A 120139-nucleotide genomic window follows, 5' to 3' on the forward strand; every position below is an offset into this window, starting at 1 on the left:
AAGCCTTCCCAGAAGAGTGGAGGCTGTTATAGCAGCAAAGGGGGAACTGTGGGTGCTAATGTAATATACACTGCTCAAAAAAATAAAGGGAACACTTAAACAACACAATGTAACTCCAAGTCAATCACACTTCTGTGAAATCAAACTGTCCACTTAGGAAGCAACACTGATTGACAATAAATTTCACATGCTGTTGTGCAAATGGAATAGACAAAAGGTGGAAATTATAGGCAATTAGCAAGACACCCCCAATAAAGGAGTGGTTATGCAGGTGGTGACCACAGACCACTTCTCAGTTCCTATGCTTCCTGGCTGATGTTTTGGTCACTTTTGAATGCTGGCGGTGCTTTCACTCTAGTTGGTAGCATGAGACGGAGTCTACAACCCACACAAGTGGCTCAGGTAGTGCAGCTCATCCAGGATGGCACATCAATGCGAGCTGTGGCAAGAAGGTTTGCTGTGTCTGTCAGCGTAGTGTCCAGAGCATGGAGGCGCTACCAGGAGACAGGCCAGTACATCAGGAGACGTGGAGGAGGCCGTAGGAGGGCAACAACCCAGCAGCAGGACCGCTACCTCCGTCTTTGTGCAAGGAGGAGCACTGCCAGAGCCCTGCAAAATGACCTCCAGCAGGCCACACAGCCAGGGCAACTAAGGAATGGCTCCGTAAGAAGCATCTCAAGGTCCTGGAGTGGCCTAGCCAGTCCCCAGACCTGAACCCAATAGAAAATCTTTGGAGGGAGCTGAAAGTCTGTATTGCCCAGCGACAGCCCCGAAACCTGAAGGATCTGGAGAAGGTCTGTATGGAGGAGTGGGCCAAACTCCCTGCTGCAGTGTGTGCAAACCTGGTCAAGAACTACAGGAAACGTATGATCTCTGTAATTGTAAACAAAGGTTTCTGTACCAAATATTAAGTTATGCTTTTCTGATGTATCAAATACTTAGTGGGGCAAAAAAGTATTTAGTCAGCCACCAATTGTGCAAGTTCTCCCACTTAAAAAGATGAGGCCTGTAATTTTCATCATAGGTACACTTCAACTATGACAGACAAAATGAGAAAAATAAAATCCAGAAAATCACATTGTAGGATTTTTAATTTATTTATTTGCAAATTATGGTGGAAAATAAGTATTTGGTCAATAACAAAAGTTTCTCACTTTGTCATTGCCAACAAAGGGTATATAACAGAGGTCAAACGTTTTCTGTAAGTCTTCACAAGGTTTTCACACACTTTTGCTGGTATTTTGGCCCATTCCTCCATGCAGATCTCCTCTAGAGCAGTGATGTTTTGGGGCTGTTGCTGGGCAACACGGACTTTCAACTCCCTCCAAAGATTTTCTATGGGGTTGAGATCTGGAGACTGGCTAGGCCACTCCAGGACCTTGAAATGCTTCTTACGAAGCCACTCCTTCGTTGCCCGGGCGTGTTTGGGATCATTGTCATGCTGAAAGACCCAGCCACGTTTCATCTTCAATGCCCTTGCTGATGGTAGGCTTTGTTACTTTGGTCCCAGCTCTCTGCAGGTCATTCACTAGGTCGGGGGTTGTGGTTCTGGGATTTTTGCTCACCGTTCTTGTGATCATTTTGACCCCACGGGGTGAGATCTTGCGTGGAGCCCCAGATCGAGGGAGATTATCAGTGGTCTTGTATGTCTTCCATTTCCTAATAATTGCTCCCACAGTTGATTTCTTCAAACCAAGCTGCTTACCTATTGCAGATTCAGTCTTTCCAGCCTGGTGCAGGTCTACAATTTTGTTTCTGGTGTCCTTTGACAGCTCTTTGGTCTTGGCCATAGTGGAGTTTGGAGTGTGACTGTTTGAAGTTGTGGACAGGTGTCTTTTTATACTGATAACAAGTTCAAACAGGTGCCATTAATACAGGTAACGAGTGGAGGACAGAGGAGCCTCTTAAAGAAGAAGTTACAGGTCTGTGAGAGCCAGAAATCTTGCTTGTTTGTAGGTGACCAAATACTTATTTTCCACCATAATTTGCAAATAAATTCATTAAAAATCCTACAATGTGATTTTCTGGATTTTATTTTTCTCATTTTGTCTGTCATAGTTGAAGTGTACCTAAGATGAAAATTACAGGCCTCTCTCATCTTTTTAAGTGGGAGAACTTGCACAATTGGTGGCTGACTAAATACTTTTTTGCCCCACTATGTCATGCAATAAAATGTAAATTAATTACTTAATCATACAATGTGATTTTCTGGATTTTTGTTTTAGATTCTGTCTCCCACAGTTGAAGTGTACCTATGAAAAAATTACAGACCTCTACATGCTTTGTAAGTAGGAAAACCTGCAAAATCGGCAGTGTATCAAATACTTGTTCTCCCCACTGTACATAAGAGAACAACACCGTGGTATAGTCTATAATACCTATCAGAGATATTACAGCACCGTGAAGGACGGCAGGAGGAAACAGCGGGCAACTGAGTGCTCTGTAGCAGCACAGCCCGCAGGGTCATTATAGCCTGAAGGAAAGACAGAGGTATAAGGTTACAGAAACCAAGAGAGAGGGGGGGTCTGGAGAAACTCAGTGAAATAGGGACTGGCGCTGAGAACAGATAGTAAATTAAGAATAAAGCAATAAGTAACAATAAGATGGGATAAAGTAAATAAATAAAGATAAGACATTATAAATAACTAACTGAAAAGGTATCTGATAAAATCTAAAAACACTAAGTATAGTTGAAATAACAAAGTAGACAGTTGATAAAATGAATGGAACACCAGTAGAGATCTTAGAGGCTAGACACCCCCTAAGCAAAGAAGAAATAATAAAAACGTCTATAAAATGGGAAAAGCGCACAAGAAAGTTGAACACCAAATGGCCAGTGGTAGGGACACACATTCCTCCTGTGTGTGAGGAAATGGAAATGGAGACTCTGATAAAGAACCATAAACCAAATGACAAGAAATAGAAAAGGAAAAATAAACGAGAAAGAGAAAATGAAATATTAAACATGTTCAAAGAAGAAGGTGTTGGTTTGTTACAAAGCATGAAAACAGCAAGAGAAATGCTGAAGAAGGATGACAAAGGAAAAGAAGAGTGGGTGACTAACCCCCCACCTTATTCCAATGGACAATTTCCAATGATAATTGGACACATGGAAATAAAAGGTGAAGTAGAGATGACGGAAGAAAGAGAAGAGGTTGTCACACCTGGTGCAACATGTGCACCCTCTCACTCAACAGAAAGACAAGAAAAGGACTGAAGCACACAAGAACAGAAGAAGACGGTTTCAATTGCTATGGAGGCCTGAGAAAAGCCCTGGCAGCAATGGAAACAGCAATGGATGAAAGAGAGTCATCAGAGCCACATACAAGAGAAAAAAATAACAAAAGACAAAAAGGAAGAAAACCTCAGGAAAGGCCTAAAGGTATTAGCAGACTACCAAGCAGAACAGAATCTCAGTGAATCAGAAGAAGAAGAGGAAGAGAGCGACAGATCCTATAGGAATAAAGTAGAAAGAGAAAATCAAGTAATGGAACAAAAAATAAGAGGAATATGAACGACTAAAATTAGAACTAGAGGAGAGTAATAGAAGACCAGAAAGCGAACATGAGGCTTCGGCCCGCAATGCATATGAGGGCATGAGGAATGAGCCTGCAGAAAACTATCCCAGGGCACGTAGAAGAGGGTCAAAGAAAGAATCTGGCTTTTATAGGAAAAAGTGTCCAATCCTGATAAAAAGGCACTCAGGGACACTATATACTATGGGCTACGCAGGACCTGGAGGGGTTGGTTGTCCGCCTGCCAGATCTCCATGAGGGGGCTGGAAAGTGGATCAGAACCTTTGAAGAACATACAGTGGGGAAATGACTGGCAGTGGGTGACATAAAGGCATTGTTAGCAAGGGTAACGAGCGTGCATAGAATGGGAGAGATCATGCAGGACGGTGGCATCGACGGCACAGAAGGGGAAGTGATAATGGATGGACTAATGTTCAACAGACATAGACCAGCCATCTGGCAGGCTTTAAGAGCAGCATACCCAACGAAAGTTGACCCCAAAACACTGAGAGGTGAAGCTATTGGGGCCACAGAAAACCCAGCCACATACCTACATGGACAACTGAAAAGATGGAGGATGGAAACAGAACAAGATCCAGAGGGAAACGAACTAATGACAACAATGTTCCGGAGTTCAGTGATAGAAGCCATGCCCCAGCCAGTAAGAAGCCGGCTGGAGGATGTGGTGGGACTTACTTCAAAACCCTACAAAGAATTCTGTGACTGTGATTCATGCTGTGGAAAAACATAAGAAGGATGAACAGAGACAGATTGAACAAGGAAAAGACATTCAAAGGAGACTGACCCAGTTGCAGCTGGATGAACTAACCAACAAAGGGAAGAAGAAAGTCCAGGCCCCAGTAACGACCCCTGTGCCAGAGATGGGAACAATGGCTGCTGTCTCCCCAGGAGGGCCACAACTGCTCGACCCCAGGCAGGCTCAAATGCCAACCACACTGCCAGTAGTAAATGTGTACACACAGCCCCAGAATTGGAATGGTGGGAAAAGACAACAGAAAAATGTACAGCCCGATCAAGGGAAAGGACCCAGGAGCCCTCGAGGGCCACCTGGTGTCTGTTGGGGATGCCAACAATCAGGACACACCAGACGAGAATGCCCTACAAACCCTTGGCAGGATCGGACTGGAGGAAACACAAATAACAGGCAACCACCAACAAACAATAGCCCAAGGGGCTGGCAGCCACCTGGTACTGAAAACCAGAATGGTTGGAATCCGAATGGTGGATGGCGGGGCGGCCCAAACCAGCCTTCGGGCCCTGTGAACCCATGGTCAGGGCCTAATCAAGCATACTAGGGAGGCCCAGAGAATCCTACAGGGGAGGGTCAGTTTCCAATAATAACCACAAGGGCTGACAAGAACCTATGCTGCAGGTTCAGATAGATAACAGAGGCACGCCCATGATGATAGATACTGGAGCCACTTACACATGTGTGAGTTCAAATTATGCCTCTCATCTCCCCATGTCTGGAAAATATGCCAAAACAATAGGATTCTCGGGAAATACGCAGTTAATTCCAATGACTGTTCCAGTTCGTCTGACTGCTGATGGCAAATTAGCTACAATTCCAATATTAGTATCAGATCAAACACCAGTTAATCTACTGGGAAGAGATGCTCTATGCAAAATGGGCATAGAAATGAAATGTTCTCCTGAAGGAGTGATTATAGAAAGAACAGGATTACAACTACCAGTGGTGACTGCAGGTGAGACAGCTAATGTATATTGGTTAGGAGGCATTGAGGCAGATGTAGACAGAACTGTAAGGAGATGGGGTAAATTTATGCAGGCCCAAATACCTAAAGCAGTTAGAGCAAAATCTGAATATCAATGCACAATGCAATTTGACCCTCATCAGGACCCCCTGTTAGAACAAATCTGGGTTATGGGGGCAAATGGCAGGAAAACACCAATTATGTCTCAGTATGTGATCATTGGGAAGCAGGGAGCTGCAATGGATGTGATGGACGGAGACAGATCTGAATTTGTGCAAAAATGGTTCAATGTCTCTGACTCTGTCCCTCACATTACATTGCTAGTAAATCAGGCATTTACATCAAAAGATCTAGGGCCTATGATGAAGAAAGCTGGGAAAAAGAGATGGGATAAAACAGACAATCCACTGATTTTCCATTCAAAAGATAAGGCATTTATCAAAAATAATAACCACTACAATGATGATGGGTGATCCTAGGGAAATAGAGGTCAGTGCAGGCCAACAGGTAGTGTTAGGTGAGGGAATAGGACTGATTAGTGAACTCAGAACAGAAATGGAGAGAATCATACCACCAGAGGTATGGTCACAACATGATACAGATGTCGGGTTAGTAAAGTCAGCAAGTCCCGTCACCATCAAAATAAAACCTGATGCTAAACCTCCGTGGAAAGCCCAGTATCATATGAAGCCTGAGGCTGAAGAAGGGATAAGATCAACAATTGAAGGACTGCTCAGGGCAGGTGTATTGATAGAGATGCCCAGCCATTGTAATACACCTTTGCTACCTGTTCTTAAAGCCGATGGTAGAAAATGGAGACTGGTACATGACTTAAGAGCTGTCAATGACATTGCACAGGATTGTCCTGCAGAAGTTCCAAACCCTCACACACTGTTGACCAATGTTCCCCCTGATGCCAAGTACTTTACTGTGATTGACCTATGTAGAGCATTTTTTAGTATACCCCTGGCGGAAGAATGTAGGCATTTGTTTGCATTTAGATACAGAGGCAAAACTCTGTCTTACACAAGACTTCCCCAGGGATTTAGGCATAGCCCGCATTTATTCAATCAAATACTGAGAGCTGATTTGGAGGAATTAATGCTTGATGGCACTCTGATCCAATATGTGGATGACCTGTTAATCTGTGCCTCAACAGTGGAACAGTACCACTTTGACTCATTAAAGGTACTGCAGCGATTAGCAGAAGGAGGACACAAAGTCTCTAGAACAAAACTTCAGTACTGTCAACCCCAGGTTGAGTACTTAGGTAGAACAATAGCTCATGGAACTAAAGCAATAGCTCCAGGACAGCTAGAGGGTATTAGCAAAGCGCCGTTGCCACAAACAGTAGCACAAATGATGACCTTTTTGGGAATGACAGGATTCAGCGCAGACTGGATAGAGGAGTATGTGATCAAGACATCTCCTCTGAGAGAAATAATGAAAGAAGCAGAACAGCTTAATCTGAGAGCACAACTAGATTGGAACACTGATGCTTTGGTTGCATTTGAAACACTTAAACAGGAAATGCAAACAGCACCAGCTCTAGCAGCCCCAGATTACACCAAACCATTTTTATTATACGTAGCAAATAGGTGTGATAATTATGCAGCAGCTGTCCTTATGCAGGAAACATGTAGTGGCAGGAAGAAACAGCCTATTGCTTACTACAGTTCTAAACTAGATCCGGTAGCTCAGGGTTACCCACCATGCTATCAAGGGTTGGCAGCATTACATTATGCTTATGACAAGGAGTCAACTATCACCATGGGGTATCCTGTGATCATAAGCACTCATCATAAAGTTGTGGAGATGATAGAACAGGGTAAATTTGTGTTAACTAATGCTAGGACTTTGGACTCTATGACTTTACTCACCTATCCTGATGTCTCCATTAAAAGATGTAGTACTGTTAATCCAGCCGAAAGAATTCCATTTGACTTTGAAGGGAAAGCTCATGACTGTATTGCAGAAGCCTTAACATTTACCAAACTGCGTCCAGACCTAAAATATATTCCATTAATAGACAGAGAGGGATGGAACATGGAGAACTACTTTGTAGATGGTTCTTGTTTCAAGGACTACACAGGTAATCATGCAGGGTTTGCAGTAGTTAAACAACAGGGGAAGGCTTTCACTGAGGAAATATTGGAACATTGTCCTCAACCTTGTTCAGCCCAGCTGGCTGAACTACAAGCACTAACTGCAGCATGTTTGCTAGGAAAAGGAAAGACCGTGAATATCTATACTGATTCAGCATACGCACATGGTGTATGCCATTTGTTTGGTGCAGTCTGGAAACAGAGAGGATTTAAAAAGAGTGATGGCAAATTGTCAAACTAATGACAGCTTTAATGTATCCTCGGAAACTAGCAATAATCAAATGTCAAGCACACAAAAAAGGTAATGACTTTGTTATTAGGGGTAATAATGCAGCTGATGAAGCTGCCAAAAAGGCTTCTAGATGTATTGTCCCAATTCTAACTGCACCTTTGATGGACATGGTTGGCATTGTGCCTATTACAACTCCGGCTGAGCTGGTTCAAATTCAGTCTCGTGCTGGAATTGATGAGCAAAATACCTGGCTACAGAGGGGAGCCTCTGGATAGACATGAGGTATGGAGAACACATGATGGTGCCATACTAGCCACCACTACCTTATTGACTTGACTTATTAATGATGCACATGATCTAGATCATTGTGCAAGGGGGGAGGTGATAAGAAAAATCAAAAAACAAGGTTTTTGGTCACCTTATCTACAGGCAACAGTGAGATCTTGTCAAGATGCGAAATATTTGCGAAAAACAACATACGTAAAGGTATAACAATGCCCATAGGTCACATACCGGTTCCAGAAGGCCCATTTCGACACATTGTAATGGACTATGTAGACATGATAAAACCTATACGTGGTAAAAGGTACAAGTTAGTTATCATCGATAGGTTCAGCAGATGGATAGAAGCAATACCATTGGCTGATCAAGGATCAGGCACAGTGATAAAATTCCTATCAAAAGAAGTAATACCCAGGTTTGGTATTCCGTCCGAAATTAGTTCACACAATGGTTCAGCGTTTATACAAAAAGTTGTAAAAACATAATACAGCAGCTAAGAATGAAACAAAGATTGGGATGTGTTTATCATCCGCAATCACAAGGTATAGTTGAAAGGGCTAACGGTTCCCTGAAAAACAAGTTAATAAAGATCTGTAAGTCTACAGGGCTTAATTGGGTGGATGCTTTGCTGCTTGCTCTGAGCTGTCGCATGGAAACTAACAGAAACACGCAATTATCACCGCATGAAATGCTTACAGGTCGACCCATGCCTATACCAACGTTAGGAGGACTTTATAAAGGTCCCTCCTTAGATATATTGCAAGATGAATTAAAAACATATGTACAGCACCTAACTAAGATGCACAAAGCTATATATTCACAGGAGAAAAAGAAGGTGCCCGAGCCGGAACCAGAAGGACCTCTCCCGGTGATACCAGGAGATCTAGTCTACATTCGAGTGTTCCCGGAGGAAGTGGGATCAGCCGAGGAGAGAAGGACCCTACGAGGTGGCCAAAGCAACGAGAACGGCCGTCCAAGTGAAAGGAAGCCAGACGTGGTACCATCTGAACCACTGCACCCGAGTCCCATCAGAGAGAAGGAGACAACCGCATAGAGATGAGGACACTGATTCACCAGGCGGGAGCCCGGAAGGAGCAGGAGCAGCGGAGATCGAGATGCCGGGGAGGAACCAAGAAATCAGCTGACCAAGTGGAAGCCAGGATACAAAGAATGCACCGCCTAATGCACCCAGAAGAGGACGAAGGAGAGACAACACTGGGGGAAAAAACCTGCGAACAACCAATATTCTCTCCTGTGGGGCCAGAGAGCCCAGGGATGGGGGGGAGTGACATGCCTGCTACTCCTAATGACATACCTGTTGTGGCAGACCCCCTTGACGGAAGCCCTCTACAGTGGGACCCCGAAGTACTACCTACAGAATGGGAGCGACTCTTCCCTGATGGAAGCCCAGTCAGTTCTGAGGAAGGAGCCCCACAGGAAGGAGGAGAGGAAGGAACCCCACAGGAAGAAAGAGGAGAAATCCCACAAGAAGGAGAGACCTCACGGGGAGAAGGAGGAGTTCCACAGGCTGGAGAGGAGGGCGACTTCCCCACAATTGACTTTTCAGCTCTTGAATGGTCTCCTTAACAAACAATTGAAGTTAGAACAGAAGAACAATGACATTGACATGACAAGAGCAACAGTGAACACTGGTACAGAAACAACAGACTCACGCAACAGACTCTCACAATCGAGCAGTATGGTGGAAGCAGGAAGAGAAGAGAGGAACCTGCCGAACAATCTGAAAAGACTGACAAGGTTAGCATTTCTGTTCCACCTCAAATCATAACAGAAACAGGAGAACAGAAGTCAATCTCAATCAAGAGGATCAAACCTCTACCTGAGACTGCATTTTGTGGATGGACACATCATCAGATAAAGGGAGAAGTCATCTGGGACCCGAAAGGATGTGACCTGACATTAACCAAAGAAGAAGACGAGTGGTTTCTTACCATGAATAAGATTGAACCTGTTGAAGGTGAAGAATTTATAGTTGAAATGGCAAGAACAAGATTAACTGAAGGGAATAGCATAACTGTTATTAGAATTGGTCCTACGCCGATACCGGAACAAGAAGAGCCGGTGACAACTAGAACAACGTAAACAACAGTGGCAGCTGCTGCAAAGACTACAGTAGTTACCACTAGGAAACCATCTACGGCCCTTACCAAAGAGTCCACTGTACCCACAAAGAAACCTGAAGCATCAGAGTCAGGAGGGTTCTTTACTGACATTTGGAACTTTCTGACAAATTCTAACAATCTACCTCCAGACAAGAACATTGTAACAACAACAAATATCTTAGAATCGGAACCACTCAAGGACACCACACTGGAAGAAGTAGTGAAGAACGACTGGTATAAATGGGCTAGATATACAGCAGCTAAACATAGAATGGACAGTTGCATTTTGTGTAGCAAATCACCTTTGTCTGATCTTTTAATAGTACTTGAACCTGCATCATTTAACTTCTTATGGCTGCAGCCCGACGTCGGTACACTTATGACAACAGCCAGCTCAAGTGGAGGGCGCGAAATTCAAAATATATTTTTTTAAAATATTTAACTTTCACACATTAACAAGTCCAATACAGCATATGAAAGGTACACATCTTGTGAATCCAGCCAACATGTCCGATTTTTAAAATGTTTTACAGCGAAAACACCACGTATATTTATGTTAGCTCACCACCAAATACAAAAGAGGACAGACATTTTTCACAGCACAGGTAGCATGCACAAAGCCAATCTAACTAACCAAGAACCAACCAAACTAACCAAGAAACAACTTCATCAGATGACAGTCTTATAACATGTTATTCAATAAATCTATGTTTTGTTCGAAAAATGTGCATATTTCAGGTATAAATCATAGTTTACATTGCAGCTACAATCAGAAGTTGCACCGAAAGCAGACAGAATAATTACAGACACCAACGTCAAATACCTAATTACTCATCATAAAACATTTCTGAAAAATACATAGTGTACAGCAATTGAAAGACAGGCATCTTGTGTTTCCAGACAATATTTCCGATTTATCAAGTGTTTTACAGCGAAAACACAATATAGCGTTATATTAGCTTAGCACAATAGCCAGAAAGACAAGCCATTTCCCAGTAGCAAAAGTAAGCGATCGTAACAAACAAGCAAAATATATATAATTTTTGACTAACCTTGATTTTCTTCCTCAGATGACAGTCCTATAACATCAGGTTATACATACACTTATGTTTTGTTCGAAAATGTGCATATTTAGAGCTGAAATCAATGGTTACACCGTGTGCTAACTTAGCTACTTTTTCCCACTACGTCCGGATTTTTCCTGACACTTTTTCTGACACACATATTCTGACCAAATAGCTATTCATAAACATAACTAAAAAATACATGTTGTATAGGAAATGATAGATCCATTAGTTCTTAATGAAATCGCAGTGTTAGAATTCTAAAAAATAACTTCATTATGATATGCAGCTTCGGTATAGCTAGAGTACCCAAACGTTGGCCGCCCACGACTAGTTCACATGCACGACAGATATATGAAATAGCATCATAAAATGTTTCTTACTTTTGCTGATCTTTCATCAGAATGTTGGACAAGGTGTCCTTTGTCCAGAACAGTCGTTGTTTGGAATTAGAACGTTCATTTTCCCTCTTCATTTAGCACGTGCGCTAGCCGGGTGGCACGAATCGCTCCATCGTCAACAAAGTCAGAGAACGGAACACGGCAAAACTCCCGAAAAATTTTCAATAATCTGATTAAACTATATTGAAAAAACATACTTTACGATGATATGGTCACATGTATCAAATAAAATCAAAGCCGGAGATATTGGTCGTCCATAACGGCAGCTAAACAGAAGGCAATCCCACTGTCCAGCGCGCGCTCCTCAGAGTACCGGAAATGAGGGACACGTCATACAAAGAGCCTGTATTCAATGTCAGACCAAGATAAACACGAAATTTCTTCTCTCACCGCCTCTTGACACCCAGGGGAAGGTGTATGAAGTGCACGTAGACTCTTACGTATCATGCCCATGTATAGGCAGGGAGTAGAAGAGAGCCTCGGTTTCAGACATTCCACTTCCTGGTCAGGAAGTGTGCTGCAGAATGACTTTTGTTTCACTCAGAGAAATAATTCGGTTTTACTCAGAGAAAAAAACGGTTTTAGAAACTAGAGAGTGTTTTCTATCCAATAGTAATAATAATATGCATATTGTACGAGCAAGAATTGAGTACGAGGCCGTTTGAAATGGGCACATTTTATCTGGCTACTCAATACGCCCCCTGCAGCCCAAACAGGTTAAAGACTGAGTTGGAAAAATGTTCATTGTACTAATAGAAAGTACTATATTCCCTTGTGCAACATAGAATGCAGAATTGCTCTAGGTAGCACTAGGGGTAGGAGTATGTTGAATGAAACCATGTTGGGAGATAGTGAATGTGCTGCCTATGACATTAGAACTGAATTAAATGGACCTCAACTGGACAAAAGAACCATTGTTAAAGGAAAATATGAATGTTTCTATAGCTATGGTACTGATAGAAGTGATGTAGGAAACACTACTGTCAAGTGTGATACTATTTGGGTATTAGAAACTGCAGGGGTTCGTAAATTTGATGAGAAAGGGTTGATTGAGAATAGAAAAGGTTTGTGTGGTCACAACTCAGGTTGCACCATCTCTCACGATGTTGAAAAATCAAGACAGAGGTATTGCTGATAGTTTCTGGATGTGTGGGAAAAACAAGCTGTTGAATGTATTGCCTGAAGGATGGACTGGTCTTTGCGCCTTAGTCAGAGCAATTCAACAGGTTACCATTATTAAATCACCACAGGAGGACTATGTTAAAACTAGAGTTAAAAGGGCTTATGAAACAGATCCTGAAGTATACCTTGACGCAATTGGACAACCTAGAGGAGTACCTAAGGAGTTTAAGGCTATGTACTACATGCTCATTGCTTTTTCACAGTATATTGGTTTATTGAAAGAGTTTTATTTTTTGGTTTCTGACTGGATCTTTTACTCCTATCAAATTATTGACTGGAGATGTTTGGTCTAGTTGGGTTGTGCTTTATTCACATTCATTTAATCTTTTATTTGCATGCATGTAGTTGATGTCCTTTTGCCTCCATCCTCTTGGTATTCTTTTAAGTATAGTTTGTGGGACTAATTAGTCCCAGAGGAGGGATTTATGTGGGAGCTAATGTAATATATATAGGTGCAGCTGCTATACTGAAGCAGCAAGGACATATGTACTTCGAACAATAGGAGGAGAAGGTGACACCTAGCACATGTTCTATTTATGAAAAGGGCAACATGCCAAAGATTACATTAAGCTGAACAAACATGAGTACAATGGCCAAGGCCATAGGTGCTTAGGACAGCTGGACATACCAATGGCAGAACGACATAGGAAGGAGGGTGGTAGCAAACTGATCAACAGGTGGAACATAAGCATGCAACAAATGTATTATTTTTTGTAGGACATGAAAGGTTCCCGCCACCATTATAACCTAACCAGAAGCAGATATGGGCGTTATTGGGCGTAAACAAGCAAGGAACTTAGAGACTAAAAGATAATGGTGGCAGAAGGACTAAGGGAGTAACTTCATTTGCATGCGGGATGTACTCATATGCTGTATGTGTATAAAAGCAGAGCCAGTGCTCAGGGAGGTTGGTTGTTCTGCGGACCAGCACGGCTTCTGCTACTTTGTATTAAAGCCTATATTGAATTCACAAGTTCTTGTAAAAGTGTTATGTTTCTGAGACAATTTTCCACGACAGAACCAACTCCATATTAATGCCCATGATTTTGGAATGAGCTGTTTGAGCAGGTGTCCACATACCTTGTCATGTAGTGTATCAGTACACTCGTAAAAACTTAAGCATAACGAAACTTCTATTTGATCAAATAAGCCTCATGCAGCAAATAAGCCATTACATTTCTTGTTGACCAAATTCGACACTCATTGACATACAACAACTCCTTGCTTGGTGAGACAAAAAACACCACCTGCTGGAGAAGACAGATTTTTGGGCCCAGTTATCCCTCTCGCTTTGCCTCTTCCTCTCTGGCAACTTCACTATTGATTTTCTAGATTCAGGTTCACTCAAACATTCTAAGCATTGTTTTTCAACTGATAGTTACAGCTGATTTGGGGATTTTATATCGATTCACTCTCCTTAAATATTTGTCATCTGATGTATTCGTTTCTACGGAAGTCCAGAGAGGACATGTTGTGAAGGCCCTGAATTTTTCTGAACCGTCTCAGTGCTTCTCCTTCTAATAGGGCGCTTCCCCTTTAATTCCCCATTAAATAGCCAGCATCAGCTGCGCAAAGGTGAAGTTGTGATTGAGACATGAATGAGGATGTGTGCTACCCTCAGTTCATGAAGCTTCGCTATTCCGTTTGTTTTGTTGCCTTAAAGTGTGTTTTGTAGCCTTAAAGCGAGTTTACCCAGGATTGGATCCACTCTGTGCGTCTGTGGACTACACCTCTCCGTTGTTCAAAGTGGCCTTTTCTCCGCTGGAGATATGTTGGCGGATTGGATTGTATGACTGACCGACTGACTACAACTTTTGTACACGGTATTTCATTTGTTTTGGGTGATGTATACTGTGATTTATGTAGTTGTGAGGACGTATTAGTCTTTGATTAGTCTTTGATACGCTTTATAGTTGTGTTGCAAAATAAGTGTTATTTTGAGTGTATGAATAATACTGGGTTTACGCTACGGACAAACGTTGCGTGACTAAGGTCACTTGAGTCCCTGAACTTATTTACCGGGCTGGACTCTTTTTATGCCCAAGGTACAGGACATTTCTAAATGAACATAAGCGCATTATTTGTTATATTGTTGTGTGTGTGTGTGATCATTTATGTTGTTAATACAACCACGCAAAAGAATACACTTGTTTTGAAGTTCTTTCCAATGTTTTAAGGGGTTTATGAAAAGTATATTTCCATCCTGACTTTTACGTAAGTCCTTTGTATTGGTGTGAATTGACGGACCAGATGGGACTCATTCCCTCCCAAACCAAAAGGAGAAACCAATGTTTTCTCTGGTAGGCACAACCTACCTGGCACCCCTATAAATAACCTCAAGTCAAAACCGTTACAATGTGAATAACAAAATATACACTGAACAAATGTATAAACGCAACATGTAAAGTGTTAGTCCCATGTTTCATGAGCTGAAATAAAAGATCCCAGATGTTTTCCAACTGTACAAAAACCTTATTTCTATCACAAACCGTCTCAGGGAAGCTCATTTGCATGCTCGTTGACCTCACATGCGTCTTGAACTGACTGCAGTTCGGCGTTGTAAAAGACTTCAGTTTGAAAATGCTCACCTTCTATGGCCATTAACACACTGGAGAAGTGTGCTCTTCACAGATGAATCCCGGTTTCAACTGTACTGGGAAGATGGCAGACAACCGATACATATCGGTAGTCCGGGTCAGGTGAAATCCATAGATTAGGGCCTAATGAATTTATATCAATTGACTGATTTCCTTATATGAACTGTAACTCAGGTAATTCTTAGAAATTGTTGCGTTTATTTATTTTTTCAGTGTATTTCCCTCGTTATGTCGATCACGACTAATTTATCTTATGATCACTACATAATAAAAGTTGTTTTGTCGAACACAAGATAATCAAAAGTACCACATCATCCATTCATTTGTTCAGGTGCAGGATAACCACGTCATCATGTGGCTGTGTTTGTTCGCAATGTTGGGCATTTAAGCCCTGAACTATGCCTGACGGGCAACCTTTCTCCCAGACTATGTGCCACCCCCAAGACCACAGCCCATTGCATGCAAGGAATAACGCAGCTAGTCTTGTGAGCTAGCTAGGTAACGTTAGTCTTGTTAGCAAGCTAGCTTGTTATCTATGCTGGTTGTTATTGAGCAGAACTGATATATGTATAATTGCAAGCGACACTTCATGTTTTGTGGATAATATTTACATTTACAGTGGGTGAGCTCCATTCCTGGCAGGCTGATCAGATTTAGCAGCCTCAGAGGCTGATAAGTCAGGATGCTGCCTTGTAGGCTGTTTCATATGTAAGGCTTCTTGCAGACAGCCGGCCGGGCGCATGCACGCTGACTTCGGTCGCCAGTTGTACGGTGCGGCTGGCTTCCGGGTTACTCGAGCAGTGTGTCAAGAAGCAGTGCAGCTTGGCAGGGGAGTTGCAGCGATGGGACAAGACTAACTACCAATTGGATATCACGAAAAAGGGGTTAAAAGTACCAAAAAAAAATGAAACTGGTATACCTTTTAATTTAACCAGTTTTGGTCTTTAAAGCAGGGCCGACAGACAAGCTCCTTACTTTTTCCCCCTTCATAAGACTCCTGAATAGCTAATCAGGTGGCTACCCAGACTGTTTGCATTGCCCGCCCCCCCCCCTCTTTTACGTTGCTGCTGCTGCTCTCTGTTTATTATTTATGCATAGTCACTTTAACTCAATCAACATGTACAAATTACCTCGACTAACCTGTGCGCCCGCACATTGACTCTGAATCGGTACCCGCTGTATATAGCTACTGTCATTTTTTTCTTAACACTTGTTTTTTTCAACTGCATTGTTGGTTAAGGGCTTGTAAGTAAGCATTTCACTGTTATGTCTACACCTGTTGTATTCGGCACATGTGACAAATAAAATATGATTTGATTCCACTTGCCTCTTCCATTTTTGCGGTAATGCTGCAATTTTGGGTAGAGCAGATATTTCCATATTTTTATTACCTGCATGTGTGACAACTCCACCAGCCCTATTTATGATATAGTTTACAAAGTTAATATAATTTTAAAAAATGTATTCCCCAAATAAATATTTTTTTTATCAATTAGTATATTTGAGTTTAACCATAATATTTGTTGTATTATTTGTTCTGTCTTTTCTGGTGGATTAAACATTAAATCAACTTTCTATGGCATGTTTTAACAATAGTGATATTTTGGAGAGGATTTCATTTTCAAATAACCGAAAGTGAGAGGTCATCTGAATGAAGGGAAAAAGGCCATTCTTGAACATTGACTAATGTGCTAGATAACCAGCTCAGATTTAAGTATACCTTTTGTATGACTGAAGCCTTTAGTGACAGGTCTAATGTTTTAATATTTAATTTCTGCCCTCCGAATTCATATTCATTATATAAATAGGCCAGTTTGGCATGCCATTCAAAATAAAATGTATTTTTTGCTCATATAATTTAAAAAAACAGGTCGCTAGGTAAAGAAAATAGGTCAACTGGGATATGACTAGAGTTAATCAGAGTGATTTTCCCACAAATAGACAGGTATTTACCTTAACATGTTAGCAAGATCTTATCTATTTTTGGTAACTTTCTATAAAAATGTATTGGAGTGAGATCAATTATTTATTTCGGGATATGTATATCAACATCACCATCAGACCATTTTATTGTTAAAGTAAAAGTAGTGTTTTTTAATGATCCAATACGTAATATTGATCATCATTTGGTTGTAATCCAGAGAGGTTGGAAAACGTTTCTAGATCCTCCGAGGCTGTGGAGAGATCCAAATTATGGATTAAAAAAAAACATGAATCATCAGCGTACAATGACACCATTTGTCATGCTTACTCCCGTTCCCTCTCTCCCGCGCTCAACGTCGCTACTCTACTAACCACCGATCCCGTCAACCCACATTTACGCATACCTGGCAACCACCATTACGCACACCTGCTCCCCATCGTTATGCACACCTGGACGTCATCCTTACCTTGATTATTTCCCCTTTATTTAGCCCTCAGTATTCAGGCAGTATTGGTTTTGTTCACGTTCAGTACGTTTATCCTGTTTTTAGTCGGCTTATGCTCATTATTAAACTCACCTTCTGCACCTGACTTGTAGCATATACGTTACACCTGTGCTTTTAAGCCCTGAATTTCTAGCCCCTTGATATTATTGTTGGATACGATTTTAATAGTTAGCAATTCTAAAGGCACATTTAAAAGTGTCCCATACAATAAGGGGATCTGCTGTACCTACAGTACCAGTCAAACGTTTGGACACACCTACTCATTCAAGGGTTTTTCTTAATTTTTACTATTTTCTACATTGTAGAATAATAGTGACAACATCAATACTATGAAATAACACATATGGAATCATGTAGTAACGTGCTTCAACACCTGCATTGCTTGCTGTTTGGGGTTTTAGGCTGGGTTTCTGTACAGCACTTTGAGATATCAGCTGATGTAAGGGCTTTATAAATTTGATTTGATGTAACCAAAAGTGTTAAACAAATCCAAATATTTTTCAGATTCTTCAAAGTAGCCACCCTTTGCCTTGACAGCTTTGCACACTCTTGGCATTCTCTCAACCAGCTTCACCTGGAATGATTTTCCAACAGTCTTGAAGGAGTTCCCACATGCTGAGCACTTGTTGGCTGCTTTTCCTTCACTCTGCGGTCCAACTCATCCCAAACCATCTCAATTGGGTTGAGGTCGGGGGATTGTGGAGGCCAGGTCATCTGATGCAGCACTCATCACTCTCCTTCTTGGACAAATAGCCCTTACACAGCCTGGAGGTGTGTTAGGTCATTGTCCTGTTGAAAAATAAATGATAGTCCCACTAAGAACAAACCAGATGCGATGGCGTATCGCTGCAGAATGCTGTGGTAGCCATGCTGGTTAAGTGTGCCTTGAAGTCTAAATAAATCACTGACAGTGTCACAAGCAAAGCACCCTCACACCTCACAGAGACGGCGGTTGGAACCAAAAATCTCAAATTTGGACTCATCAGACCAAAGGACAGATTTCCACAGGTCTAATGTCCATTGCTCGTGTTTCTTTGCTCAAGCAAGTATCTTCTTCTTATTGATGCCCTTTAGTAGTGGTTTCTATGCAGCAATTTGACCATGAAGGCCTGATTCACGCAGTCTCCTCTGAACAGTTGATGTTGTGATGTGTCTGTTACTTGAACTCTGACAAGCATTTATTTGGGCTGCAATTTCTGAGGCTGGTAACTCTAATAAACGTATCCTCTGCAGCAGAGGTAACTCTGGGTCTTCCTTTCCTGTGGTGGTCCTCATGAGAGCCAGTTTCATCAGCGCTTGATGGTTTTTGCGACTGCACTTGAAGAAACTTTCAAAGTTCTTGACATTTTCTGGATTGACTGACCTTCATGTCGTTTCACTTTGCTTATTTGAGCTGTTCTTGCCATAATATGGACTTGGTCTTTTACCAAATAGGGCTGTCTTCAGTATACCACCCCTACCTTGTCCCAACACAACTGATTGGCTCAAAGGCAGTAAGAGGGAAAGAAATTCCACAAATGTACTTTTAACAAGGCACACCTGTTAATTGAAATGCATTTCAGGTGACTACCTCACGAAGCTGGTAGAGAGAATGCCGAGAGTGTGCAAAGGTGTCATCAAGGCAAAAGATGTCTACTTTGAAGAATCTCAAATATAAAATATATTTTGATTTGTTTAACCCTTTTTTTGGTTACTACATGATTCCATGTGTGTTATTTCATAGTTTTGATGTTTTCACTATTATTCTACAATGAAGAAAATAGTAAAAATAAAGAAAAACCCTTGAATAAGTAGGTGTGTCCAAACTTTTGACTGGTACTGCATGTTATGTCGGAAAAAAAGAAGTTATAAATTCTTCTGTCCTAGTTAAAAATAATCCATCTACCTTGTGGATCTGTTAGGACAATTTGCACATTAGAAGCAAAATTATTGTTAATGAATATCATCACCTCTTTTGAGTTTCGTTGCCCATGGGATAAGTATATTTCGCCCCCAGTCATTTTTTCACACAACTTCAGATGTATTTTTTTATGAACTTGTTCTAATAGCCTTTTGGTAACGTTCTCCATGTTTGTTGTCAAGGAAGCGAATTATTTTTATACAGGATGTACCGCCCCCACCTACTGTCAACCAATCATGTCAATACAGAGCTATACGGAGCTATGTGGAGCCCTCCACATTGTTACAAAATTTGGGAGGCTCATGGCATCACCTACTGAGCTCGATTTGGCCTTCGCAAGCCTCGGAGGCTCTGCAACTGTGTCACACCCTCCACAGAGCCTCTGGACCACATGTTCGGATCAAGCATACATAGGCTTTAATCCTGCTGTAGAATTCATTCCAGCCAGCAGTAACCAGTCACTCAGAAAAGAAAAAGAAAAAAGACTCTGGAGTCAGTAAAATGAGTGGTTCAAAAAGAACGAATCATTCGCGAACTGCAAATCACTATTGTTCACACGCGTATCTTTGGGCAGATACGTGTTGGACTTTAGCTACGTGGGCTAAAGTCCAACTCCAAAACATAAATGAACAAAAGAAAACTGTAACAATATGCAGATCAAAAACGTGAAAACAACCCATTGATCATGTCCTGTGTTGTCAGGAAGCCACGACTATTAAATTGGTCAAAACGTAGAGCATGGCTTGAACCAGAACCGATCATTAAAAACACAACATTTGAATAATCAAATCGTTATTCAATTTCTCGTTAAGTAATGTTTCTTTAGACAATAAAAACAAAAAACAAAACCATTTATGTTGTTTGATTTCAGATTCAAATAAAATAAAAGAGGCAGGACTCTTAACTCGTGTTTTATCTTGTCATGTAATAGGAAATATTAATTGGACAAAAAGTACAACTAGTTTTCATCCACATTGCCACACTTCACAAATACTGGATATCATAAGGTGAATGCACCAATTTGTAAATCGCTCTGGATAAGAGCGTCTGCTAAATGACTTAAATGTAAATGTAAATGTACTGCACCCTCAACTTCAAAACTCCTAGTTATACAACCATGTAACTTAGAAATTCGCTCGAAAGAAACTTGACAAATATTTATTGCTTTGGCGAATAGTCATGACTGGTTCAGTCTATCTGTCATGTGGTAAAACAAGGATTATATTGCTGCTTACACCTTGATCACACCAACGGTACATCAGAAGTACATTCCTTTCCAATGGGATGCGGCATTAGCCTTGCAGCATTGCTTTGCAGAGGAAGTTACAGTGTGTTCTGTGTGGTGAATGTGTTGGATTTATCGAACGTATGCGTCAAACTGTATGCTACGGCTTGAGTGAAATTGTAGGCAGAAGGTGAATGTTGAACTTTTGTTGCACACATATTCAGATGATGACACGTTCTATTTTGCGCAAACGTACTATCGGTGTGATCAAGGCGTGACAGAAATGATAGCAGAAGGTGAATTATGAACTTTTGTTGCACACATATCCAGATGATGCTGTGTACCATATTGCGCAAAATACTGTCGGTGTGATCAAGGCGTTAATCTGGATGCAAATGCAGTTTTGAGATCCACAGGAGTCATTTGCGTAGCTGGACGTTTCTGACTGGTCTTGGAACTATGACAACTGGATGGGATATGTAGTGATTTTGCCAACACAGCCTATGCCCCTTAACCTTTTTTAAACTATCGCTTTTGTTGATTTAAATCGGAATATATGAGTATAATGACTAATTCGGGAATGGAACAAGCTAATTGGCTCGAGAAAAGTAGATAAAATAGACTCTACAGAGCTACAATGAATTTCTAAATTACCTCTGGACACGAAGGATCTACGGAGCTCCTCCTCCACCTTGTCACTCTATGCAGTCTACATTTCCGTATTTCCTGTGCATAGATTCCAAGAAGCTAGACAAGTCTTCCGTATGCGCTGTCTAGACCCGGTCAGACAGGCAGCTGGTGTGTCTAGAATCCTTCTTTCTATGCTCTGGCCATTTTCTTCAGTGGATTTTTTTCTACATTACACAACTGCAGTAGCCTACTTGAATAAGTCACCGGTTTTGACTCAGAAGGACAAAGTCGTCCATTTGGAGCGCTTATTCGGGACACAAGATCAAACAGATCTCTTTAACCTTAATTTCATTTAATTCTGAAGATAGTTAAGGCGGTCGTTCAATATGCTTTTGGGCAAAGTGAGCTTGACTCCTGCTTTGTGCACAGCACTTCGTATCTCCCCTGCCTTTTCCGGGTAAGTAAATACGTTCTCACTGACAAAACAGCTTTAAAACGATGTATTTATATACATTCAATAATTTTCAATTCGTATTTATATTCGTGTAGGATTCAGAAGCAGATCGGAGCAGCAGCCACGCAGAATGCCCGCCTCTATGCTTCTTCTCAGGCCGCGGAGGTAGGCAATGTATGGACAGGGCGCTGTCATAAAACAGAACACTCACAGCCACGCACTCTTTTTCCTGGTAAAATTGGAAACATTGTATCAATGATAAAACATTGTAGCAGTGATTATTCTAAACAGGAGCGTTTGTTGCCATCTTGACAGCTCATAGGTTATGTGTTCAGGTGTCTAAACAAACGATTCTGCGTCATAATGTTGTATTAATAAAATGTTATCCAAATGAGATAATAAAGTGTAACTGATAAAAGGATGACATTGCTTCCAGTGGAGGTAACCTATATGGACCTACCATATCCATCAGGATATGTAATAGCATCGAGAAGTGGGGGAAAGTTCACCGTGGACTCACGTGACTCCAATGTAGGTTATAGGTGGTGCTGAGTTCTATTTCCATTCAATGATAGACAGGGGACAGCCAGGTCACACAGTGCATGTGTCTGACCAATGACCATGTCAATAGAGTACCACAGTATGTGTCATAATACCCATAAAACCTAGTGGTCAAACAGGGAAATGGTTCCAATTGTTTTTCCACCATATTTTTTTCCATAGGGGATTGTAGAAACACTTAAAATAAGGGCTGTTGGGTGTAGGCTTACCCTGGCGTGAAGTTTTGATAACCATGTAAATCTCTCTCAGACAAGGTGACTTTTATCAATATATTTGCCTGTATTTACCTCCCAAAAATGAAACGCTAATTAGCTGCTAATGTGGCTATCATAAAGGATATTTTCTCCAAATCATTTGAGGGAGTGTGCACATCTGGCTATTCTGTGAGTGTTAACAAAGAAACAGGTACTCCAATATGCTTAATTTAGAGTTATGTAACTTTAGTTGTCATGCATATGTTGGGCTTTTGATTTTTAATGCATTGTAAGGCTGCATGATGTGACTAATGAGGATTTGAAAAAAGTCACATGAAAGGCATGAGCTCTGCTTTGTTTTTTTTGCGCAGGCTGTACACACTTCATCAGTCTGTCATTCACAATTTGACAAGCACTTGATAATGCCTCAAATTTCCCAGCTGCATCCCCTATATGTGTGGCCGTAATGCCCCCTAAAAAAATCAACAGCAACTGCACACGTCCTTATCCCATTCCAAGGTGCATATTGGAAGAACTGTCCACATTTACTTTTCGTCAGCCAACAAGATGAGTAGGCCTAACGAACAGCAAAAGCGCCAGCCTATGTCAACCTACTATCCCCCATAGTACAAAAGTTGACCTATTCTGTGCAATAAATAATTTCCCAAACATAGTCTGGGACAGTTGTGGGATGCGATAGATCCCAAATTAATATAACCACTAGCATCAAAACTATTTTACGCAATGTGGCTCACACAACAGATCAGAACGTTTAGCTTAAAATGTTGATAAACTATTAGGCTATTTCTACACATTATAAGCGCAGCAGTGCGCACACCGCTGTAGGCTAGAAGCGTGAATGTCCCATTAACTTGAAAACACCGTTATCAAAAGTGACCCAAATGCGATTATGCATGTAATGCTTTTATTATAAAGGTGCATTCTTATGGTGAAAATTATCTTCCCCAAACTTGAAACTCATGCTCTGTGTAGGTATGCCAGTTAGACTCTACACACATTGTAAAGCGGATTAATGTGGTTAATTTTAACAAGTTATTTGGCCACTTTAGTTGTGATACAAACCTTATAAAAACATATAGGACTATGGGCTGGGCTACATGAGGTGTGCGACTATGATTTGAAAAAGTTGCAAAAAAAAGGCATTTGGCTGTTTTTTGCCTTAAGCTGGGCATCATTCACAAGTGATGGGCTATTGTTGCCATAGACATCCGGCACTTACAAAATATCACTGGTAGACCAGATGGTGGCTCTATAACAAGTGATTGACAATACATACATGAAAAGGTCATGTCTCACCCCGTTTGATCTAAAGTCATGAAATTCGGTACATATAGTGCTTTCACTTCAACTGGGAACAGGAAAAAAAGAGGTCAAATCATGAAGTCAATGATCTCCAGGTCGGAAAGTGGGAGCTCTAGAAAGATGCCCAAGTTTCCCGATTTGGAATTTTGAGTTGGATGACCGTTCCAAAAAAAAATCCCAGTAGGAGCTTGTTTTTCTCCAGAGTTCCCAGTTGTCTTGAATGCGACAATAGGTCCCTCTCCTCACAAGGAACAAATTTGCCTCATGGACCCATACGGTCCGCCATGATGGATTTTCTGCCATTAACAATTTAGTGAAAAACATTTCAAACGCTACTCTTCTGGCACCGAATGACCGATCTGCACGAAACTTGATATGTGGAATCTATGGACAACTGTCTCAACGCAATATTTTCTAGACTAGTATTGACCAATAAACATTCACATGGGCATGGTCTTAAAATATATATATATCAGTCAAGGATATTTGTTTTGTCACACAATTTGGTACACATGTTGCAAACACTGTCAACACTTAACATATGCAAGAACCTTCATATCAACCACACGGTGGCGCTATAATTAACACATGTTTATAGCTCTTGATTTGTTTGACTCGGTGCATAAATTTGGCACACGTTCAGGGATATGAGTCTTGCTAACCCACTCGATATCCCAGACACCACTGGCCTGATTTTGACAACTTGGGTGAATGATGCGTCTTGCCATAGATATCTGTAATTTACAAAATTACACTGATAGGCCCAAGGGTGGCACTATAATAATCAACTGAAATTCCGAACTTATATCAAGCATGTTGTCCCATTATGAGCTTAAATTGTTGTCACTAATTGGCCCGAGATGCGGCGCGGGCATCATTTGTGTGGGACATGTTTAATGTTGCCTTGTTTTTAAATGAACACTCAGATTCTTAAGAGTAATATATTACTGTTTCTCTTTCATATTTAATCCTTGTGTATAGGAAGGATCAGGGTCTTCTACTCTCTTTGACAAACCCCTTCGCTATTGTTGCCTGTTTCCCCTGTCTAAAGTACTGTACCACTCCATTCAATTATCCTGATCCCACCTATCAATAATCCATTGGAAATTCAGTTCTTTCAGTCCCTATCTCTCTAACATATTGTAACCATAGAACTAGAATGAGATTATATTTCTATGGTTGTAATCTCTTCCCTCTTCTCTCTGTATGACATTGCTTGGTTGTGTTTGTCCCTCTACAGGCAGTGCTGGACAAGCAGGCTGTTGGCACCACCACAGCAACCAAGGCAGCCACTGCCAAGAAGGCACAGAGCGTGGTATGAGTGGAAGACTTATTTTTGTCATAACATCACTCATATTCACCCTTGTGTTTTTTAAAACAACCTTCCTCCCTATAAAGTACTGCTTTACTGAAGTTGTCCATACTGGATGTGGCTACCGTTTGGGTCTCCATGTTTTAAAAGTTCAAGATCAACAATTATGACTGAGCTGCGCTTAGATCCCTCTGAAATGCGTTAGAAAGTACAGTATGCATTTCCTGCTTTTTTGTGTGTGACAGTATCAACATGACTCCATGTATCTCTTGTAGGAGTCCCAGTCTTTCGCCGTCAACATGTTCAAGGGCCAGATCAACCCCTCACAGGTCTTTCCCTTCCCCTCAGGTGAATGGACTAGTCATGTTTAGCTGTCAAGGCATCCATGTATTGTTATGCAGCCACTTAGCTGTTATGTAAAGGAGACCTGTTGGAACAACTAACAGTTGAGGTCTTTTTGCTGTTTCCCAGTGATGAACGAGGAACAGACCCAGTTCCTCCAGGAGTTAGTCCCACCCGTTTCCAAATTCTTTGAAGTGAGTTTCAATTCACCTTTTCTTTTTTTTTTTGTGACCAAATTTTTATTTTACAAATAGTAAACCACAACACATATTTCCTCTTAAGTTATTCAAGCTACATTTCTTTACTGCCATTAGATTTGTCATCAGGGTCATGTTCATTAGAGAACACCGTAGCAAAATGTTTCTCAGCGGAAAACAAAAACAAGCGTTTCTTATTGGACAAGTTCAAAAATGAGTTTTAATGACTCCAACCTAAGCGTATGTAATCTTCCGACTTCAACTGTATATATGGTGTGCTGTAGGAGGTGAATGACCCAGCAAAGAATGACTCCCTGGAGAAGGTGGAGGACAGCACCATGGAAAGCCTGAAAGAGATGGGGGCCTTTGGCTTACAGGTCCCCCAGGACCTGGGGGGCGTGGGGCTCACCAACACACAGGTGAGAACATACACTTTTATCTCTATACACACACAGTCTTGTACAACTAACCTTGTGGAGACACACAATTCAAAAAAAGTATATTTTCCCTAACCTGTACCCTAGTTTCTAACACTAAAACCCATTGAAATAGCATTTGACCTTGTGGGGAGAACAAAATGTCCCTATTTGGTCAAATGTTTGTTTGTTTAATATTGTTGTGGGGAGTTCTGGTTCAACAAGTATAGTTAGAACACACACACACTGACCTGGGGGGGCGTGGGGGTAACAACACACAGGGACACAGACAGACACACACACACACACCTTAAGAGCTATACCCCAACCAGTACGCAGGTAAGCAGGGATACCCTTTTACCTCTATACAGTAAGAACACACTATTCCAACACATAATACACAGGTTAGCAGAAACACCAGCACACGTGTGCAAGGATGCATATACAGTGCCTTTGGAAAGTATTCAGACCCCTTGATTTTTTCCCCCACATTTTGTTATGTTACAGCCTTATTCTAAAATGGATTAAATAAATAGTTTAATCCTCAGCAATCTACACACAATACCCCATAATGACAAATCGAAAACAGGGTTTTAGAAATTTTTGCTAAATTATTAAAAATAAAAAACATACCTTTGATTGGACATGATTTGGAAAGGCATGATTTGGAAAGGCACACACCTGTCTATATAAGGTCCCACAGTTGACAGTGCATGTCAGAACAAAAACCAAGCCATGAGGTCGAAGGAATTGTCCGTAGAGCTCCGAGACAGGATTGTCTCGATGCACACATCTGGGGAAGGGTACCAAAATATATCTGCAGCTTTGAAGGTCCCCAAGAACACAGTGGCCTCCATCATTCTTAAATGGAAGAGGTTTGGAATCACCAAGATTCTTCATAGAGCTGGCCGCCAGGCCAAACTGAGGGAGAGAAGGACCTTGGTCAGGGAGGTGACCACGAACTCGATGGTCACTCTGACAGAGCTCTGGAGTTCCTCTGAGAACCTTCCAGAAGGACAACCATCTCTGCACTACTCTCAGGTGCCTTTATGGTACAGTGGCCAGACGGAAGCCCCCCCTCAGTAAAAGGCACACGACAGCCCGATTGGAGTTTGTCCAAAGGCACCTGAAGACTCTCAGACCATGAGAAACAAGATTAACTGGTCTGATGAAACCAAGATTGAGCACTTTCTGACCTGAATGTCAAGCGTCACATCTGGAGGAAACCTGGCACCATCCCTAAGGTGAAGCACGGTGGTGGTGGCAGCATCTTGCTGTGGGCATATTTTTCAGCGGCAGGGACTAGGAGACTAGTCAGGATCGAGGGAAAGATGAAAAAACTAAGTACAGAGAGATCCTTTATGAAAACCTGCTCCAGAGCACTCAGGACCTCAGACTGGGGCAAAGTTTCACCTTCCAACAGGACAACAACCTTAAGCACACAGCCAAGACAACGCAGGAGTGGCTTCAGGACGAGTCTCTGAATGTCCTTGAGTGGCGTAGCCAGAGCCCAGACTTGAACCCGATCGAACCTGAAAATAGCTGTGCAGCAATGCTCCCCATCCAACCTGACCGAGCTTGAGAGGATCGGCAGAGCAGAATGGGAGAAACTCCCTAAATACAGGTGTGCCAAGCTTTTAGTGTCATACCCAAGAAGACTCAAGGCTGTAATTGCTGCCAAAGGTGCTTCAACAAAGTACTGAGTAAAGGGTCTGAATACTTATGTAAATGTGATATTTACTTTTTTATTTTTAATACATTTGTACACATTTCTAAAAAACCTGTTTTTGCTTTGTCATTATTGAGTATTGTGTGTAGATTGCTGAGGGGGAAATCTATATATTTTAGAATAAAATTTGGAAAATGTCAATGGGTCTGAATGCTTTCTGGAGGTGCTGTGAGGTGTTGGTGGTGAAACTGCTGTTTGTGAAGGATGCTACCATGCGGTTCAAGCCATGTCCACCGGATAAAGAATGATGTGCCGGTAGTAGAACATCCATCCCTATGTCGAAACAAGTCAGCACGAAACTGAGCTACGTATGTTGCTCTTGATAAGGATGGCTGCAGAATAACCTTTAAAGACTTTTTTAAACTTTTGTGTCCTCTGACAATACTACACCAGACTGGTAGAGTGTACTGTGTAAGTGAAGTACACTCATGTTTTAACGTCCTTTATATTGAACAGTATGCCAGGCTGGTGGAGGTCGTGGGCCAGCACGACCTGGGGGTTGGCATCACTCTGGGTGCCCACCAGTCCATCGGATTCAAGGGCATCCTGCTGGTTGGTAGTCCCGCCCAGAAGGAGAAATACCTGCCCAAGCTGGCCACAGGTGAGAGAGAGGCGGCAGGTAGCCTAGTGGTTAGAGCGTTGGTCAAATCCCCGAGCTGACAAGGTACAAATCTGTCGTTTTGCCCTTGAACAAGGCAGTTAAGCCACTGTTCCCCAGTAGACCGTCGTTGAAAATAAGAATTTGTTCTTAACTGACTTGCCTAGTTAAATAAAGGTCAAATAAAAATAGAGGCTTTGTCGTTACTCTCTCTTAGGCGGAACCAAATAAAATGACTATGTATTATTATACCTAGACTGTATAATTCCACGTATAAGGCATTTAAAATCTGTTGTCCTTATTTCTCCTTCCTCTTTTATCTAGGTGAGACCCTGGCTGCTTTCTGTCTGACTGAACCAGCCAGTGGCTCTGACGCTGCGTCCATAAAGACCCTCGCTACCCTCTCTCCCTGTGGAAAACACTACATCCTCAATGGAGGCAAGATCTGGATCAGGTACTGCTGGACCACCAACATTGTGCTATCATTTAGTATGGCAAACACACGGTTTAGTGTAGTTTATGTCTTGTACACATTCATAGCTACATTGGAAGTCTGAAGTTTACATACACCTTAGCCAAATACATTTCAACTCAGTTTTTCACAATTACTGACATTTAATCCTAGTAAAAATTCCCTGTCTTCTGTCAGAATAATAGTAGAGAGAATTATTTATTTCAGCTTGTATTTCTTGATCACATTCCCAGTGGGTCAGAAGTTTACATACACTCAATTAGTATTTGGTAGCATTGCCTTTAACTTGTTTAACTTGGGTCAAACGTTTCGGGTAGCCTTCCACAAGCTTCCCACAATAAGTTGGGTGAATTTTGGCCAATTCCTCCTGACAGAGCTGGTGTAACTGAGTCAGGTATGTAGGCCTCCTTGCTCGCACACACTTTTTCAGTTCTGCCCACAAATTCTCTATAGGATTGAGGTCAGGGCTTTGTGATGGCCACTCCAATACCTTGACTTTGTTGTCTTTAAGCCATTTTGCCACAACTTTGGAAGTATGCTTGGGGTCATTGTTCATTTGGAAGACCCATTTGCGACCAAGCTTTAACTTCCTGACTGATGTTTTGAGATGTTGCTTCAATATATCCACATCATTTTCAACATACCGATGGTCATTATGGTCAAACAGTTCTATTTTTGTTTCATCAGACCAGAGGACATTTCTCCAAAAAGTATGATCTTTGTCCCCATGTGCAGTTGCAAACTGCTTTTTTATGGCGGTTTTGGAGCAGTGGCTTCTTCCTTGCTGAGCGGCCTTTCAGGTTATGTCGATATAGGACTCGTTTTACTGTGGATATAGATACTTTTGTACCCGTTTCCTCCAGCATCTTCACAAGGTCCTTTGCTGTTGTTCTGGGATTGATTTGCACATTTTTCACCAAAATAAGTTAATCTCTAGGACACAGAACGCGTCCCCTTCCTGAGCGGTATGACGGCTGTGTGGTCACATGGTGTTTATACTTGCGTACTATTGTTTGTACAGATGAACATGGTACCTTAAGGTGTTTGTAAATTGCTCCCAAGAATGAACCAGACTTGTGGAGGTCTACAATTTATTTTCTGATGTCTTGGCTTGTTTCTTTTGATTTTCCCATGATGTCAAGCAAAGAGGCACTGAGTTTGAAGGTAGGCCTTGAAATACATCCACAGGTACACCTCCAATTGACTCAAATGATGTCAATTAGCCTTTCAGAAGCTTCTAAAGCCATGACATCATTTTCTGGAATTTTCCAAGCTGTTTAAAAGCACAGTCAACTTAATCTATGTAACTTCTGACCCACTGGAATGTGATTAAGTGAAATAATCTGTCTGTAACAATTGTTGGAGAAATTACTTCTCATGCACAAAGTTCCTAATATAGAGTTGTGGTTGTATACAGTATTGCTATTGTTTTCTTTGACTTATCCTGACTCTGTGTTGTCAGTAATGGTGGTCTGGCTGAGATCTTCACAGTGTTTGCCAAGATGCCCATGATGGATGAGAAGACGGGACAAATGAAAGACAAAATCACAGCCTTTATCGTGGAGAGGAGCTTCGGAGGAGTGACACAGTGAGTGATGGGCGAAAGGATGGAGAGCGGCTGGGAGATGGATACAGATATGGAAGGATGGAGAAAGGGAGGGATTGGAAGAGGGAGGTCTGAAATGGGGGAATTTAAGTAAGAGTATGTACTGTATGTTTCTTGTTAGAAGCTTCACATGATTGTTGATTTAATGACTATCCCAGTCTCTATATTACTTTTCTGTCTCTCCATAGTCTTGTTTTTAGTGAACATTTTAAGAAGTTTCTGTCCTGAAGATGCACATCCAAATTTTAAAGAAGTTGCAGACAAAGACAAAACAAAAACATTTTAATTTCGGGCTTTAAGCAACCACTCTTTTCGTATACACCCCCCCCCCCATTTTTCAATTACGACCTTGTCTCATCGCTGCAACTCCCCAACGGGTTCGGGAGAGGCGAAGGTCGAGTCATGCGCCCTCCGAAAAAATACCCGCCAAACCGCGCTCCTTAACTCCCATGTGTCAGAGGAAACACCCGCCTCAAGGAGTCGCAAGAGCACGATGAGCCAAGTGAAGCCACTCCGGCCAAACCTTCCCCTAACCCGAAAGATGCTGGGTCAATTGTGCGCTGCCCTATGAGACTCCAGGTCACGGCCGGTTGTGACACAGCCCGGGATCGATCCCGGGTCTGTAGTGACGCCACTGCGATGCAGTGCCTTAGACTGCTGCTCCACTCGGGAGGCCCTAAACAAACACCCTTATCCAGGTGACATGTTGTCAATGCATTCATCTAAGGTAGATAAGACACAATGGGACTACATGTATCGTCAACATTTCTGTACCTTCTACCTCCTCCAGCGGTCCCCCTGAGAAGAAGATGGGCATTAAGGCATCCAACACGGCGGAGGTGTACTTTGAGAATGTCCCGGTACCCATTGAGAATGTCCTGGGAGAGGTAGGTGGCGGCTTCAAGGTGGCCATGGCCATCCTCAACAACGGGCGCTTCGGCATGGCCGCCGCCCTCTCCGGCACCATGAAGGGAGTCATCACCCAGGCTGTGAGTAGTGCTGTGTGGGACTATCCAAATAAAGTGTTACCTCTATTTGCCCTTCAGTTGAATCTGTCGGGTCTCATTGAAGATCTGTTACTGTGTTTGTTTTAGCACTTCTTGACCTCCCATACTGACTCCTGTCCTGTCTCTTTGCCCAGGTGGACCATGCAGCCAACAGGGTCCAGTTTGGCAGTAAGATCCACACCTATGGAGCTATCCAGGAGAAGTTGGCACGCATGGCTATGCTGCAATATGTCACTGAGGTACACAGAGTATCTATTGATTGATAATCAATTTATATCTTTCTTTTCCACACACTCAAAACTCTTTACATAGTATGAGGAGAAACTCAGCTCAACCGCCACCATGTGTAGCACCCTATGGGTGATGCCCTGGCAGCCATTTTAGTTCAGAATGCTCACCACACTTCAGCTGACATGGTGTCAGTGGAGGCTGCTGAGGGGAGGACGGCTCATAATAATGGCTGGAACGGACCAAGTTGAATGGCATCAAATACCCGGAAACCATGTGTTTGACGCATTTGAAACCATTCCACCTATTCCGCTCCAGCCTTTACCACGAGCCCATCCTCCCCAATTTAAGGCGCCACCTGTGCATGGTATGCTTACAGCCACTGGCAGAAAGACGGAAGCAATCGCATAATGCACATCATAATCCATTACTCAATCAATCAACCAAATGTATTTATAAAGAACCTCATCAGATGTCACAAAGTGCTGTACAGAACCCCAGCCTAAAACCCCAAACAGCAAGCAATGCAGGTGTAGAAGCACGGTGGCGAGGAAAAACTCCCTAGAAAGGCCAGAACCTAGGAAGAAACCTAGAGAGGAACCAGACTCTGAGATGTGGCCAGTCCTCTTCTGGCTGTGCCCGGTAGAGATGATAAAAGTACATGGCCATTAAGGCCAGATTGTTCTTCAAGATGTTCAAACGTTCATAGATCACCAGCAGAGTCAAATACTAATCAGTGGTTATTGAGGGTGCAACAGATCAGCACTTCAGGAGTAAATATCAGTTGGCTTTTTATAGCAGGTCATTCAGAGGTCGAGACAGCAGGTGCAATAGAGAGGGAGAGAGCGGGTCGAAACAGCAGGTCCGGGATAAGGTAGCATGTCCGGTGAACAGGTCAGGGTTCGATAGCTGCAGGCAGAACAGCTGAAAACTGGATCAGCAGCATAGTCAGGTGGGATGGGGACAGTCAGGAGTCATCATGCCAGGTAGTCCTGAGGCATGGTCATAGGGCTCAGGTCTGCTGGGAGAGGACGAGAGAGACATGGAAGAATTAGTGAGCATACCTAAGATCACACAGGACACCAGATAGGACAGACTGAGCCTAGCCCCCCCCCCACACACACACACACACACACAGACTATTGCAGCATAGATACTGGGCACTTAGACAGGTGGGGTTGGGGGACATTGTGGCCCCGTCCGACGATACCCTGGACAGGCCAAACAGGCAGGATATAACCTCACCAACTTTGCCAACGCACAGCCCCCACACCACCAGAGGGAGATCAACAGGCCACCAACTTACAACCCTGAGACAAGGCTGAGTATAGCCCACGAAGATCTCCCCCACGGCTGGAGCCCGAGGGGGTGCAAAACCGGAGAGGAAGGTCACGTCACTGACTCAACCCACTCAAGTCGAGTATAGCGAAAAAAGCATGGCAAGACGTGATGCACCCCTCCTAGGGTCAGCATGGAAGAGCACTAGCAAGCCAGTGACTCAGCCCACGTAATAGGGTCAGAGGTCAGACTACATTCAATTATAGGACCTACTACAGAGATGAGTCTTCAGGAAAGACTTAAAGGTTGAGACCGAGTCTGTGTCTCTCACATAGATGGGCAAACCATTCCATAAAAAATGTAAATCTATAGGAGAAAGCCCTGCCTCCAGCTGTTTACTTAGAAATTCTAAGAACGATAAGGAGGCCTGATTCTTGTGACCGTACATATAGGCACAGTACCAGTCAAAAGTTTGGACACCTACTCATTCAATGGTTTTTCTTTCTTTTTACAATTTTCTACCTTGTAAAATAATAGTGAAGACATCACAACTATGAAATGACACAGATGGAATCATGTAGTAACCAAAAAAGTGTTAAACAAATGTATTTTATATTTGAGATTCTTCAGAGTAGCCGCCCTTTGCCTTGATGACAGGGAGCTTCTTTTGGTATCCTGTTGTGATTTTCATGTCCTCTTCTCCCCTCCCCTTTCTTTCAGTCCATGGCATACATGATCAGTGGGAACATGGACAGTGGATCCAAAGATTACCATATTGAAGCTGCCATCAGCAAAATCTTTGCCTCTGTGAGTACAGCACTGTCTGGTTTTATCTTCTTTTAAGAATTTCACAACAATTACTTCAATTGTGTAAATATTCCATAAGATACATTGTAAAATGAATGCATTTTCATCAGAAACTTCAGGACACACAATGTATTTGAATCAGTCAGAAAATGTATTGATTTGATCCAGAAGATCCCGCATAGACTGTAAATACTGAAATAAGACGATTAGTGTGTTTTCTGACTGTAAGACAACAGTTTCCTGCCCAGAATGCAACCCTTTGAAAGGCTTGACTTAACAAAAGCCCATTGAGATGCGCACGATTCAAGACGGGTGCGCTTCACACTAGAGGTGTCCAAAAAGTTAGATCTGTTCTGGATCCTTGGCTTTCCCACCCGACCAGATATGCATAAATATTTTTTTTTTTTTTTTTTTTAAACGTAACCGTTCTGAATGGACCTAAGGACAGTCGGACCCAAACAGACCGTGCCGGTTCGGATCTGAGAGACCCGTTCAGATTCGAGAGTAGAAAGAGAGAAAGAAACCTCCTCAATAAACAAGCGATATTGGCCAAATGATCCACAGTTACGTGTCCTTAACTCTCTTTAACAAATAAAAATTGATATGTAGCACCCTCAAATTTATAGCATATTGTTTTATTGGTTTTTAATTTCCTAAAACAATGGTTCAGCTGTCTGAGATTTGAGCGCTGAATGCAACAGGGCATTGTATGCCTGTAGGTCTAGGCGTCCACTGTATGAAATGAATATTTACAATCCAAGTCTAAAGGAAGAGAAGTTTAGGCCTAGATAGACCAGCGCCATGTTCCCAACACCGACATGCATTTCTTTATAGGGAAAGGGGGATACCTAGTCAGTTGTACAACTGAATGGGGAACAGTGGCTTAACTGCCTTGCTCAGGGGAAGAACGACAAATGTTTACCTCGTCAGCTCGTTGATTTGATCCAGCAACCTTTCTGCTACTTGTCAGATAGGCTACTACTGCTATACAGATAGGTGTACAGAAGGAGGCTAATTTGTACATTTTCAATCAGCTTATTTAATAAAGATGAGCATTATATTGTTAGATTAATGGAGTTACTCTGCTAGGCCCAAAACATTCTTCCTCACCTCACTGTCGGAGAGTTAATTGGAACGCTGCTGCGCACAGCCTTCGTAAGCCTGCCTAGTTAAGCCTAATAAGACGTACCCCACCAAACCTTCACAAAAGTTTCTGAACTTTATTAGGGTACTATCAAGTCTACAAGTCAATTAAATGTTTATAAGGAAAATACGAACAGGTTATTATATTGCGTCATTAAGTTTTGCGTCTCGCCTTAGGTTTTTCCTTTCCATGGTTCGAGTGAGAGTAGGCCTATAGGGCTACGGTAATTCTATTATGGCAAAACACAACATTAGCTTAATTTGGCCAATTTGGCTCAACAGAACTCAACAAATGTCAGCAATTGCTAAGGCCACTTATTTTCCAACAGCCATATTTTTAACCCATATCTAACTAAATATAGCACAAAATTAAAATGACAGTTCGAACTTAATTGAGCCAATTAAAATGTATCAACAAAATTAAACAAAACACTTTTTGCATATATAAAGAACTGGTTTCGATTCTTAAATACATCTACAATAATAATATTAATGATTATAGCGTAATGATAAAACAAATTATAATAAATACGAAATTAAATCAGTTTGAAAATTTGCATCAAACCTGAATAGCGAGTAGCACACAGTCTATTTGGCCGGGCCAACATTCTTCTTACATTTGTCCTCTAAAACTTGTCCCCAAGGACATTCCCCTTGTAGGCTTCTTTTCACTATAATCTTCCTCCTCCAACTTGTATTTTACTTAAATGAAAAAGGCCTCCATCTTTGCTGTCAACAGTAGCCAAGGCTCCGTTCACTTGCGCTCTCTCTCTCTCTCTCTCCTCAGCAGCAGGGACATGTGACGTGAGCAGCCAAAACCAGTTTCGGCTGGACATAAGCTATACGTTTTATTGTGTTGCAATTGGCTGACACAGATAACAACACAGTTCTCATCCACTCGCATACATTCAATTAACTGAGCACGGTCCAGTCGGTAAATCCATTTGAATTGCACGTACCTGAGACTCATGGCAATTATATCAAACTGACCTAGATCCGAGACAAAAGTCAGAGTTTAGGACTCGTACCCGCTCGGGGTCGGATATCGGATCTGTCGGACCCGTGCCTCTACTTGGCGCTGCTACAACTCGCACGCTACGGGACCGCAACAGCAGAGAAGTTTAGCCTCGCGCTCCAACGCTCCTAGTTGTTGCGGGAATTGACCCACTACTACTGTTTACTTTGTGCATCTATTCTAGGTCATCTCACTCGGTCTACCTTTTTAAACCCAACCTAACTTGTGACATCACCTTATGCACTACTGCCCCACAGTGGCAAGAAGTGACATCCCCAAAAACACACAAACTATACCACACATGAATAACTCCTAGCCTCCCACGCATAGGCTATTTTCTGTCCTTAAGACTCAAACTGAAACGAAATAATATAAAAATGAAATAGAAATGTTTTTGTAAAACGAAATAATCTTAGCTAATAGAAATAAAAACGAATATTAAATCTATAATAACCTTGTCTCTCTCTCGTAGGAGGCTGCCTGGGAAGTGACTGACGAGTGTATCCAGGTCATGGGAGGAATGGGCTTCATGAAGGTGAGTCTGCGTCACTGGCTGCTGGGATTGTTGGGAGTGGTTATGTGTGTGTGTCGTACATAGAGATGTAGTGTATGATTTACAGGGGTGAAAATAGAGTTTGTTCCCGGTATGCGAATGCACCCCCAAAAAATTATGGGCCTAATAGAATTACATCTAGAATCCCTATTAATTCCATAGGATCTCTTTGGACCTGGAAGAAAATATTTGTTACATCTTTTTAAATGCATTATTTGAAAAAAATTTAACAGTATTTTTTTGTTTGTTGTACTTTCACAATTTTCACCCAAATTTAAGAGATGCCAAAAAAAAACAGTAAGCACTTACACACACCTGCATACATGTATAGAGATATTTATATATATATATATATATATATATATATATATATACACACACAGTGGGGAGAACAAGTATTTGATACACTGCCGATTTTGCAGGTTTTCCTATTTACAAAGCATATAGAGGTCTGTAATTTTTATCATAGGTACACTTCAACTGTGAGAGATGGAATCTAAAACAAAAATCCAGAAAATCACTTTGTATGATTTTTAAGTAATTAATTTGCATTTTATTGAGTGTTAATTGGAATGGGGTTATTGCAGTGATCCTTTACAGATTTGAAGCTTCTGAAAAATGAAAGATCCTGTAAGGAGTATTTAGAAGAAGAAGTCTCAATGTCTAACCAAATAGAGGAGTCATTGTTTGCGATCCAGATAAAGCCTTCATGACCTTTGTAATGTGTCATAAACTTTATGGATCACTCAGATAACAGAGGACGAAACAGATTTAAAACTGCAGTTCATCACAATAAAATGACAGCTCTTAATAAGGATTGTTTAAAAAGACCAGCTCTATACAACATTAAAACATTGTTTTGAGCTGTCAAACAATCAATTCAGTAGGCTCCTGTAAGCTTGCCTACCTGCGCGCATTCGTCCACTCTAAAAGAATTCCTGCAACCATACAGTGCACTGTACACCTGCCATTTAATGAATGGAAAAGACATCTGTTACAAAACACACACAAAATCGAATGAATGAAATTCAGTGATTTTGTCATTTATTAGGCCTACCTACACTTGTAGCCTGAATTCATGTGTCATCTGCTGTCTGTGCGTTTCGGTCTCAGCCACTCATCTCTGCCTTTTGTAGAATGTCACTGTTATCATCCAACCACACTGCATTTTGGAGCGTATTCTACATGTTTTCAAGTCCATTCGCTCATGTTTCATGCGACTGACATGGGGTAATGATAAATAGCCTACAGTTCTTGGCATCTTTGTTTTAACTATTGCGATAGACTCCTGTTCGACTGGTACGGCGTACCCGCACTATTTATTTCCAGCTTACTTTCATCCCTGGTTTAATGTCAGCGTCTTACATAGAAATAGATTTAGATCACTACAATGGACATTGTTGGTGTGTAGACATGACTACAGAGAGGCGCTATTGTTTTATGCCGGGTGTGTGTGCTTACTGTGAGTGACTAGGAGTGGTGCCTTTGAAGACTGACATCTTATGGCTGTTTCCTGTGGTCTGTATGCAGGGCTCTGGTGTGGAGAGGGTGATGAGGGATCTTAGAATCTTCAGGATCTTTGAGGGAACCAACGACATTCTCAGACTGTTTGTGGCTCTCAACGGATTCCAGGTACACTACATGTCATCTATTTTGTCTGAACGATCATACTGTCTTTGTTTTTGAAATGGAAATAGAATTACATGAACGGCAATCCCCATTCAAGTCACTGTCTCATGATGGGTGGGCCGGAGGCCATATTGAGTCTACCCAATATATGTTCCTTTTGTAGTAATTATATTCCAATGGGGTTTTCTATGTCGGTGTGAGATATGGAGAGTGAATGGTATTGATCTTCCTGTTGTTTCCAGGATGCAGGGAAGCACCTGAAGTCTCTACAGCAGGCTCTGAAGAACCCTCTGGGCAACGCTGGGCTGCTGGCTGGAGAGATGACCAAGAGGGCCAAGAGGTCAGTGTGTAACACGCTGTTTAAGAAGCCCACTTGTCAACACACTAGGGCTGACCCCATTTAGTCGACTAGTCGATAGTTTGGTCGACCGAGATTTCTTTAGTCGAGCAGTAGCAAAAAAACAAATACAAAAAAAATATCATGTTGTACAAGACACCCCTCTGATTTGCGCTGAGTGGACTGATCCATTGTGGAGGCCGTGGGGATGGCTCAGTCCAAGACGTGCTACTGAAATTGTATATGGATATATTACATAAAAACGATGGTGTAACACTAATAAAAATTATATTTTAAAACAAATGCGCTTTCTCCCACGTTGGATAGTGGTCGCTGTCCGCGGTTCTGAAACACATCAGAGCGCTGTTGAATTGGCGCCTTTTCCTAGACCTTGTTGCTTTGTGCATAATAACAAAGTTAACCAGCATATTGGTGTGTTGAGAACAATGCGGCGGAGGTGGCAGCAGAATGAGGAGATGAGAAGACAGCCCTTGACTTATTGCCTAAGAAAAGTGAGGAGAGGGGAGACCCCAACATAATTACATCTATAATCAACAGTCTAACTGTTAATGTGCCTGGCTTTATAAATCATCAATATATATATCTACATAAATAAGACAGATCCTGCTTCTGTTGCCTGTTTGAGTGTTTCTTTAATAGCCTACTGATGAGCACCAAGCCTAGCACAACATGTCAAGTAAACAAATTCGGCTGTTTTAATCTTTACTTTACTGTAATAAAGGCTACACCTTTTTTTAGAACAGCCTCTGGTATTATTTATAATTTATTTACTGTTTACACTGTTCTAAATTGTTGGAATATAAAACATATTTATAGTAATAACAACTCTCCTTTTTATTGTTGTTGTTATTATTTGTATAAAAAGTAATGTCATTATCATTAGGAGGCTTAGTAAGCAGCCTTGTATAACCAGCTGTAGGCCTAAGAGCACATCCTGTTTAGTCTTAATACTTGCGCCAAAATTTCAATACTTCTATAGGCTACTGTATCGATCAATCATTAATTTGTTCATGTCATTCATGATTTGAAATGCAATCGAGCTTTTTAGTTTTTTTGAATAAATAATAATTGAATTGCCTTGAATAATTAGCTTAAACAATAAATAAACCGTTAGATTTTGGAAATTTAATTCACGAACGAATGCAACTGTTTTTAGTCTTTGCGGTAATAATCAGAACTGTTGTCCAGGAGTTTCACCCCATTGTCATGATCGATGGTTTCAAGTTTGTATCTGTCATTTTTTTTTTGACAAGCTGATCATAACAAAAATGAAAATACTTCTGCATTTCCCGCAGTGTAAATACATTGCACATAGGCTCGGGATAACTCCTGACAAAGTTGGGGAGCTGAAATTCAGTGCTTAAAGAGCCAACTTGATTAGTCACAGGAATTGGGACTTATAAAGCCAACTCAATGGCCTGTTACAAACGGTGGGCCTACCACATGGATGGGCGTTCATAAAATTACATTGTGGGCCGACATGGTCAGCTACAACCTAGTAAGCACGAGCGTACATCTTTTTTTGGTCCTGTCTGGATGTTGCTTTTTGGTGTTTTACAAACGGTAGGCTTATCACAGATGGGCGTTCATCAAATAATTTTCAGGCAAAACTGTAGGCTACACCTCGGTAAGCACGGACCGAGATCTTTTGAACTGTCATTTCTTTTTTGGTCTCGCCTATGGAGAGTAACATTTCCAACCAGAATAACCTACATTTGTAAGGCGAACTCCAAGGTCCTCTGATAACACTAGTCCCATGCGAATCGACATCCCCGTGGTTTGAGAGAAATGCCCGCGTTTGACAGGTGTTTGCTTGCGGTTTTCACAAGAAAACAACAACTGATTGGATAAATTGAACTAAGCGCCGTGCACAGGCTACACGTAGGCCATTCATATAGAGTTGATCAACTTTTACAGTGAATGCTTTTGCTTGTTTTGTGCTTTTCAGTTGAATATTACCAAATGCAGCAGTAAGAAATATTGAGCCTATTTAATGCAACCCTTGCTTAATAGATGGCAAAGCAGCATACAACTGACCTAAACACTTGGAAATGATAAGTTACTTTCTCATCCATAGCCTTAAAATGCATTTAAAGGGCAATTGCACTGTTTAGCTCACATCTTAAGGCTGGGGGGGTATTTAGGACGTACTGCGGCTCGCTAAAATATCCTAATGATTTATGATCACACTTCCTCAATTCAAATATTATGGCGACATTTAAAGGAGAGATGGTTTAGAAAGTTGGGACGAAAGCTGGAGTTCTCAGTGTGACCTAATCACCTGGACATGTTGAAATACTTTATCTTCACGCCTAGAGTAAAAACCTCCAGGCTTCCGTCATAACTGTCAGTTTATTGGGAAAAAAATAAGAATTACATGGGGCAGTCTGGGGAAAAAAACACGAATCCCATCCGAATCATCGTCTGGTATAACGGACATTCTGGAGTAATAATTACACAACCAACGTTCTCTAATACTAGTCCCTTGCGAACAGGTTCTGGGTTACTTGCATGCGATGCGTACATGTGCCACGTAAAGAGAGCAAGGGTTAAGGGAATAGGGAATGTTTTTCCTTAACAAATGAGGGATTTCGAAAACAACTTTTAGGTCAGAAATGGCTGTAATTATGTTTTAGCTCCCGCAACACGGACAGCGCGATGAACACTTTGATGTTCTGTGGCGGTCGCTACAGCAGGGAGGAGAGAGCGACAACGGGTGCTAGTCAGTCACTCGCTGTCTTTTTCTTTTTAGCACAGCAAGTCTGAGCCCGGCCCGGCACAATCAAATCAATTGCTGGTCGGACTCCCTCTAGTCATTTGTGTGTCTTAATTATTTAATCAAACCGTGTGCTTAAAGCATCAGACGAGCTCAGTGAATATAGTTGATTTGATTCAAACACATAGGATGTGTCAATATATGGGAAAATACATGTTTAAAAATGTCAACCAATCGATTGGTCGAAGACTCTTGGTCGACCAATTCTTTTATTTTACTCTGACAGCCCTACAACACACTCCCTAACCATCTGTCTCTTTCTTGTTATCCAGGAGGGCAGGTCTGAGCACTGGCCTCTCTCTACAGGGATCAGTCCATCCGGAGCTCTCTCACAGTGGAGATCTGGTGAGAGAGATTCAAAGCTTGCATTGACCTCCGTGGCTGTATGTAATCCATCCATGCCATAATGTCACTGTACGTCTAAGACTCCCAGTTGATTGACGTCCGTATTTCTTCCAGGCTGTTAAAGCTATCGAGCACTTTGGAGTCACTGTCGAGGATATGCTGCTCAAACACGGCAAGAACATCCTCCGTGAGTATTTATAATACACTGTCAACCTACAGTACATAAGAAGAACTAAATGTGTGAACCTGATTTTTAAGGATGCCCAACTAGCACATTTGGATCCTTTAAAGTTGTGGGAACGTAGGTTTTTGTTTTCCCATTGGTTCTGGGAACGAAGCCATGCATTTCCTGACTAGTAAAACTAAATGTTTTTTAAAAGCTCTGAGAACGGAAGTGAACATTTTCCACTGTTCTGGGAACATCACTTTGTAGGTTGCTGGGAGGTTATGAGAACCAGGATGAAGGTAGCAAGTTTTTTTTTTTTTTTTTTTTTTACTGATACAAAGCTGTACATTTTTGTCTATTCAAACAGACCCCATAACAAGTGAGAGAATATAGAAAGGTTTTGTTGACGCTCAGAATGGAATGTATGTTTTTTTAATAATTCTTAGAACGTTATTTGAGCGTTACTAATGTTTTCTTGTGTTTGTGATGGAACGTTTTCTGAATGTTCTGAGAAGTTGAGTTTTTTAAATGAACCATGAGGAAACCTGCAGAAAACGGTGGTGGAAATTCTACCTTTAACTAATGAGGAGAGGCAAAATCAATAATCAATCAAGGTATTACTTTTATAAAAAACGTATTATAATAAGGAGGCTGGTCGCGCCACCCACGCAGGTGAAATGGAGTGAGAGCCTCTTGTACAAAGAGTACAGGATCATTTATATAGTCAAGCTACCCAATGCAAGCATCTGCAAAACTCGTGACCCTGTGTGTGTGTGTGTGTGAAGGGAGACAACTGGGTGAAAAGGTTGCCTCAGTCTGTCACAACTGAGTGAGGACAATATGGCCAGAATGACAGGAAGTCACCCCAGACATACTACCTCTAACAGTAGCTCAACGGTTCCCCCAAGCTGGGCAAGCAAGTGCCTTTGACTGTCGACCCAGATTATGTATGGCCGTACTGGTCACACACACACTTTGAATCTTTCGCCCAGAAACAGGCTCCAAACAGAACAATAGTTCTATCACTGGTGTGCAGAATTTAACACTTTTTTAATTTAACACTGCTCTGTCTTCAGTTAAGCGAAGAGGAACTAGTTAGTTTCTGTCAGCTCTTGGGTAAGCACCCAGATATCATGGGGTCATTCTACACACACACACACACACACACACACACACTGTTCTATCTTTATATGAGGTAGTTTGTCAGCTCTTGGGTAAGCACCCAGATATCATGGGGTCATTCTACACACACACACACACACACACACACACACTGTTCTATCTTTATATGAGTTAGTTTCTGTCAGCTCTTGGGTAAGCACCCAGATATCATGGGGTCATTCTACACACACAGAACAGTTAGAGCAGGCCTCTTATTACTGCGCAGACACGCTCCTCCATCTTATGAGTTATTTTCTTTGACAATCTCAAGCCCAACGCCTAGGCTCAAAGACAGATATTTCAGTACACAAGCATTAGTGAGGTTTAACTTCAAAATGCCCTCACAAAACGTTATGCAGAAGTACTGAAATTCTCACAGAAGAACGTTTTCTTAACATTCTCTGAATGCTCTGAGAACATGCCTTTTTAAATAGAACCGGGAGTAAACCTGTAGAAAACGTTATGCTGCTTGCCGGGTATCCTGCACCGTACCCAGAACGTTGTGGGAAGGTTGTATGTTTGTATGTAAAATAACCATAGGACAACACGCTCTGACCAAGCTCTAAGAAACATATGGTTCTCAGAACGTTATGTGCTAGCTGGGTAGTGTTTAATGGCCAATATTATATGGTTTGTATTCTAATGTTATTTCTCCTCTCCATTGCAGATGAGCAGTTTGTGCTGAAGAGAGTGGCAGACAGTGCCATTGACCTGTACGCTATGGTTGTTGTCCTGTCCAGGTAATACTGATCCTTACTAAACCATGTTTTATTTGTAGAAATGCTGTATTAGAATCTGTATGTTGTCTGGTGTTCTTTGCTTTTGTGATGTCATCGCTGCTCTCTGGTCCACTCTTACCCAATGGGTCGCTCCACTTCAAAAAGCACAAGAAAGAGGATTTCCACACCCACCATCTCAGATTGCGCTGAAATAATTTGTTGTTAGAAACAAACGAGATTAGCATTCCTGCATCATTATTTTTTTGAAATATAATTGGATCTCTGAGAAATTTAACGGAAAATTCCACCCCAAAACGATATTTTGGTATTTGTTTCATTAGTCCCAAAATGTTTTGCATGTCAGCCATCAAGATCTGCAGCATCAAACCAGCTGTGTTTCGGTATTTTGAAAGTTATCGATCTTGATTGCTGACATGCAAAATGTTTTGGGACTACATCAACAATTGACAAATGAAACAAATACCAAAATATAGTTTTGGGGTGGAATTTTCCTTTAAGCTGTTTAAGTGCTTCCAAATTGTCCGTTTTTAATTTAAAGGAATCATATATAATATAGTACCTAACATCCGATTTGGACAACTTTTTTTCTAACAATGAGTTAGACGAGGAATCCCACCACACCATCGCCAATCCCACCCCAACAACGAGTATGTAGTATCACTTCTCTGTGTCTGACATGTAGTATGGAGCTGTGGCTCAAGAGTATTGTTTCTTCATCCTATGTAATCCTATGTAATGTATTCTCAGTGAATTTATTTTTCTGTTCAGAGAAATTAGTCATCACATTTTATTTGTCACATGTGCCCGAATTTCAATGGGTGTAGACTTTACCATGAAATGTTTGCTTATGAGCCCTTCCAAACTATGCAGAGTAAAAAAATAAAGAAATAAAAATAATACCTCGAGGAATAAAATGCACAATAATGGAGCTATATACAAGGAGTACCAGATCAATGTGGAGCTATAAACAGGGAGTACCAGTACCAGATCAATGTGCAGGGGTATGAGGTAATTGAGGTAGATATGTTCATGAAGGCAGGGTAAAGTAACTAGGCGTCATTGAAATGTAGGTTTATGTCCCATCCTACATGCTGATATTATCAGATTCTGAACACCAAATGGTGCTATTCCTGCGATTAGGTGAAATTGTTTTTTTAATCCCTCCCCAGTATTAAAAGTCCTAGTTTCATGTCAGGTCAAATAGCAGTTACCTAGCCATGTTTTCTATTAGAGCTGTCTTCTACCTCTCCACTGTTTTAAGAGAAAAATCCTGATGTTCACTGCAGCTGTGTCGATGTGCTAGTCCCAAAGCCAGCCAGCCAGGCAAAGACCCTTCCCGCCAGCTCTGAGCAGTCCACATGGTCCTAAACTGCATTTGCCTTTTAATTAGAATTTGAATGATTTTAGTAGCCAATTTTTTTAAATTGTTGTTGAGTTAGGGTTTGAAGACTGGGAGTGGCAAGTAGCCTAGTGGTTAGAGCGTTGGACTAGTAACCGAAAGGTTGCAAGATTGAATCCCCGAGCTGACAAGGTAAATATCTGTTGTTCTACCCCTGAACAAGGCAGTTAACCCACTGTTCCTAGGCCGTCATTGAAAATAAGAATTTGTTCTTAACTGACTTGCCTAGTTAAATTGATGCGCCTGCCTGTAAGCAGTCTATTAACTTATGGCTGCAATCCCGGTAACGGGATCGATATGATATAACAGCCAGTGAAAGTGCAGGGCGCCAAATTCAAACAACAGAAATCTCATAATTAAAATTCCTCAAACATACATGTGTCTTATACAATTTTAAAGGTAATCTTGTTGTTAATCCCACAAGTGTCCGATTTCAAATAGGATTTTCAGCAAAAGCACCACAAACGATTGTTAGGTCACCGCCAAATCACAGACAAACACAGTCATTTTTCCAGCCAAAGATAGGAGTCACAAAAAGCACAAATAGAGAAAATGAATAACTAACCTTTGATCTTCATCAGATGACACTCATAGGACTTCATGTTACACAATACATGTATGTTTTGTTTGATAAAGTTCATATTTATATAAAAAAATCTGAGTTTACATTGGCATGTTACGTTCACTAGTTCCAAAAACATCCAGTGATTTTGCATAGTCACATCGTTTCAACAGAAATACTCATCATAAATGTAGATGATAATACAAGTTATACACATGGAATTATAGATATACCTCTCCTTAATGCAACCGCTGTATCAGATTTCAAAAAAACTTTACGGAAAAAGCAAACCATGCAATAATCTGAGACGGCGCTCAGAACAATAGTCAAATTAGCCGCCATGTTGGAGTCAACAGAAACCAGAAATTACATGATAAATATTCCCTTATCTTTGATGATCTTCATCAGAATGCACTCCCAGGAATCCCAGGTCCACAATAAATGCTTGATTTTTTCGATAATGTCCGTTATTTATGTCCAATTAGCTACTTTGGTTAGCGCATTTGGTAAACAATTCCAAAGTCACGAAGCGCGTTCCCTAAAAGCTGACGAAATGTCCAAAAGTTCAGTAGAAACATGTCAAACGATGTATTGAATCAATCTTTAGAATGTTGTTAACATAAATCTTGAATAACGTTCCAACCGGAGAATTACATTGACTTCAGATGAGCGATGGAACAGAGCTCCCTCTCATGTGAACGCGCATGGTCAAAGAATGGTCAGGTCATGGCAGACCTGACTAATTCCCCTCTCATTCGGCCCCCCTTCACAGTAGAGGCATCAGACAACGTTCTACAGACTGTTTACATCTACTGGAAGCCGTAGGAAGTGCAAACTCATTCATATCTCGCTGTGATTTCAATGGGATCTTGGTTGAAAATCAACCAGCCTAATAATTTCCACTTCCTGTTTGGATTTTTTCTCAGGTTTTTGCCTGCCATATGAGTTCTGTTATACTCACAGACATATTTCAAACAGTTTTAGAAACTTCAGTGTTTTCTATCCAATACTAATAATAATATGCATATATTAGCAACTATGACTGAGGAGCAGGCCGTTTACTCTGGGCACCTCTGTGCACCTTTCATCCAAGCTACTCAATGCTGCCCCTGCAGCCACAAGAAGTTAACAAGGTACACTACATGACCAAAAGTTTGTCAAACATCTCATTCCAAAATCATGACCATTAATATGGAGTTGGTCCCTCCTTTGCTGCTGTAACAGCCTCCACTCTTCTGGGAAGGCTTTCCACTAGATGTTGGAACATTATTGCGAGGACTTGCTTCTATTCAGCCACAAGAGCATTAGTGAGGTCGGGCACTGATGTTGGGCGATTAGGCCTGGCCCAGTCAGTGTTCCAATTCATTCCAAAGGTGTTCGATGGGGTTGATGTGAACGCTCTATGTAGGCCAGTCAAGTTCTTCCATGCCGATCTCGACAAACCACATTTTCTGTATGGACCTCTCTTGTGCACGGGGGCATTGTCATTCTGAAACAGGAAAGCGCCTTCCCCAAACTGTTGCCACAAAGTTAGAAGCACAGAAAGGTCTAGAATGTCATTAATTGTATTCTGTGGCGTTAAGATTTTCTTTCACTGGAATTAAGGGGCCAAGCCCAAACCATGAGAAACAGCCCCAGACCATTATTCCTCCACCGAACTTTACAGTTGGCACTATGTATTGGGGCAGGTAGCATTCTCCTGGCATCTGCCAAACCCAGATTCGCACTGCCAGATGGTGAAGCATGATTCCATAGAACGTGTTTCCGCTGCTCCCGAGTCCAATGTCGGCGAGCTTTACACCACTCCAGTCTACACTTGTCATTGCGCATGGTGATCTTAGTCTTGTGTACGGCTGCTCGGCCATGGAAACCTATTTCACGAAGCTCCCGACGAACAGTTCTTGTGCTGACGTTGCTTTCAGAGGAAGTTTGGAACTCTGTAAGGAGTATTGCAACCGAGGACAGAATATTATATAGACGATTTTTATGAGCTACACGCTTCAGCACTCAGCGGTCCCGTTCTGTGAGCTTGTGTGGCCTAACACTTCACGGCTGAGCCGTTGTTGCTCCTTGACATTTCCACTTCGCAAAACAGCACTAACAGTTGACCAGGGCAGCTCTAGCAGGGCAGAAATTTGAGGAACTGACTTGTTGGAAAGGTGGAATCCTATGATGGTGCCACATTGATAGTCAATGAGCTCTTCGGTAAGGCAACTAAATTATGCTACTTGTAGATGATTTGGATATGAAGCGGGAAATGCTAATATATACCATTGACTTGTATTGGATTTGTGCCACAAGTGCTAAAATGTTAGCATTTGAAACAGTGGCCAAGAAAACAAAACCAAAGCTTGGGTTGCTGTCATACCTTGTCCATAGACTAAGGAAACCAATATGTTGTTTTGTAATTTGAGTAAACTATCCCGTTAACATTGAGGGGGAACAGCACCATCTAGAGGTCAGAACCTGGTAATATCAGGGTGTAGGATGGGAATTAAACCTAATAACTTCAATGACAGATTTCTCTTAACAGGATAAAAAAATCTATATAAAATTCCCCGAGAATGCATTACTTAGGTTGACTAAACAATACATTATATGAATCCTATAAATTTAAAATGGGCAATTTGGATGGAACCAATTAGCTTAGATTCTCAGAAATGTTGTTGCAGGAATGCTAATCTTATCTGTTTCTAACTACAGAAACTATTTCAGAACAATCTGAGATGGTGGGTGATATGGCTTGGAACGACCCCAGTAGAAATATAGGTTGCCATTTGTGTAACATGCTATATTCTGTGAAAAAGATGAAAGCATGAATTGGAATGATATCTCCCTCTCTCCTTCTCTCTTTCAGGGCATCCCGCTCTCTGAGCCAGGGTCATGCCTCTGCCCAGCATGAGAAGATCCTGTGTGAAACCTGGTGTATCGAGGCGAGTCTCTCTCAAACACACACACACACACACACACACATACAGCTCTGGAAAAAATTAAGAGACCACTGCAAAATGATCCATTTCTCTAGTTTTACTATTTATAGGTATGTGTTTGTGTAAAATGAACATTTTTGTTTTATTCTATAAACTTCTGACAACTTTTCTCCCAAATTCCAAATCAAAATATTGTCATTTAGAGCATTTATTTGCAGAAAATGACAACTGGTCAAAATAACAAAATAGATGCAGTGTTGTCAGACCTCGAATAATGCAAATAAATTAAGTTCATATTCATTTTTAAACAACACAATACTAATGTTTTAACTTAGGAAGAGTTCAGAAATCAATATTTGGTGGAATAACCCTGATTTTTCAATCACACCTTCCATGCGTCTTGGCATGCTCTCCACCAGTCTCACATTGATGTTGGGTGACTTTATGCCACTCCTGGTGCAAAAATTCAAGCAGCTCGGCTTTGTTTGATGGCTTGTGACCATCCATCTTCCTCTTGATCACATTCCAGAGGTTTTCATTGGGGTTCAGGTCTGGGGATTGGGCTGGCCATGACAGGGTCTTGATCTGTTGGTCCTCCATCCACACCTTGATTGACCTGGCTGTGTGGCATGGAGCATTGTCCTGCTGGAAAAAACAATCCTCAGAGTTGGGGAACATTGGCAGAGCAGAAGGAAGCAAAGATAAAACTGCCCAATTGCAGCCTTGCTGAAGGCAACCTCAGATCATCACCGATCCTCCACCAAATGTCACATTGGGTGAGAGGCCTACGAGCCACAGTGTCTCGCACCCACTGCGAAATTTGGTGGAGGATCGGTGAAGAGGACAAGTACATTAGTGTCTAGTTTGAGAAACAGATGCCTCACAAGTCCTCAACTGGCAGCTTCATTAAACAGTACCCGCAAAACACCAACACTAACGTCAACAGCCTCTTCACTGTTGACGTTAGAAATGTCCTTGTTTTTTTAAAGAAAAGCAAAAAAAGTGTGTCCATTTAAAATAACGTAACATTTATGAGAAATACAATGTAGACATTGTTAATGTTGTAAATGACTATCAGGTATTTCCAAAGGGTTCACAAACTTTTTCTTGCCACTATATTGTGTGTGTGTGTACACTGTACATACTAGAAGAAAAAAGAAACGCACACCTATGTAGGCGAGGTGCTGGCTAGCGGAGTAGAAAACTAGAAAATAAAGGAGAGCTGCACACTCTAGGAGCTCAGATGCAAAAATATTTAATTACCAACGTTTCGACAGGCAAGCTGTCTTCATCAGGGTACAATCACAGACACTGCGGGATGACTCGTTTATATATAGTGTCAAGACACACAGGTGTCTGTAATCATGGCCAACAGTGGCCTAATATCATTGGTTAATTACTCATATTAAAACGGCATAGAATGAGCAACATACAATTAATACAAATGGATAGCATACGATCATAGACACACTAAAGACCACACAAGCCTACAAACAACCACAATGGCAAAGTCACAACAATCACAAGAATGGCTTCAGATCAAAGTCCACGTTAAGACCGAAGGGAGCAAGGGTCTTTAAGTTAAATATCCAAGCAGCCTCTCGTCTTAACAATAAATTATCAAGGTCACCCCCTCTCCTAGGGAGGGTGACATGTTCGATGCCAATATAACGCAAAGATGAAATCGAGTGGCCTGCCTCCAAAAAGTGGGCCGCAACTGGGTAGGTCAAGTTTTTGCACCTAATGGTGCTACGATGCTCTGAGATACGTACTTTTAATTCACGCTTTGTTTTACCCACATAATTTTTACCACAAGGACAAGTTATGAGATAAATAACTGCCTTAGTGGAGCACGTAATAACACCTTTGATTGGGATCGATGTCCCTGTTTGTGGATGTTTAAAGGATCTGCATTTATAAGTGCCATTGCATTGGGCACAGCCATTACACTTATAATTACCATCCAATAGGGGCGCAAATAGACGTTGTTCAGGAATATCTTGGGGGGTTAAATCAGAGTGTACCAATTGGTCTCGGAGATTTCTGCCCCGCGAAAATACGACCAAGGGAAGGTCAGAAAACACATTACCGAGACTATCATCGGATTTAAGAATATGCCAATGTTTGCGAACGATTCCCTTAATTTGTTCAGAGCGCTTTGAATAGCGGGTAGTTAAAATGCAAGAATGCGTCTTTTTGCGAGACTGCCCTTGAAAAAGGTCATGTCTCGTTTTGTTTTGAATTTTCTCAATGGCATTATTAATCTGATCATTTTTGTACCCCCTCTCCTTGAACTTTCTTTGCGTCTCAGCCATATTTCTGTCGAAATCTGATTGTTTTTTGCAAATTCTTTTGATTCGACAGAATTGGCTGTAGGACAAACTATTTTTCAAGGGAAGTGGGTGACAACTGTCAGCCCTCAACAAACTGTTACGATCAGTAGGTTTCCTGTAAAGATCAGTGTATAGAACATTATTTTCACACAAGATCAGAAGATCAAGAAAACTGATTTGACGTGTATCAGATTGCATAGTAAATCTCAAATGTTCAGAACAGGAGTTAAGAAAATCATGGAACGCCTGGAGCTGTTTTACATCACCCCTCCATAGAACAAAAATATCATCAATATACCGTTTCCAAATAATGATGTTAGGCAAGAAAACATTTTTGAGAGGATTGAAAATAGACTGTTTCTCCATGTAACCAACATACAAATTAGCATAGTTAGGAGCCATGGGGGATCCCATAGCAGTACCCTTCGTCTGAATAAAGAAATCATTTAGAAACATGAAATAGTTGTGTGTAAGTACTATTTCAGCCAATGTTATAATGCATTCACTGGAAGGTAGTTTATTGGGGTCACGTTGCAGAAGAAAATGTTCCATAGCTTCAATACCGCCCTCGTGAGGAATATTAGTGTATAACGACTCAACATCAAAAGTAACTAACAATGTGTTCTCAGGGAGAGGATCAAGAGATTCTATGATAGAGATCATACTGCTGGTGTCCTTTACAAAGGAGGGGAGCTGTTCTGCGAGTGGTCTAATAAAAAAGTCAACAAAAGTAGAAAGAGGGGCCGTTACTGCATCAATGCCCGCTACAATAGGGCGCCCTGGAGGTTTAGTAACATTCTTATGTAATTTCGGCAAAGTATAAAAAGTGGCAATTTATGTACACTGTACATACACATGTCTGATCTCTGCCCCCCCCCCCCCCCCTCCACCACCAGGCCTATGACAGGATCATGAAGAACGTCAAGGACCTGAAGTCTAGTTCCACCACCCAGGTCTTCAAGAACATGAAGGCCATATCTGCTGCCGTAGTGGAGAATGGAGGCATCGTCGCTCCTCACCCTCTGGGTTTCTAAACCAACTCATAGAACATTTATAACACTGACAGAAACATACTACTCCCTGAGAGAGAGCTCCTTTTCACGCTACTGAACCAATCCAAGCTGTACTGTACTGGCTGAAACCATGCTAGAAAGGGAAATGTGAAACCAAAATCTGAGCCAGTACGGTTTGGGTCGGCACGATAATGCGAAAAGGGTGAGAATGCGCTCTTCTGTGGGAGAATCTCCACTGCATACTTCTCATGTCCTCGCCTCTTTCTCAAAACCCATTGGAGGAGAAGGTCAGAGGGGAGGTACCTTTGGGTTTCTCATCCAATGGGTCTTGAGAAGGAGGCGAGAAGAGGGGGGGATGCAAGTAGTATGCAATTGAGATTCTCCCATTGTCTCAAAGACCCTCTGCAGAAAAAACGTAACTCTTCAAGCCTCAACGTCACAGTGCCATCACAAGCCAAGCGGATCAACTATCCTTCCACATGGTTCTGACTATAACTTACTGAATGTAAAGTCTGTTTTACTTTTACTATATTTATGGCCTTTTAAATAATATGTACTGTAGTCTTTATCTGTCCAGGATCTCATTTGGAACTAACCATATGTGCATGGTGGTATTTATCAAATGACTAAGATGTGGGGAAAGACTAAGTTAGTTTGTTGAAGATTTTTGTATTAAGTTGAGATTTGGTTCTGGGTTGCCGAGACTGTTTGGGACAATTCTGAGGAAGGACAGTTTGAGGAAGTATAGTGACATCAGCCTTGTATCTGGGCTCTTTGAATACATCACTTTGCGTTCATTGTGACTAAATTCTCTCTACCTGTCAATAACCTGATATGTACAGAGTTGTGTGTGTGCTGCACTCACAAATGGCCTCCATCCGAAATGGCATGCAAGGGAAAATAGGGTGCCATTTCAGAGTCACTCATGGTCTCTACCCTACTAGTTATTTGTTGAATGTCCTTTGACAGTTGACCTTTGACCTTGGTATTGTGGTCAGGTGTCAATACGTCACATTCCGTGCAATCAACCATCTGCCCTTCTGTTTTCTCTGCTTTTCAAATCAAATTGTATTGGTCACATACACATGGTTAACAGATGTTAATGCGAGTGTAGTGAAATGCTTGTGCTTCTAGTTCCGACCATGCAGTAATATCTAACAAGTAATCTAACATTTCACAACAACTACCTTTTACACACAAGTGTAAAGGAATGAAGAAGAATATGTACATATCCATATATTTATAAGTGATGGCCGAACGGCATAGGTAAGATGCAGTAGATGGTATAGAGTATATACATATGAGATGAGTAATGTAGGGTATGTAAACATTATATAAAGTGGCATTGTTTAAAGTGACTAGTGATACATTTATTACATCCAATTTTTAACAATTAAAGTGGCTAGAGATTTGAGTCAGTATGTTGGCAGCAGCCACTCAATGTTAGTGATGGCTGTTTAACAGTGATGGCCTTGAGATTGAAAAACAGCTTCTGTCTCTGTCCCAGCTTTGATGCACCTGTACTGACCTCGCCTTCTGGATGATAGCGGGGTGAACAGGCAGTGGCTCGGGTGGTGATGCACCTGTACTGACCTCGCCTTCTGGATGATAGCGGGGTGAACAGGCAGTGGCTCGGGTGGTTGTTGTCCTTGATGATCTTTTTGGTTTTTTCACCACTTCACTTGTTTGTGCACGGTGATCATTTGTTCCCTGCTTTATGGATTCTACATTTGTCAAGGATTGGAAAGGATTGTACTCACAGTTTGAGTGTGTGTAACTCAAGTATACTCAAGTATTTTTGGGGACAGCCTGTTTGTGAAAGTCTGTCACAACCATACAGTCACTTTTTTTGACAAGCCTCTAGGAATAGTGGTGCAGCACACACAAACTCAACCACCAACAAACAACTAGTGCCTGATATTCCAATTGCCTTTGCCAGGGGTTGCAGGTCTATTTCTAAAATTTATTTAATGATAGTACCGGTATGTCGTGTTGCTAAATATGTACCATAATCAATAGAGATTGGCTTGTGGCTACTTCTTCGATCATGTTAATGTCAAAATGAATGTAGCATTGATGATAATAAAGGAAGAACTTGTGTTTGGTCATATTGTTTTATATTTTCATTATAAACATACTGTAAGAGACAAGTTTCCCTGCTTTAAAAGAAACCTTAGGAATTCTAACAAAGACAGTGCTTAATGAGTTAATATAACTAACAGAAATGGATGAAAGGAATTGTACAGTATAGGAAAGACATTGTATCCTAAAAAGTGTAACTTAATATTGTCCACAAAAGGAATGCCGCTGCCTCAATTCTGTGAAGCGCGCTACCCTGATGGCTCAACACAAAGGATTTCAGATAGGTACTTATCTGCACTCTGATTAACAAGGCCTGAGGAGATAGTTGCACCAGAGGGGTTCAGCAGGTTTGGGCTGCGTTCCGATTCTCTACCCTTCTCCAGAAGTGTGCACGTGTTCACTACCCCCATGCATTGGATTTGGTCAAGCATGGCTGGAGGCAGGGGCAATTTTAGCATGTAAATCTTGATGGGGCAAACTAAAACATTACATTTTTTATATTTTAATGCATGCCAGCAAAGCCACTACACAATACATTAATTGCACTATAACGGTGACAAACGGTGCCCACAAACTGTAGGGCCTACATACAGCTTTCCCAACAGCAGAGCTTTCCTTTCAGCACCATGGAGTGAATCCTTACCACCGCTACACCTGGCTTTCAGCGGAGACTTGTCTGGCAGCGAAACAGTTCCTTCAGCCTCATATACTGCCTTTTTAGAAAACATAGCTGATATGGCTGACTTGCTTAAACAAATGTGGTTTCTACTGACAATTGAGCCGTACAAACTATTGCATAAGGGAACCTACGAGAGGATAAGAGGAAATCCGTAATTTCGTTTAAGACATTCTTGTGCGAGCTAGGACAGATGTAGTCAAAACTATTTGTTCAGCACTTTTGAAATGTATAGTGACAGAATTCAGAACATGGGATGTTATTGCAGTATTCTCCCTGTACACCAAGTCAGAACCGTAGGACAAATAAAGTGGGCATATTAACAGAAAATGAAAGTTCTTACAATATTCTATGATTACATTTCTCTAAACAGGTTATAGGCTACATGTGCACCAAGTCAGAACAGTAGGTAAGTTATGAGGGATATTACATCATTTATGCAGCAGCATACATTTTTGGACTCACCTTGTGCTGTGCTCCCTTGAGCAGGAAGGTGGAGCGGCTGTCCTTGTAGGCTCTAGAAAAATCTCAACTTGGAATTCCGCGTTGGATGACTATTCAAAATAATTTTCAGTATTTTCCCCAGTCGGAGCTAGTTTTATCCGAGTTCCCAGTTGTCTTGAACTCACTGAAGTCGTAGATTTCCGAGTTTCCAGGTGTTTTGAACGTGGCAGAAGTCATGCTGTATTGACAGCATAGCCAATGTATTAAAACTTTTCTGGCCCATGGTGTTATCCCCTTTTTTGTGATATCCAATTGTTAATTAGGATATTGTCTCATCGCTGCAACTCCCTTACGGACTAGACTAAGGTTGAGAGCCAAGCCACACTGCTTCTTGACACACTGCTCGGTTAACCCGGCAGCCAGCTGCACCAATGTGTCAGAGGAAACAACCGAAGTCAGCTTGCAGGTGCCTGGCTGCCACAAGGACTTGCTTGAGCACGATGAGACAAGGACATCCCGGCCGGCCAAACCGTCCCCTAAACTGGACGACGCTGGGCCAATTGTGCGCCGCCTCATGGGTCTCCCAGTCACAGTCGGCTGGGATCAAACCAGGGGCTGCAGTGGCGCATTTATGGCCGATGAGCACCGATACGTTTTATCTATAATTTCACTTCATATGTCAAGGATCAAAAAGGATTTGCCTTTTAGATTGCCGACGATGACTGCTTGTCTAGCTTGATAGCTACGATTTTGAAAGTATTTTCTTTATGTAACCAGGCAAGTCAGTTAAGAACAAATGCTTATTTACAATGATGGCCAAACCATAACCCGGAACGGCGCTGGGCCAATTGTGAATCGCCTTATGGGACTCCCAATTACAGCTGGTTGTGATACACCCTGGAAATGAACCAGGGTCTGTAGTGATGCCTCTAGCACTGAGAGTGCCTTAAACCGCTGCACCACTCAGGAGCCCAATGTATGATGTTGACATGATCAGTCCAATCAAAGCTACGGTAGATATAACGTGATTTTACGTAATTTTACCTGTGGCCAATGACCTTGAGCCTTCTTGGATGGGCACTTCTAATGTAACTCTATGGCAGCACCCAAGGGGCTTGAATTTTCGAGCTCTGACGTAGTTTCTCCATGAGTGACAGAACACTGAGCCAATCACAGCGCAACTAGAGAACATTACGCTCCGTATTTTCCGCTGGCTGCCCCACCACCACAGAAAGCACTGAGCTAGGCTGAAATAAAGCAAAAAAGAGACCATGTTTGTATGCAGCTTTATTAACTCAATTTTTATTTGATTTTACATTGTTTGCAAACTGATCTGTGACACATATTAATGGAAAAATAACATGCAAAACAGGCAAAAAAAACTAGTTTACACCATATTCCTCATACCAATCCATTCCTTTTAGATATGAGTGCACACTTCGAGATGTATGAGTGCACACTTCGGGAGAGAATCATAATGTAGGCATGGTGTCTGACAGAGGTATCAGAAAGGCTAAGGTGGCTGGGTGAGTCAGCCCAGAATACAGCTACAGCAGTGGAGGCTCCTCAGAGGAGGAAGGGGAGGACCATCCTCCTCAGTGAATTTGATAAAAAATTTAATTGTAAAACATTTAAAAATGTATCCTTTAGATAAAACTATACTAAATATAACCACGTCACCAAATAATTGATTAAAACACTATTTTGCAAAGGTCTACAGTAGCCAGAACAGCACTCTGTAGGGTAGAACCATGGTGTAGCCGGAGGACAGCTAGCTTCCGTCCTACTCTGGGTACATTGACTTCAATACAAAACCTAAGAGGCTCATGGTTCTCAACCCCTTCCATAGACTTACACAGTAATTATGAAAACTTCCGGAGGACGTCCAGCAGCCTGTCAGAGCTCTTGCAGCATGAACTGACATGTTATCCACCCAATCAAAGGATCAGATAATTAATATAGTACTGAAAGCATAAGCTGCAGCTAGATAGCACTGCAGTGCATAAAATGTGGTGAGTATTTGACTCAAAGAGAGAGAAAGACAATAGTTAGCCTACCTAATTAGCCTACTGAAACACCCTGCTCAAACAGAGGGATGCCATGTTAGCTAGAGCCTCTACAGGATCGCCCCCCCCCCCCCCCCCCCCCATGCCGGTTGAGCTAACGTGCGCTAATATGATTGGCATGACATTGTAAGTAACAAGAACCTTTCCCAGTTGACATGTTTTATATGGGTAGAAAGCTTAAATTCTTGTTAATATAACTGCACTGTCCAATTTACAGTAGCTGTTACAGTGAAATAATACCATGTTATTGTTTGAGGAGAGTGCACATTTATGAACTTGAACATGTATCAATAAACCAATTGGGCAAACTTGATACAACATTTTGAACAATAATGCAATGGTTCATTGGATCAGTCTAAAACTTTGCACATACACTGCTGCCATTTAGTGGCCAAAATCTAAATTGCACCTAGAGTCCTAAGCCCTTCTCTTGCATTTCAAAGATGATAAAAACATTTTATTTTATTTTAAACATGTTTTTTTCTTTGTATTATCTTTTACCATATCTAATGTGTTATATTCTCCTACATTAATTTCACATTTCCACAAATTTCAAAGTGTTTCCTTTCAAATGGTATCAATAATATGCATATCCTTGCTTCAGGTCCTGAGCTACAGACAGTTAGATTTGGGTATGTCATTTTAGGCGAAAATTGTAAAAAAAGGGTCCGATCCTTAAGAGGTTTTAAATGGGGAAAAACGGGGATAAACTGTCGTAGCTGAATCAGAATTAGTTAGGTAACATAGATAAATAAGATGTTTTATTTACTTTCATAATATGCAGAATATCAGAAAGGGAGAAGGGGGGGGGGGGGGGGGGGTGGGGGAGTATGGCAGTGTCTGGAATCATTGTATTACCCCTCTGATGTTGTATGAATCTTGACCTGGTATATGACCTAGAGAATCACTCCCCTTTCTGAGCTTGTCCAGGAGGGGGTTTATTTGAGATGGGTGTATCTAGAATTGACAATTGATATATGCCATTGGATGAGGTAATGTTTTGGTCCTAAGTGGTACCAAGAACGAGATTAGAATCTCGTCTAAAGAGACCAAACTGAACAATAATTTATAGCTAATGCTATCTGGCTATGGGATACTCCTCTTTCAAGTAAAAGGCCTAAGATCTGTGGTTCGTCATGTGAGTTGAGAGGGGTGTATCTTGGCTATAAAAGATACTAAGTATTCTTTTGTAAGGGACTCTCAGAGAATTCATTTATAGACACTGAATTGATCTGAGAGTCAAAAGGGCTATGGTGAAGCTCATAAAATTTGAGATGGAATGTAAAATATAACTCTGACTTGTGTGTGGTTTGTAAACTCTTTCCATTTAGTAATACAGGAAATTACCACGACAAAACATACTTGAATTTGTCCAATAGAAACTTTTGTTTGCAAATGTTGGACTAATGACTACACCTTGTATCAGCTAGATGAAGGCAAGAGTGTGCAAGGTGTCACTGTCTGTCACTTCAAATGTCTCTCTTGACCTGTGTGCACCTACGTTGTAAGCTTTCATTCCTAGGCTAAGTTGTAGAACCCTCATGATGGGTACAGGGAAAATTCTAGTATCATGTAGTAGCCTAAACCTATCCGATGTTACATTGCGCTGGGTGAATGGAATATGAATGACAGTCATCCGATATGCTGTAATAGAAATAAGGCCATGCTCATGAAAAAAATCTTCCTCCCTCAACTTAAACGGCACTGACCGCCACTGGGCTACAGGGTGTTCTCCCCCAGTGGGGTAATATCAGCGGTCAGACCACGGTCATCATCAGGGGCTGCAGTCCGACCAGGAACAGCTGTACTATAATCTACACCACCAGAGGCAATTCTTCTGCTCTTGAAAAAGCCCTTCTGAGGAAAAAAAGCAACAATCTTTAGTCAATATATATTTATATGGTTGGATGATGTATACATAATGTTGTTCGTACAGACAGACAGCCTTGGAGAGGGAATAGGGTGTCACCTCACACTCCCTCCTCCCCACGCCAGAACCACTGAAGCAGACAGGGTTAGGATTGTGGTTGCGGTTGGGGTTGAACTGGGATGTGGACATGAGGCTAGGGTTATGTTAGGATTTAGGGTTAGAGGAGTGTCTCACCTTGTAGAGAACGCCAGAGATTATCATCAGTAGCAACAGCGAAAACACAACACTGATGGAAGCAATGAGAGCAGTGTGGGATTCAGGCGTCGTCTCCAGAATGGACAGAATCTAGAAGAGAGATATGACGGAGTGAGTGGAAGAAATAAGAACGATCATTGTCATGAAGCCCACCTGTCCCAATCCCATTAGAAGTTTAGAAGGAGAAAGTGTAGGCTGTATAGAAATAATGCACTCAAATTGAAAATCACGAAAGAAAATAATATGAATTTCTATCAGCCTAATCGAGGTGGAGATTACATCTCACATTCCAATGTTTGAATTTGTAAACAAGACTGCATGGGATTCCTCTTAACGCGACTCCATGCAACCAATGGCAATGTCCACGTCAGGTATAATGCCAGGAGACGCTTGTGGATTTGACAGCTCTAACGCAGTTCCAACAACCACTATGCAGATGTGGGCTAAAGAGGATCTGATGGAATAGAGCCCTTAGAGAGCATTTGAAATGATTGGCTCACCTTCACACTCTGAGAACCAACCGCAGGGTACTGGGAGTAGACACTCTGGTCGAAGGACAGCGACCCCCAACTGACCACCTCCACCTGCACCGCTGAACCCTGGGAAACAAACAACACTACTGAAACTCAACCACAACAACTCATAACGTGAATCTCGGCCTCGATTCAATCAGATGGAGCGCAAACCTGCCTTGGCATTTTGGCTGTGTTGGGAGGTGGAACTGCGGTAGAAGCTGACGAATAGGTGCTGCTCTTGTGTGTGTCACAAACCACTCCCTTCCGTATTATCCCTACCGTGTTAGAAGTTCAAAATGGCGATAGAAAGTGTAGGGCTCGATTCAATCCGTATCGCCGAAGTTCATCGCTATAGCACGATAGAAATTTAAAAGGCAATGATCCTGCAATCGCGGAGACCACATTCACGGTAAATGCCACATATGTTGGCACAATCAGAAATTACCTTTAAGGGGAGTGTAGCACCTATTTCTGAGAAGCCCCGGAGCCAGGCTTTCTTTGGAGGCTGTGGATTGTGGATTTTGCTCAATGGGATTATAAATGTTTCTTGCAATAGCTAGCTATTCTCTTCCTCCGTTTCTGAATGAATTTGTGGCTATTTCTTTCCTGCTGGCAAAATAAGTGAGCTAGATTTTGTTTGTGTTCTGCCATATGTCGATAACATAGTTAGGTTTGTCACTGGTATGGGCTACTAAATATCCTAAACCCAGCCAGCTAGACAGTCATAGATCGTAAGGGTGTCAACATGTGAATATTGTAGAAAAATTCTCACAGCCGATTTCCATGTACAGTAGGCTACAGGTAATATGTTCCTCCACCGTGTGAGTCATATAAATTATGATCTTTCTGGCCGTCTTCTTGGTTTTAGTATATGTGAGGAGCTCCGAGCACTGCCATTTATACATTGATAAAACCTATTGAGAAGAACTAGGTAAATGAGTAATCCGTTTGGGGAAGGGGATTGTAAATACACTTAGCAATTGTTTTAGATGATTTTTCCTTATGATCCCTGGAGATTAATGTGAAACCAGTCAAATGGAAGCAAACTTTTCCACAGCGAGGTAGGCTATAAATAGCTGTGCCTTTATTCAGAAATGTTATTGTATGCCCTAGTAATTTGCAAGGAGGAATTTTGGAGGCCCGGGCTTTTCTCAGTTATATTGAACAATTTGTATCATGTTAAATATTAGCCACTATTGGGAGCCACCGTCAGTATTACACACATACATTTATAACTGTCACTTTAGTATTAGTTTCCTTCAATTTGTAGCCTACATTTATAACTGTCACTGTAGTGTTAGTTTCCTTCAATTTGTATCCTACATTTATAACTGTTAATGTAGTGTTAGTTTCCTTCAATTTGTAGCTTACATTTATAACTGTCACTTTAGTGTTAGTTTCCTTCAATTTGTATCCTACATTTATAACTGTTAATGTAGTGTTAGTTTCCTTCAATTTGTAGCTTACATTTATAACTGTCACTTTAGTGTTTGTTTCCTTCCGTTTGTAGCCTACATTTATAACTGTCACTTTAGTGTTTGTTTCCTTCAGTTTGTAGCCTACATTTATAACTGTCACTTTAGTGTTTGTTTCCTTCAGTTTGTAGCCTACATTTATAACTGTCACTGTAGTGTTAGTTTCCTTCAATTTGTAGCCTACATTTATAACTGTTAATGTAGTATTAGTTTCCTTCAATTTGTAGCCTACATTTAGCATCATTCCATTCTGTTTACTTTCCTCTGTCACATCTGTGTACTTGTTATTGATGGTGCGTAGCAATGGATCATATCAGGCTAACGTTGTGCAATAATTGGGGATATGTGGGCTATTTGAATCGTTATGAAACTCAGACTACATGTAGTAGCTGAAACCTGGAACCTGGCGCACGGTTCAGGACGACTAGACCGTTGTCATGCATTTCAATAATTAGTGAATATTAGTGTAAATCTATAGGACTATTGTCCAACCTCTATTGTCCACCTTCCAATATTTCATGCATTGAACATTAATATGGCGACTTTCAGGATGAATCAAACCACCCTATTTTGTTATGATTCATACTAACCCTAAAATGTGTCTAAACAAGAGTATCAGTTGGTCCTGAAACGGAGACAAATATTCATATATTTAGATGTTTTCTTTTATTGATCTCTATATTCTGAACCCTTTCTCTCTATGTTATTCCAGTGAGTCTGTCGCCAAAATTCTAATTAATAGGTACACTTTAAGGGATGGCTTAAGAGAAATGTAGCCGAAGTCTACGCCCCTTGGTCGGGATTGGCCAACAGTACTACTCCTAGTAGGAGTGGGAACTATCGATGGGATTCTTCAATTAAGTGTTTATTGTCATTCAACGATAGACAACTAGTTCTCATATATATTTTTAACTGCACCAAACGTTTTAGTTAGATGTAAAATTGCGCAATTGAGACCTCCCCAGCAAAAACAGATTCCTTGATATATCTTAGATTATTTCTGACTATTTAGAGGAAGTGTATACTGGCTACGTTGTTGCTATGGCATCTCAAGAGGGACAAACAGTAATATTGCAGCTTTTTTTTTTTTCAAGCAACGGTATTTCAAAGGAGTATGAGAGGCACAGACATACACTTTGCCTAGCCAAGTTCTGCTAGGAGCAAACCGAACCTAGTTTGAGGGCTCCTTAAACTTCTTTTGCCTTTTTTTCTATATTTCCGCCTGAATGATGTACCCAAAGTAAACTGCCTGTTGCTCAGGCCCTGAAGCCAGGATAAGCATAAAATTGGTACCATTGGAAAGAAGACACTTTGCACTTTGTAGAAATGTTAAAATAATGTAGGAGAATATAACACAATAGATATGGTAGGAGGAAATCCAAAGAAAAACCAACCAGATTTTTTTTTTAAAGAGAGACCATCCTCTTAGAATGGCAAGTATAAGGTCATACTGAAAATTAGCTCCCTGGATGCAATTCATATGGCTTCCACAGGGTGTCTGCAGTCTATGTTCAAGGTTTCAGGCTTGTAACTTCAAAAACGAATAAGAAATATCAGTTTTAGTACAGGGACAACGTCTTGGAGATTCATGTTTATGCGCGCCATGAAGACAGGACGCACCTGCTATTGAACATACTGCTTTCTGTAAGAAATATTATAGTTTGATTACATTTTAGGGTATCTGAGGAGTAAATAGAGACATATTTTGACATGTTGAAACAAAGTTTAGGGGTAGATTTTCGGATTCCTTTCTCTGCACGTTGAACGAGTGGATTACTGAAATCGATTGCGCCGTGCAGTTAGATGAACAAGAATGTAAGCTTTCAACCGATATAAGACACTTATATGTACCTAAATGTTTAATATTCATAATTTTAGGATTATTTATTTGAATTGCGCGCCCTCCAGTTTCACCGGAAATTGTCCCGCCAGCGGGACACCTAGCCCTACCTAGGGGGCTAGCCCTCACAATTCCTGACATTTAATCCTAGTAAACATTCCCTGTCTTAGGTCAGTTAGGATCACCACTTTATTTTAAGAATGTAAAATGTCAGAATAATAGTAGAGAGAATTATTTATTTCAGCTTGTATTTCTTTCATCACATTCCCAGTGGGTCAGAAGTTTACATGCACTCAATTAGTATTTGGTAGCATTGCCTTTAAATTGTTTAACTTGGGTCAAACGTTTCGGGTAGCCTTCCACAATAAGTTGGGTGAATTTTGGCCCATTCCTCCTGACAGAGCTGGTGTAACTGAGTCAGGTTTGTAGGCCTCCTTACTCGCACATGCTTTTTCAGTTCTGCCCACAAATATTCTATGGGATTGAGGTCAGGGCTTTGTGATGGCCACTCCAATACCTTGACTTTGTTGTCCTTAAGCCATTTTGCCACAACTTTGGAAGTATGCTTGGGGTCATTGTCCATTTGGAAGACACATTTGCAACCAAGCTTTAACTTCCTGACTGATGTCTTGAGATGTTGCTTCAATATATCCACATCATTTTCCTTCCTCATGAGGCCATCTGTTTTGTGAAGTGCACCAGTCCCTCCTGCAGCAAAGCACCCCCCACAACATGATGCTGCCACCCCCGTGCTTCACGGTTGGGATGGTGTTCTTCGGCTTGCAAGCATCCCCCCTTTTCCTCCAAACATAACGATGGTCATTATGGCCAAACAGTTCTATTTTTGTTTCATCAGACCAGAGGACATTTCTCAAAAAAGTACGATCTTTGCCCCATGTGCAGTTGCAAACCGTAGTCTGGCTTTTTTATGGCGGTTTTGGAGCAATGGCTTCTTCCTTGCTGAGCGGACTTTCAGTTTATGTCAATATAGGACTCGTTTTACTGTGGATATAATACTTTTGTACCTGTTTCCTCCAGCATCTTCACAAGGTCATTTGCTGTTGTTCTGGGATTGATTTGCACTTTTCGCATCAAAGTACGTTCATCTCTAGGAGACAGAACGCGTCTCCTTCCTGAGCGGTATGACGGCTGCATGGTCCCATTGTGTTTATACTTTCGTACTAATGTTTGCACAGATGAACGTGGTACCTTCAGGCGTTTGGAAATTGCTCCCAAGGATGAACCAGACTTGTGGAGGTCTACAATTTCTTTTCTGAGGTCTTGGATGATTTCTTTGGATTTTCCCATGATGTCAAGCAAAGAGGCACTGAGTTTGAAGGTAGGCCTTGAAATACATCCACAGGTACACCTCCAATTGACTCAAATGATGTCAACTAGCCTATCAGAAGCTTCTAAAGCCATGACATCCTTTTCTGGAATTTTCCAAGCTGTTTAAAGGCACAGTCAACTTAGTGTATGTAAACTTCTGACCCACTCGAATTGTGATACAGTGAATTATAAGTGAAATAATCTGTCTGTAAACAATTGTTGGAAAAATTACTTGTGTCATGCACAAAGTAGATGTCCTAACCGACTTGCCAAAACTATAGTTTGTTAACAAGAAATTTGTGGAGTGGTTGAAAAATGAGTTTTAATGACTCCAACCTAAGTGTATATAAACTTCCGACTTCAACTATATGTGAGAATGATGTTCATTGACTACAGCTCAGCATTCAACACTATAGTGCCCAAGAAGCTCATCACTAAGCTAAGGACCATGGGACGAAACACCTCCCTCTGTAACTGAATCCTGGACTTCCTGATGGGCCGCCCCCCGGTGGTAAGGGTAGGCAACAACACGTCTGCCACACTGATCCTCAACACTGGGGCCCCTCGGGGGTGTGTACTTAGTCCCCTCCTGTAATCCCTGTTCACCCACGACTGCGTGGCCAAACATGACTCCAACATCATCATTAAGTTTACTGACGACACAGGGAGTATCCTGTGGACTACAGGAAAATGCAGGCCGAACAGGCCCCCATTAACATCAACTGGGCTGTAGTGGAGCGAGTCGAGAGTTTCAAGTTCCTTGGTGTCCACATCACCAACGATCTATCATGGTCCAAAACACATCAAGACAAAGCACACGACAAAACCTTTTCCCCATACAACACCTATGCTTACATACATTGTTCAACAACATGAAACGTATGTATGAAGTTACGATTATCCTTACCTCGGAGCTTCTACTGATATTCCCAACAAACTTGAAGATGGTTGGCTGATTGATGGATGACAGTCCTATGGTGCAGCCAAACAGATGACAGATGACCCCACTACAGTGCTGTGGTAGACCCAATCAGAAGGGTTAGAGTAGAAACGACTGTACTTGTGATGACAAGTGATTAGAGAAACACCCATGCTTCTATTTAGTTTATGTCTCTTTTAGAGGTCTTTCTCACCTGATAAAACAGAGTGGTTTTTTCCTGTTTAGAGAATACCTCCTTCCTCTCACACGTTCCTCTGCTGTTATCCTTTGGCACAAACACAGACGTGCACGCAAAAATAAGAACACGTATAATACCAGAAGACATATGCAACTAACCAAATACCATATCCTGCCACTGGTACTTCATGCTGATTGACTGAGGAAAGTGCTGCTTGACTATTGTAGATGCTGTCAGATGACCTGCGTCTGCTACAGACCAGGCACAAAACAAAAGGAAATGCTTCAAGTGAGTGAAACACGAAGGTACTATTGAAACTTGCCCAATAAGAAAAACTAATTTTCGCTTCCAATGTTAAAAAAGGTGTACCCGAATGAAAAGGACCCAGGCTGCACTCACTGTTTGAAGAAGAGACACATTCCACAGGTAACCAGAGTCCAACTCCACTGGAATCACAAATGTAACATTGACCGGTGCAGCCACATTTCCTATATTCTCCACCTCAGAGATGGATAGGACACGGGGAGATATAACAGGAAAGAAGTGTAATTGAAACACTAACCGATAAGAGATAGACATGTATACAGAACCAGTAGGCAGCAGTAACATGCACAGTATGATTTATCCCTACCATGTATATGTGCTCCAGAAGCTTGTTGTCTGGGAAAGTTATGTATTGGGAGGAGTATCCTCTGAAATATAACGATAAGTAAAGATCGTTTATCCTGCCTCGGTCACTATTGTCATATTGAAACTTTGTCTGAAGAGGAAAATTGTATGCACCCACCCTTTCACAACAATATTGATAGGAAGTTTGACATCTACAGAGGTGCTTGCATAGTTATCCTGAAGGGTGCCCTGTCCTTCATTATCACTGAGGACAGAAGAATGAATATACACAAACAGTGTTGACGTTTACCTTTGACACAAATTACGATCTACAAATTCTGATTAGATAGATGAATGGAATAGAGTAAAATAGAAAATAACAACTTCATCCCCCCCCCCCATCACTGGTTAAGTTCTATCCTTGGAGATGGTGACTCACGTAGTAACAAACACATTGAAAGCCAGTCTTTCTCCCAAACAGGATGGCTCATACACTGTGAATGACATCAACACTGTCACCTGGGGGGAAGGGCAGAAACAGATCAAAATATTTTCTCTCTCAGCTTTACAAAAATGCAGTAGGCTGAATGATATTTACCCGCGCCCCCTGTCTCAGGACAGTAGAGCTGAGGGGACACACTGTGTGTGTGATGTTTTCTAGTTCTGTGGTGTTGGACACACACCAGACAGCCACCTGGCCTGGTCCTGATGGCTGTAACAGATTGAAAATTTACCTGTGACATGATCAAAACCAAACTAAACCAGCTGATGAAAGCAAACACTTTATCATATCTCTATTCCTCCATCCTTCCCACCCCTGTTCACAACTAAATCCATCCCGTCCTTTAATCCCTCCATCCTTCCCACCCTTGCTCACAACTAAATCCATCCTTTCATCCCTCCATCCTTACCACCCCTGCTCACAACTAAATCCATCCCGTCCTTTAATCTCTCCATCCTTCCCACCCCTGCTCACAACTAAATCCATCCTTTCATCCCTCCATCCTTACCACCCCTGGTCACAACTAAATCCATCCCGTCCTTTCATCCCTCCATCCTTACCACCCCTGCTCACAACTAAATCCATCCCGTCCTTTCATCCCTCCATCCTTCCCACCCCTGTTCACAACTAAATCCATCCCGTCCTTTAATCCCTCCATCCTTCCCACCCCTGCTCACAACTAAATCCATCCTTTCATCCCTCCATCCTTACCACCCTGCTCACAACTAAATCCATCCCGTCCTTTAATCTCTCCATCCTTCCCACCCCTGCTCACAACTAAATCCATCCTTTCATCCCTCCATCCTTACCACCCCTGCTCACAACTAAATCCATCCCGTCCTTTCATCCCTCCATCCTTACCACCCCTGCTCACAACTAAATCCATCCATTCCTTTCATCCCTCCATCCTTCCCACCCCTGCTCACAACTAAATCCATCCCTTCCTTTCATCCCTCCATCCTTCCCACCTCTGTTCACAACTAAATCCATCCTTTCATCCTCCATCCTTCCCACCTCTGTTCACAACTAAATCCATCCTTTCATCCCTCCATCCTTCCCACCCCTGCTCACAACTAAATCCATCCTTTCATCCCTCCATCCTTCCCACCCCTGCTCACAACTAAATCCATCCTTTCATCCCTCCATCCTTCCCACCCCTGCTCACAACTAAATCCATCCTTTCATCCCTCCATCCTTCCCACCCCTGCTCACAACTAAATCCATCCTTTCATCCCTCCATCCTTCCCACCCCTGCTCACAACTAAATCCATCCCATCCTTTCATCCCTCCATCCTTCCCACCCCTGCTCACAACTAAATCCATTGCATCCCTTCATACAGTATATCTCTATCGTTCATCCTTTCACCCCTCCATCATTCCCACCCCTGCTCACAACTAAATCCATTGCATCCCTTCATACAGTATATCTCTATCGTTTATCCTTTCATCCCTCCATCTTTCCCACCCCTGCTCACAACTAAATCCATCGCATTCCTTCATACAGTATATCTCTATCGTTCATCCCTCCATCCTTACCACCCCTGCTCACAACTAAATCCATCCCATCCTTTCATCCCTCCATCCTTCCCACCCCTGCTCACTAAATCCATCCCATCCTTTCATCCCTCCATCCTTCCCACCCCCGCTCACAACTAAATCCATCCCGTCCTTTCATCCCTCCATCCTTCCCACCCCCGCTCACAACTAAATCCATCCTGTCCTTTCATCCCTCCATCCTTCCCACCCCTGCTCACAACTAAATCCATCCCATCCTTTCATCCCTCCATTCTTCCCAACCATGCTCACAACCAAATCCATTGCATCCCTTCATACAGTATATCTCTCTAGCGTTCATCCTTTCATCCCTCCATCATTCCCACCCCTGCTCACAACTAAATCAATCACATGCCTTCATACAGTATATCTCTATCGTTCATCCTTTCATCCCTCCATCCACCCTGCTCACAACTAAATCTCTCCATCACACCCCTTCATATATCTCTCTAGCCCTTCATCCTACACCTGCCTCCATCCCTCCCGACAGTGGTGGGTCTTACCCGTTTGGCACGAACGAAGGGTATGGAGGACGGGTGGACCAGTGTCAGCTCAGCCTCAGAGGAATCCTCTCCACTGTTAGCCACCTCTACAGACACTTCTACTGGGAAACCTTGGCTACACACCACCTCTGGACTGGAGGAGAGAGGAGGGGAGAGAGCAAGAGAGAGGGAGAGAGAGACCGTTTAACAAACAGTTCAATTAATACAATGACAAATTGGACAAATATTTGACATATTTCACCTGGTGACATTGACTGATAAGTCAGAGACACACACATGGTCCTCGCCACAAACCTTCTCCAGCAAGATCTGAAAGAAACAATCACAAACTGCTGCAAAAACTTGTATTTTATTTCACCTTTATTTAACCAGGTAGGCTAGTTGAGAACAAGTTCTCATTTACAACTGTGGCCTGGCCAAGATAAAGCACAGCAGTTCGACACATACAACAACACATAGTTACACATGGAATAAACAAACATACAGTCAATAATACAGATGAAAAAGTCTATACACAGTGTATGCAAATGAGGTAAGTTAAGGGAGGTAAGGCAATAAATATGCCATGATGGTGAAGTAATTACAATATAACAATTAAACACTGGAGTGATAGATGTGCAAAAGATGAATGTGCAAGTAGATATACTGGGGTGCAAAGGAGCAAGATAAATAAATGCAGTATGGGGATGAGGTAGTTGGATAGGCTATTTCTACAGATGGGCTATTTAGAGATGGGCTATGTACAGGTGCAGTGATCTGTGAGATGCTCTGACAGCTGGTGCTTAAAGTTAGTGAGGGAGATATGAGTCTCCAGCTTCAGTGATTTTTGCAGTTTGTTCCTGTCATTGGCAGCAGAGAACTGGAAGGAAAGGCGGCCAAAGTAGGAATTGGCTTTGGGGGTGACCAGTGAGCTGAGATAAGGCGAGGCTTTACCTAGCACATTCACACAACCAAATTACACACACGCACACAGACACACAAACAGAGCGCTCACCATGTGTGCAAAAGAGGTTGGGTTGTCTGGGCTCAGGACTGACTTCAGTCCTCCTGTCCCTGGTACCTCCAGGCCCTCCACAGCCAATTGAACAGACAGAGGCACCTCACGGTAGTCTGATATACAATCCTGGAGGACAGACCCAGAGAACACACCAAAACACTCCTCAAATAAACACCCCCAAAAACACACTAAGCATTTACCAAGTGCAGACAGACTGGGAAAAGTGAGGTGTAAATGTGTAAATACAAACCCATACAAGTCGTACAACCATTGTGTGGTGTCTCCACAATGGTCGTGTAAATGTGTTTTGTGCAGACAAACTCATAAAATAAATGTCTGTCGTATCACACCCATTATGTCAAATGCATTGTACATTCGCGGTCACATTTTAGTTATTTAGCAGACGCTCTTATACAGAGCGACTTGCAGGAGCAATTAGGGTTAAATGCTTTGCTCAAGGACATAATGACACATTTTTCACCTAGTCGACTCAGGGATTCGAGCCAGCGACTTTTCGGGTTACTGGCCCAACGCTCTTAACCACTGGGCCAGCTGCACTGGGCCAGCTGCTTCCTCTGCCCCCCTGTACAACCTGAGTGTGTATGGAGCCAACTACATACATGCAACATAATGTACACATATGCGCCTAAAGGATGCACACAGGGACAAAACTCACATCAACATGCACTAATTTAAAATAAAATGTTATTTGTCACATGCACCTATATACAACGGGTGTAGTCTTTACCGTGAAATGCATACTTTTACAGTTTGGGGAAGGCCCTTTCCTGTTTCAGCATGACAATGCCCCCGTGCACAAAGCGAGGTCCATACAGAAATGGTTTGTCGAGATCGCTGTGGAAGAACTTGACTGGCCTACACAGCCCTGACCTCAACCACATCGAACACCTTAGGGATGAATTAGAACGCCGACTGTGAGCCAGGTCTAATCGCCCAACATCAGTGCCCAATCTCACTAATGCTCTTGTGGCTGAATGAAAGCAAGTCCCCACAGCGATGATCCTACATCTAGTGGAAAGCCTTCCCAGAAGAGTAGAGGCTGGTATAAGCAGCAAAGGGGTGACCAACTCCATATTAATGCCCATGATTTTGGAATGAGATGTTCAACGAGCAGGTGTCCACATACTGTTGGTCATGTAGTGTATGTGTGTGGGTTTTGTGTGGAGAGTGTGTATGTATAGTCTTGTGAGTGTGCATAGAGTCAGTGCAAGATAGGGTCAGTGCAGATAGACGGAGTAACCATTACATTAACTACACTGAACAAAAATATAAACGCAACATGTAAAGCGTTGGACCCATGTTTCATGAGCTGATAAAAACAAATCCCAGAAATATTCCATATGCAGAAAAATCGTATTTCTTAGTTGTTGTTTTTTTACATCCCTGTTAGTGAGCATTTATACTTTGCCAAGATAATCGATCCACCTGACAGGAGTGGCATATTAAGAAGCTGATTAAACAGCATGATCATTACACAGGTGCACCTTGTGCTGGGGGCAATAAAAGGCCACTTTAAAATGTGCAGTTTTGTCACACAACACAGTGCCACAGATAACTCGAGGTTTGAGGGAGCGTGCAATTGTCATACTGACTGCAGGAAGGTCCACCAGAGCTGATGCCAGAGAATTTAATGTTAATTTATCGACCATAAGCTGCCTCCAACGTTGTTTTAGAGAATTTGGCAGTACGTCCAACTGGCCCCCCAACCACAGACCACGTGTAACCACACCAGCCCAGGACCTCCTGGCTTCTTCACCTGCGGGATAGTTTGTGGGGGTGTGTCTGTAATACCACCCTTTTCTGGTGAAAAACCCATTCTGATTGGCTGGGCCTGGCCCCCCAGTGGACCTTCCTCTGAGTATATCTTCCTCTGTAGTGCTTTGTGGTCAAGGGTTGTGCAAGGGCCCATGTCAAATCGTTTCAGCTTCCTGAGGGGGGAGACGCGCTGTCCTTAAAAAAAATAAAAAAATGTAACCTTTATTTAACTAGGCAAGTCAGTTAAGAACTAAATCTTATTTTCAATGACGGCCTAGGAACATTCCGTTAACTGCCTTGTTCAGGGTCAGAACAACAGATTTTTACCTTGTCAGCTCAGGGATTGGATCTTGCAACCTTTCAGGTACAAGTCCAACACTCTACCCAGTAGGCTACCTGCCGCCGTCTATGAAAAGCATTTTCACATAGTTATTTCCCCTCTTGTCCACGTGTGAGAGGGCAGTGTGAAGTGCAATTGAGATTGCTTCATCGGTGGATCTGATGGGGCAGTAGGCGAATTGGAGTGGGTCCAGGGTGTCTGGGATGATGGTATCAATGTGTGTCATGACCAGCCTTTCAAAGCACTTCATAATTATAGATGTGAGTGCTACAGGCTGATAGTCATTAAGGCAGGTTACCTTGGAGTTCTTGGGAACAGGGACAATGGTGGTCAGCTTGAAACATGTTGGGATTACAGACTTGGACAAGGAGAAATGTAAAATGTCTGTGAAGTCAGTTTCCAGCTGGTCTGCACATGCTTTGAAAATGCGCCCTGGTATTCCGTCTGTTCTGGTAGCCTTGCGATTGTTGACTTATTCAAATGGTTTACTCACATCGGCCACAGAGAGCGAGATCACACTGTCACCCAGAACAACGGGGGCTTTCACGCAAGACTCAGTGTTGTATTCCCCAAAGCGAGCATAAAAGGCATTTAGCTTGTTTGGTAGTTCTGCATCGTTGGGCATTTACAGTTTTAAAAAATTATTTAACCTTTATTTAACATCTCACAGCTGGGTTTTCCTTTCTAATCCATTATCGTCTGCAAGCCCTGCAAAATACAACGAGAGTCAGAGCCAGTGTAATAGGATTCCACCTTCGTCCTATATTGTCCTTTTGCATGTTTAATGTCTCGTTAGAGGTCGTAGCGGGCTTTCTTGTCTGTGTCCATGTCTGTGTCCCGTTTCTTGTAAGTGGTAACTCTAGCCTTTAGCCCAGCTCGGATATTTCCTTGTAATCTATGGTTTTTGGTTTGGATACTTTCGTATAATCACAGTGGGGACAACGTTGTCTATGCACTCATTGATGAAGCCTGTGACTAAGGTGGTCAATTTCTACACACACATAGAAAGTGGTGTGAAGCTACCACTGACCGGGACACTGAGGGAGAAGTTGTGGCAGGCAGTGCCTGTAACTGTTTCATCCCAGCTGGAGGATGTTGATCTGGGGTAGAAGCGCAGACGGGCTGGCCTGGTCCTGGTCTGATCCTCCAGTAGATCCACTGTCACAGACACTGATGCCTGGAGAGAAGCTAGGGCAGAGAAACATACCAGTTACAGCAGTGATATTCAATGTCGTGTTCGCAGTGGGGTCGCCACATTTGAAAGAAAGTGGCTTTAATTGTCTTCTTTTTTTTTTTTTTTTTTTACATATTGGTATTCAATATGGAACAATATACAACCTTATTGGAACGATTATTAGAAGAAAAAAATGAGTAAATGTATTTATTCATTTTGATAAGAAAGATGAAAATCTGTAAAAATGTTAATTTACAGATTTTAAGGTTGCCTCATTAGATTTGGAGTGGGGTGTGATCGTGAAAAAAATGGGATCCCTGCTGAAAACGTTTGAATACTACTGAGTTACAAGATGGGTTATGTTACACAATGAAATTTAAAGTTAAAGAAAACAAGAGATAACATAAAATATCCAAAGCATTATAAAAATTTGAAATAAATGTAACAGGTGTTGTCTAACAGCCTAAGAGCCAGTTTCCCTGACACAGATTAATGGACAAACAAACCGAGCCAATATAACAAATCCCTCTCATTCCAGTAATACAACTCAAAGTAGTGTGTGCTATGCTGTGTGTTGTCATGTGGAGATAATCTGTACCCTGTATGTTTCCCACGTGTGCCCCAGTGACAGTGACACACAGAATGGCTGTGGTTACGGGAGTGTTAAGGGCCATGGGGACGGCACAGTGGAAGGAGTTCTGGGAGATCATGGGAGGGTCCATGGTGATAGACACCAACACACGCATCACTGGCTGGGACCTGGGGTGGACAAGAGGACACAACAGATCAAACAGTCAAAGACTCTACTACTACTACAGAAAAAAATGTCTACTCTTTCCATTGAATTTTTATGTTCCCCTGCTCTAAAACATGTCAAATCAGGGGGTCCAAAACATTGAGAAACATTGGATCACCTTGTGTCTTTTAAACATGCTCCCTCCTCACTGTCTCGACGTTCACCTATCTCCCACTGTTTATACTCTGTCTGTCAATAAAGCATGAAAAAATACGGAAAGAGAGTGACTCTCCCATATGCCATATTATGAAATGGGTTGTTCAGATCCTGGATGGTGATTGGTTGATATGCGAGAGTTGTGGGACAACAACTACCGCAAAATACCATGACGTGTTAATGTCATAATTCCACTATCCATCTAGCCCAGGCAGGATATTCAAAAACTGAATCAACATACTATTTGGATTGCGACAGTTGGGGGATATATAAAGCTACCTGCCTGCCTCTACGACCTGTGCAACAATAGTAGTCACCTGGAAAACTTTCCACCAATATTATCTTTTAACAACCCCTACCTTGTCACAACACAACTGATTGGCTCAAACACATTAAGAAGGAAATAAATTCCACAGGAACACCTGTTAATATAAATGCATTCCAGGTGACTACCTCATTAAGCTGGTTGAGAGAATGCCAAGAATGTACAAAACTGTCATCAAGGCAAAGGGTGGCTACTTTGAAGAATCTCAAATATAAAATATATTTTGATTTGTTTAACACTTTTTTGGTTGGGTCAATATCACTAAAAGTGTTATTTTTTGTCCTCAAGATAAATCATTCAAAATTGTATATAAAAAATATACACTGGATCAAATTTCAAAAGGATCCTTAAGTGTGTATGCCATCATGGTAATAGAAGCGTAATGACATAGACTTTCGCGTCACTTGAGTGGGTTGAGTTACTGACGTGATCTTCCTGTCTGGGTTGGCGCCCCCCCTTGGTTTGTGCTGTGGTGGAGATCTTTGTGGGCTATACTCGGCCTTGTCTCAGGATTGTAAGTTGGTGGTTGAAGATATCCCTCTAGTGGTGCGGGGGCTGTGCTTTGGCAAAGTGGGTGGGGTTATATCCTTCCTGTTTGGCCCTGTCCGGGGGTATCATCGGATGGGGCCACAGTGTCTCCTGACCCCTCCTGTCTCAGCCTCCAGTATTTATGCTGCAGTAGTTTATGTGTCGGGGGTCTAGGGTCAGTTGGTTATATCTGGAGTACTTCTCCTGTCTTATCCAGTGTCCTGTGTGAATTTAAGTATGCTCTCTCTAATTCTCTCCTTCTCTCTTTCTTTCTCTCTCTCGGAGAACCTGAGCCCTAGGACCATACGTCAGGACTACCGGGCATGATGACTCCTTGCTGTCCCCAGTCCACCTGGCCTTGCTGGTGTTCCAGTTTCAACTGTTCTGCCAGCGGTTATGGAACCCCTACCTGTCCCAGACCTGCTGCTTTCAACTCTTAATGATCGGCTATGAAAAGCCAACTGACATTTATTCCTGATTATTATTTGACCATGCTTGTCACTTATGAACATTTTGAACATCTTGGCCATGTTCTGTTATAATCTCCACCCGGCACAGCCAGAAGAGGACTGGCCACCCCTCATAGCCTGGTTCCTCTCTAGGTTTCTTCCTAGGTTTTGGCCTTTCATGGGAGTTTTTCCTAGCCACCGTGCTTCTACACCTGCATTGCTTGCTGTTTGGGGTTTTAGGCTGGGTTTCTGTACAGCACTTCGAGATATTAGCTGATGTACGAAGGGCTATATAAAATAAACTTGATTTGATTTGAAAATGTAAATCTTATTAAAATAGTCCAATGAAAGTAATTAAAGATATTGACCCGGTTACTACATGATTCCATGTGTGTTATTTGATAGTTTTGATGGCTTCACTATTATTCTACAATGTAGAAAATAGTACAAATAAAGAAAAACCCTTGAATGAGTAGGTGTGTCCAAACTTTTGACTGGTACTCTATTTATTCAGTTTTTTTTGTTGCCTGTTTTGCATGTTATTTTGGCAAACAATATAATAAAAATAAATTATTGAGTTAATAAAGCTGCATACAAACATGGTCTTTTCTTTGCTCTCTTGTTTCAGCTTAGCTCAGTGCTTTCTGTGGTGGTGGGACAGCCAGCGGAAAATATAGAGTGTAGGGGTTGGTAATGTTCTCTAGTTGCACCGTGATTGGCTCCGTGTTCTGTCACTCATGGGGACACTATGTCACCGCAAAATCTACGGGGAGAGCTTGAAAATTCAAGCCCCTTGGGTGCTGCCATAGAGTTACATTAGAAGTGCCCATTCTAGAGGGCTCAAGGTCATTGGCCACAGATAAAATGAAGTCAAATCACTTTATATCTATTGTAGCTTTGATTGGTCTGATGATGTCAATATCGTATTTTTAAGATCTTAGCCAGCAAGCTAGACAAGGAATCATGGCGCTGATAGAGATGGCAGCTTTGCTTCTAGTCCTTAGGAAACTATGCAGTATTTTGTTTTTTTATGTATTATTTCTTACATTGTTGGCCCAGAAAACCTTAAGTGTTATTACATACATCCAGGAAGAACTATTGGATATCAGAGAGACGTCAACTTACCAGCACAACAAGCACTACGACCAGGAATACGACTTTCCCAAAGCGGATCCTTTGTCTGCACCTCCCAGGGCATTCGAACTGATTCCAGAGGCTGACCCAAAACAACGCCGCTGGAGGAGAGGGTGCCGGAGCGGTCTTCTAGTGAGGCTTCGGATGAGCACACACCACCCACCGCTTCCGAATATATTACTCGCTAGTGTCCAGTCCCTAGTTAACAAAGTCAACGAAATTAGGGCAAGAGTTGCTTTCCGAAGAGATATGCGGGATTGTAACATACTCTTTCACGGAAACATGGCTAGCTTGGGACATGCTGTCGGAGTCAGTACAGCTAACGGGATTTTCAGTGAATCGCACCGACAGGAATAAACATCTCTCCGGTAAGATTAATGAATCATGGTGTAATTGTAACAACATACAGGAACGCAAGTCCTTTTGTTCATCTGACCTAGAATTCCTCACAATCAAATGCCGACCATATTATCTCCCAAGAGAACTCTCCTCCGTTATTGTCACAGCCGAGTATATCCCCCCGCAAGCGGATACCAAGATGGCCATCAAGGAATTTCACTGGACTTTATGCAAACTGGAAACCATATATCCTGAGGGCATTTATTATAGCTGGGGATTTTAAGAAAGCTAATTTGAGAACAAGACTACCTAATTTCTATCAGCATATCGATTGCAGTACACGAGCGAGTAACACGCTCGACCACTGCTACTCTAACTTTTCTGCGATGCATACAAGGCCCTCCCCCACCCTCGTTTTGGCAAATATGTGTAACGGTCGTCATAGTCGTTCTCCTCCTCAGACGAGGAGGAGCATGGATCGGACCAACACGCAGAGTGGGTAGTGCTCATGATAATTTATTAAATCGAAACTGAACACTAACATGAAACAAAATAACAAAATGAAACAACCGACAACAGTCCCGTGTGGCACGAATACAAACACGGAAACAAACACCCACAAAACACACGTGAAACCCCGGCTGCCTTAGTATGATTCTCAATCAGGGACAACGATTGACAGCTGCCTCTGATTGAGAATCATACCAGGCCGAACACAAAATCCCAACATAGAAAATCACACATAGACAAACCCACCCAACTCACGCCCTGACCAACTAAATAAATACAAGACAAAAGAAAACAGGTCAGGAACGTGACAATCTGACCATGACTCCATCTTGTTGCTCCCCTCCTATAGGCAGAAACTAAAACTGGAAGCGCCCGTGCTTAAGTCTATCCAACGCTGGTCTGACCAAATGGATTCCACGCTTCAAGATTGCTTCGATCACGTGGACTGGGATATGTTCCGGATAGCCTCAGATAACAACATTGACATATACGCTGACTCGTGGGGCAAGTTTATAAGGACATGTATAGGAGATGTTGTACCCACTGTGACTATTAAAACCTTCCCTAACCAGAAACCGTGGATTGATGGCAGCATTCACGCAAAACTGAAAGCACGTACCACCGCATTTAATCATGGCAAAGCAACTGGGAATATGGCCGAATATAAACAGTGTAGTTATTCCCTCCGTAAGGCAATCAAACAAGCAAAGTGTCAGTATAGAGACAAAGTGGTGTCGCAATTCAACGGCTCAAACACGAGACGTACGTGGCAGGGTCTACAGACAATCACGGATTACAAAAAGAAAACCAGCCCCGTCGCGGACATTGACGTCTTACTTCCAGACAAATTTAACAACTTCTTTGCGCGCTTTGACACAATATAGTGACACCGACGCAAACCGCTACCAAAGACTGTGGGCTCTCCTTCTCTGTGGCCGACGTGAGTAAAACATTTAAACGTTTGCGGCCCAGACGGCATCCCTAGCCGCGTCCTCGGAGCATTCGCAGACCAGCTGGCTGGTGTGTTTACGGACATATTCAATCAATCCCTATCCCAGTCTGCTATGCCCACATGCTTCAAGATGGCCACCATTGTCCCTGTTCCCAAGAAAGCCAAGGGAACTGAACTAAATGACTATCGCCCCGTAGCACTCACTTCTGTCATCATGAAGTGCTTTGAGAGACTAGTCAAGGATCATATGACCTCCACCCTACCTGTCACCCTAGACCCACTTAAATTTGCTTACGGCCCCAATAGATCCACAGACGATGCAATCGCCATCACACTGCACACTGCCCTATCCCATCTGGACAAGAGGAATACCTATGTAAGAATGCTGTTCATTGACTACAGCTCAGCATTCAACACCATAGTACCCTCCAAACTTGTCATTAAGCTTGAGCCCCTGGGTCTTGACCCCGCCCTGTGCAACTGGGTCCTGGACTTCCTGACGGGCCCCCAGGTGGTGAGGGTAGGAAACAACATCTCCACCCCGCTGATCCTCAACACTGGGGCCCCACAAAGGTGCGTTCTCAGCCCCCTCCTGTACTCCCTGTTCACCCATGACTGCGTGGCCATGCACGCCTCCAACTCAATCATCAAGTTTGCTGCCCACAACCGTCACTGCCCACAACCGCAGGGCTCTCCAGAGCGTGGTGCGGTCTGCACAACGCATCACAGGGGGCAAACTACCAGCTGGGACAGAGAGATTGAAAAACAGCTTCTATCTCAAGGCCACCTGATTGTTAAACAGCCATCACTAGCACAGAGAGGCGGTTGCCTACCTAAAGACTTGATATCGATTGGCCACTTTAATAAATGGAGCACTATTCACTTTAATAATTACATTTTAAGAATATTTACATATCTCACATGTACACTACCGTTCAAAGGTTTGGGGTCACTTAGACATTTCCTTGTTTTCCATGACAACATACATGAAATGAGTTGCAAAATGAATAGGAAATATAGTCAAAATAAATAGGAAATATAGTCAAGGCGTTGACAATTGAAATAATATTTTTGTCCTTCAAACTTTGCCTTCATCAAATAATCCTCCATTTGCAGCAATTACAGCCTTGTAGAACTTTGACATTCTAGTTGTCAATTTGTTGAGGTAATTTGAAGAGATTTCACCCCGTGCTTCCTGAAGCACCTCCCACAAGTTGGATTGGCTTGATGGGCACTTCTTACGTACCATACGGTCAAGCTGCTCCCACAACAGCTCAATAGGGTTGAGATACGGTGACTGTGCTGGCCACTCCATTATAGACAGAATACCAGCTGACTGCTTCTTCCGTAAATAGTTCTTGCATAGTTTGGAGCTGTACTTTGGGTCATTGTCCTGTTGTAGGAGGAAATTGGCGTTGCAAAATGGAGTGATAGCCTTCCTTCTTCAAGATCCCTTTTACCCTGTACAAATCTCCCACTTTACCATCACCAAAGCACCCCCAGACCATCACATTGCCTCCACCATGCTTGACAGATGGCGTCAAGCACTCCTCCAGCATCTTTTCATTTTTTCTACATCTCACGAATGTTCTTCTTCGTGATCTGAACACCTCAAACTTAGATTAGTCTGTCCATAACACTTTTTCCCAATCTTCCTCTGTCCAGTGTCTGTGTTCTTTTGCCCATCTTAATCTTTATTTTTATTGGCCAGTCTGAGATATGGCTTTTTCTTTGCAACTCTGCCTAGAAGACCAGCATCCCGGAGTCGCCTCTTCACCGTTGACGTTGAGACTGGTGTTTTGCGGGTACTATTTAATGAAGCTGCCAGTTGAGGACTTGTGAGGCGTCTGTTTCTCAAACTAGACAGTCTAATGTACTTGTCCTCTTTCTCAGTTGTGCACCGGGGCCTCCCACTACTCTTTCTATTCTGGTTAGAGCCAGTTTGCGCTGTTCTGTGAAGGGAGTAGGACACAACGTTGTTCGAGATCTTCAGTTTCTTGGCAATTTCTCACAAGGAATAGCCTTCATTTCTCAGAACAACAAGTTTCAGAAGATAGTTCTTTATTTCTGGCCATTTTGAGCCTGTAATCGAACCCACAAATGCTGATGCTCCAGATACTCAACTAGTCTACAGAAGATGAGAAGTAATTTCAACAAGGTTACTCTTCGGCCTGAAAATTCTAGGTTTACTTGAAGGTAATCATCTCTTTTATATGTGTACATCGATTTTTTTTATGAAAAGGCAGGAAAGTATCAATCAATGAAATGAATTTATAAAGGCCTTTTTACATCAAATCAAAACAAATGTTATTGGTAACATACACATGGTTAGTGCGAGTGTAGCGAAATGCTTGTTCTTCTAGTTCCGACTGTACAGTAATATCTAACAAGTAATCTAACAAATTCACAACGACTACCTTACACACATACATGTAAAGGGATGAATAAGAATATGTACATATAAGTATATGGATGAGCCATGGCCTCTAAATATATGGATGAGCCATAAATTTGGCCACTATGTTAATCTGGGAAGAAAGTTATCCACATTACAAAACACTGACCAACAAGTAGCCTATCTAAACACTGAGTTTAAGGTATGCTATGGTTATGGGTGCACCCTCAAAAACTCACTAGGAATACACCAATCATAGCCCATTCAAATGTACAAGGCTAGACACACAAAACAATTAGCCTACAATTTTTAAAAAGAGAATGAGATATACAGAGTTAGCTCAAATGTTCAAATTATTATCTTTATATTCAAGCATCAAGCATATCAAAAGTATCAAAAAACTTCACACACACACTGAACTTGAACATAAACTACAACAATGTAAGTAAGTATAATACAAAAGTTGAAAAAGCACTCCTCTACAAAAAAATGTAGATTACAATGTTCACTCACTGGTGTCCATAAAGCAAACAGCACAAAAATAAACACATCTATACACTGAGTCAATTAAATTGAACATTGGCTACTGTTAGGAATTTTATGAATAATGACTAAACAATATCTACATTTAAATAGAACTATAACTAATTGAACTCTACTCTGTATTATTATATCTGATTAATAATGTTAATTCATAAGGAAGGGATTATGTAGCATGAACAAGGAGTAATTAAAACATAATAAACACCATTCCAACTTAGTTGGAGAGGTATGTGTTGTGGGTTTTTAAGTAAGCAAAAAGGATCGTTAACCTATGGTTGAACCGACTCAACTTAGCTCTGGGATGTTTAGATAAGGCAGCGAGTACCTCCCTAGGTTTTCCATTATCTGGAGCTGTCTTCTGAATAGTGATAGATGAAGGTGAGACTTCAGAAGTTAATCTTGATATAATGTGTCTGGAGTGAGCGAGCTAGGGGGTTGTAATAAACTTTTGAACCTGCTTTGTCTTGGTCGAGAGGAGGAGATTCATTCCACAACCAATGACGTCATATTTTGTATATAAACTGTTGTTTGTGGTTCCATGGGAGCGCGCTCACGAGAATAAATGCTATTGGCTGATTCTGAGACTGGTCTCTGTCTATTTTATGCAAAAATAAGGCTCTTACAAATTCTTAGAAACAAGACAGAGTGATTTCAATTGAATTGAACAAAAGACACATATATATTAAATTCCCTTGACAATTGGTCCTTCGAGCAGATTTCCAAACTCCTCTGTCGTCCGAAGGTAGTACGCTGAAAACCGTGCACGGGCGGGTCTGGACCCGTTATTTAAAGACCTGGCCTCTGAATTGAGGTTTAGAGAACAGGCCGGTATATATATATCTAAGGTCGACAGAGACGGTGACGGAATCTCAAGAGCATTGCTTTTCCCAGCCTTCAGGACCAGGTCAGTTTAGCCTCTATTCTCGAATTTGGGGGGAATGATGTAAGTTATCTTTGATTTGATGTTCTAAAAGTGTTTAGAATTTATCAATAATAGGAACTTCGCTATTCCAAACACATATAGGAATTATTAAATTCCCTTGACAGCTACATAACTGCAAGTATAATACGAAAGTCCACAAAACATGCCTCTGTACAAAAGCTTTAACTCACAGCAAATTTTCTTTCACCCTTGTCAGCCTGTTAAGGAAGAGTCATAGCATAGCTACTTCAGCGTAACCAGGAAGTAATTACCACTAGTAAACCAGTAGGTGGCGCAGTAACTCACTGCTCTCTGACATCTTGTCAATGATGTCATTTTTGTCAAGTCCCATAAGAATCTCCTTCTCTGTTGCCATCAAAAGGAACGCTTCAAGGTTCTCTTGAGTGAGGGAGGTTCTTAGGTGGTTCTTCATAAATTTCAGGGTGGAGAAGGTCCTCTCACAAGCCACCTGAGTGATGGATAGGGTGAGGAGGAACTTGTAGCCAAAACCAATGATGTGATACCCATCCGTGAGCAGATTGTACTAAGACAGAAGCATATCGGGCAGTTTTTACATGTAGAACAACTTCTACTCACCAAGTCCACCCTTTCATCAGGATCCTCAAAGCCTTCCCCTGATTTATCATTGGTGGCAGTGGCCCTGGTGTTGTACTCCTCTCCAATGCTGACTGTTTCAGTCTTTCCCACTGTTGTGCAAGGCTGATCAGTTCAGCCTGCAATGCATCAACAGTGGCATGTTCATCAAATTCCAGTAAGCAGTTGCTGAGCTCCTTCATGGCTGTCTTTGGAAGGCCCTTTTCTCTGATCTCAGGAAAATGCATCGGATTCATGCAGGAGACATCTGCACACAGCACTGCATTTGCTGCATAAATGCGGTGAATACTTCCAACAACAGTGTCCAGTACCACATTGTGGATCTTGATTTTGTAATCCATGTCTGCATTAGCAATGGGCTCGTCTTCTGCCAACTTACCTGCTATTATCTTCTTTTTTTTTGTTCTCTTCTCTGGGAGAGCAGTCTGAGCTTTGGCATCACAGTCCTGCTGCTCCTCCAGAATGCCATTGGCCCACTCAACAAAGTTGTCTGCTGCCCTCTTCACACCGTCAAAGTCTCGTGCACACTTCTCAGGTTATCCTCCGTTCCTGTCACCAAGTGCTGTTACGATATCCATGGCACTTGTTTGCAAGTATTTAGAGAGAAGGGACGTCTGCTCAAAAATCCTGAGAAAAACCTCAGCTGTAAGTATGGTTTCATACTTTAGGAGAGCATCCTTGTACCCTTGGGACTTTGTTCGGATGGCAGGTTTAATTAATGGTCACATTCTTTTCAATTCTTTCCATAGTGATGACCACATCCGTGTAAAGTGCACGGTCAGACTTTGCAAAGCTTCCAAATACCTCGTCTTTGGCCTACCAGCGTGTTTCACCAATTACATCAAGCCGTCTGTGTCTCCTGTCATCACTGGTTTCCTCCCATAGCTTCATGCGCTTGTAGGAATCTCGAACGAACACTGCAATGTCATTCAGTAGTGAGAAAAGGGATTCACTTGCCATTCAGTGGTGTAGGTTAGCACAAGGTTGAAGACATGTGAGTAACACCATATGTGTACTTGGTTAGGAGGCTCTCCTGTGAGCGATGCAGAGAAGCCCCTGTATTGTCCCTGCATATTAGCTGCTCCGTCTGTTGCATTACCAACACACTGTTTGATATCTATGTCCATCTTCTCAAGGGTCTGTTTCACAAGGTCCACAAAGTACTGTCCAGTCGATGACTCACAGTCAATGACCGCAATGAGTCTCTCGTGGACAACATCAGTGACATATCGCAGAACTACTGCACACTGGTCTTTGGATGTTAAATCCTGTGTTGTGTCCATTTGTATTGAGAACATCCCTGCCTTTCTCACTTCAACAGCAATTGTCTGCTGAATCAACATTCTGATGACATCAATGACTTTATTTGCTGTTGTTTTGGACGTCATAGTTACCAAGGACCCTCTTCCTTTACTTCCCATCTTCTTCTTGCTCTTCCCAATGCAAACACAGCGTAGCCTAGTGGTTAGAGCGTTGGACTAGTAACCAAAGAGTTGCAAGATCAAATCCCAGAGCGGACAAGCTGACAAGCAGTTAACCCACTGTTCCTAGGCTGTCATTGAAAATAAGAATTTGTTCTTAAAACTTCTTGTCAATAGGGGGGCGCTGTTTTCACTTTGGAAAAAATCGTGCCCAAATTAAACTGCCTCGTACTCTATTCTAGATCGTACAATATGCATATTATTATTACTATTGGATAGAAAACACTCTCAAGTTTCTAAAACTGTTTGAATTATATCTGTGAGTAAAACAGAACTCATTTTGCAGCAAACTTCCAGACAGGAAGTGAAAAATCTGAAAACGATGCTCTGTTCCAGGGCCTGCCTATTCAATTGCCTAATATTTATCGATATGCATGCACTTCATACGCCTTCCACTAGATGTCAACAGGAAGTGGAAGGTGGAATGGGGTGTCTAGCTTGATCTGAGGTCGAACAAGAGCCTTTGGAGTGGGAGGTCAGGAATTTCCTTTGTCTACCAAGGCGCGAGGCGGAGCTCGACATTGGCTTCTGAAAAGCGTTCGGTATACACGGCTAATATCTCCGGCTCTGTTTTTATTTGATACATATTAGAAAAACATCATAAAGTAGGTTTTTTCAACCGAGTTTCATCAGTTTATTCAACGTTTATAGCGACTTTTGGAGTTTTCCGTTCTTTGCGTCGAGAGAAACTGGGAACGTCATCAACATTGGCTAGCATTGTGGCACGAATTCGACAGGAGAAAAGGACATTCTAAAACCAAACAACGATTTATCCTCGACCTAGGACTCCTTGTACAAGATTCTGATGGAAGCTCAACAAAAGTAAGAACAATTTATGATGTTATTTCGTATTTCTGTGGAAAATGTTATTCCTATTCTCTGCCGTTTTGGCGGGCGCTGTCTTGCAATAACGCAAGCTGTTTGTTATGGGAAAGTAATTTTTTTAAATCTAACACGGCGGTTGCATTAAGAACCAGTGTGTCTTTCATTTGCCATACAACAAGTATTTTTATGTAAAGTTTATGATGAGTTCTTTGGTCAGATTAGGTGAGTGTCCAAACTAGCTCCGGACATTCTGGTGAATCGATGCGACATATTCACAATGTATAACCACGGTTTGCAGCTCTAAATATGCACATTTTCGAACAAAACACAAGTGTATTGTATAACCTGATGTTATAAGACTGTCATCTGATGAAGTTGGTCAAGGTTAGTGATTAATTTTATATCTTTTGCTGGTTTTTGCGAATGCTATCTATGCGGTGAATAAATGCGGTTGTGTGTTTGGCTATTGTGGTAAGCTAATATAATGCTATATTATTTATAATGCTAATTTCGCTGTAAAACACTTAAAAAAAATCGGAAATATTGGCTGGATTCACAAGATGTTTATCTTTCATTTGCTGTACACCATGTATTTTTCATAAATGTTTTATGATGAGTATTTAGGTATTTCACGTTGCTCTCTGTAATTATTCTGGCTGCTTCGGTGATATTTTTGATGGTAGCTGCAATGTAAAACTATGATTTATACCTCAAATATGCACATTTTCGAACAAAACATACATTTATTGTATAACATGTTATAAGACTGTCATCTGATGAAGTTGTTTCTTGGTTAGTGACTAATTATATCTCTATTTGGTCGGTTTTGTGATAGCTACCTATGCGGTAGAAAAATTGTGAAAATATGCGGTTGAGTCTGACTATTGTGGTTAGCTAATAGAAATACATAGTGTTTTCGCTGTAAAACATTTTAAAAATCGGAAATGATGGCTGGATTCACAAGATGTTTATCTTTCATTTGCTGTATTGGACTTGTGATTTCATGATATTTATATGCTATTATTTACTTGTGGCGCTATGCTAGGCTATGCTAGTCAGCTTTTACTGATGAGGATGCTCCCGGATCCGGGATGGGTGTTAAGTAGAGGTTAACTGACTTGCCTAGTTAAATAAAGATTTTAAAAAACATGCTCTTGTAGGCAGACATCATATTTGCTTAGCAACAATATAAGGTCAAGAAACTTGACATGATTAACGGCCATGTTTTTCAAGTTATATGCAGCTTTGTGTCTGTGTCCTCTTTAGCTAAGCTCACATTTACCAATAACTTCAACTTCATCAATCACACGTTCCATGACCTGCCTCCTCTTTCTGACCTGGTCTCGTTGAACTGACATTAGCTTATCACTCAGAAGGGTACGGATGTCTGCTTTGCTGGCTCTGAGGAAAAAGGCTTCTGCACTTTCTCTATGAGTCTTGCTTCTCTCATGTTCCTGTACTCTCTGATGGGCATGTTTCCAGGCCTCCTTGGACAAATGCACTATCACTGGCTGAAGGTTTTGCGAACGCAAGACATACTGAGCAGAACAAGGAGTGAGTTACTTCATAGTATGTCAGCCATTTTCTGTTTGTTCCATCTTTGGAGTGGAATACATTGGGAATGACTGAGAGGTTTGTTTTGGGTGGTACTGAAATAATAAGTCAAAATCCTTGGACTGAGGACGGGCAAAATAATCAAATGGATTTCAGTGCTTTCGCTGTCCCTTTCTATTTTCCCTGTACTGGGCTCTGAACATCTGGTTGCTCTGCAGAATGAGATCAACATTGTAAATAACCTAAACGTAAACTTGTATTACTTGTGTAGTCATCGATTGTATGCCTCCACCCAATTACAGTCCTACTGATAATCTCATAAATAAAGTACATATTCATCTAAAATCATAGCCTACATGTTTAGGTTTGTGCTCTTAAGTTGTACCAGAAGGTTCCTGCTCAGAGTCTGACTCTGAACTGACCACCATCTCCAGTTCTGCAGGAGCACCTGAAGCTCTAGTGCTGCTGCTGCTTCCTTCTCCACCTTTACAAATAAAATACTCTATTATCATTCTCATCATTAGTGTATCAGTAGGCTACATTAATACAGCTCTGGAAAAAAATTACGAGCGGTCTCTTAATTTGGAATGGTCTCTTAATTTTTCCCAGAGCTGTATGTTATTGTACTAACGTGTAATGCTGGTACTAATGGTGCTAATGATCTTTGTCATTGCTTGTGCTGTGTCACACAGGCTACTGTGTTACGTTCATGGATGTATTATGGTTACGTTACTGTAGCCTGTTTCGCTGTACAGTGTACGTGCACTTTCCCTAGCTTATGTGTCATGAGTCATGACCGAATGCTGGCAAGTCCATAGTCTAGGTTTACTATGTTTTAGAGTTGAAATATATTGCCTTCATTGTCATATTATGATCTCTATGTTGCACTCATTACTATGATATAATTCCTCCAAGAAGACGTAAGACGTGCAAACTTTTTAGCCTCCCGGCCGTTGTGTCACTATTATTAGCTAGACACACCATGCTGGGTGTCGTGTGTGTGTGTCAGTGTGTGTGTTTTAGCTAGTGGTTTTGACTGACCTGGTCCATTACTGGCGAACATGTCGCTTATTTTTGCAGCATTTAGCAGCGTCTGTGGCAAGGGCCTTTCTCTTTTTTATTCTCTCCCTCCCTGCTCCACCTTTCCTTTTCTGACCGTCCATTTCACCGTGCGACTTGTCTAAAATGTTATCCGTAGAGAAGCAGGTAGACGGTTGCTATGTGCGTCGCGGGGAGACCTGATGTCATTTTTGTCGCGCGGGGACACTGCAGCGAGAGAGTGAGAGTCGCGCCTGATGCGTGGATTCTCCGTCAACTCATTCCTGCTTGCTATATTATTGCTGGTCAAGTTGACTATTCACGGCAGGCCAAAACGACCCTCAGGCCAACGGGAAATGTCCCGGTGCTCCCGACGGCCAGTCAGCCAGTGCAGATGAGTTATGCAGGAAATGTAGACATTATTAAAGTGGCGTTATTTAAAGTGACAAGTGATACCTTTAATACATTTAATAAATGGATTTAATAAAGTGGCAAGAGGTTTGAGTCTGAATGTTGGCAGCAGTTACTCTATGTTAGTGATGGCTGTTTAACAGTCTGATGGCCTTGAGATAGAAGCTGTTTTTCAGTCTCTTGGTCCCAGCTTTGATGGATCTGTACTGACCTCGCCTTCTGGATGATAGCGGGGTGAACAGGCAGTGGCTCGGGTGGTTGTTGTCCTTGATGATCCTTTCGGTCTTCTTGTGAAGTCGGGTGGTGTAGGTGTCCTGGAGGGCAGGTAGTTTGCCCCCGGTGATGCGTTGTGCAGACCGCATTACCCTCTGGAGAGCCTTGCAGTTGTGGGTGGAGCAGTTGCCGTACCAGGCTGTGATATAGCCCGACAGGATGCTCTCGATTGTGCATCTGTAAAAGTTTGTGAGTGTTTTATGTGACAAGCCACATTTTGGTTGAAGAGGCGCTGTTGTGCCTTCTTCACCACGCTGTCTGTGTGGGTGGACCATTTCAGTTTGTCCGTGATGTGTACGCCAAGGAACTTAAAACTTTCCACCTTCTCCACTACTGTCCCGTCGATGTGGATGCTGTTTCCTGAAGACCACGATCATCTCTTTTGTTTTGTTGACATTGAGTGTGAGGTTATTTTCCTGACACCACACTCCAAGGGCCCTCACCTCCTCCCTGTAGGCCGTTTCGTCGTTCTTGGTAATCAAGCCTACCACTGTAGTGTCGTCTGCAAACTTGATGATTGAGTTGGAGGCGTGCATGGCCACGCAGTCATAGGTGAACAGGAAGTACAGGAGAGGGCTGAGAACACACCCTTATGGGGCCCCAGTGTTGAGGATCAGCGGATTGGAGATGTTGTTTTCTACCCTCACCAACTAGGGGCGGCCCGTCAGAAAGTCCAGGACCCAGTTGCACAGGGCGGGGTCGAGACCCAGGGTTTCGAGCTTAATGATGAGTTTGGAGGGTACTATGGTGTTGAATGCTGAGCTGTATAAATGAATAGCATTCTTACATAGGTATTCCTCTTGTCCAGATGGGACAGGGCAGTGTGCAGTGTGATGGCGATTGCGTCGTCTGTGGACCTATTGGGGCGGTAAGCAAATTGGAGTGAGTCTAGGGTGACAGGTAGGTTGGCGGTGATATGATCCTTGACTAGTCTCTCAAAGCACTTCATGATGACAGAAGTGAGTGCTACGGGGCGATAGTCATTTAGTTCAGTTACCTTGGCTTTCTTGGGAACAGGAACAATGGTGGCCATCTTGAAGCAAGTAGGCACAGCAGACTGGGATAGGGATTGATTGAATATGTCCGTAAACACACCAGCCAGCTGGTCTGCGCATGCTCTGAGGATGCGGTTAGGGATGCTGTCTGGGCCGGCAGCCTTGCGAGGGTTAACACATTTAAATGTTTTCCTCACGTTGGCCACGGTGAAGGAGAGCCCACAGGCTTTTGTAGCGGACCGTGTCAATGGCATTGTATTGTCCTCAAAGCGAGCAAAGAAGTTGTTTAATTTGTCTGGGAGCAAGACGTCGATGTCCGCGACGGGGCTGGTTTTCTTTTAGTAATGCGTGATTGACTGTAGACCCTGACACATACGTCTCGTGTTTGAGCTGTTGAATTGCGACTCTACTTTGTCTCTATACTGACACTTTGCTTGTTTGATTGCCTTGCGGAGGGAATAGCTACACTGTTTGTATTCGGTCATGTTTCCAGTCACCTTGCCATGATTAAATGCGGTGGTTTGCACTTTCAGTTTTGCACGAATGCTGCCATCAATCCATGGTTTCTGGTTAGGGAAGGTTTTAATAGTCACAGTGGGTACAACCTCACCGATGCACTTGCTAATAATCTCGTTCACCGAGTCAGCGTATACATCAATGTTATTGTCTGACATATCCCAGTCATATCCCAACATATCCCAGTCCACGTGATCGAAGCAATCTTGAAGCGTGGAATCCGATTGGACCTGAGCACGGGCGTTTCCTGTTTTAGTTTCTGTCTATAGGCTGGGAGCAACAAAATGGAGTCATGGTCAGATTTGCAGAAGGGAGGGCGGGGGAGGGCTTTGTATGCATCGCGGAAGTTAGAGTAGCAATGGTCCAGAATGCTGCCAGCCCGTGTCGCGCATTCAATATGCTGATAGAATTTAGGAAGCCTTGTTCTCAGATGATCTTTGTTAAAATAAATGCAGCCTCAGGATGTATGGTCTAAAGAAGGCCAGTTGTATTGCTTCTTGAATCAGCACAACAATATTTCAGCTGTGCTAACATAATTGCAAAAGGGTTATCTAATTATCAATTAGCCTTTTAAAATGATAAACTTGGATTCGCTAACACAACATGCCATTGGAACACAGGTGTGATGGTTGCTGATAATGGGCTTCTGTGCGCCTGTGTAGATATTCCACAAAAAATCTGCCGTTTCCAGCTACAATTGTCATTTACAACATTAACAATATCTACACTGTATTTCTGATCTATATAATGTTATTTTAATGGACAAAAAATTAGCTTTTCTTTCAAAAACAAGGACATTTCTAAGTGACCCCAAACTTTTGAATGGTAGTGTACATTAATAAAAATGTATTCACCCTGGAAATAAGACTTCCCTCTGGGTAAAACCCAAAGACGGGACCAAGTCACTATTATTCGAGTCACAAGCAAGTCTCAAGTCATAAGGTCAGAGTCTCAAGTCGAGTCCCAAGTAGAACGGGTCGAGTCTCGAGTCCAAGTCATGCATTAGAGCAAGTCAAGTTGCAATTTTTTTTCAAGTCAAGTAAAAAAAAAAATCTATACATGCAATAACTTGTTCAACTACAAATCTGTCTATTTATTGAGGCTACCAGACAGCCCTTTTCATTATTTTGTCTACAACACATTTTGAGTATTACATTTTTAAATAGGGATCTTTTAGGATTCATAAGCGCATGAAATCAGCAAAAGGCAAGGCAGGTTGACATGCTCAGTGTAGATGTATTTACTGGTCTTGGTGATCCAATGGTGAAAGCCCATATCATACAAAAATACAAGTATCAGGCTTTAACTTGTCCTAACTGAATGGACACAGGTAGAGGGCAAGACTGTACAGTATCGGAAAATATTGAATCTGTCCAACATGAGCTCAAACAGGTACTGTACATATAAGCACTTGGCCTCTCCCAGGACCACACAATCTTCCCTGTGTCAGCATTAATGTCATTGTGTGTTCATGTCCAGACGCTGTCCTGTTTCATGTCTGTTGTTAATTAAATGTTCACTCCCTGTACCTGCTTCTCGTCTACCAGCGTCAATCCGTACAGAAACCCAATTCATGAAGCTCCCGGCAAACAGTTCTTCTGCGTTGCTTCCAGAGGCAGTTTGGAACTCAGTAGTGAGTGTTCCAACCGGGGACAGACAACTTTTACGCGCTACGTGCCTCAGCAGTCCCGTTCTGTGAGCTTGTGTGGCCTACCACTTCACGGCTGAGCCGGTGTTGCTCCTAGATGTTTCCACTTCGCAATAACAGCACTTACAATTGACCGGGGCAGCTCTAGCAGGGCAGAAATTTGATGAACTGACTTGTTGGAAGGGTGACATTCTATGACAGTGTCACGTTGAAAGTGACTGAGCTCTTCAGTAAGGCCATTCTACTGCAAATGTTTGTCTATGGATATTTCATGGCTGTGTGCTAGATTTTATACACTTGTCAGCAACGGTGTGGCTGAAATAGCTAAATCCACTCATTTGAAGGGGTGCCCATATACTTTGGTATATATAGTGTATGTAAGAATAAATTCCTTTGTAATCTTTTTTATTACAGAGTGTGTATGAACCTACCTCAGTATGAAAGCGGCTCCTTTAGCTCCCACCACCATATCAGCCAGTCCGTCTGAGTTCAGATCCCCAGCAGAGTGCACCGAAACCCCAAAGAACTGCAGCCCTCTACCCGCTCTCCCGCTCACTCCCTGGATCCTCTGGATGTAGGGAGAGTAAGGGTGGGGAGAGACAGAGATAGTGAGGTCCTCCTATCCAAACTGAACACGGTTAAGTTTGGATTATCCAACTTTAGGTTGATCAGACCTTTCCTTCCTCTGGAGGCCCTGCCTCCTGCATGCTATGAGCTCTCACATCTGAGATATTGTCTCACATGCTGGTCACAAGCAGGAGCTACTATTCCTGAAACCAATTGAATCACTCTACAAACAAACACTTTTGATAACAAACCAAACAGTTACCACCATTTGTCATATCATTTACAAACATAATGTATTTAGTCTGGATAGCTTTAAGCAGCATGTAGATGCAAGCCTCGTCTTTAAGATCATGTATGGTCTCCACCCCTATGCCGGCATATCATGCTCAAGGAGAGCACCTCCAGGATAACAGGGGCACAGTGAAATTGGTCAATCGGCCTTCTCTGTTAGAGCTACAAGATACTGGAATGCAACGCCCATGGACTTGAGAGACTGCACTGATTATTGTATTTTTTACATTTGAATTGAAAACATGGCTCAAATCCATCCAAACCTGTACACATGAGTTATCTGTGGTTCCTCATATGTAAGACGACAGTTGATGATAGTGTTGTTGTCGTTAGAATGATATATTATTAGATGTAATGTATTTGTATTGTTTTAGTGAGTATTTGTATAGTAGCTGTGCAAAGGCCCTTACCTGCCCAGGGACTAAGGGTGCAAATGAGCTTTTGGCATGGATGTTGCATTATTGTAATATTGATTAATGTGCTTTGACCCCTATAAATAAATAAGAAATCGTTGCAATTTATTTATTGTATTTAACACGCTACTAATGGGAGATTGCACAGAGCTCAAAGCTAAAATAACCGTGGTTGCAATGAAAAGAACAGGGCAATAAACTAGTACACCAGCTGATCTGACACTGTTACGGTGTCAAGCCGGCTTGATACTAGACAGCGGAAATGGCATGGAAAATGGTAATTGTCTACGTTTACTACTCATGCCCCAATCAAGTAACCTGTCAGGAACAGCAAAATCGAAATAGGAAAACGATAAAATGGAAGAATATGACATTTTACAACTGAAATAAAAGGATTCAACTGGAAATGTAGCCTATGTCAATTACAATGATTTAGTTAACACTTCTAATTGCAGACAATTACTTAGCCAAATTATAGCTAAATTATGCCTACCATAAGGCTACTCTTCTGCAAAAATAAAGCTACTGGAGACCAATGTCAATATGGAATATGGAATGCAGCAACATGTGTGACTGGCTGCATCACCGGTTGGTATGGCAAATGCACCGACCGCAAAGCGCTACAGAGGGTATATCACTGGGTCCGAACTCCCTACCATCCTGGACCTCTATATCAGGTTGTGTGAGAGGAAGGCCCAGAAAATTGCCGAAGACTCCAGCCATAGACTGCTCACTCTATCGTTCAGCAAACGATACCGGAAAAACGTCTCTCGGACCAAAAGGCTCTAAGACAGCTTCTACCCCAAAGCCATAAGACTGAGAATGGCGGTGAACAATTGGTTATATAGATGGTATATTTCATTTGTACATAATGTTTCTGCCATCATTTCTTAAGTCCGAAAATAGCTTCTGGACATCAGAACAGCAATTACCCACCTCAAACTGGACGAGGATTTGTTCTTTAATGAGTCAAACATGAAGGATATACTGCCCCTCCCAGACCTGGCCCAAATCCCCATCATTCGTATGAAGAGGAGACGTCAATACAGAGGTCGAAGAGCCGGATGCCTTGCGAGACTGCGTAAGGCGAGTGGATAATCTGCCTTTACCCTTCGTTCTACTGGCAAACGCACTTGAAAATAAACTGGATGCGCTCCGTTCAAGACTATCCTATCAACGGGAAGTTAAAAACTAATATCCTATGTAATAAAACAACAACGCACGTAAAAGCTTCATAATTCATAAAAGTCATGTTAACTGGCTGATATTGTCTCATAGAACAAAACATAAAAGATCTCATAAACCTGTGTTAACCTCAGGCCTCATTTTCTTTCCCCATTCATTTTGCCCATAGGAACGGCTGAATGAACAAGATGTAACTCATTTACGGTTTTTAGGACTACAAGCTGGCTAGCTCTATACATTTGTAGGTCAGATTAAATTCTATAATGCTATTACACATAAGTCTATCAACTTTCTATAAGTGAAAGAGAGTCTGTTCGTGAATTAGCACTGATCAATGATTTGGAGGAAACCAAACCACGGTCGTTCTTCTCCCAGCATGTCACATTTTCTCCCCTTTGGTAAGCTACTGTTTAGGCCTATACTACTGTAAATAAGAATCTGACACCTCGAATATAAAGCAATCCTGTATATTATAAGCTATTCTGTTTGAGAATTTTCTAGACAAACCTCTATAGCAATAAAGTGCAGAAGTCGAAAGTTTAGATGTCTAAACTGATGCAAAAAGGCACATAGCCTGACTGCACTTAGCTATCCGGAAGGCCAAAGTTAGTTACTTTAAGGAGCAGTTCTCTCTCTCTGTGGGTCTAACCCCAAAAAGTTCTGGAAAATGGTTAAAGACCTGGAGAACAAACCCTCCTCCTCACAGCTTCCCATGTCCCATAAAGTTGATGATGTGGTTGTTACTGACAAGAAGCACATGGCTGACCTCTTTAATCATCATTAAGTCAGGATTCCTATTTGACTCAGCCATGTCTTCTTGCCCGTCCAACATTTCCTCATCTCCCACCCCTTCTAATGCGACTATCCCGATGCTTCTCTCTCTTTTCCCCCTGCCCTGCTACAAAGTTTCTCCCGGCAGGCAGTCACTGAGACCGAGGTGCTAAAGGAGCTCCTTAAACTTGATCCCCAAAGGTTTTAGACCCTTTCTTATTTAAGGTTGCTGCCCCCTATCATTGCCAAGCCTATCTCCAACCTTTTTAACCTGTCTCTCCTTTCTGGGGAGGTTCCCATTGCTTGGAAGGCAGCCACTGTTCATCCTTTTATTTAAAGGGGGAGATCAAGATGATCCTAACTGTTATAGGCCTATTTCTATTTTTCCCTGTTTATCAAAAGTGTTGGAAAAACTTGTCAATAATCAACTGACTGGCTTTCTTGATGTTTATAGTATTCTCTTGGGTATGCAATCTGGTTTCCGCTCAGGTTATGGATGTGTCACTGCAACCTTAAAAGGTCCTCAATGATGTCACCATTGCCCATGATTCTGTGCAATATTATGCTGCTTTTTTTATTGACTTGGCCAAAGGTTTTGATACGGTAGACCATTCCATTCTTGTGGGCCGGCTAAGGAGTATTGTTATCTCTGAGGGCTCTTTGGCCTGGTTTGCTAACTACCTCTCTCAAAGAGTGCAGTGTATAAAGTCAGAAAATCTGCTGTCTCAGCCACTGCCTGTTACCAAGGGAGTACCCCAAGGCTCAATCCTAGGCCCCATGCTCTTCTCAATTTACATCAACAACATAGCTCAGGCAGTAGGAAGCTCTCTCATCCATTTATATGCAGATGATACAGTCTTATACTCGGCTGGCCCCTCCCCGGATTTTGTGTTAAATGCTCTACAACAAAGCTTTCTTAGTGTCCAACAAGCTTTCTCTACCCTTAACCTTGTTCTGAACACCTCCAAAACAAAGGTCATGTGGTTTGGTAAGAAGAATGCCCCTCTCCCCACAGGTGTGATTACTACCTCTGAGGGTTTAGAGCTTGAGGTAGTCACCTCATACAAGTACTTAGGAGTATGACTAGTGTGGGAGCTAAGCATTAAATATAAATAGGTGTAGTTGCCATGCTGAAGTAGCAAGGACATGCACATTAAGAGAAGATGACACTCAGGCCATACTCTATTTCTGAAAGGGTAACATGCCAAAGAGTACATTAACCAAGGCCATACGTACATTTATGACAGCTGGACATACTATGGTCAGAAGGATACAGGAAGGAGGATGGTAGCAAAATGACTGATGACCAACAGGTGAAACATAAGCATGCAAGGCATGCATTATTTTTAGGACGTGAAAAGGGTCCCGCCACCATTATAACCTAACCAAAAGCAGATATGAGCGTTAGTGGGCGTGAACAAGCAAAGAACTCAGACTAAAAATAATGGTGACAGAAGGACTAAGGGGAGTAACTTCATTTACATATGGGATGTACTCATATGCTATATGTGTATAAAAGCAGAGCCAGTGCTCAGGGAAATCGGCTGTTCCGCGGACCAGCACGGCTTCTGCCACTATGTATTAAAGCCTATATTGAATTCATAAGTTCTTGTAAGAGTGTTATAGTTCTGAGACAATTTTCCACGACACTAGACGATACACTGTCCTTCTCTCAGCACATATCAAAGCTGCAGTCTACAGTTAAATCTAGCTGCCAAACTAACCCTGAATCAGATTACCATCCTACCCATGCTAGATTACGGAGACGTAATTTATAGATCGGCAGGTAAGGGTGCTCTCGAGCGGCTAGATGCTCTTTACCATTCAGCCATCAGATTAGCCAACAATGCTCCTTATAGGACACATCACTGCACTCTATACTCCTCTGTAAACTGGTCATCTCTGTATACCTGTCGCAAGACCCACTGGTTGATGCTTATTTATAAAACCCTCTTAGGCCTCACTCCCCCCTATCGGAGATATCTACTGCAGCCCTCATCCTCCACATACAACACTCGTTCTGCCAGTCACGTTCTGTTAAAGGTCCCCAAAGCACACACATCCCTGGGTCGTTAATTTTTTCAGTTCGCTGCAGCTAGCGACTGGAACGAGCTGCAACAAACACTCAAACTGGACAGTTTTATCTCAATCTCTTCATTCAAAGACTCAATCATGGACACTCTTACTGACAGTTGTGATTGCTTTGTGTGATGTATTGTTGTCTCTACCTTCTTGCCCTTTGTGCTGTTGTCCGTGCCCAATAATGTTTGTACCATGTTTTGTGCTGCTACCATGTTGTGTTGTCATGTGTTGCTACGTTGTTGTCTTAGGTCTCTCTTATGTAGTGTTGTGTTGTCTTTCTTGTCTTGATGTGTGTTTTGTCCTATATTTATATTTTTAATCCCAGCCCCCGTTCCCGCAGGAAGCCTTTTGCCTTTTGGTAGGCCGTCATTGTAAATAAGAATTTGTTCTTAACTGACTTGCCTAGTTGAATAAAGGTTAAATAAAAAAAATAAAAAATACAATATGAAGAATGACTAGGCAACTTTTAGATTTACACTTTTTTCCTCTATAGTATTTGCTTTACATGCATGTTCCTTTGTAGCCCTATATTTGCCTTTTCAATCATGAACATTATAAAGAAAACTTTGGCCTGTGTAAACACCCATGCGTAAAGATCAACCCTGTCCAGACGTGTTTGAATAAATGCGTTATGCCATTCGGAGATGAGTTTTGTAGCCTACTCTATAACTTAACCTGTTTCTACTGTGTTCATAAGTGTCATTTGTATTTATACTGTGCATTAAATTCTATTTTGTACACACATCCAGCTACTCAGCTCGTTTGTGTGCTGACTTTTAAGGATGGGAGAGATTCTCTGAATATTTATTATTGGGACAGTAGTCTTATACACCCAGTCTTAAATCGTTGTAATGATGAGAGTATAAACTATTGACTATAAAAGTGTGCTGTTTTCTGCCGATTTATAGACGGGTGAGCTGACAATGTCACAAAACGACGCACACACTTCAATGGGGCAGAAGTCCGTGGGCTGGTTGAAGTGGTAAAGCGAAAGCAACCAACTGTAAACGAAAGCCGAGGCGTGAAGTCGGGGGAGGTGCATCTGTAACAGCCAGAAGTCAGACACTAATGTGATTTTCCAACAGCAAGGCTCAGATCAACATGGCAGTGTAGCCATTGTTTATAAAAGTTTTTCTTTACAATGTCGAAATGAATATGTCTCTAACCATCATTTCACACACTCACAAAAAAATGTGTACATTGTACAATCAATGAGAGACCCTCAAATATCACATTCATTTGTATATATCCATCATATTAATTGAGGCAAAGTTGGTTCCTGTTTAAGTCATGTCTTTGGTTGGTAAAAAAAAAACACCTAATGATTGCTTGACGATAGAGCCTCCCACAATGCAGGCCATGGCTGCAGGATGAAGTTGGCAAAGAGTAAGCTTTTAGCTTATTTCAGAATATTTAGACAGAAACAGAGGGCTGTGTCTATTTAGTACTGACCTGACTGTATTTGGCCTGGATGCCCCAAGGGCGTCCCAGGAAGATGTAAACACTCCCACGTCCTCTGTCCTCCAGCGGGGCTCCTACAGCCAGCTCTGGCAACCCGTCCCCATTCAGGTCTGGACAAGGGGACAGAGACGTCCCAAACTGACCATGGACATTCCCCTGGACTCCACGCAGGGTGAGGGAGCAGTTGGGTGCCTAGAATGGAATCAAATCGAATTCAGGTAGGCATCCGCGCTTCAGCAAACAAAGGAGGTAGGATGGGTGATCAATAACAGTAATCCAGTGATATACGGCTTACACAATAACAACGGCCCAAATTGATTGAATTGGCAGCAGTAGGGTGGCTGAGCGGGTATAACACAATTTGATACAGTTTCTCAAAGTCAAACTAACTATGACCCAAAAAAACTGAGTGAAATGACTCATGATAATACAAATGACAAGGAACTGATATACAGTGCATTCAGAAAGTATTGACCCTCCACATTTTGTTACGTTACAGCCTTATTCTGAAATAGATTTTTCCCCCCCCCTCAATCTACACACAATACCCCTAATGACAAAAGTAAAATAGTTTTTTTAGAAATCTAGGAAGATTTATTAAAAAAAGCGGAAATATCACATTTACATAAGTATTTTCAGACCCTTTAGTCAGTACTTTGTTGAAGCACCTTTTGGCAGCGATGACGGCTTCGAGTCTTCTTGGGTATAACGCTACAAGCTTGGCACACCTGTATTTGGGGAGTTTCTCCCATTCTTCTCTGCAGATCATCTCAAGCTCTGTCATTTTGGATAGGTAGCACCGCTGCACAGCTATTTTCAGGTCTGTCCAGAGATGTTTGATCGGGTTCAAGTCTAGCTGGGCCACTCAAGGAAATTCAAAGACTTCTCTCGAAGCCAATCCTGCGTTGTCTTGGCTGTGTGCTTAGGGTCGTTGTCCTGTTGGAAGGTGAACCTTCTGGAGGTCCTGAGTGCTCTGGAACAGGTTTTCATCAAGGATCTCTCTGTACTTTGCTCCGTTCATCTTTCTCTCGATCGTGACTAGTCAGGACTGGCTTCCGTCTGGCAACTCTACCATAAAGGCCTGATTTGTGAATTGGTGCAGAGATGATTGTCCTTCTGAAAGGTTCTCAGAGGAACTCCAGAGCTCTGTCAGAGTGACCATCGAGTTCGTGGTCACCTCCCTGACCAAGGTCCTTCTCTCCCTCAGTTTGGCCGGGTGGCCAGCTCTAGGAAGAGTCTTGGTGGTTCTAAACTTTTTCCATTTAAGAATGATGGAGTCCACTGTGTTCTTGTGGATCTTCAATGCTGCATATATGTTTTGGTACCCTTCCCCAGATCTGTGCCTCGAAACAATCCTATCTCTGAGCTCTACGGATTATTCCTTCGACCTCTGGCTTGGTTTTTGCTCTGACATGCACTGTCGGACCAAAACGCAGCGTTGTATGCAGACATAATGGATATTTATTAAAGACAAGACGAACACGAAAAACACTTTGAAAATTACAAAACAACAAAACGACGTAGACAGACCTGAACTTGAGAACTTACATATAGACACGAAGAACGCACGAACAGGAAAGACTAGCCAAACGAACGAACAAACGAAACAGTCCCGTGTGGTGCAACAGACACAGACACAGGAACAATCACCCACAAACAAACAGTGAGAACAGCCTACCTTAATATGGTTCTCAATCAGAGGAAACGTCAAACACCTGCCTCTAATTGAGAACCATATCAGGCAACACATTTAACCCAACATAGAAACACATAACATAGAATACCCACCCCAACTCACGCCCTGACCAACTAAACACATAAAAAAACAAGGAAAACAGGTCAGGAACGTGACACAGCAAAGGGTCTGTTTTTTAGGCTGTAACGTGAAAAAAGTGAAAGGGTCTGAATACTTTCCGAATGCACTGTATCTTCAAGGATTTCATGTGTGCATGAAGCAACAACCACTCACGTGCCGTGCACACACACTCTCACTTACACACACACACACACACACACACACACACACACAGGAAGCAGTAACGGCAATTGTGGAATGTGGTCAGTGTGCAATGTGTGTCTGAAATTCTGTTCTGTAGAATTTGAGTGTTTTGTAAGCTGTATATGAACGCAGCAGTGTTGGTTGGAGTCATTCAGACAAATAGTAAACTTGAATCATAACCATTCATGAATTGATAATGCACATTTTCAGTTTATGAATTATATTTCAATTAATCTACTACTGAATTGGTTGGTTTAGTATGATATTCACCAAACCATAGATATGCAATACAGTGTTCTATTTAATTCCGTCCTTTGTGTATGTATGGGGTGTTATGTAGCCACTCTTACTCCAGTCTCCAGGGTACAGACGTGGACCTCTCCCCCAACATCCTGGGCGTGATACCAAGGAGCCCCAATAACCAGCAGCCCAGCACAGCCCTCCCCTGGCCCAGCATGGCTCTCTAACACACACAGCTCTGCCCCGAAGTAGGAACCAAGCTAGGGAGGGAGAGAGAGAGAAACAGTGGAGGGAAACATTATTAGGTAAAGAGCAACATGGTAATGACGACTTTGCATTCTGGTTGCCTTCTGATTTCCCCATAGGCTCTGGTCAATAGGGCATAGGGTGCCTCTCTGGTCTTTCTCTCACCTGAGATCCAGGTATCCTGTGGGTGACAGTCCACTCCTGTTGGAGAGGGTCCCTCTGGAAGACCAGGACCAGCCCAGTGTGGTTGAACCTGGGAGCTCCAGCAAAATATATACTGCCATTCACCGTCTCTGCCACTGCCACCGAGTAACCTGTACAGACACATACAGCATTTGAGTTCAAGTTTAAGAAGTTTATTTGCCATTTGCAGGTATTAAAAGTAATACATACAGTGCCATCGGAAAGTGTTCAGAACCCCAGATTTTTCCCCCACACTTTTTTACATTACACCCTTATTCTAAAACGGATTTAATATAATTTTTTCCTCAATCAATACACACAATACCCCATAACGATGAAGTGAAAACAGGTTTTTAGAAATGTTTGAAAATGTATAACAAATTTAAAACAGAAATAAAGAAGTACTCAGACCCTTTGCTGTGAGACTCGAAAATGAGCTCAGGTGTATCCTGTTTCCATTGATCATCCTTGAGATGTTTCTACAACTTGATTGGAGTCCACCTGTGATCAATTCAATTGATTGGGCATGATTTGGAAAGGCCTACACCTGTCTAGAGCTGGCCACCTAGCCAGTAATCGGGGGAGAAGGGCCTTGGTCATTGAGGTGACCAAGAACCTGATGGTCACTCTGACGGAGCTCTAGAGTTCCACTGTGGAGATGGGAGAACCTTCCAGAAAGACAACCATCTCTGCAGCACTCCACCAATCAGGCCTTTGTGGTAGAGTGGCCAGACGGAAGCCACTCCTCAGTAAAAGGCACATGACAGCCCGCTTGGAATTTTACAAAAGGCACCTAAAGACTCTCAGACCATGAGAAACAAGATTCTGGTCTGATGAAACCAAGATTTAACTCTTTGGCCTGAATGGCAAGTCTGGAGGAAACCTGGCACCATCCCTACGGTGAAGCATGGTGGTGGCAGCATCATGCTGTGGAGATGTTTTTCAGCGGCAGGGACTGGGAGACCAGTCAGGATCAAGGAAAAGATGAACAGAGCAAAGTACAGAGAGATCCTTGATGAAAACCTGCTCTAGAGCAATCAGGACAGACTGGGGTGAAGGTTCACTTTCCAACAGGACAACAACCCTAAGCACACAGCCAAGACAATGCATTAGTGGCTTCGGATCTCTGGAGAGATCTGAAAATAGCTGTGCAGCAACGCTCCCCATCCAAACTGACAGAGCTTGAGAGGATCTGCAGAGAAGAATGGGAGAAATACCCCAAATACAGGTTTGCCAACCTTGCAGCGTCATTCCCAAGAAGACTCGATGCTGTAATCGCTGCCAAAGGTGCTTCAACAAAGTACTGTGAAAAGGGTCTGAATACTTATTTAAATGTAATATTTAAGTTTTATATTTTTAATACATTAGAAAAAATGTCTAAAAGCCTGTTTTTGCTTCATCATTATGGGGTATTGTGTGTAGCTTGATGGGGTGAAAAAATTATTTAATCAATTTTAGAATAAGGCTGAAATGTAACAAAATGTGGAAAAGGTCAAGGGGTCTTAATACTTTCTGAATGCACTGTACATTTTCATTCTTTGTTGGAGCTCCCTCACATAAGACAGTACATACACACAGACAATAAATGATCAGAAAAAGAACATCAATCATAAAACAGTTCAGTTATATGTGCTAAAAGTATGATAAACAGCTTAGGTTGCATGGTTTATCACACTGGCATATAAGCTGTTCTTGAAACTGGCCGTGGAGGTTTTGATGCTCTTGTACCTCCGCCAAGTTGGTAACTGATAAAATGGCGCCGAAGAGGATGTCTGATGTTTTACATGCCTGTAATCAGTTCATAATGTTGCTGCTACCGTCTCTTATGACCGAAAATAACTTCTGGACATCAGAACTGGGATTACTCACCACGGACTGGAAGAAGATTTTTCCTTTAACGAGTCCGACGAGAAAGATATATTGCTCTCCCGAGAACAGGACCAGATCCTCGTCATTTGCGTGAAGAAAAGACGGAGGAAAAGAGGACGCAGATCAGGCTGCCTTTTGAGAATCCGTAGGCGAGCGAGTAAACTCCCATTTCCATCAAATCTACTTGCTAACATGCAATCATTGGACATTTTTTTGAGATGAGCTACGATTATCCTAACAACGGAACATTAAGAACTGCAATATCCTCTGTTTCACCGAGTCGTGGCTGAATGACACGGACAATATAGCGCTGGAGGGATTTTCAATGCACCGGCAGAACAGAGAAGCTACGTCTGGTAAGACGAGCGATGGGGGTGTGTATCTTGTCAATAACAGCTGGTGCGCAATTTCGAATATTAAAGAAGTCTTGAGGTATTGCTCGCCTGAGGTAGAGTACCTTATGATAAGCTGTAGACCACACTATCTACCAAGAGAGTTCTCATCTATATTATTCATAGCCGTCTATTTACCACCACAGACCGATGCTGGACTGTTTTGTTTTTAGTAATTTCTGGTCACAACTTGCAGACTTGTTTACGTGCTGCTGCGCGTTTTGTTGCCAACCTTACTTTGCTACCTGACAACTTTACATTTTAATTACGTTTATATTTTTAGTTTTTCCCTCACTCAACTTTTTCACTCCGGACGTTTTATCTGGACATGGTTCGTCAGGACTTCCAACAGCCGAAGCTAAGTAGTAACATTAACATGATGCCTTCTAATTGCAGTCGCTGTACTCATAATATACAGGAGAACGATCGCCTTAAGGCAAGGATAGCTGTGCTGCAAGCCCAGCTTCAGATGCAATCGTTAGGCAAGGGTAATTAATTTCAGTGTAGGAAAGGATGAAACAGCGTCTGTGCCACCAGTAAGTACAGATAGTAACGTTAGTATAAATCCCCTCGCACGGTCCCCGCAGCCGGACAACTTTCTCATGGCTTCTGGAGGGAAATGCTGTAGGAATGCTCAACCGGTGTCGCTCATTCAGCCGACAGAAACTTTCAACCGGTTATCCCCATTAAGCAGCGAGTCGGAGTCAGAGGCCGAGCCATCTCTGGTCTCTACTCCTCCCGTTACGGGGTCTGAGACGCCGAAGGCTCCCACTATTAGCTCTGACAAATTGAAAACCCTAGTCATTGGCGACTCCATTACCCGCAGTATTAGACTTAAAACTAATCATCCAGCGATCATAGACTGTTTACCAGGGGGCAGGGCTACCGACATTAAGGCTAATCTGAAGATGGTGCTGGCTAAAGCTAAAACTGGCGAGTGTAGAGAGTATAGAGATATTGTTATCCACGTCGGCACCAACGATGTTAGGATGAAACAGTCAGAGGTCACCAAGCGCAACATAGCTTCAGCGTGTAAATAAGCTAGAAAGATGTGTCGGCATCGAGTAATTGTCTCTGGCCCCCTCCCAGTTAGGGGGAGTGACGAGCTCTACAGCAGAGTCTCACAACTCAATCGCTGGTTGAAAACTGTTTTCTGCCCCTCCCAAAAGATAGAATTTGTAGATAATTGGCCCTCTTTCTGGGACTCACCCACAAACAGGACCAAGCCTGGCCTGTTGAGGAGTGACGGACTCCATCCTAGCTGGAGGGTTGCTCTCATCTTATCTACGAACATAGACAGGGCTCTAACTCCCCTAGCTCCACAATGAAATAGGGTGCAGGCCAGGCAGCAGGCTGTTAGCCAACCTGCCAGCTTAGTGGAGTCTGCCACTAGCACAGTCAGTGTAGTCAGCTCAGCTATCCCCATTGAGACCGTGTCTGTGCCTCGACCTAGGTTGGGCAAAACTAAACATGGCGGTGTTCGCCTTAGCAATCTCACTAGAATAAAGACCTCCTCTATTCCTGCAATTATTGAAAGAGATCGTGATACCTCACATCTCAAAATAGGGCTACTTAATGTTAGATCCCTCACTTCAAAGGCAGTTATAGTCAATGAACTAATCACTGATCATAATCTTGATGTGATTGGCCTGACTGAAACATGGTTTAAGCCTGATGAATTGACTGTGTTAAATGAGGCCTCACCTCCTGGTTACACTAGTGACCATATCCCCCGTGCATCCCGCAAAGGCGGAGGTGTTGCTAACATTTACGATAGCAAATTTCAATTTACAAAAAAAATAAAATAATTCGTCTTTTGAGCTTCTAGTCATGAAATCTATGCAGCCTACTCAATCCCTTTTTATAGCTACTGTTTACAGGCCTCCTGGGCCATATACAGCGTTCCTCACTGAGTTCCCTGAATTCCTATCAGACCTTGTAGTCATAGCAGATAACATTCACATTTTTGGTGACTTTAATATGGAAAAGTCCACAGACCCACTCCAAAAGGCTTTCGGAGCCATCATCGACTCAGTGGGTTTTGTCCAACATGTCTCTGGACCTACTTACTGCCACAGTCATACTCTGGACCTAGTTTTGTCCCGTGGAATAAATGTTGTGGATCTTAATGTTTTTCCTCATAACACTGGACTATCGGACCACCATTTTATTACGTTTGCAATCGCTACAAATAATCTGCTCAGACCCCAACCAAGGAGCATCAAAAGTCGTGCTATAAATTCTCAGACAACCCAACGATTCCTTGATGCCCTTCGACTCTCTCTGCCTACCCAAGGACGTCAGAGGACAAAAATCAGTTAACCACCTAACTGAGGAACTCAATTTAACCTTGCGCAATACCCTAGATGCAGTTGCACCCCTAAAAACATTTGTCATAAGAAACTAGCTCCCTGGTATACAGAAAATACCCGAGCTCTGAAGCAAGCTTCCAGAAAATTGGAACGGAAATGGCGCCACACCAAACTGTAAGTCTTCTGATTAGCTTGGAAAGACAGTACTGTATAGTATCGAAGAGCCTTCACTGCTGCTTGATCATCCTATTTTTCCAACTTAATTGAGGAAATAAGAACGACCCAAAATTTATTTTTGATACTGTCGCAAAGCTAACTAAAAAGCAGCATTCCCCAAGAGAGGATGGCTTTCACTTCAGCAGTAATAAATTAATCAACTTCTTTGAGGAAAAGATCATGATCATTAGAAAGCAAATTACGGACTCCTCTTTAAATCTGCGTATTCCTCCAAAGCTCAGTTGTCCTGAGTTGCACAACTCTGCCAGGACCTAGGATCAAGAGAGACACTCAAGTGTTTTAGTACTATATCTCTTGACACATTGATGAAAGTAATCATGGCCTCTAAACCTTCAAGCTGCATACTGGACCCTATTTCAACTAAACTACTGAAAGAGCTGCTCCCTGTGCTTGGCCCCCCTATGTTGAACATTATAAATGGCTCTCTATCCACCGGATGTGTACCAAACTCACTAATAGTGGCAGTAATAAAGCCTCTCTTGAAAAAGCCAAACCTTGACCCAGAAAATATAAAAAACTAAAAATCGGCCTATATCGAATCTTCCATTCCTCTCTAAAATTTTAGAAAAAGCTGTTGTGCAGCAACTCACTGCCTTCCTGAAGACAAACGAGGTATACGAAATGCTTCAGTCTGGTTTTAGACCCCATCATAGCACTGAGACTGCACTTGTGAAGGTGGTAATTGACCTTTTAATGGCGTCAGACCGAGGCTCTGCATCTGTCCTCGTGCTCCTAGACCTTAGTGCTGCTTTTGATACCATCGATCACCATTCTTTTGGATAGATTGGAATCACAAATTGGTCTACACGGACAAGTTCTGGCCTGGTTTAGATCTTATCTGTCGGAAAGATATCAATTTGTCTCTGAATGGTTTGTCCTCTGACAAATCAACTGTAAATTTCGGTGTTCCTCAAGGTTCCGTTGTAGGACCACTATTGTTTTCACTATATATTTTACCTCTTGGGGATGTCATTCGAAAACATAATGTTAACTGTCACTGCTATGCGGATGACACACAGCTGTACATTTCAATGAAACATTGTGAAGCCCCAAAATTGCCCTCCCTAGAAGCCTGTGTTTCAGACATAAGGAAGTGGTTGGCTGCAAACTTTCTACCTTTAAACTCGGACAAAACAGAGATGCTTGTTCTAGGTCCCAAGAAACAAAGAGATCTTCTGTTGAATCTGACAATTAATCTTGATGGTTGTACAGTCGTCTCCAATAAAACTGTGAAGGACCTCTGCATTACTCTGGACCCTGATCTCTCTTTTGACGAACATATCAAGACTGTTTCAAGGACAGCTTTTTTCCATCTACATAACATTGCAAAAATCAGAAACTTTCTGTCCAAATATTATGCAGAAAAATGAATCCATGCTTTTGTTACTTCTAGGTTAGACTACTGCAATGCTCTACTTTCCGGCTACCCGGATAAAGCACTAAATAAACTTCAGTTAGTGCTAAATACGGCTGCTAGAATCCTGACTAGAACCCCAAAATTTGATCATATTACTCCAGTGCTAGCCTCCCTACACTGGCTTCCTGTTAAGGCAAGGGCTGATTTCAAGGTTTTACTGCTAACCTACAAAGAATTACATGGGCTTGCTCCTACCTATCTTTGCGATTTGGTCCTGCCGTACATACCTACACGTACGCTACGGTCACAAGACGCAGGCCTCCTAATTGTCCCTAGAATTTCTAAGCAAACAGCTGGAGGCAGGGCTTTCTCCTATAGAGCTCCATTTTTATGGAATGGTCTGCCTACCCATGTGAGAGACGCAGACTCGGTCTCAACCTTTAAGTCTTTACTGAAGACTCATCTCTTCAGTAGGTCATATGATTGAGTGTAGCCTGGCCCAGGAGTGTGAAGGTGAACGGAAAGGCTCTGGAGCAACGAACTGCCCTTGCTGTCTCTGCCTGGCCGGTTCCCCTCTCTCCACTGGGATTCTCTGCCTCTAACCCCACTACAGGGGCTGAGTCACTGGCTTATATGTCACTGTCCATCACTTGAGTGGGTTGAGTCGCTGACGTGGTCTTCCTGTCTGAGATCTTTGTGGGCTATACTCGGCCTTGTCTCAGGATGGTAAGTTGGTGGTTGAAGATATCCCTCTAGTGGTGTAGGGGCTGTGCTTTGGCAAAGTGGGTGGGGTTATATCCTGCCTGTTTGGCCCTGTCCTGGAGTATTGTCGGATGGGGCCACAGTGTCTCCTTACCCCTCCTGTCTCAGCCTCCAGTATTTATGCTGCAGTAGTTTGTGTCGGGGGGCTAGGTTCAGTCTGTTATATCTGGAGTATTTCTCCTGTCTTATCCGGTGTCCTGTGTGAATTTAAGTATGCTCTCGCTAATTTTCTCTTTCTTTCTTTCTCTCTCTCGGAGAACCTGAGCCCTAGGACCATGCCTCAGGACTACCTGGCATGATGACTCCTTGCTGTCCCCAGTCCACCTGGCCGTGCTGCTGCTCCAGTTTCAACTGTTCTGCCTGCGGCTATGGAACCCTGACCTGTTCACCGGACGTGCTACCTGTCCCAGACTTGCTGTTTTCAACTCTCTAGAGACAGCAGGAGCGGTAGAGATACTCTCAATGATTGGCTATGAAAGCCAACTGACATTTACTCCTGAGGTGCTGACCTGTTGCACCCTCGACAACTACTGTGATTATTATTATTTGACCATGCTGGTCATTTATGAACATTTGAACATCTTGGCCATGTACTGTTATAATCTCCATCCTGTACAGCCAGAAGAGGACTGGCCACCCCTCATAGCCTGCTTCCTCTCTAGGTTTCTTCCTAGGTTTTGGCCTTTCTAGGGAGTTTTTCCTAGCCACCGTGCTTCTACACCTGCATTGTTTGGGGTTTTAGGCTGGGTTTCTGTACAGCACTTTGATATATCAGCTGATGTAAGAAGGGCTATAAAAATACATTTGATTTGATTATTTTGTTTGGGGCGCGTGACCTGAAGCTCGCTCCACTATGATTTTATCCGCTATTGAACGCAGTTTATCCCGTCTTAAATTTTATCAATTATTTACGTTTTAAAATACCTAAAGTTGGATTAGGAAAGTTGTTTGAAATGTTTGGACAAAGTTTACAGGTAACTCATTAGATATTTTGTAGTCATGCTGGGAAGGTTGGAACCGGTGTTTTTCTGAATCAAACGCGCCAAATAAATGGACATTTTGGAGATATAACGACGGAATTAATCGAACAAAAGGACCATTTGTGATGTTTATGGGACATATTGGAGTGTCAACAGAAGAAGCTCTTCAAATGTAAGGCATGAATTATATCGTTGTTTCTGAGTTTTGTGTCGCGCCTGGTGGGTTGAAATGATTGTCTTGTGTTTGTTTGATGGGGTCCTCAGATAATCGCATGGTTTGCTTTCACCGTAAAGCCTTTTGAAATCTGACATCTGTTGAAATCTGTTGTCTAAGTGCCGGTATTATTTAGACTTTATAATTGGTGATATTGGTATACTGTAATTGGTGATGTCTTTTATAAAAGCTTGAGTAGTGTATTTCCCATAGTCCTTCATTCTCACCTAGATAGGAGTTCTGCATGTCTGTCTCCAGCGCAGAGGCATTGATGAACGTGGCATTCACTCCTCTGGCTGCCTCCACAATGCCCCCAGACCATGCGTATGACCCTACTGCCCCAAACAGAGACACACCCTTCACAGGAGAGAGAAAATAACTTAATGTGTTACTTTACTTGAGCATACTTTTTATACTGTAATATGATGTAAAGTGATATAAATATTTCATGGAAGTAAGTACAAATGCTCTTTTAAGCAAGAACTCTCCAGACCCTGCTGAAATGGGAAGCATTACATCGGTTAAACATGACATTTAACATTGAAACGATATTCTGTAATAATCAATAACAATAATAGTGGCCTTCAGTAGACACTTTCTAGACAGAGAGCAGTCACTAACCCCAGAGAGAGTGGTACTAAAGCCTCCCTGGGACAGTTCCTGTTCAAAAGAACTGGAGTTGGTCGAGTTACTTCCTGAACATGCAAAACAAAGAGAATAATCAACAAACCAATACACCAGTTTCCTAGACACAAAGCATTTTCAAATTGTGATTATCTTCTGTTCCATTTCCACTGTTAGAATTCACATATTACACAAACTTCCAAATTAGGTGTCTATGTAAAAGGTACACATTCCTTATCCAATGTTTAAATGAAGACATGGTAAATACTGTCGTTATCATTTCAATGGATAGGTTGCGTTTTTTTAAACTCAAATCCTTTTGTACCTTCAATTGCAAAGATCTTCTCCCTAAGCTCATTCTGAATGGATTTCAGAGCATCAAAACTGTTTGTCTCAAATACAAAGTTTGGGAAAGACGCAATCTGCTCAAGCTCTTGTCGAGAGAATTGCTTCCCAACCTGGGAGGGGGAAGGAGGGAGGGAGAGAAAGAGGGGGAGGGGAGAGAGAGCAAAAAAGAGAAAGATGGCACTTAACATTGAGACCAATCTAACACTTAACAGCCATATCATCTTACCAGAAGTGCCAGAGACAAATCCTAGAATAAAGAGAGATCAGAGGAAGACCACGGCTTCGTCCGAAATGGCACCGTATTCGCTACACAGTGCACTACTTTTGACCCTATGGGCTCTAGTCAAAAGTAGTGCACTATATAGGGAATAGGGTGACATTTTGTATGCAGCTCACAAGTAAAAGATGAATGAAATCACCCCAATAGCAAATCTGATGACGGACTTCATCTCGGCCAATGGTATGACAGAGTTAAAGGTCTCTTTGGGGTCGTTAGATTTGCCGTCTGTTATCACAACCAACAGCTTCCTGGAATGTTTCCTCATCCCCCGTTCTTCTGTCATCATCTCTTCTCTGAGGACGGGGACAGTGCAAGACAGAGTAGAAACAGTGTAGAGGAGGGAGGGGAGTGAGACGGGGACTTTTAGAGTACTTTAGAGTAGACTGATTCAATTAGTGACTCTCCTGGCAATCGTGAGCAGCACAAATATAAAAGGCCTGTCTCAAAGAGGCCAGTTAGACGTTACTCTGCTTTTGTGCTGGTAGTGTCTCCATGTTGCAACTTGTAATAAACCGGATTGATTATTGATTGGCTTTACCAACGACTGCTCCCCCTTTTGGTAGGACGTTACTGTAAATAAGAATGTGTTCTTAATTGACTTGCCTAGTTAAATTAAGGATAAATAAATACAAATGGGATACTACAGTTTTATTAATCGTTCATATGAGCCATTTTTTTCCACTAACACCTCTGCATTTACCAAAGTGATCAACCGCTGACTCACAGAACGTAGCGGATGGCTGATGGGGTGTATGTAACTCACAGAACGTAGCGGATGGCTGATGGGGTGTATGTAACTCACAGAACGTAGCGGATGGCTGATGGGGTGTATGTCGCCTCCTGGAAATGGTCCACGGATTGCATCAGGGTGTCAGGGTTAGGGTCAGACACAAAGTCCTCAAAGTGGAAGACAGCACTGGTGTCTGTCGAATACTGAGCAACTGCCACCTGGGAGGAGTGGACACACAATTATGGTTCCCATTGAGACCAATGTCCAAAGAGTCCATACTAGCATACTATTTAGAACAAAGCTAGTGTATTGGGCATGCATTCTACTATAAATGGCCATACTAGTGTGGACAGAGTCAATAGATACCAATAAGAAAGAGGGTGGTATAATCAGTAGTTCTGCGTGACAGAACGGACAGAGATGGGCACAGAGAAGGCCCATACACTCACCTGTGTACGGGGTGCAGTGAACATCCGAATAATGTTTTTGATGAAGTCGATCATGGTGACAAAGTCTCTGGTTGTGATACTCTGAGATCCGTCAAACAGAATCACTGCATCCAAGCCAAACTCACGGCACTCTGCAACACAGAACAGATTGATTGATTGGTTGGTTGATAGGTTGGATTTGTATAGCACCTTCACAGAAAGAAGCATCTTGTCCCGTGTAATGCAAACATGTTCGTTTTTGAAGTCAGTTACAGTTATTATCACAAAACCTGAAGTAGACATTGATCATTTAATAGTATAACCTTGAAAGGCAGGCTTCAGTGTTTGTGAGACCGTAAGCTGTGGCCCCAGCTCAACACAAAGTCCTTGGAGGTAGTTTAGAGTATCACAGCCATGGATCCGACGTGGTCCACACACCTAGCTCAGAGAAATGGAGAGAGAGGAGACTTTACAACAATGCCATCTCAGGAATGGCTGAGCCCAAACAAAGAATACATAGAGATCAGTGGAAGCAACCACATGGCGAATCAAGTGAGTGAATTAGCATTACTCAGTTCATGTGTCAGGTCATAGGTCATAGCTCACAATGTATCTGAGTCAGGTCATACTGTGGGTCACAATGTATTTACTGTAAATGGCACAAGAGGGTAAGCACGTAGCACAGGATGTTTGTGAAGAGCAGCTAGTTCCTGATTATAATTGCAGAGGGGAAGGGAAATTGAAAGGGCCTGTTTTCAAGCCCAAATTCAAAAAGGTCAGAAATGAAATAGTACTCCGACTTAGAGTCAAGGATGAGCAACTCACCATAGCTCTGTCAGCATTACAAGCTAGTGACAATCCTAATGAAACTCCTGGCTCCACTAAAATAAAACAAAATAAGTGAATATAGATGGATTTAACATACAATTATACGAACATAAAAAAAATCTTGTATCAAAAATAATTTTGCACCAATTTGTCAATACAAGCCTACTAAAATCTGAACCTCAGCTTGACATAAGCACATGAGGTAAGTGAAACATTCCCACTAATCATGCATGAGACAAAATGACAACACACACTCCCACAAGATGTGAGTGAAGCAATTGTTGTGTGAAAAGAGGAAACGCATAGAGGACTTGAGAATTACTATAACTGAACATAACACAACAGCAGAGCTTTATAGAGAGAGAGAGAGAGAGAACTCTGATTCTTGGGGTCCACACAAACGGGTTATAGTGAGCATGCATCTTACCTTGTACAGGTAGAGCTTTACAAGTGCCACTGTCATAAGAACATCTGTAAACCACTCCTGTCCCACTGTCTTGAAAAGGAGCTGTGACCAACACACTACAGAGAGAAGAGGGGATGGAGAGAATAGAGGAGAAAGACAGAGAGAAGGGATGGAGAGAATAGAGGAGAGGTTAATTGGTTATGTTTTAAATGCTCATGGAAGTGTGTTGTTTGTAACATTTCCTGTTTTAAAAATATATTGTTCAGTGACTGCTAGCAGTAGCGGCTCCGCTTCCGTGGGCTCATAGACCGTGCTAACATTGCTTGGATTGTAGGATTTTGGAGCGTTACATTTTAACAGCACAAAGTAAATGTGCGTCTGTTAAGTCAGAACTTCTGGGTCTGCTGAGCAATACACTAGCTAGAACCTTCTCATCGTGTATCTGGTAGGACAAAAAAGCATGGCCAATTTTGTTTCCCCCCCCATTTTGTTAGTCAGGTTCTACTGTAGGCGACAGGGCGACATGTTGTGTGGACTAAAACAGCATGAATCCAGGTGTATCACAAAGCATGATGAAATTAATTAACCGGCTACAGTAATTTTGAGAAACATTGAGAAATTGTTTGGCCGATTTTCTGGGCAAACTAAAGTTGTCAACCTTTGATAAGCAGCTAGCTAGCTATGGCTCACTGGTAGCTTGCTAGTTAGTTAGCTTCCAATTTCAAAGTCTTTCGAAACCAATATCTGTGTAACTGGGAAATATGAAGTTATTTCAAAATGAAAGTCTTGTGACACTATGATAGCTATCTATCCTCAGTTAGATAATGTGTTTTCACTTATTGCATCAGCATGTTTGTTTTGATCTCCCTGGTTTCCACTAGTTACCACAGCCACAAAGTCAAGATTGGCTATATTGTACAAATTGCTGAAAACAAAAATGTACATTTTGGTCTGAATTTAAGGTTAGGGTTAGGCATAAGATTAGCAGTTTTGTTAATATTAGGGTTAGGTTGAAAATCAATCACATTTGTGACCCGATTCAGGAAACTAGGCGTATGTCGCAAGTCACGACTTCACAGGAGAGCCGATTGAACTTAAACATTTTTTTTTAATCAAAATGCGTTTTTTGGCAGAAATGCCTCCTCGAAAATGTGAACTTTCATGTGCCTTAATAACAAACTTGTATGCCATCTGGAAATATGAATAAAATTGTACAATTTTGAGCATTTTTGGTTAAGCCACAGAAAAAGCCAGCAACCTTCCCACTAGCCATGATTGGCTGAGATAATGAGTGGGCTGGACATGCCGAGAGAGGAGTTCGGATTGGTCTGCTATATAGAAGGCTTCTGTGGTCAGTCTGTGTTGGTAATCCTGTTGAACGCTGCTTTTTTAATAATGTATTGTGTAGTGGAGCTGCATAAGTGTTGCTCTCCACTTTCTATAGGATTAAGTTTTGAAATCAGTGGAATTAGAGTATGATAGCTAAAGAGATGGAGGAAACACTTGTCTCCGGATTACATCTTCAAACTAAGGGCAACCGTGGCATGGTCTTCATGACAGGGAGACGCCTCCATCATGCATGATGTATACAGGTAAGATAGTATAGCGTTGGCTAGCTACATTTTCACATATTACACGTTTCTAATTTTGACAAAGTGGTTTCATTTCAAGCTAAAGTGTACTGTTAGCTAGCTAGCTGGCTGGCTCCCTAGCTGACATTATTATTCGTATCCAAGAGCCGTTTGCTTTTCTAGTTAGAGCCTAATGTTAGCTAGCTAACATTGAACCTAGTTGGTTAGCTCCTAGCACTGTGGCATTGTTGGTACTGTGTTCATTGCTGTTTAACTAGCTAACGTTGGCTGGCTCGTTAGCTAACGTTACGTGATGTTTGTACAACACCCGTTGAATATGGCCGGTGTCAGTACACGTCTGCCAATTTTTTAAATGAAATTGTTGCCAGCAGAGCTGGTTAAGCCATTTTCATGTTATCCAGATGTAAACAAATCATTGGCGTGAAGTGTGCGCTCTGAAAGCTCCGACAGCGAAACGAGATGGGTGGGGCTAAAGCTTAAGAGGGTGTGAACGATGCTGAACGGGTGTAGACAAAGAAGAGGTCTTCACATTTTAAGAACATACATTTTAGAAATAGGCAGGCTTTATGACTTTGTAGCTGTGGTAACTACTGACGTCCATTCTCTCTGGCTGCTCGTTCTATGTAGTATAATATAATCTGTTCAAAACAGTGGCAGCATGTGTAGCAGTTGTCATTTGTTTTTTTTTACATGCAAAAGTGAAATGTGTTTTTATGCTGTTGTTCAAATGCACAGATCGCTTTATATATCTTCTCAAAGAATCGACCGGTAGTTTGAAAACTTGGCATCATATATCTGTCATGCTGCTTTGTTGACAAATCCAACCACCTCACACCCTGGGTATTTAGCCAATCAGCGGACATCACTGGTATCAATAAAGTTACATTGGATCAAATCATTAGAGGACAGTGATGAAATACTGATAAAATACTGTTTGTTGTCGTTTTAGGTCTATATTCAATCTAGACCGCGGAAGATAACGCGATTGACATTTAAAGGTAATTGCCGATTGAGGCCACATATGCAGCGTTTACCGTGAATGCGCTCTCCGCGAACACCGAGACAATGCCTTTAAAAGGTGAATGGCTGAAAACAAAATGTTGTTTTATATTGGATATTCGGTTTTCTCTCGTCTATTGCTTGTTTAGCAACAAAATCGACAGGTGCGTAACTATGGGGAAAAACAGACGGGGTTGGCTTAGATTGTTGACAACATGTAAGCTATATTTCATCTCCAATGTTTATTGAAAATATAAATACATTTGCACAATGAGCACTTGTTTCCTGTCAAATACATCCTTACAGTTGTTGGTTAGCTAGAATTTTAGCCATATTAGCATTAACATGAAATCAGTCAAAACACCTGAAAACAAGACATGGTATCAAGAACGAGATGAAACGAGCCACTTACAATTCCCCACGTGGCAGTTTCTTCTCATTCTTGCTAGCAATCTGGCCATCCAGAATCACAATAACACACTGACTTCTGCCCCATGGGGGCTTTCAATCTTCAATAGCTCTTACAAAGTGTGCCATGACTATGCAGGGAATTTCAACCACAGATTAAACAAACAAAAAGCAGGGAGGTTTTCCAATGCCTTGTAAAGAAGAGCATCTATTTATAGATGGGTAAAAAAAAGTAGACATTGAATATCCCTTTGAGCATGGTGAAGTTATTCATTACACTTTGGAGGGTGTATCAATAGGACCTAGTCACTACAAAGATACAGGCGTCCTTCTTAACTCAGTTGCCGGAGAGGAAGGAAACAGCTCAGTGATTTCAACATGAGGCCAATGATGACTTTAAAACAGTTACAGAGTTTAACGGCTGTGATAGGAGAAAACAGGATGGATCAACAACATTGTAGTTACTCCACAACACTAACCTAAATGACAGTGAAAAGAAGGAAGCCTGTACAGAATACAAAATATTCCAAAACATGCATCCTGTTTGCAATAAGGCACTAATGTAAAACTGCAAAAAAAGGTAGCCTAGTGGTTAGAGTGTTGGGCCAGTAACCAAAAGGTTGCTAGATCGAATCCCTGAGCTGACAAGGTAAAAATCTGTCATTCTTCCCCTGAACAAATCAGTTAGCCAAGAAACAGTGGGTTGTCATTGTAAGTAAGAATGTGTTCCTAACTGACTTGCCTAGTTAAATTTAAAATTGAAAGCCGTAAAATGTTTTTCTTTAAAAATAAAATAAATCAAATGAACATGGATCTTTGTCGATCCTACCCCGGTTCAGAATATATCATTATCATAGTCATGGCACGCTTTGTGTAAGAGCTATTGAAAATTGAAAGCCGTAAAACTATTCTTATGTCACAAAAAAAGGTGTGGATTGTTCTCCATCCACCCCTGATTCAGAATACACCATCTTCATAGTCCAAGACCATAGTCTTGGTTCAATAGCTATTGATGAGAGAACCGAATAGCCACCGAATATCCAATATAAAACACATTTTACCTTGGTAGACTTGTCTAGTTCTTAGTCATGAGAGAAATATGCAGTATGAAAGTGTAAACCATTTTCTAATGAACATTCCCACCAGTGGGAGAGTGTCTTCACCATCAATTCCTCCTCTATCTTACTGGCAATGAGAGGTTATGACCTTTTCCCCAAAATAGATGAGTAACATATTGAACAGAGCACTGTTTAATAGCCTAAATCTTATCCTGGTGTCATACAACCACAGTGATATTATGATGATTAATATCCAATTGTGAGATCTGAACCCAGTGGTTTGACTCTTTAATGATTAGTAACTTGCCTGCTGCCTCCCTGCGCCGGTCCAAACTGACAGACACGATAACCGAAATGGGACCCTGCTGCCTCCGAGTCCGAGACACTTAATGTTCTGGGATAGCGAATGTCGAAGCTGAACCCCACTGTCAACGGTGCGACTGCAACAACAAAAAATGAACAAACACATTTTAATTTATACATTTTCTTTTTACAAAAGTGTCTACAGCAAGTCTGATAGTCAATTGCTCAGGCAGGCCAGGTGCAACTCTTAACTATAACTCTACTATAAATGTATTCTACTAATACACTGTAGATTTGGCTATATAACCTTACATTGCAAAAGTCCCAGTAAACACCAAAACTGGATGTATTCCAGTTGGTTGTCCATGTCGACTGAAGTCCGCGTTTACAGTCCTCGCATAGTTGTGAACGCCGAGAAGATGCGGAGAGCACCGGCTCGAAGAATATTATGTGGTGAAACCTTTCACGATAATGAAGGAGTGAACCGGTCGGTAAATGCGCCTTTGTTTTTACAGGGACGTTGTAAAAGGATTACAACTGTCTGTGACCGCCACCCGGTGGTGAGAGCTGACTGGTGCAGGAGAGGATGGGTGAAAAAAAACGTGAGTTTATTCTATGGAGGGGTGCACAATGCATAGCTCTGGGTCTACTCTAAAGCACTTTATCATGTAAAAGGAGCCATCCAATGTGATGTGATGGATTGATCAATTGATTGGTTGGTAGGCTTGTTTGTTTTTTTGTTGGTTAATTAGTTGGTTGGTTGGTTGGTTGGTTGGTTGGTTGGTTGGTTGGTTGGTTGGTTGGTTGGTTGATTGGTCAGTGGTGCACAGCTCCTGTCCTCAAGTGCAACAGTGTGACTTGACCTTTTGTGCACTAGAGGGCGGTGTCTCATTTTCTTGAAATAAATAGCTGACGCCAGGACTGGAGGACATCCCTGCTTGCAGAAGCTTGTAGTATATTTTCTGTTATATTGTTGTTGTGATATGAAAATAAATGATAACCACTAAAGAGAGTTCACCAGAGAGTTCACTAGCTGTCTTAGCGTGAGAAAGACCACAACATGCTGGGAAAGTTTGGCTGAATTACACTATTTCCTTACTTCATGAGCACAAGGTAAAACCGAAGTGAAATCATATTTAACAGTGGTCTGCTTCCCATCTTACAAAATATTATTCTCAAATAATTTTCTCCTCAGTGAGACGTAGCTTAAACTGAACCAGAGAGGTCTCCAGTCCTATCCAGTTGGGTCAGTTACTGTAGCGTCCATTATTCAAGTTTCAGTTTCAAGTATTATTAGTCTTGTTTTTTTATTTTTTTATTTTTTTTATTTAACCATTATTTAACTATGTACAGGATACACATCGTATACATCTTCCAACGAAATGCTTACTTGCAGGTTCCTTCTCAACCTCATATTGTAACTGTCAGTGGAGAGACGCAGTCAAAGGTTGCCAGGTATCAAATCTATTGTCCCTGTTAATCTCCTGTATAACAAACCAAACAGGCTACAGTTAGTAACTACTCAAACAACCCACACTATCCCCCCTCTTCTCTCTCTTTCCTCCTCCTTCCCCATTTTCTCTGTGTAACAAAACAGAGTGTAAAACACACATTGTGCACTGGCATGTTTGAGCACATCGTTGTGCCTGAGTCACTGAGGACAGACAATCCAGCCAACGTCACTGGTGATGACCTCACACACACTCTGACACCCACCATGTCATCATGTTAAACGGTGAAAAATGCCGCTTGACAGGTCTTTAACCTGTCAAGGAAAGGAAAACTCTGAGTCACTTGATTGAACTCCTTGTCTTTGTTCCCTCCAATAACCATTTGTATCAGTATTAGCTATATGAGGTGGGAAGCTGGAAGGTCACAGAAGTTGTGAAGAGGTTTGTCAAGATAGAGAGAGATTTGGGTTGAGAGAAAGAGAGAGAGGACAACGGAGAGAGAGGGCATACGATCCTGCCAGGTCACAGGCTTGGGGACACAGAGATAACAAGGGGGTACAACAGTGTCTGTGTGAGGCATTTGGCCCAGCAGAATCAGCATGAGAGAGAGAAAATGAAAGATGGCTTGAAAGAAGTATGGGGGGGAAGAGAAAGTGAAAAGGAAAGATTTAAAGAGTGAAATAGATGGATTGAGAAAGACAGAACGACAGAGAGAGCGAGAGAAAGAGATGGATAAAAAAAAGGCAAGATAATAGAGAGAAAGGGAGAGAGCAAGAAAGAGTTTGAAAGAGAGCGAGTCGAGTCAGGTCGTGTGGATGTGGAGACAGTGTGGACCTAGCCTGTCTCTCTGGTTCTCCTGTTGACTGGCTCTGTCTGAGGTAGGGCGGGCCCTCACACAGGACCCATTGTAGAGGCCTATAATCTCTATCCTCCAGGTTCTGTTCATGTACCTTGTTCAGGTCCCCTCAGATGACCCCTAGCCAGGAGAGAGAGGCTACAGAGACACTCTGGCTTTGTCAAGTCCTGTATCATTGTATGTGTATTGTACCAACATCTTATGTGGACTAACCGGTGCCCCCGCACATTGACTCTGTACTGGTACCCCCTGTATATAGCCTCATTACTAACCTGTACCCACGCACATTGACTCTGTACCGTAACCCCTGTATATAGCCTCATTACTAACCTGTACCCACGCACATTGACTCTGTACCGGTAGGCTGGGAATTGCCAGGGACCTCACAATACGATAGTATCATGATATTTAGGTGCCAATACGATATGTATTGTGATTCTCACGATTCTATATGTATTGCGATTCGTTACTGTGATTTTATTGTGATTCAATGCTCCAAACATATTGCTCACCATAGAGAAAATGAGTTTTGATCAATCATGGAAATAAAATTGCTGAAAACAAATGGGCTCCCTATTTAAAAGATGGAAAAGAGGAAAAAAGCTACACAAAAAGGTGCTATTTTGGTGAGACTCTGACAAAAAAAAAAAAAGGGGTGTGTCATTCGGG

At 42.1% G+C, this 120139-nt stretch overlaps 2 protein-coding genes across 2 annotated transcripts; one reads left to right on the plus strand and one right to left on the minus strand.

Annotated features, from left to right (window-relative positions):
• Positions 1–21511: 21511 nt before the first annotated feature.
• acadvl (acyl-CoA dehydrogenase very long chain) lies at positions 21512–53221 on the plus strand. The gene is made up of 20 exons (XM_039006010.1): positions 21512–21878; positions 21971–22040; positions 25194–25268; positions 25541–25613; positions 25737–25801; positions 26089–26223; positions 28406–28550; positions 28872–29001; positions 30482–30607; positions 31416–31614; positions 31767–31871; positions 33859–33945; positions 36576–36638; positions 38187–38288; positions 38528–38625; positions 41692–41764; positions 41879–41951; positions 43759–43831; positions 48650–48725; positions 51952–53221. The coding sequence occupies exons 1-20, from the start codon at positions 21808–21810 to the stop codon at positions 52087–52089; spliced, it is 1977 nt and encodes a 658-aa protein (XP_038861938.1). The 5' UTR covers positions 21512–21807; the 3' UTR covers positions 52090–53221.
• A 5782-nt stretch (positions 53222–59003) lies between these two features.
• On the minus strand, positions 59004–109672 carry LOC120057622 (integrin alpha-X-like). Its single transcript, XM_039006188.1, has 21 exons — positions 109622–109672; positions 109387–109516; positions 101019–101167; positions 100718–100867; positions 98360–98560; positions 92030–92166; positions 73792–73952; positions 73050–73207; positions 69901–70029; positions 69148–69215; positions 68907–69039; positions 66946–67059; positions 66787–66866; positions 66526–66612; positions 66370–66430; positions 66138–66239; positions 65754–65825; positions 65528–65635; positions 59962–60060; positions 59441–59551; positions 59004–59193 (listed from the first exon to the last, which is right to left on the minus strand). The coding sequence occupies exons 1-21, from the start codon at positions 109670–109672 to the stop codon at positions 59056–59058; spliced, it is 2439 nt and encodes an 812-aa protein (XP_038862116.1). The 3' UTR covers positions 59004–59055.
• Between the last annotated feature and the right edge of the window lie 10467 nt (positions 109673–120139).

The sequence above is a fragment of the Salvelinus namaycush genome, chromosome 12, assembly GCF_016432855.1.
Source record: "Salvelinus namaycush isolate Seneca chromosome 12, SaNama_1.0, whole genome shotgun sequence".
NCBI classification, from domain to species: Eukaryota; Metazoa; Chordata; class Actinopteri; order Salmoniformes; family Salmonidae; genus Salvelinus; species Salvelinus namaycush.

Coding starts and splice junctions, on each gene's coding strand:
- acadvl (XM_039006010.1), top strand. CDS start 21,808: ATGCTTTTGGGCAAAGTGAGCTTGACTCCTGCTTTGTGCACAGCACTT. Junction 22,041..25,193: donor CTTCTTCTCAGGCCGCGGAG/GTAGGCAATGTA, acceptor GTCCCTCTACAG/GCAGTGCTGGACAAGCAGGC. Junction 36,639..38,186: donor GAGGAATGGGCTTCATGAAG/GTGAGTCTGCGT, acceptor GTCTGTATGCAG/GGCTCTGGTGTGGAGAGGGT.
- LOC120057622 (XM_039006188.1), bottom strand. CDS start 109,672: ATGCTTCCCATTTCAGCAGGGTCTGGAGAGTTCTTGCTTAAAAGAGCA. Junction 101,168..109,386: donor CATGCAGAACTCCTATCTAG/GTGAGAATGAAG, acceptor GTGTCTGTACAG/GTTACTCGGTGGCAGTGGCA. Junction 69,040..69,147: donor TTATCAGTCAATGTCACCAG/GTGAAATATGTC, acceptor TCTCTCCTCCAG/TCCAGAGGTGGTGTGTAGCC.